This window comes from Phyllobates terribilis, unplaced genomic scaffold, assembly GCF_046119375.1.
Source record: "Phyllobates terribilis strain yellow unplaced genomic scaffold, ASM4611937v1 Scaffold_3__8_contigs__length_932513732, whole genome shotgun sequence".
NCBI lineage: Eukaryota > Metazoa > Chordata > Amphibia > Anura > Dendrobatidae > Phyllobates > Phyllobates terribilis.
In genome coordinates, this window is record NW_027362763.1 from 360,184,231 (window position 1) to 360,327,008 (window position 142,778).

At 46.7% G+C, this 142,778-nt stretch overlaps 1 protein-coding gene across 5 annotated transcripts; it reads left to right on the top strand.

Moving 5' to 3' along the window:
• Positions 1 to 11,635: 11,635 nt before the first annotated feature.
• Positions 11,636 to 86,425, top strand: EIF4G1 (eukaryotic translation initiation factor 4 gamma 1). 5 transcript variants are annotated; one of them, XM_073675337.1, is made up of 32 exons: positions 11,636 to 11,745; positions 55,122 to 55,218; positions 55,468 to 55,554; positions 58,215 to 58,235; positions 61,765 to 61,932; positions 62,044 to 62,140; positions 66,978 to 67,084; positions 70,180 to 70,272; positions 70,510 to 70,579; positions 71,695 to 72,564; positions 73,720 to 73,805; positions 74,129 to 74,309; positions 74,676 to 74,809; positions 74,894 to 75,013; positions 75,097 to 75,270; positions 75,517 to 75,714; positions 77,180 to 77,326; positions 77,452 to 77,688; positions 77,955 to 78,059; positions 79,999 to 80,253; positions 80,550 to 80,649; positions 80,725 to 80,833; positions 81,145 to 81,392; positions 81,475 to 81,602; positions 81,677 to 81,849; positions 82,767 to 82,892; positions 82,989 to 83,070; positions 83,155 to 83,253; positions 83,379 to 83,513; positions 84,510 to 84,591; positions 84,677 to 84,817; positions 85,170 to 86,425. In XM_073675337.1, exons 2-32 carry the CDS (start codon positions 55,156 to 55,158, stop codon positions 85,358 to 85,360), a joined length of 4,827 nt encoding a protein of 1,608 aa, XP_073531438.1. In that variant the 5' UTR covers positions 11,636 to 11,745; positions 55,122 to 55,155; the 3' UTR covers positions 85,361 to 86,425. The 5 variants fall into 5 exon arrangements, with proteins under 5 accessions (XP_073531438.1, XP_073531439.1, XP_073531440.1 ...); XM_073675338.1 differs by lacking the exon at positions 58,215 to 58,235; XM_073675339.1 differs by lacking the exons at positions 55,468 to 55,554; positions 58,215 to 58,235.
• The last annotated feature ends 56,353 nt before the right edge of the window (positions 86,426 to 142,778 follow it).

The window sequence follows — 142,778 nt, forward strand, 5'->3', positions numbered from 1 at the left end:
AGACTTCCCTACACCCGGTACTCGATGCTTTGTCCGCTCCGTCCTGTGAGCCTGACAATGGGTACCTCAAAGCGGTAGTTAACCCCGAGTCTCTACACCCCTCCGACCAGGCGGAGGACCTCCAGTTGTCTCCAGAACCCTTCGGGGTGCTACCTGGTAGCGAATGGACAGAGTCTTCCCTATACTCTGTACCTGATACCTCGCCCGCTTCGTCCAGTGAGTCCGACCTAGTGTACTCCGAAGCAGAGGTTATCCCCGAGTCTCTACACCCCTCCGACCAGGCGGAGGACCTCCAGTTGTCTCCTGAACCCTTCGGGGTGCTACCTGATAGCGAATGGACAGGAACTCTCCTATACTCGATACCTGATACCTCGCCCGCTTCTTCCAGCGAGTCCGACCTAGTGTACTCCGAAGCAGAGGTTACCCCCGAGTCTCTGCACTCTTCCGACCCGGCGGAGGACCCCCAGTTGTTTCCTGAATCCTCCGGGGTACCACCTGATGACAGAGACAGTGACTTTTCTACACCTTGTACCTGATACCTCGCCCATTTCATCCTGTGAGCTTGACAAGATGTACCCCGAAGCAGAGGTTACCCCCGAGTCTCAGCACCCCTCCAACTCGGCGGAGGGTTTCCACTGGTCTCCTGAACCCTCTGGGGTGCTACCTGATAATAAGTGGAGAGAGACTTCCTTGTGTGCTGTTCCTGGTACTCTACCCGTTTTGTCTGCTGCTGAGGATGGCTGGATAGGAGGTAGCATCCTAACTACTCAGATGAGACCAGTTTTTCCTGTGGACAGTGGAAGTGATCTCCTTGAAGTGAAGGATTGGCCCTCGAATTCCCTGCGGAACATTCTGGCAGGCCTGAAGAAGAGGGGGCGTAAGGGGGGGGTACTGTAACATACCTGGCGGCGTCCTTGCATAGTGGTCCATCTCCCACTGTGCAAGAGCGCGCACTTGATCTCCAGTCCAGTCTGCTAGCCTGGCTTCCCTCCATGCTGTCTGCTTGCCTCTGTGTCTGCTGCTTAAGGGCGGCGCCCGATCACTTCCTGTTTCTTGTACCTGCTGCGGGCACACCCCTTGTGCGTCCTCAGCCTATTGCTGTCTGTCATCTGGTATTTAACCCAGCTCCTCCCAAGAAACCCTGCCTGAGCATTGTTTCATTCGGTGTGCTCTCTCACTCTGAATGTGCCAGGTCCCTTTCTGTGTTTGCTTGCTTGCCTTTCTTGTAGGCTGTATTTCCAGTCCTGTCTGAACACGCTCCTAGCCTGTTCCTCCCGCCTTCTAGGGGCTGCATACCTAGACCCGCTCCTGTATCTTGCTACTGTGTCTGTTCTTGTCTGTATACTCTTCTAGCCTGTTTCCTGTGTCCGTACCTTTCCTTTTTCTGCAGAGTCTGAACTTGTACCTAACTCCTGCTCGTTGTCACTGTACTTCCGCTTGTGAGTTTGTGGTCCACTCGCTACTTCACTGCAAGTACCCTGTGGGTATCTGGTTCTGCCTTTCCCTTCCTGTCTGTTCCGTGTAAACAGAGCCCTGTCCCCTCTGCTCTGCCTTGCTCACCGCTCCGGCGGTTCTAGCCTGCTCTGCCTTGCTCACCGCTCCGGCGGTTCTAGCCTGCTCTGCCTTGCTCACCGCTCCGGCGGTTCTAGCCTGCTCTGCCTTGCTCACCGCTCCGGCGGTTCTAGCCTGCTCTGCCTTGCTCACCGCTCCGGCGGTTCTAGCCTGCTCTGCCTTGCTCACCGCTCCGGCGGTTCTAGCCTGCTCTGCCTTGCTCACCGCTCCGGCAGTCTCGCTCCGCTCTGACTCCTTTGCTCACTGCTCCGGCAGTCTCGCTCTGCTCTGACCTCTTGCTCACCGCTCCAGGCGGCCTCGTCCTGCTCTACTCTCGCTCACCACTCTGGGCGGCCTTACTCTGCTGTGTTTGTCCGCCACATCTGTGGTTCTGTTCCTGAGTCCCAGTGTGTACTGAGTCCTATCCCGCCTGTGTTCCAACCTGCTAGTGCCTCCCTGTCTGCACTCTAGCTGTGCTTGCCTGTACCCCCCGACCTGCATACCTGCCTGCCTGCATAGCAGTCGTGCCTGCCTATACCCACCAGTCTGTGTGCCAGCCTAACCTGTCTGTTCCTTTATTCCCCTGTGTGGGTCAACAGCCGTGTCCGGGGTCTGTCCTGGAGTAGCACCTGGTCCCTCTGCTCGGTTCCTCCTTGGTGCACTGGCGTCGTATGCCGTCGTGCGACCCTGGTCGGATCGGGTGAATACCTAGTTACGCCCCTCCAGGCATTCACTCTCCGGCACGGTCCAGTGGAATCACACGCACAAGCCGCTCAGCCCGGGAGTGTGCATTACATAATGGTCCCAGATAGTCCCCCATACAGTAAAATGGGCCTTACATAGTCCTCCATACAGTATAATGGTGCTACTGAGCCTGGCAATGCCCCCTTCCCATGGTCCCACATATTGGTCCATACAGTGTTGCGGGCCAGATATACTCATATTGAGGGTCAGATTTGGCCCGTGAGCCAGAGTTTGACATGAGATTTAGACATGCCCCTGCTCCTGCACTGGCAGTTCACTTTCCTGTAGCAAAGATGGCGGCATCTGGACATGGCAGCCAGCGGGAGCAGTGATGAGAACATCCTGTATGATCTGCTGATAAACACGGAGTGGCCTCCGGAGCCCGATGTGCAGGCGAGCGGCCGATACCGGAGGGAGGTGATCTGTCCGCAGCTGCTCTCGGTGGGGATGACACACAAGTAGATGGGACAGGACATGTAGAACTATACTGAGGATGCTCAGTGCACCTGCTTAAAGGGGAATCACAGCAGACTGGGAGTTGTAGTTCCACAGCTAGATGTCTAATTGTGCCCATGTGAAAGCACTAAGGTGCACACTAGATCTAAGGACTGGGACATCTGCTGCTGAGCCTGGCAGCACCCCCCTTCCCCAGCTACAGGCATGGCAATGTTTCTCACAGTCATATTTATATAATTCGGGGCAACCCCTTCAGATCTCCCGTGTGTCTTCAGAGTCTCATGGTTGGTTGCACTTAGTATCTGCCCCGTCATTAGGTGGTTGATGTAGAAAACAATAGGTCTCATCTAGCAATAAAAATAATAAATAATTTGATGCCTCCCGGATCAGTGCCACTTCTTCAGACTCTTCCAGAGCAGGACATCGTCTGACAACAGGGCAGGGCATCGCCTGAAAACAGGGCAGGGCATCGCCTGAAAACAGGGCTGGGCATCATCTGACAACAGGGCAGGGCATCGCCTGAAAACAGGGCAGGGTATCTGACGTGCCCCCTGGGGCAGTGGGGTACTCGGTAGCTGGGCCAGTCCTTTTTGGGGTAGTCACGGTGGCAGTGACCCGGTCCGTGGCCCAGGGTCGGTCAATAAAGAACAGTCAATTGGGAAATAAAGATTTGTGACGCCACCCGTGATATGCGGCTATAGATGGCCGCCGCTGCTGTTCAGATCCACTGGGGCTGTTGGTGACACAGCAAAGATGGTTCAGCTCTCCACGGGTAGAGCTAGGCCTAGGGGCAGTTAAATAAGGGGTTTGAGATATTGGTGTTGTGGTGCAAGGCAGGTGACACAGCAATTAAGTAAAGGACACAGCAGGGTGCGGTCTTCAAGTTTTTACTCACAGTTCTTATGATGTTCCAGGTTACAACTGCCAGATTATAATAGCCCACCGAGTCCTGTGTCCTCCGGGGAAGTGATCCAGCCAACTCTCAGATATCTTGGATGCACTTGAACAGGACCCCGTTTTAGTCTCTCTGCGCTGGCTCTCGCCCTCCTGCCCTGCGCCAGTTAACATAATTAAGGTATAAAATGACAATCACACTTTAAAAATTAATGTTAATAAATGTCGATATGTAGATAGATTAAAACAGAATTTTATTAAAAAAAAAAAAAAAAGGAAAAAAACTTTTAATAAGGGAAAAAAATTAAATAAAAAATATCTTTAAAAACAACAATTTCATTTTAGGTCAAAATAGTAAGCAATTTGATAGTTCTATTCATTAAGTAAAAAAACAGTGGCTGCGGGCTTTGTTGGGCGACGTCCTTTTTGTCCCCTTTGTCCTATATGGCCACCTTTTCAGCGAATGTGTGTGGTTTTTGGCTATGGCACTTGAAGATACCGCAACCTCCGGTTTGCTAGCTGAGTCTTGCAGTCCTCCACTAGTCTGGGGTCGGTCCCCAACTTGGACCTGATCCCTTCAAGATCAGCGTGAACTCGGGCACACGAGTCGACTCCGCACTTCCCGTGCCCCTAGGATCCTTTCTCTCTCTGGAGCCCTCCTCACTGCTCCGGTCCTCTCTCACTGTGCTCCTGCTCCTCGGACCCCTTCTAGATGTTTCTACCCTTCTTTTATACTCTTCTTTCAGTGCTCCCCTACTTCCTCCACCCACCTCCTCTACCTAGTTCCACCCTCCAGACAGGAACCGGGTCTGTGCTCTCCCTTAGGAGCGATCTGGACCTTCCCTAATGGAGTGGTGTAGTGTTGGATGTGAGTGTGTGGGTCCCAGGTAGTGCCTCCTCCTTACCTGAGAGTGGGGTACCACACCTCTGGCTGAGATGCAGTACCTCTGTGGCAACTGGACCCGCAGGGGCTGAGCATCGCCTGACAACAGGGCTGGGCATCGCCTGACAACAGAGCAGGGTGTCACCTGACAACAGGGCAGGGGGGTTGCCTGACAACAGGGCTGGGCATCGCCTGGCCACTGCATTGATCACATTCATCTAACCAAGAGAACCTGTTTTGGTACAAATAAAAAACTATATTTTGCGCAAACATTTTGCGATTTCTGTGTTTTTTACTTCATCACGTTTCTAAAAAGTAGGTAGAGGCGGCGTTTTCTGGCCAAGTTCTATGGATCCACTATAGTTTATGTCCGGATGTTGTGTAAACCGTAGCAGGACTGAACCCGGCCCATGATTAAATGAAAGTTTGGTCTGAATAATAGACCAAAATGTAACTTTTCTGGTTTGCCCATTGTAAATAAATCTCACTGTTTGCATGATTTTGGAGTGCAGAATTTACTTTCATTCATTTCCGGGACAGGATCCTATTCGTGCACCCGTTCTCAGAAGTGCCGTGTTTATCATATAACAATTTTGTACCCGGCTGTTCTGACTGTGGCACATGAACGGTGTGTGAGATGTGCCACGTTCATTAAGGGGCAAGAGCCGGATCGTGGGTTTGGGGCGTCCTGCTACTGCAGATTTGTGATTGGCTGCAGAAATAGCCCTTAACCCCTTAATGACCTTGGGATAGTCTATTTTTGCATTTTCGTTTTTTGCTCCCCTTCTTCCCAGAGCCATACATTTTTATTTTTCCATCAATATGGCCATGTAAAGGCTTGTGTTTTGTGGGACGAGTGGTAATATCGAACGACACCATAGATTTTACCATATTGTGTACTGGAAAACTGGAAAAAAAAAGTGCAATTCCACAATTGCTTTTTTTTATCATGTTCACTAAAAGCTAAAAATTACCTGCCATTATGATTCTCCAGGTCATTAGAGTTCGTAGATACCAAACATTTTTTATTTGTGGTGAAAAAAAAATCCAAAGTTTAGAAGAAAAAAAATGGCGCCATTTTATGACATTTTTTGGGATCTGGGGCCGGGTGAGAGCTTATTTTTGCTCGCCGAACTAACGTTTTTATTGATACCACTTTGGGGTAGATAAGATGTTTTGATCGCCTGTTGTTGCATTTTATTGCAATGTTGAGGTACACCAAAAAAAGTAATTCTGTTTTTTTGATTGTTTTTCTTGTTAATGCCGTTTACCAGTTAGAATCATAGAATCATAGAATGGTAGAGTTGGAAGGGACCTCCTGGGTCATCTGGTCCAACCCCCTGCTCAAAGCAGGATTCACTAGATCATCTCAGACAGATGTCTGTCCAGCCTCTGTTTGAAGACGTCCATTGAAGGGGAACTCACCACCTCTCGTGGCAGCCTATTCCACTCATTAATCACCCTAACTGTCAAAAAGTTTTTTCTAATATCTAATCTGTGTCTCCTCCCATTTAGTTTCATCCCATTGCTTCTAGTCTTTCCTTGTGCAAATGAGAATAAAGATGATCCTTCTACAATGTGACAGCCCTTGACATATTTGTAGACAGCTATGAAGTCTCCTCTCAGTCTTCTTTTTTGCAAGCTAAACATTCCCAAATCCTGCAACCGTTCCTCATAGGACATGGTTTGCAGACCAGTCACCATTCTGGTCGCTCTTCTCTGAACTTGCTCCAGTTTGTCTATGTCTTTTTTAAAATGTGGTGCCCAAAACTGTACACAGTATTCCAGATGAGGTCTGACCAAAGAGGAGTAAAGACCGATAATGACTTCACGTGATCTAGACTGTATGCTTCTGTTAATACATCCCAGAATTGTATTTGCCTTTTTTGCTGCTGCATCACACTGTTGACTCATGTTCAGTCTATGATCTATTAGTATACCTAAGTCTTTTTCACATGTACTGTTGCTTAGCTCTATTCCTCCCATTCTGTATATGCTTTTTTCATTTTTATTGCCCAGATGTAGTACTTTGCATTTTTCCCTGTTAAAAAACATTCTGTTGGTTACTGCCCACTGCTCCAGTTTATTTAGGTCTTTTTGAATCCTCTCTCTCTCTTCTCTAGTATTAGCTATCCCTCCTATCTTTGTGTCATCAGCAAATTTAATTAGTTTACCCTCAATTCCTTCATCTAAATCATTGATAAAGATGTTGAACAATACAGGTCCCAGGACGGAGCCCTGTGGAACCCCACTTGAGACATTCATCCAGCTGGATGTGAAGCCATTTACAACCACCCTTTGAGTCCGATCACTAAGCCAGTTATGAATCCACCTAACAGTTGCCTGGTCCATTGCATACTTGGTCATTTTTTCAATAAGGATGGTATGAGATACTTTGTCAAATGCTTTGCTGAAGTCAAGATATACTATATCTACAACTGTAGATATACTATATCTACAGTTGGATTAATTTAGTTTATATTTTGATAGATCGGGTGATTCTGAACGCAGCGATACCAAATATGTGTATTTTTTTTATTGGATTTGTTTGAATGTTTGAAGGGCTCCAGCTCTGCTATGTGTAGCAGAAATCATCATATCCTATGAACGCCGGCATCCATAGGACATCTGCAATGACAAGCACGGGGTTCTTCTGCAGATTCCCAGTTGTCATGCCAACCGATCGGCACCCCGCGATCATGTGACAGGGGCATCGACGGATGGGGTTTGTGACTGGTATCCGGTTTGCGCGAGTTAAATTCCGCTGTCAGAGATTGACAGCGGCATTTAACATGTTAACAGCCGCGGGTGGCTCACAATTCCACCCTAAGGGGCACATGTGCCGGGAAATAAGCGGGCTTAGCATCGTAGCCCGCATTAAAGGGAGGAACACAAGCTATGACGTACCTATACGTCATAAGTCGTGAAGGGGCTAAATCCTCTGCACTGTGTATAGAACCACGGAGAGTAATCTATACATTAAAGCCAGACCCATAATTGGGACATGTACACCCAGCGTTGTGTTTCCAAAAATACTTGGATGATTTGTTGATTTGTGAGACGGTGCTGCTGAGAGGGAAAATGGGAGGCTGGGGCGTCTGGGCAGGTGTTTGGGATCGTAACATGAGCGGCTCCAGAGAATCCCTGTAAGCAGGGGCGTACATAAGAATCATGGGGCCCCATAGCAGAAGCTCTAATTCCCCCCCCCCCAAAAAAAAAAATTTAAATAATTGTCGGGGTCACCAAAGATCAGATCTCACAACTTTCCATCCTTTACATAGTAATTTTCCTTCTGCTGACGTCCTAGATCTCTCTTTCATTGCCCCATAAAGTGTGATGCCAATAAAAGGGCCCCCCAAACACAGTATGAAACCCCCATGGTGAATTCCTCCACATGCACAGTATAATGACCCTACTGTACCCCACCTCAACTCCCAAGTTAAAGTATGCTGACCCCAACACAGTATGATCCCCAAACTGTGAGCCGCTAGAGAGGATGGTACATAATAAGGGACGGCGCTATACATAATAAAAGAGGAAACTATATAACTAAGGATGGCGCTATACATAATAAGTGAGTACACTATATACTAAGGGACTGTGCTATACATAATAAGGCTACATTCCTGCATCTGTGTGCAGTGTCGGTGTGCTGCCCTGTTTTACTGACGCATTGAACATGTCCTATTCTAATCCTCAAAATTGGATCAGAACAGGACATTCTCTGACCCTCTTAGATCTCATTCTCAGATACGTGATTTTCACGGATGTGTGAATGGATCTATAAAACTGTACGAGTCCGTGGACCATCCGATAAAAAGATCTGGCAGCACACGGACATTTCACACAAATGTGAGAATGTGGCCTAAGGGATTTTACAGAAAACATTATCACTTCAAGTCACACAGTGCAGATACAGAATAATATTTACATCCAGGCACTTACCGCTGACGTCTCATCTGATCAGAGTCGGTTTCTGCTGCTTCTTCTCCATCTGGTCAGACCTTCATGTCGACATCTCCCAGCCACGACTCGTCTTGTCACGATGATCTCCAGCCTAGAAAATAACAAGGTCACATATTGTATGCATACATGTGTCTCCCCCGCTCTGCGCCCCTGAATACAGATATGTACCCCCCCCCCCATTAATATACTATTAGCCACTTAGTAATCAAAATATAAAGTGATCAGCAGCACTGTGCCCCCCATTAACTATAATCTGCACCGGCCAATAATATAAATTATTCAGTCTCTGTGACTCTCCCCAATTAACTGTAAGGCTATGTGCACATGGAAAACATACAAGGCTTCAAAGTACAAGCAAAGTGAAACCCCCATAATTGCTCTCTCCCAGCACCCCCATCATTGCTCTCTCCCAGCACCCTTGTCATTGCTCTCTCCCAGCACCCAGGTCATTGCTCTCTCTCAGCACCCCCATCATTACTCTCTCCCAGCACCCCCGTCATTGCTCTGTCCCAGCACCCCCGTCATTGCTCTGTCCCAGCACCCTCATCGTTGCTCTCTTCTAGCACCCCCATCATTGCTCTCTCCCAGCACCCCCATCATTGCTCTCTCCCAGCACCCCCATTATTGCTCTCTCTCAGCACCCGCATCATTGCTCAGTCCCACCACCCCCATCATTGCTCTCTCCCAGCCCCCATTATTGCTCTGTCCCAGCACCCCCATCATTGCTCTGTCCCAGCACCTCCATCATTGCTCTCTCCCAGCCCCACATAATTGCTCTCTCCCAGCCCCCCACAATTGCTTTGTCCCAGCACCCCCATCATTGCTCTCTCCCAGCAACACGTCATTGCTCTCCCCTTCCCCACCATCCCTATCATTGCTCTCCCCAGCCCTATCATTGCTCTTCCCAGCCCCATCATTCCTCTCCCCAGCCCAATTATTGCTCTTCCCAGCCCCATTATTGCTCTTCCCAGCCCCATTATTGCTCTTCCCAGCCCCATTATTGCTCTTCCCAGCCCCATCATTCCTCTCCCCAGCCCCATTATTGCTCTTCCCAGCCCATTATTGCTCTTCCCAGCCCCATCATTCCTCTCCCCAGCCCCATCATTCCTCTCCCCAGCCCCATTATTGCTCTCCCCAGCCCCATTATTGCTCTTCCCAGCCCCATTATTGCTCTTCCCAGCCCCATCATTCCTCTCCCCAGCCCCATTATTGCTCTCCCCAGCCCCATCATTCCTCTCCCCAGGCCCATCAACTCCATTATTCCTCTCCCCAGCCCCATCAACTCCATTATTCCTCTCCCCAGCCCCATTATTGCTCACCCCAGCCCCACCATCCCATCATTGCTCTCCCCAGCCCCACCATCCCCATCATTCCTCTCCCCAGCCACACCATCCCATTATTCCTCTCCCCAGCCCCATCATTCCTCTCCCCAGCCCCATTATTGCTCTTCCCAGCCCCATTATTCCTATCCCAAGCCCCATCACTCCTCTCCCCAGCCCCATTATTGTTCTCCCCAGCCCCATCAACCTCATTATCCCTCTCCCCAGCCCCATCAACCCCATTATTGCTCTCCCCAGCCCCATCAACCCCATTATTCCTCTCCGCAGCCCTATCAGCCCTCTCCCCAGCCCCAATATTTCTCTCCCCAGTCCCATCAGCTCCATTATTGCTGTTCCCAGCCCCATCATTCCTCTCCCCAGCCCCACCATTGCTCTAGACCCCCACCTCCCCTCCCCAGCATTTCAGTAAAAAAAAAAAACAACTTACCTCAGCTCGCTCCCCTGCAGCAGCATCCTCCTGGTTGCCGGCAGCTTTCTTCCTGACCCAGGCACACGCTGTATGATGACGTCATCAAGCTGCGCGCACCTGGGTCAGGGAGGAAGCAGAGGACGAACCCTCCAGCTCCGCTGCTATTCTCCTCCTAACAGCAGCGGAGCTGCAGGGATCGCTCCCTGACCGCCGCGTGCAGGGAGCAGCTGCACCTTGCGGGCCCCTTGGTGCAGCTGCACCGGCGGCGGTATGTCCACCCCTGGACTGCTATGGGGCCCCCCCGGCTCACGGGCCCCATAGCAGTCGCGTGGTCTGCTGCCATTGGCGGTACGCCACTGGTTTTAACTAACTCTACCAGCCCATACATTGTAGGTTTAAAGCCCAAGCAGAGACATATTGTCCATACAGGCTTACAGCCCAAGAGTGGCATATCCAGTGGTAGCGTAGCGTAGTTACCCATCATATGAAGGTGACCTTGTCATGGTTGATGGGCACACATAAATTGGCCACATTATGCGCAAAAAACCTTCATTTTTCAAAGTGACATCAGTCTAGATACAATATTTCTTATATATTCATGTATGGAGTGCCAAAGTTCTTTTTGCAATTTAGATTACTTTTTTCTTCAGCGCACCCGAATAGACCAGTGAGCGACCCCTCTCTTTTTTCCATGGATACCTAAGGTCCTGCAATGCCTGCACATAGGGAAAGAGACATAGCAAATCAGAACTATACTACATTTCTAATTGGAGAGATTTGCTAATATTATTATATCTACTGCATATTGGGATAGGATCTTGGAGATGGGAATACCCTTTTAAAAAATCATTGCTATGGGCTGCGCATTAACCATTGCAAATGTGCTGCTGAGAACAATGGAAACTCCTAGTGGCGGTACAGAATATCATCCAGCCACGTTAGATGGCTTTTTTAAAAAACAAACAAACAAAAAAAAAAAACATAAAATAAAAGTCCAATTTTTCAAAATCTCTAAAAAATGTAATAGCCAATCACAACTCAAATTTCATTTATTAACCTGCTCTGGAAAAATGAGAGCTGACCTGTGATTGGCTGACATGTGCATCAGTGCTAGTGCCATGTTTTTCCTCAGTGCCGTGCAGGCAGTGGCGTAGACAAGGTTCTCCAGCCACAGGCCACACGGCAGTGTGTTACTGCGCGCTGCAAACAGTGTACGGCCATTTGTACCCATCTCTACCAACTCATACTCCGCACTCATATCACACTGAACGCTTCCGTCGGTCGCTAGTCATGTGATAACGATCACGCCCTCTACACCGCTCTGTCGCACGCTCATCACGTGTCCGGCATGGAAGGCGACGCAGCGTTTCTATCGCTCGGCCTCTTCCGCTCATTTCTGTCACGTGGACATTGTGTGCGCCTGCGTACTGCTGCGCCGGGATCCGGAAATGGGCCATCTGGCTGGTGCGGCTGCGCCCGGCTGCGCGGACTGAGGAGAGCAGGTGAGACCTGGTGGGGCCCGGCTCGCAATCCATCACCATCCTTCGTCTCCTACGACCCCACAGGTCCGAGGCCGTTGTCCGCCCTGTACTGCTTGGCCCGTGTGCCCAGTCCGGCATGATGTGTGTGTGTCTGCGGTCGGTTACGTCCTACGTGTCTGGTCGGGGCCCTCTGCGCTGGTAGCCGGCATTTGTGTCCGACACGCGTGCAGTAAGTGCGATCGTGGCCGGTTTCTGTGCTCGTGTACGTAGTCTCCGGTGTGACCTCTGGCACGGGCGCCCACACCGTATGGCAGTGTGCGGCCATGGCTGCCGCCGATCAATGACATCATGTCACCGCCGGCTGTCAGGCCAGCACCGCTCCCTGCTGGCGATCACATGGTGCCCATCCGTGCTGCTGACAGGGGGAACAATGCCGGCATCGCACCATGCAGCCGGTGCCGGCAGCTCCGCCATGCTCGTTACGTCACGGGTGAGGCCTGGCGTTCCCAGGCTGGTGTGTGCCCATCAGGCAGCCATCCACTCAGCTGTGTGCCAGCATATGCTGTGCCAGACACATTGTGTGAGTGCAGCCTGCAGGGGCCTGATCGGTGCCATTGTGCCGAGGCCATGCAGTGCCTGTGAGGCTTCACATGGGCACAGTGCAGTCACTGCTGGTGAAGACGGACAGTGGGAGGCGATACTGAGCTGGCTGCATCCAGGGCCCTCAAGGGTTAACAGGAGGAGCTGGGCATTGGCACGCGTGTCCCCCTCTGTGCCCTGTCCGGAAACTGTTGTTATTTGTGCATACTGCGCTTTCCTGGCCTATATAAATATAATTAGATGTGACAATCAGACTGTATATAATATATATGTGTATATGATCTGATTGTCGCTTCTAATTCTTGCCATGCAGGGAGTCACACTGCACAATAGCCGTGTGTGACCATGTGCCAATAGTGAGCGATCCGCATGTGTCTGATGGGCGCTGTACTCCTGCGTGCACCACCAGCCTGGTGAGAGAACTGGGACATGATTGGTTGCCAGTAATAACGAGGAGGTGCCGGACAGTCCGGTCCTGTATTGTGGTGCCATCAGTATGCTTGATGAGCACGGTTCTCCCATCACACGAGTCATCACTATGTAGCGGTATGTTGGGGGCCCTGGCATCTTGTATTTTATTTACATTAGATTTAATATAGTAAACAAAAAACACATACGTGTGTATATACACAATTCTTTTGTGTCCCCCTGTATAGGAAGGTACAGACTGCTGCTCTATTTTATACCGTTATAAAATAAAAGGTTAAAGTAGACCTCCTATCGTACACTCGAGCACGGAGTGCACAGCCGTACTATTACTGGTCAGCAGAGGGGTGTACACCATACAGTATTTCCCTTCCAGAAAACCAATGTTCTCATAGAGTATTGTCAATCTTTATCGTTTCACACAGTTTTTCTTCTAATATGTACGTGTCCTCTATTGTAACATTTACTATTAACAGCCATTAAAACTTTGGAGGCATCAGATAGAACTGTGCAGCGATGCAGGCACCAACACCAATTGTATGGGCATAGTGATTACCTGCTCACCAAAAAACTACCAGCCTAACAGAAGGGTACTGGTTGTATCAGGCATACCAAATGTGCCCTTTAGGTGTACACCGGGCCAAACCAATTATTTCAGTAGGACCATCTATTCTTTATGGGTTTGCCCAATTACAATCCAGATGGCTGCCATTGGGGAAGAGAAGTATTTAACATTTTATTTATTTTGCTCGTGTAGTGTCATTAATACTTCAGAAACTTACGGACATTATCATCGCGGTCTCCTTTTGGACTTGCAATCTAAATTCCCTATGAAAAAAATAAAAATAGTACTCAGAGGAGAACATACAAAATCCTTGCAGATGTTGGTGGGATTTGAACTCAGGACCCCAGCGCTGAAAAGCAACCGTGCTAACCACTGAGCCACCGTGCTGCCTCTTGTCAACCATTTCTGGCTTTCATAGGAGCAGAGCAGGTGAGAGGAATAGCTGTGTGCAGAAGGAGCATCAGGCTGACAACTGTTAATTGCTTCTGTTATAGGGGTTGTCATGTCAATTAAAACTTCTTAAAACCTGCCTAGAAGGTTAAGAACGTAAGTCCTGTTCGCCTTTCTGAACCCCTGCAGTCTGCTGTAACTCCTGCTACAGCAGTGATGTCCCAACACAACATATAACTGACATCCAATCGCTAACCCTAGGGGTGACCCACTGGAGCAGAGAGTGCCCAGACTGGCACACATCAGAACTGGAGCGACTGTGGATCCCTAAGATTATTTCCATTCTTGATTTTATTTTATTTTTCCAAACTTTTAAGTAGTATTCAATCAGGTAATTCCCAGAATTGGCTCTTATGTTAGATGGCACTTCTCTTGTGACCTTTGGTTAATGTGCATGTTGTTCCTTTAAGGGTATGTTCACATGGGACATAAAATCCGCTGCCTATTTCAGTCGCAGTTTTGTGAATGAGAATTCTGCGGAGTATATTGAGCAGCATTACAGATCTGATAGCATTTCCGTTTATGCGTCTTATCTTTCACCCTTTGCAATACTTCTTGATGTAGATTTTCTTTTGCTGAAATTTTGTGATTGTACCATAAAGGGTATGTTCACACGTTGAAGACTTAGTCTCTAAATTTTTTCCTGTAGTAAAAATATGGGAAGTATGCAATGTACGAACATACTCTAAAAATACCTAAGGGATTCGCAGCCGATTTCTCCCCCGGGGTTGTGTGTGGATAATCTAACGTAATATTGTACTAGCGGAGTTCATTAATGCAGGAAATTCCATGTTGCTGAAAATGTCTGCACAGTAATTGACATGTTGTTAATTGTAATATCTGCATATAACACAATCTGCAGCAAATCTGCTACGTGTGACCATACCCCTAACATAAGTAAAAGTGAGTGGAATATATGGCCTTGATAGCTGGAATGTGATAAGTTCTGGTAAAGCTCTTTATTTCCATTGACAGGTCGGATACGAATTGCTACTTTCTGTCCTCTGAGACCTTGACATTAAATTGCAAAAAACGGCCCCAGTGCTAAAGTCCCGACACAGGATCTTCTCCTATATCTTGTAACATCTTGACTAGAGATTGATCATTACACCTCTACCCCTGTAATTCTGTCAGGGTCCAGTCCCTGCTCTTGCCTGATGTGCTCACATTTTAGTGTAGGCTTTTTGTGTCGGTTGTTTGCTATTTTTCAACATTCTATAGAGAAATATTGTGGTTGTGGTTATATCTGTCATCCCCCAATAATGATGCATAAGAGTATACTGCTACCTATAACCCCTTAGTGACCAGGCCCCTTTTATTTTGTTAAAATGGTTAAAAGTTTAGGTGCAAATTTTTTTGTTCCCAAGAGAATTTACAAAACGCAATTTTCTTTTTTTTTAGAGGTGCCATAGTGTGCAGGCGAAATCTTGCGCCTGTGCACTATGCTTTGCCCTGCTGTGGGGAGGGATGGAGAGGCCCGAAACAACGCCCATCGGACCAGACCGACCGGATTACCATGCAGCGCAGGAGAACTTAAAAAGATTTTTGGGTGGTTTACAGGGGTAGTCAGGGGGTTATGTAAACATTTATGGAATGCAGCACAGGCGCTGCATAAGGCCATAGTTTTCGTTCAAATAGGACAAAACTGGTGACAGGTTATTATTTATTGTAGCGCAATTTATTCCATGGTGCTTTACATGTAAGAAAGGGGTATACACAGCGAAAACAGTTACAATAATTTTGAACAAAATGTGACGGTGACTGGTCCAGGAGAGGAAAGGACCCTGCCCGCGTGGGCTCACAATCTACAAGGGTGGGTGAGGATACTGTAGGTGAGGTTCCCTTTAAGTAATTTTGAGCGACCTATATATTGGTAACACCCCAAAAATTATAGCATATTAAAAACGGCGCTTTTTAATGTATTCAAAACTTGTCCGAATGTTTACTCCTTCAAGCGCTTCACTGGAATTAACACAATGTGAAATTAAAAATTATATTTTCTCCCTTAAGATGTTTACAACATTTTAACAGGCCACCAAAGCTGACAGCTTCTGTGGCTGTCACTTGGCTTTGGAGTCTGTCGGTACAAAATGGACCTACTCCTAAAATATATAATAAATTGGGTACAGTAGTACAATGCAGGATGTGCTGTAGATTTTCTCATAAGAATTTGGGAAAGTTATTAAATGTCCTATAAATGTCTGTTCTATTCCTGATCTAAGGATCTCGGCTTTTAGTTGAGATAAATCTGTGCTGCACTTTATGTACACGCTCAGTAGTGAGGCCGTGCTGTGGAGTCAGGGAAATTGAGGAGTCTGAGGTTTGGCTTACTGACCACAAAATCCCGATTTACGATTGCCGATAGAGTTAGAGAGGAGTGTTAACCATTTAGATGCTGCTCTCGCTATTGACAGCAGCATTTAGTGGGTCAAATGCACACGAGATCCCTGCTAACACTGATTGTGGCTGATAAGCCACGGCCCCACTATCAGCATTCGGTCAGTATTTTTTCTCAGGAGTGGGAGCCAAAACCAGGTGAGGAACAATCAGGGAAAAGGTATAATAGAAACAAGTCACCAATTCTGCATTTATCACCCACTCCTGAGAAAAAATACTGACCAAATACTGATAGTGGGGCAGTGGCCATACAGCAGGACTTCTGCTGCATTTTTGCACGTCGAGGAGGTGTGGTGCTGGGGGTTTCTTATTCCTTATGTCAGTAAGCAAGGCGAATAGGTGATTGCTAAGGAGATAATTATGCTTGGTATTAAAGGGGTGGTCCAAAGGCCAAAGTAATTTTCCTCCTAAATCTCTATCAGTTTAATGCCATAATCAAATCAAAACTATTTTCTAATATACTTGCATTAAAATTTCCCCATCCTTCCCTCACTACCATATCCAACTGCTTTTCTATTTTTTTCCCTACTTCCTTTTTGATGACTTTGTTTGAGAATCCCCAGTTCATTCTGGGATACTCAAAGCATCATCAGGGGGCAGAGGCTGCTGTCACTGCCACAGCTTCTGCCCCCTCCCTGAAACAGTGTCATCAGTGACTCTCAGGTCAGAGGCTGGGCTAGTCCCTGCGAGCTGTGCAATGTGCACAATGGCAGCACGCTCTGGTGTCGGCACAAGTGAGGAATAGATAGGGAATTTTGAATGCAAGTATATTAGATAATAGTTTAGGTTATGGTATCAAATAGATAGGGATTTAGGAGGAAAATTACTTTGCCTTCTGACCACCCCTTTACCCTCTTCAGGACCAATGACTTGTATTTGTCATTGGCTGTGTCCTTGAATTTGATCTTGGCTCAAACGCTGCGCCTGATTTAATCAGCCATCAAGTCCCTCTAACAGCCACAGGTGGATCCGAGTTCCACCCGCATATGTTAACCAGTTAAATGCCACTGTCAATTCTTGACATCAGCATTTAAAGGGGTATTCCCATCTCCAAGATCCTATCCCAATATGTAGTAGGTGTAATAATAATAATATTAGCAAATACCTCCAATTAGAAATGTAGTATAGTATTTTTGATTCGTAATCTCTTACTTCATGTGAAGGCATTGCAGGACCTTAGGTATCCATGGTTACGTCCACTGATAAAGTCAGCTAGTTGCTAGTGGTCGTAACCATGGATACCTAAGGTCCTGTGATGCCTTCACATGAAGTAAGAGAGATTACGAATCAAAAATACTATACTACATTTATAATTTGAGATATTTGCTAATATTATTATTACACCTACTACATATTGGGATAGGATCTTGGAGATGGGAATACCCCTTTAACACATGCTGGCCGGAAGCACGTTACAAGTCCCACTCATCGGCGCCCATGTCACGTGATCACTGGATGCCGATAGACCCCCGTACCTGTTTTCTCAATACTCCTGTGAACGATGGCCCGTGGCCGACACACATAGAGAATTGTGATTTTTGCTAAACATATGTGTGCAACACAAGCAATCGGGTGATCGCAGCTTCAAGTCTTCTAAAAAAAAAAACAAAAAAAAAAAAACTATTAAACACATTAAAAAGTTTATAAAAAAATAGCTTTAAAAATAATTAAAAACCAATTCAAATCACCTCTATTTTTCCCCATTAAAAGTAAAACACTTAAAAAATAAATAAAAAATACACATTTGGTATCGCTGGATTCAGAAATGCCCGATCTATGAAAATATAAAGTATATAATCTGTACATAATCAGTAAATGGCGCAACGAGAAAAAAAAAAAAATCAAAGCTCCAGAATTAATTTTTTTGGCCGTCACAATATTGCAATAAGAGGTGATCAAAACATCATATCTACCCCAAAATGGTATCAGTAAAATCGTCAGCTCGGCGTGCAAAAAATATCCCCTCACCCAGCTTCAGATCCTTAAAAATAGAGATGTTACGGGTCTCGGAAAATGGTGACAGACGCAAAAACTTTCTTCATGCAAATTTCTGATGTTTTTTTCCACCACTTATATAAAAAAAAACTATACATGATTGGTATCTGTTTACTCTTACTGACCTGCAGTCATATTACCAGGTCAGTTATACCATATAGTGAACATAATAAACCCAAAAATCAATTGTGGAACTGTACTTTTTTCACTTGGATTTTTTTTTCCAGTACATGATATGGTAAAATCAGTGGTCTCATTCAAAGGTACAACTCGTCCCTCAAAAAACAAGCCCTCACACGGCCTTATTGACGGAAAAATAAAAAAGTTCTGGCTCTTGGAAGAAGGGCAGGAAAAAATGGTAAATCACCTGGGGCTGACGGGGTTTAGCCGATGTGTTCAGTAGATGGAAATCTTGTCTTTTAATGGTCTGTAGTGGCGAACCAGTATTTTATTACCGTATTTTTCGGACGCACCTTTTTCCTCCCAAAAGTTCGACGTGTATAGTCATCCCTCGTTGTGGTATGTATTGCCTCCCCCTGATCCCCATCATGATGCACACAAAAAATAAACAATTATGCTCACCTCCAGCGCTGCGTCCTGCTCTGCTGTCGACAGGGACCCCACTGTGAGAGCCGCGTATGACGTAATTGCCATGCGCATTCACCCTGTTAGACGCTGTGCTGGAATAGTCACTGCTCCTCACGCCGGGACTGTGTGCGAGGGGAGCAGTGACCATTCACTCACCTTAATAGCCCGAACACTGTAGCTATGTAGCACACACATACCAGAATGACGGATGAGGGGTGCCATAAATACCAGGATGGTGAATATTAACAGAATTGGGGGACATTGCCCTTATAACAGTGTCAGCAGCAGACCCCCTCCCTCTTAACAGGGCATCGTGACCACATTTTTTGCTTACATTTTTTTCTATTTTCCTCCTCTAAAACCTAGGTGTGTTTTATAGTCCGAAAAATACGGTAATTTATCTGACATGATGCAACCAATTCTCCCATCACAGTAGACGGACTCATTCATCATTTTTGAGGTTGAAAGTATACGTCCTTCAAGCTCATCCTGTAGCCTAACATGTAGGGCAGTGACTCTGTGTGCCCTCTTCTTGACCAGCAGTAAGATAAAAAACAGCACCCTATACTGTGGCAACATTTACATATTTTAACACCATTTTCCGGAATGTCCTGGGTTTGGTGACCGGTCATTGAAGTGTCCCGGCACCTATGCACATTAGGTCCTTGGTGTAATCGTGCATTCAGTCCAGTCTCTGGCTTTATCTATCATGTGCAGAGGTTGCTTGTGTCTGCTAATCTTTCCAAGGAGGATGGTGCGGACACTACCGGAGTGCACGGTCAGCATGCTGCACGTTGGTGGGCGAGGAGCGCTGCAAAAGTCATTTAGTTGCATTAATGGTACGGCATTTATCAATGTAATGGGTAGAGGACCATATTTAATAAGGATAGTGACAATAGTGAATGTAGCCAAAGATTTTGTAGGTGTTTTAATAAGATGGTGATTTACAAAGTCACATGTTTCCAGGCATGACTTGTTTGGTTTGACTTGATATGATGGTGCTCGGATTTATAGGATGGATTACAGCACTATTGTTCGTTTTCTTCAGTGGTAGGTAATATTCCCATTGTGTGTTTAAAAAAAAAACAAAACAAAAGGAAGACTGGTATGATATCTCCTGCTGTCACCATGGACTTCAGATGTGTTATAGAATTTTCTGAAACTAAAACTCCCTTGCATACATGTGAATGGGGTTGTCTCTGCAGCATGTGCCTGGATTTTTAAAAACCCCATTCAGGTGTATGGAATCGTTAGACATTTTTTCAACAAAACCGACATCTGTGAACATCAAAAAATGGGTTGTCCAGGCTTTGGAGAAAAGTCCACAATCGCCTCGAGACTGCCTGTAATGCACACCCTGTCGCACTTCCCCAGTATTCCTGGAGCAGGTGGGCGGTCACGTAACTCTATATGTACAATTTGCAGGTTTTTGGCTGACTAGTTTCTTTAAATAAATTTCCACTACTTTTTAAGAGTCCCCCAGTGTATTAACCCTGTGATTATAAGACATTTTGTAATTACCTTGCAGTGTCTTTATTGCCTGTGAGCGGTGCTATCCTTGGCCGCTCACAGGCATCACGTGCGCCCCCCCCCCCTGCTGATGTCACGTTAAGTGAGGCGTGACTCAGCGCTGAGGTCCCCGTGGTGGATGCGGGGTAACCTCGCACACAGCCCATCACTCACCGTGGAACGCAACACTGATGTCACGTCCGGCTGCAGCCGGAACTTGATGTGACATCAGTGGATGTCACGTGATGCCTGTGAGCGGTCAGCTATAGCGCTGCTCACAGGCAATAAAGACACTGCAAGGTAATTACAAAGGGTTAATACATTGGGGGACTCTTAAACAGTAGTGGACAACACCTTTAAGCTTCTTTCAATTCACTTCTATTAAAAGAAGCCAAAGGGATGTAGTCAGCTCATGACCACAAGTACTGTATGTAAACTGCATATATGTAGTCTCGTGACCGCCTGCTCACACTGGGAATGCTGGGGAATCGTGACAGTATGCATATTCCACATTGTTACCATTCAGCATTCTTCGGTCACATAGTGACTGCAGACTTATTGTCCCAAGTCTGGACAACCCTTTTACTGCAGGTATTTATCTGATACTTGCCTGTGCTTTAGATTGGTGGGGGGCCTGAGACCCCTAGCTATTGCTTAGAACACCGAGTGCACGTCTGAATATGGGGTCAATACCAAGTCTATGGGCTGGACCTATCGTACGACAGATCAGAACGCTGACTATCATTTTGATGGCCTCTTCAGTGCTGCAAGCAATGTTATTCTTGGCATTGAAAGTGACAGACCTCCCAACGGAGTGTCAGCGTGTATGGGAACGGAGGCTAATAGAGATGGAGTTTTCTCGCCTGCCTGGATGGATGAGTAAAATGTAGTAGAAAAAAAAAACCTAGTAAGAAAACCTATAATTGTGCAATGTTTTACCTGCTTTCCAGCAGCTCTTTTGAGGGTTTCTCTTATTCAAGAGCTTTGCAGAATGTTTTTCCTGCAAATATTGTAGGGCATTTATTAAGATAGAGAATTGTAATTTAGTACGATTCCGGGCGCAGGTATTTTCACCTACAAGCAGTGCTTTTTGGAGTATGAATGAAGTTTGGTTTCCTGACTGTTTCCGTACAACATGGCATCCTGCACGGATGTGTTGTACCTTGTGACTGCTGCACTATAACGGATTGGCAGGTGACATGGTATACAGGGACGGGCAAGGGACTGGTGAGGGGGTACACCGGTGCCAGGACAGGAGAATATTTTTCTTTCATTTTGTTTTTCACATGCTGTTTTGTTGTAGAGAATTCAGCAGCAAATACCTTCACAATTTTGTGCAGGATTCTCCCTGGCGTCCCCCTCAAGTGTCGGAACGTACCCTTAATCTTCATGTACTGTGATTGTCTGTCTTCAGTATTTTCTCTTTGGCTAGGTTTTTTTCATGAAGGATCTGTGCTATTTGCAGGGCTGTGGAGTCTGAGTTGGTATGCATTTTGGTGGAGTCGGTATAAAATGGACTGACTCCTAAAATATATAATAAATTGATACAGTAGTACAATGCAGGATGTGCTGTAAATGTTTTCATAAGAATTTGGGATAGTTATGAAATGTCCTATAAATGTCTGTTCTATTCTTGATCTAAGGGTCTAGACTTTTGTCTGAGTCTACCGACTCCACAGCCCTGGCTATTTGCGCCAGTGTCTCATAAAAGGTGGAGATTGATGGAATACAGGAATCGAAGGGCTGAACAAATGCTGGTCAGTTTTAGGAGTCGGCTTTAATAGTTAGGGGTCAATAGCGATGCAGTGTAAGGCCAGTTTCACACGTCCGGATATTTCCGGTACCGGAGATATCCGTGTGGCGGCACTTGTGCCACATCTGGATCACACGGACGGGCGCCTGGGAATCAGTGCTACAGGTAGTGCTGCTCCCAGGCGCTGGTGCTGAACGCTGCCCTCTTCATGGTTCCCTGCCAGCGCTGTAATCAGCACCAGCAGGGACCATGATGAGGGTAGTAGTGGACTCTGTGTCTCCACCTGCAAAATTAAGAATTTAGGCATGATTCCCAGGCGCTGGTACTTGTCACACGGATGTCATCCGTGTGGTACGTTATGCACCACTGTGGTGTGCACAGACCCATTGATTTGAATGGGTCTGCGTGTGTCAGTGTCTCCGTTATGTGTGGAAACTGTCGCCACTCGTACTGGAGATAGTGGCGTGTGAAAGAGCCCTAAAGCACAGTACGCCGCCACAGGTATGGGTGAGCACGGCCTTACAAGTCATCTGGGTTTGTTTGTAGCTCTTTTTCTCAATAGTGGATTCTTGCAGCATTCACGTCTCTTTGAAGGCAGCCAAGACTGCTGTGTAAGAGACATATGGTCCTTTTTGACTTTCTATTAAATTGAATGCTTATTTGCCCACTAACAAGATGTCAGCGGCTCCGCTACTTGGCGATCTTATTGCGCTCCAGTCTGATGCGGCACGTCGTGTGCATTTTCCCAGATGGTCTGACACCAGTGACATTTGAGCCACCCACATATAAATGTTGATATGATCGCTTTTAAAAAATGCTGTCTTCATTGACAAAATATTGTATCGGAATATACTTCATAATAAAGCTGCTACTCTTTGGGATTTCCTTTTCTCTAGCCACAGTATTCCCATGTAAAATGCTCCAGAAAGTTGTATTTTCCACAAGGCTTTGTGCACTTTCAGGTCTATTTAGTACACAAACTTGTTTGTTCATTTAAGACTTTTGATTGTATGGATGAGCAGATCTATGTAAAGGCTTTTTCTTGTAAATCAAATGTAAAAATGTCACTATTTGTATCACACATTTTAATATTTATGACTTGTATATTTGGTTACCTTTTTTTTGTTAAACCTATTGTGATGCCAGGTTTCCTTATCTTTTGTTGTGGGTGAGCAATTGTAATTTCAAAGAAAAGAAAAAAAACTGCTGTTTGTTCATTGGGGCAGCTAAGTGGCTCCAGGGGGGCCTCAGGCATGACAATGTTTCTCATGGCAGTGCTGAGCTCCCCAGGACGCCCATTGATCAATCAGTGCCTTTTATAATAGAAAACCCAATTTAAGCCTGACCATTGTAAGATATGCCAAAATTAACAAAGTGAGGCACAGGGCTTGTTAGGATGAGTCCACACTAGCTGATGTCAGCCGTTAAAGGGGTTGTCCAGTACTTTATATTGATGGCCTATCCTATTTACATCGCTATTCTCGGTGTAGGCAGCGGCCAGAAGTGATAAGCTGCAGAGTGGCCGCGGCGGAGTACTGCAGATGCACTCGTTAAAATGAAATGGCGTGGATCTGCAGTACCCCGCTGTAGCCACGATATTGTTGGCGGAGCTGTGTAGCTCCACTCTTCAATTGAGCACATGTGGCTGGGACCAAGTGCAGCTGATTGGTCGGGTTTCCAGGTGTTTCACTGCCGCCAGTCTTCTATTGATGACCCATCCTGAGGGTAGGCAATCAATATACAAAAAGCTAAATCAATCGGTTAGAAAGTGAGTTGTTGGACTATAGGAGAAAGGACAAAGAATAAATAGCCTCTCAAACTATAATTCAGTTTATTTGGAACATACAAAAAATGACATAAAAAGCGAAGTTAAATGGGGTTAATTATACAGAGAAAAATGGTGAAAAAATGTATCTTATGTATGGAGAGAAAATACTGTCAATTGCACAGCCTCTTTGTTTAATAATCTATGGATGGAATGATGAAATATAAATCTACAGAATATATATTCCAAAATGGGATAGTGAAAATAATTAGGTGTAACTGTCAAATGCAGACATGCCGTATATCAAAAGAGTAGTTGACCAGAGTGGAAAGACACCCAGAACTCCAACTTACGTTTCGCCTTTAGCTTTCTCAAGGAGTTCTGGGTGTCTTTCCACTCTGCTCAACTACTCTTTTGATATACGGCATGTCTGCATTTGACAGTTACACCTAATTATTTTCACTTTATCCCACTGTGGTATTATATAGATATATCGCTCCATCCATAGGTTGTATTGCACAGCCACTTTGATATTTTTTTTCAGCATGTATTTTATACACATATATATATTTTTGTCATTTTCTGTATATTCTAAATTGAATTATAGTTACATTTTTTTGAGTGGCTATTTATTCTTTGTAGGTTTCAATATAAAGTATCAGACAACCCCTTTAAACAACTGCTGATCGGCGATTCTTTAATAGTTTATTTGGACCAGCCGACCACACTTCCATGTGCGCACAGAACGGTTGGTGGTAAATTGTTCTGTGCATAGAATTTCATTGTTCTTTAAAAGCAGTGCCCTGTTTACTGTCTGATCTGCTGCTGAGATTAATGATCTTTAAGCAAACTCAAAATCAGGGCTGTGGAGTCCGTAAGCCAGACATCCGACTCCCTCATACTCCCTCAATTTACTGTAGCACAGATTGATCTCCGCTAAAAGTCTAGACCCTCAGGAATAGGACAGACATTTATAGGACATTTCACAACTTTCCCAAATTTGTATGAAAAAAATATTCCCCACACACTGCATTGAACTATTGTACCCAATTTATTATATATTTTAGGAGTTGGAGTCGGTCCATTTTATACCGACTCCACGACTCCGATTCCACAGCCCTGTTTTTAGGTGCGGAATGTATGTGTAATTTGTCTGCAGAACAAGTTTTAATAAAGTTAGTTTTTCACATAGTGAAGGCTTCTCAGGAGGCCAAGGGCAGGGTGGTGAATTGGTAAAAGTTGTTAGTTATTTTTTTGTGTTAATTTGTTTTTTAAGCCTTTGATCTTTTTATCAGTTTTCCGTAGTAAATGTTAGAACGGTGCGGTCCGGCTGCGGTGTCCCCGTCGATCCATTGAGTAGGTGAACCGGCTTTCATCGGGTTGTGATGAAGGGATAGCGTTTCTTGGAGCGATGTCAGCGCGTGCTCGCTGATATGTTTGATCACTGTTCATTAGTTACTTCCATATCACTTCTGTTCTTCAGATTGTTCAATGTTGCATCTCTCACTGCTTATCTCGTTGCCCTATATATTTTTTTCACCCTGTAGGTCATATATAAGAACTAGTGTAGGGATTAGTAGCTGATTATGATCAGTCAGATCCCAGCTCTCACTTCTTAGTGTTTAGAAATTGAAAGACGTAGTCTAAAGGTACCGTCACACTTAACGACGCAACAGCGATCCCGACAACGATACGACCTGTCAGGGATCATTGCTGCCTTGCTATGTGGTCGCTGGTGAGATGTCAAACAGTCAGATCTTCCCAACGACGTAGCAACCTGTATAACAATGTCGGCGGTCGTTGGGACCCTGTCACATAGCAGCTACTCTGACGATTCAGACCTCGATGAGGGACGACTTCTCAGTTCTGAGTCGCCAACGAGGTCGTTGGTAAGGTGTCAAACGCACCGATGCATGCTACCCAGCGGGACCTCAACGATCAAAAAATGGTCCAGGCCATTTCGACACGACCAGCGATCTCACAGCAGGGGCCTGGTCACTGCTACGTGTCAGACGTAGCGAGATAGCTGCTGAGGTCTCTGTTGCGTAACAAAACTTGTGACTCAGCAGTGATCTTGCTAGCGATTTCGCTCAGTGTGACAGGGGCTTTAGGCCAGGACCCCACTATCAGTAAGTATTTGGTCAGTATTCGGTCAGTATTTTTTCTCAGGAGTTGGAGCCAAAACCAGGAGTGGGTGATAAATGCAGAATTGGTGACTTTTCTATTATACCTTTCCTCTGATTGTTCCTCACCTGGTTTTGGCTGCCACTCCTGAGAAAAAATACTGATAGTGGGGCCTTGGCTTAACACACCATACTAAAGCTCCATACACGTGAGATGGCTGTCATCCGAATGATTGTCCGTCCGGCAGCTCTTTTGCCCAACTTCTTGTGTGAACATAAGCGTCGGCAGTCAGAAATGAGACATACCTGATCCTCCTATCCCCGGTAATCATCTGTCCTATGCCCTCATACATATTGGTCGATATTGGCGGCTTCGGACTACAATCGTCTGATGTGTTTGGGGGCTTAATATGCAATTACTATATTCTTCTCTAGGATCACTCTTTACAAATTTATCCCACTGCCTCCTTAACCCTCAACTGGTGAGGTGGGGGTTCCTATACCCCAGTGTTTAGAAATCTTATTTTTACAGAAAATGCAAAGATCACTTTTGTTTTAATCGTTTTCTTATTGGCGATTGATTACACCTGAGTACAACAATTTTTTGACACCCACAAATGGATGGAAGCTAGTGAGACTCGCATCCCCATACCAGCATTTTTCAAAGAATGGCAGCCGAACAAAAATTCCCTGGGGTGCGGCAAACCCCAACTCACCAGTTGAGGGTTAAAGGAATGTCTTTATACTATAATTATTTAACATACATGTAAAAGGATAAAATGTATTTACTATGGAAAATGCTAATATGTACAGTACAGACCAAAAGTTTGGACACACCTTCTCATTTAAAGATTTTTTCTGTATTTTCATGATTATGAAAATTGTACATTCACACTGAAGGCATCAAAAATATGACTTAACACATGTGGAATTATATACTTAACAAAAAAGTGTGAAACAACTGAAAATATGTCTTATATTCTAGGTTCTTCAAAGTAGATACCTTTTGCTTTGATGGCTGCTTTGCACACTCTTGGCATTCTCTTGATGAGCTTCAAGAGGTAGTCACCGGAAATGGTCTTCCAACAATCTTGAAGGAGTTCCCAGAGATGCTTAGCACTTGTTGGCCCTTTTGCCTTCACTCTGCGGTCCAGCTCACCCCAAACCATCACGATTGGGTTCAGGTCTGGTGACTGTGGAGGCCAGGTCATCTGGCGTAGCACCCCATCACTCTCCTTCTTGGTCAAATAGCCCTTACACAGCCTGGAGGTATGTTTGGGGTCATTGTCCTGTTGAAAAATAAATGATGGTCCAACTAAACGCAAACCAGATGGAATAGCATGCCGCTGCAAGATGCTGTGGTAGACATGCTGGTTCAGTATGCCTTCAATTTTGAATAAATCCCCAACAGTGTCACCAGCAAAGCACCCCCACACCATCACACCTCCTCCTCCATGCTTCACGGTGGGAACCAGGCATGTAGAGTCCATCCGTTCACCTTTTCTGCGTCGCACAAAGACACGGTGGTTGGAACCAAAGATCTCAAATTTTGATTCATCAGACCAAAGCACAGATTTCCACTGGTCTAATGTCCATTCCTTGTGTTCTTTAGCCCAAACAAGTCTCTTCTGCTTGTTGCCTGTCCTTAGCAGTGGTTTCCTAGCAGCTATTTTACCATGAAGGCCTGCTGCACAAAGTCTCCTCTTAACAGTTGTTGAAGAGATGTGTCTGCTGCTAGAACTCTGTGTGGCATTGACCTGGTCTCTAATCTGAGCTGCTGTTAACCTGCGATTTCTGAGGCTGGTGACTCTGATAAACTTCTCCTCAGAAGCAGAGTTGACTCTTGGTCTTCCTTTCCTGGGGCAGTCCTCATGTGAGACATTTTCTTTGTAGCGCTTGATGGTATTTGCAACTGCACTTGGGGACACTTTCATAGTTTGCCCAATTTTTCGGACTGACAGACCTTCATTTCTTAAAGTAATGATGGCCACTCGTTTTTCTTTACTTAGCTGCTTTTTTCCCCTTCTCCCATGACAGCACCACCTGAGAGAGGGTATCCGCCCACCAAGGACGGGAACCTACTGAATAAAAAGGCGGTACCTCTCCTCCGCATCAGTTTTTGGTTCCTGTCCCTGATGGGAGCCTCACCAGGTGGTACCTCACGTACCTGGATTATGGACGGTGCGGCCTGGAGGCCGTGGAAGCAGCAGATGGTCCCTGTTCCCAGCCCGTCTGGCTGCTGCCCGGGTCTGCGTGTGGGGAGGAGGTGCTGTTTTCCTTCGGATGCCTCCCCGCGTGCGCCGGGGCCTGCGGCCGGGTCTGCGCCTCGCAAAGATGAACTGAGCGCGCCGGCCGGCAGGTCTTCCGGGCTGCGCACGTGGGGGTCGCGTCGCACCCTCTGACGGAGCGCGCCGGAAGTCCGGGCTGCGCACGCGCGGGGTGCTGACGCGCCCTATCACAGAGTGCGCCGGAAACCGGGTCTGCGCATGCGCGGGTGGGAAGATGTCATCCCGCTGCAAGCGCGCCGGGTGCCGCTGGGCTGCGCACGCGCAGAGGCAGGTGGATCAAGTCAACTCTGTGCTCTAGCCCTGGCGGACGTCATGGCCAGTCTAAGACGCCTAGGTTGGCTGTTAAATCTGGAGAAGTCAAGGCTGGAACCAAAGAGGGTTCAGTCTTTCCTGGGTCTCATTCTGGACTCGGAAAACCAAACCTGTCTTCTGCCAGAGGAAAAGAAACTGAAGATCAGATCCCTAACATCTCAGATTGTCAACAATCCGACCATCACCCTGAGGAGTGCAATGTCTCTGTTGGGTACAATGACGTCTTGCATTCCGGCGGTTCAGTGGGCCCAGCACCATTCCAGATGTCTTCAACAGGAGATTCTGGCAGCGGACAGGCGGCTCAAAGGTCGCCTGAATGGGAAAATATCTCTTCCAGATGTTGTGATCAACTCCCTGGACTGGTGGACATCTCCGGTCAACCTATCTTTGGGGGTTCCTTGGACCTTCCAGGTGTCGGATACAATTACAACAGACGCAAGTGCGGAAGGTTGGGGAGCTCACCTAAGGGATCGTTCTGTACAAGGCCTCTGGTCGGACAGCGAGACAAGCCTCTCTTCCAACATGAAAGAGCTGTTGGCAGCCAGAAACGCGCTAAAAGAATTCAGTTCTGTTCTTCAGGGTCCTCACGTCAGGATAATGTCAGACAACAGATCAACAGTCGCCTACATCAATCATCAGGGGGGTACCAGGTCTCTCCCTCTGATGTTAATAGCGGATCAGATCTTCAGGTTTGCCGAGAGTCGGCTGGTTACGCTCTCGGCACTGCATATAAAAGGGGAAGAGAACATAAAGGCCGATTTCTTGAGTCGTCACATCTTGAAACAAGGAGAGTGGGAGTTGAATCCAGCCGTTTTTCAGCAGATTGTGGATCGGTGGGGACAGCCCCAGATAGATCTGTTTGCAAACAGACACAATCGGAAGACCGAAACCTTTTGCTCCCTGAATCCAAAAGAGGGGGCGTTTGCGGTGGACGTGCTGCAGATTCAGTGGGATTTCACTCTAGCTTATGCCTTTCCCCCTTTAGTACTGATCCCTACTATCCTGAGGAAGATCCGAGAGGAACGGGCGAGGGTTATATTGATCGCCCCGTTCTGGCCCAAGAGACCATGGTTCACTTGGATGAAGAGAATGTCCCAAGCAGATCCATGGGTTCTTCCGGACATCCCGGATCTCCTCAGGCAGGGCCCAGTCTGTCATCCCCAAAGAGCGGGCCTGCATTTGACGGCTTGGATTTTGAGAGGTCGCTATTGACGCAAAGGGGGTTTTCTCCAGATCTTGTTACTACCCTTCTAGCAAGTAGAAAGCCGATAACAACTAGAATCTATGGTAGAACCTGGGCTAAGTTCTTGTCTACCTCGGGTCAGTCTGCCAAAGGGAGGGTTCCTATTGAGGCCATACTAGAATTCCTCCAGAAGGGGTTAAACATGGGACTAGCCACCAGTACTCTTAAGGTACAGGTATCTGCTCTGGGGGCACTGTATAATTATGATTTGGCAGCAAATAGATGGATCATTAGATTTATTAAAGCCTGTCATAGATCCAGACCTATTCCTGTTCCAAGAATGCCTCCTTGGGACCTTAATTTAGTTCTGGAAGCATTAACCAAACCTCCCTTCGAGCCCTTAGAGAAGGTTTCAGAAAAAATCTTAACTTTAAAGACTGCGCTATTGGTGGCCCTGACATCAGCTCGTAGAGTCAGTGACTTACACGCACTATCCATTAACCATCCATTCACTCAAGTATGTATGGATAGAGTAATCTTAAGACCAGACCCGGCCTATCTTCCAAAGGTAGCCTCCAAGTTCCATAGGACTCAAGTAATCACTCTCCCTTCCTTCTATCCTAATCCTAGGGATTCTGAGGAATATAAGCTTCACACCTTAGATGTTAGGAGGGTGTTAGTCCAGTATTTGGAAGTGACAAAAGCCTGGAGAAAGAGTGACGCTTTATATCCTTTCAGGGGGCTAGGAAAGGACTTAAGGTTACAAGGGGGACCATAGCTAGATGGGTCAGGGATACTATTACCTTAGCCTACTCTTCTAGCAATCTGCCGGTTCCTGAGAACCTGAAGGCCCATTCCACCAGAGCGGTAGCTGCTTCCTGGGCTGAGAAGGCGGATGTGCCCATCGACATTATATGTAAGGCGGCAACTTGGTCATCCCCTGCTACATTTTACAAACATTACCGTCTTGACCTTTCCTCTTCTACTGATCTGTCCTTTGGTAGAAGGGTGTTGCAAGCGGTGATCCCTCCCTCTGGTATTTAATCTCTATAAATCTCTCAGGTGGTGCTGTCATGGGAGAAGGGGAAAAGATCCTAGTTACTTACCGGTAACGGGATTTTACAGAGCCCATGACAGCACCCTATTAATTCCCTCCCCTTTATCACTGTGGTGTGCACTTTTTTTAAGGTGTTTAGTACATATGTTGAGGTGGTGGTTATGTATTAACCTGTCTTCGGAGGCCCTCTCATGCTCTGAAACAAAAAACTGATGCGGAGGAGAGGTACCGCCTTTTTATTCAGTAGGTTCCTGTCCTTGGTGGGCGGATACCCTCTCTCAGGTGGTGCTGTCATGGGCTCTGTAAAATCCCGCTACCGGTAAGTAACTAGGATCTTTTCTTGCCATAATACAAATTCTAACAGTTTATTCAGTAGCACTATCAGCTGTGTATCCACCTGACTTATACACAACACAACTGATGGTCCCAACCCCATTTATAAGGCAAGAAATCCCACTTATTAAACCTGACAGGGCACACCAGTGAAGTGAAAACCATTTCCGGTGACTACCTCTTGAAGCTCATCAAGAGAATGCAAAGCAGTCATCAAAGCAAAAGGTGGCTACTTTGAAGAACCTAGAATATAAGACATATTTTAAGTGGTTTCACACTTTTTTGTGAAGTATATAATTCCACATGTGTTAATTCATAGTTTTGATGCCTTCAGTGTGAATGTACAATTTTCAATGTCATGAAAATGTAGAAAAATCTTTAAATGAGAAGGTGTGTCCAAACTTTTGGTCTGTACTGTATAGCTTGGATAAGCGTCTCCTCTGAACTGGTCCATATAATGCTTTGTCCTCTTGACCCCCTCTTAATCTATGCAGGCTGTATTACAATGCACACCTATTGTCATACTCGGAGCCGGCTCACTGTATATAATGGCCCTCTGTTATGTTATACAGAACTTTCTTTTACTGCTATTTAAAGGTTTAGAAAGCTACAGAAATACAATTTTAGCACATTTATGCTAAAGCCTGTCCCTTTGGGCCTAGGCCTACATTATGTCTATGGCCTTCAGAATCGCCCGATCTAGCTATCAATATATAAAAAGAATTACTGTATTTTTCGGACTATAAGATACACCTAGGTTTTAGAGGAGGAGTATGTAAAAAAAAATGTAAGCAAAAAACTGTGGTCATGATGCCCTGTTAAGGGGGAGGGAGTCTGCTGCTGACACTGTTATAGGGGTAATGTACCCCAATTGTGTTAATATCCCCCATCCTGGTATATATGGCCCCCTCCTTCCTGTTATACGTGGCCCTCATCCCCCATCCTGATATGCATGGCCCCCTCATCCCTCTTCCTGGTATGTATGGCACCCTTATTCCTGTTGTTTATGGCCCCCCTCACACCCATCCCGGTATGTATGGCACTCTTCATCCCGGTATGTATGGCACTCTTCATCCCTGTATGTATGGCACTCTTCATCCCGGTATGTATGGCACTCTTCATCCCGGTATGTATGGCACTCTTCATCCCGGTATGTATGGCACTCTTCATCCCGGTATGTATGGCCCTCTTCATCCCGGTATGTATGGCCCTCTTCATCCCGGTATGTATGGCCCTCTTCATCCCGGTATGTATGGCCCTCTTCATCCCGGTATGTATGGCCCTCTTCATCCCGGTATGTATGGCCCTCTTCATCCCGGTATGTATGGCCCTCTTCATCCCGGTATGTATGGCCCTCTTCATCCCGGTATGTATGGCCCTCTTCATCCCGGTATGTATGGCCCCCTTCATCCCGGTATGTATGGCCCCCCTCATCCCGGTATGTATGGCCCCCCTCATCCCGGTATGTATGGCCCCCCTCATCCCGGTATGTATGGCCCCCCTCATCCCGGTATGTATGGCCCCCCTCATCCTTCATCCCTGTATGCTTGGCACCCCCCTCATCCCCGTCACACTGCACAGAAAAAAAATAAACTTTCATACTCGCCTCCTCTCTCCTCCAGCGCTGTGTTCCGCGCCGGGACTCCGTGTGTGGGGAGCAGTGACCATTCATTCTCCCTAATAGCGTAGCTCGCGCACACACTTTAGCAGCAGCGCGGCTCCTGGGAGTGGTGAATATTCATGGCCTTTAATAGCGGGCACGCTGACCGCCGAGCGCAGGCTGCAGCTTAAGTGTGCGCACTGTTAGAGACAATGAATAGTCACTGCTCCCCACACACGCAGTCCCGGCGTGGGGAGCAGTGACTATTCCGGCACATAGCGGGACACCGCGCTGGAGGAGAGAGGAGGCGAGTATGAAAGTTTTTTTTTTTTCTGTGCAGCATGACTGGGATGAGGGGAGCCATACATACCAGGACCTGCGCTGCAGTGTGCCTTTTATTAAGGAAAATTAATATTCACTGCTCCTCATGCCCATTGGCGTGTGGAGCAGTGAATATTAATTTTCTTTAGTAGCGGGCACAGTATGGGCTGCAGGCGGCTGCTGCCTCCTGTGCACCGCTACTCAGCCACTGTCGCTTCCCCCACATTCCCCACCACCCACAGCCACAGTTTTTATGTATATCGGACTAGAAGACGCACCCCCCTACTTTCCTCCAAAATTTTGGAGGAAAAAAGTGCGTCTTAATAGTACGAAAAATACGGTAATCCGATCTTTGAACTGCGTAACGAGAAAAAGTCAAAAAGCGAGAATTATGTTTTTTTGATCACCACAACATTGCAATAAAATGCAGTAATAGGTGATCAAATGATCGTATCTGCCCCAAAAACAGCTCCGTGCACAAAAAATATCCCTCACCAGGCCCCAGATCCCGAAAAATGGAGACTCTACAGGTCTCGGAAAATGGTGCCATTTTTTTTGTGCACTTCGAAATTTTTTTTTTTTCTGTTTTCCAGTACATGATATGGTAAAACCAATAGTACCATTCAAAAGTACAACTCGTCCCTTAAAAAACACACCCTCATATGGCCATATTGACCGAAAAATAAAGTTTATGGCTCTGAGAAGGGGAGCAAAAAACGAAAGCTCAAAAACTGAAAAACCCAAAGTCGTGAAGGGGTTAAAGGTGAACGTGAAGCCAGGAAAGGTGTAGCTTCAGGGTTGAATTTCCTTCTAACTTGTCTTCATGTCTGGATGTCAGCAGGTATTTCTGCTTCCAACATGTTTATTTCAGCAGAAATTACAGTGATGTCCTGTAGAAAGAAAGGATTGGGCATGTTTACATACAATATGCATTGTGTTATGAGTATGGGGTAAAGCCCCCGTCTCACATAGCGAGATCGCTAGCGAGATCGCTGCTGTGTCACGGTTTTGGTGATGCAACAGCGACCTCACCAGCGATGTCGCTATGTGTGACACTTTGCAACGATCAGGCCCCTGCTGTGAGGTGGCTGATCGCTGCAAAGTGTCCTGGACCATTTTTTGGTTGTTGCCCTCCCGCTGGTCAGCACACATCGCTGTGTGGGAGCAATGATCAGGCTGGTAACCATGGTAAACATCGGGTTACTAGGGGCACACGCGCACTTAGTAACCCATTGTTTATCATGGTTACGAGCCTGCTAAAGTGAGCGGTAACATCCCGCTCACTGTAGCAGAGTGGTAACCATGATAAACAACGGGTTACTAGGTGCGCGCGTGCCCCTAGTAACCCAATGTTTACCATGGTTACCAGCCTGCTCCTGCTTCAGCAGGCTGGTAACCAGGAGCAGGACATCGTGGAAAGATTCTTTCCACGATGTCGCTGCTCCCCTGATCGTTGGTGAGCCTGCCTGTTTGACATCTCACCCACGACCACATAGCGACGAAGCAACGATCCCTGACAGGTTGTATCGTTGTCGGGATCGCTGCAGCGTCGCTAAGTGTGACGGGGCCTTTACTGTAAGGCCAAGTTCACACACAGGTGTGGTGTTTGGTTTGTTTTTTTTCTTTCTCTCCATGCGTTCAAGTTTTTGAAGCAGAAACTTCTTGAAGAAATGCTCCTTTTTCTGTAACTTATTAGAATAGCTTTTCATTTTCCTAGAGCTTTTTTTTGTGCAACATTTTGATTTGACCGTGGATTTCATGAGCATCTGCTTTCAAGAAATTAAATTCACTATTTTTTTTTTCTCCACTGTGTGCTTCAAGAAAAAAACAACAAAAAACTTCTCATGAATTGCATAAGTATATATTTTATATCTATGGTAATAGGAGTTTTCCAAGTGATTTTTATTTAGGATTTTGTAGTGGATATTCTAAAAACCCCCAAACCTGTGACCATAGTCTTAATGGCCACCGTACACAATACAGCTGAACAGTCTTCTCCCCATACACAGGAACTTTCTGCTCAACCAAGTGCCCCTATGTTCTCTGATCGGGCCACTATCTCCTCCATAACAAAAAGGTGAAAACTCAAGCTTTCTGGATACTTCTCTCCCCTCAACATCATTTGTCTGGAAAAAGTCGGGAGGCCGCCCACACGCATTACTGTTAGGCCCACTGATATCTGAGTCTTGGTTCTTTATAAATCCACCATACGGTTTCAGAAATATAAGCCTTTTTGTTTTGTTAAATCGAGCCAGTAGCCATGAGAATGCCGTCCAGTCTGCAGCTCCATGTTATATAGAGGATATACAGTTATAGGAGAATAGATTCAGTAATAAGCAATGTTTAAATCCTTTACACCTTTGCTCAGTCTGGTGTTTTGGGTCCAGTGGGCGGTCCAATCAGTGACTGGGTATCTTTACAAGGGGGCGGAGCTCACAGGATTTTCTGGGGGGCGTGTCTTTAGGCTGCTCTGCATAATTTCTCTGAGCCACACGCTTTGGGAAAGACCATAAAAAATAGCTGTACAAAAAAGGCCCATATCTGTAGAACCATATGGCGAGTTTATAAATTAATAAAAAAGAAAATACTCAGGAGCAGTGGGGGGGAAATAAGCAAAACAGGCAACTTACAGCTCCTCATTAAATAAAAAATGCTGTGAACATGGCCTTATTTATTTTTTCTGCGTTCATTTTCTGCAGCTAAACCTGATCTCTTGCCAGGAGGATGGTCAGTATTTTTGTTGCTTTTTTTTTTTTTTTTTCCCACCACCCATTACTTCTAATGGGTGAAAAAAAGTGACATACTCTATTTTACAAAAAAAAACATGCAAATCCTGAACAAAAATAAAAGGTGTGCATGAGATTTCTGGAATCTCATAGACTTTGCTGGTACTGTGAAGCGCAGCTGAAAATTTGCATAAAGAAGCATCAAAAAACATAAAAAAAAACAAGATGTGTGAACATAGCCCAATACATCAGTTTTCTCATACATGTTCTAGTCATGTTTTTCATAGAGCATGTGCCCATTTTAGTGTATGGTGCTGTTTGTCATGTAAAACAATGTGCTCGCGAAAATACGTTTATTTTCGAGCCATCTTGCATATCAAAGTTGCCCATACAAGTCTAGGGGTCTGTGACAATCATGAATCTCGCATGGGTTTGCAAGTTATTTCTTCATGTGTGAAAATCACTCATGAAACACTGATGAAAAATCAGACTGATGCTTTCCAAAAAAATCCTTGATGTCTGAATGAGGCCTTACAGTCTGCTGAAATCAGTGGGTTCTTGTTTACATGGCAGGCTGATAATGGGGGTGAGAGATTCCAGAAGACCTCCTCACTTGTATCCTCCTTCACAGGCCTCCTATAGGAAGCAGGGCTGTGGAGTCCGTAAGCCAAACCTCCGACTCCTCAATTTCCATGACTACAACTCCACGACTCCCTCATACATGGCTCATGTTTCAGTAATACATTTACTGTAGCACAGATTCATCTCCGCTAAAAGTCTAGACCCTTAGATCAGGAATAGGACAGACATTTATAGGACATTTCATAACTTTCCCAAATTCTTATGAAAAAATATTCCCCACAAACTGCATTGAACTACTGTACCCAATTTATTATATATTGTCAGTCAGTCCATTTTATATCCTGATAGGAAGACCTCCAACACCACAACAGTCTGTAATGTAAGGGGACAACCAAGAATGAGAAGGAACACTTGTCTAGTATTCCTGTATGCATGTAAGATTCTCTGCTTGCGCTCCCCAGCCTTGAACCTTGTCCTTTTGGTGCCAGATTGGGTGTACTCATTTTGTTTTCACTGGATTTATTCACAGCAGGAGCTGTAGGATCATTGTCTATGAAAGAGTCCTGTCCGAACAGGTTTTTCTAGGTGCACCCCATTGTTATGGCACTCTTCCCCCACAGTGACGGACATGCATTGGGACTTCTGAATCTGCATGGATATTTGGGAAGGCACATTTTTGTAAAGCTTTGTTCACTTCCATAGTACTGTATTTACTATGTCTGATCCTGTTGTAGATATTTTGGAGTAGATTTTTCTCCATATTGAAACTTGGTGGAGAATACCCAGCATTAGGCCACGTTCACATGAGTATTTGTAAGCTAAAACCAGGAGTGGGGCAATAAGGCTGTGTGCCCACGATGTGTTTTTTAAGCGTTTCCGCAGCGGCAAAAAACGCTGCAGAAACGCTTGGTAGAAGGTCTGCCATGTTCCCCAATGATAATCCGCATGTGCTGTGCACATGCTGCGGAAATTTCCGCTGCGGATTATCATTGCGGAAAAAAACCACCGCTCTACCAATTATTTTGCGGAAGCTCTGCGTTTTCACCGCCATTGACTTGCATTGGAACGCATGGAATCCACATCACTGCATCTGTACATGTGGAATCCATGCGTTTCAATGTGCGGATGGTACCCGGGTCTGGAGGAGAGGAGACTCTCATCCAGACCTGGGTACCATAGAAAACTGTAAAAAAAAAAAAAAAAAAAAAAAAAAAAAAGAATAAAATAAATAGATTTACCTTCTTATGGCCCCCGGTCTCCTTGTCTTCCCTGGCCGGCAGATCGCGGTGGACTGAAGGACCTGCGCTGACGTCAGTCGTGTGACGGGTCACGTGATGCTGACGTCGGCAAGTCCTACAGTGTACTGCTGCCGGCAGCCAGGACGGAACGAATAAAGACTCCGGAGGCCATCAGAAGGTAAGTAGATTTATTTTTTTATTTTTTACCATTCTTTACGGTCACACTATATAAATCCATGCCGGTTGCATGGATTTATATAGTGTGACCAAGTTGTCAAGCACTTTCCAAGTGATGCTAAAATCGCTTGGAAAGCGCTTGTCAACCCGCATGCAGAAACGCAAGTGAAGAACGCTTCACATCCGCATGTCCCTGGCAGGAAAAACGCATGTACAATCCGCATGCTTTTTTTCTGTCAGGGAGCTGCAGAAACGGTCAGGAAAAAATCCGGAGCATTTTTGCATCGTGGGCACATAGCCTTAGAGGAAAAGTATGATAGAAATACGTCACCACTTCTGTATTTCTCACCCACTCCTGGTTTTGGCTTGTAAATACTGAGGTAAAATACTGACCAAATACTGAACGTGTGAATTTGGCCTTACTAACACTATGGCACGGAGAGGCTCACTTTATATGAGGCCGTTCCGAGTGCAAATGAGCTGGCTTATCCAGCAGCGTCGCTCACTTCCATATTGGAGGTAGATGCAGTCAGTGACATTGCGACCTCCACACTCCTGCCGGGACGGTTTGGTTCCGATAAAACCGAGACCCTCATACTCACATTCCGTGTCGGCACTTGCGGTCCAGGGGCTCACGTACGGTTGTTGTGACACGTGAGCCTGGCGTCACTCTCCCCTCCTTCAAACGTAATCAAGCGGAAGTGAACGGCTGCAGCTCCCGCTTCCTCTTAATTACCCATACTCCCAAAGGAGAAAGCAGTGACGCCAGCAGTGATTGGGCGCCAGGCTCCCCTGTCATAGCCTCACGTGAGCCTTGGGATTGTGAGTGCTGACACCATTGGAACGGTGCCTGCATGGGAAGGTAAGTATAGGTATTTTTTATTATATTTGGGCCAAACATGGGGAATGAGAGGGTGTTGTCCTAGTAGTGGACAGCCCCTTTAAATTATGTTCACACAATGCATTTTTGCAGTAGTTTTTGTTGCATTTTTATACAAATTAAAATCTGCCTTTTACAGCACCAGTAAAAGTTTTGGGACTTGAGAAATCTCATGAACATGTTGTTTTGTATCCTGACTGAATTGAGAAGGAAACTGCTGTTTTTTAAATTTGCAGCATGTCTATTCTTTCAGGGTATGTGCCCACGGTCATGAGCCGCCTGCTGCTTCCACTCTTTATGCAAATGAACGGCGCCTTTTTTTTTTCTTTTTTTACATGCGGGCTTTCCTCATTGATGTTAATCTATAGGTAAAGTCCACATGCGAACCCGCAAGAGAAATTGACATGCTGCTGGTCTGAAAGATGCGCCCATTGTCAGTTTCCGCGGGTGCACAGACGCATAGTGTACATGGGACTTCTAGAAATCCCATCCACTATACTGTAACATCTGGCCGCTGCGGGTGTGACGCTGCATAACATGTAGCTTCAAACCCGCAGCGGCTCCTGACTGTCTGCACATACCTTCAGACTATTTACAACGGGTATTTTTTTTTTCAAACATAGAAAGCAATGAGAAAGAGGGGAAAGAAATGCAACACGTTTTTGAATAAAACTATACATATACTGGAGACAAAGCAGAATGTATTCTGCACACAAGAATCTCTGCAAAAAAAGTGTCAAACGCTGGAAAATGGGCGCTTTAAGTATAGTTTTCCTGCCAAGTGAGCAGAAAGAAAATGCAGCAAAAATGCTACAAGTTGACATAGCCTTACTTTGTGTAGCTACTTTGGTAGTTTAATTAGATCTCCAGCTCTGACACCTTATCTGTTTGCTGCTCATTGTAATTGGCCATTTCAGCCTGAGATTAGGTTGTCTAGTAAATAATGAAATTACTGACAGGAAGTCCTGAAATGCTGTAAGACACACATTCTGTAACGTGTATGGAGGCCTCCTGATCTGTTGTGTGTCCAGCAGGGAGATGAAGCTCTTCTGGCTGAGTCTCTCTCATAGAGAACACAGGGGCGCTCTGCTGAGCCGATTGTTCCTGTGTATGGGGTAGTTGGACGAGCTGACAGTGGGTGAAAGAGCATCTGTAAATAATTTGTTCCCAACTGTTGGCCTGTGTAAACATTGTGGCGATCCCCCCACAAAGAAGCAAAAGTCTCATTCATTGGATGAATGAAAGTTTATGTTGGCATAAAGATAATTATCAGAAATGCGTAACTCCGCTTAAAGCACCGCTCCAGCGTCTTTTTTTTTTTTTTTCTTTTCAATTCAGCGCTTGAGTGGTGCTGCTTAATGTAAGTTCCCTGACAATAGTCTTATTCCTCACCAGCCGCTGTCTTCAGCTCTTCCCAGCTCCGGTGCTGCTCCGCCAACTTGTGACCACAACTTCTGACTGACCGGAAAGTCAGGAGTAACGGTCACAGGCTCTGTGTTAGTCTATAGGAGCCTCGTTGTGGCCTTGTTCTTGCTCTCATAGACTTACATTGAGTTGTGACCTCTGGATCACCCAGCTAATACTGGAGCGATCCGGCAGGTTACAACCAGCAGAAGACCACCGGAGTGTCGCTGATAACAGAAGACAGCGGCTGGTGAGTATCAGACCCGGGGCAGGGGACTTACATTAGTGCCATCACTCTAGAGCTGAAGTAAAACAAAATGTTGGCCTGGCGCTTTCATATAATGCACTGCCTGTAACATGGTCATTCTGTTCCCATCAGTATTCTTCAGCCTCTGTAAACAAGCCAGTAAATGATCGACTTGTATTTAGTCAACGAGCGCTTGTTACCAGGCCAGGGTCACCCCCACCTAAATCTACCATTATTACTTTACCTCACGTTTTCTCTTAAATCGAAAATCGAATACCAAGTTTCAAATTTTCATTATTGTTTAGTTATGTGACTTGCTAAATCTCTAAAGGATGTTACAGGGGTTTTCCAATACTTCGTACATTTAAATATGGCCCTCGTAAAATAAAAACACTGGATATACTCGCCTCCCCAGACTGGTAGTCATTCGATGTGGCTGCAGCTCTCGTGACCTAGCAGTGTCACAGAAGCGCCACACAACAACTCCAAAATGGCTGGAATGGTGCTGCTCTGGAGAGGTGGGTATATGCTTTTTCTATTTTACATGGGGAACCGTTACCATTAGGCAGGGGTTGTCCAAGTACTGGACAGCCCCTTCAGTGGTCTAATGTCAGATCCTCACTTTCCCTACTAAATCAGAACTGTAGCCTTGCTTGTCCTTAACCACTAGACTGCCAGGTTAAGAGCACAAGGGAAAACTAATAAATGTGGAAGATGTGTATATAATATATACCTGTGACTGTGCTGTACACCATAAGAATCCATATGATAATATAGGACCGTGATAGCGAAAGAAACCGGACAGTCAGTGAGAAACATGGATAACGAAAGAAATCTGAAGTATTGACATACAATTATTTTTTAATGGAGATCAGAAGGTAAAGGATAACAAAATGACCTTATAAAATCAATGGGCACACACCCAGGAAGATATAAGTCATATAATAAAGTGTAATGCCAGTAATTGTAACCGACAATATACAATGTTACATAAATATCTTTTACATTGAGGCATAAATAGCAAAACTGTTAGGCTATGTGCCACGATCAGGAAGAGCAGCGCAACACATCTGTGCTGCGTCCAAACCGCTGCACAGTGGATGGATATATAGTAATCCCATACCCACTGTGCTTCTATTTAACGCTGTGTAAACTCACCGGCGGTGCGACTTTACCAGCTGCAGCATGTCGCTTTCTATATCTCTCCGCTGCATATTTTCCACAATAGAGTGTATTGGATTCAGTTAATTCGCATAGTTCACTGAACACATGCGGATTTAACTGCATGATTAGAAGGACACAGCGAAAATCTGCGATTATTCCTGATTGTGGGCACATGCAGCAGTGCCCGGTAAAACGTGCTGGTGCAAAGATGAAGTATCCTAGAATAAGGGCAGTACTGCTGGATGTTGGGGTAGTTGGAGACTCCCACTCCTGAGTGGCGTCGACCCTGACACGCTTTTCAGCTGTTGCCTATTTTTGCTATATATGCCTCAATGTAAGAGATCAGATATTTATGTAGCATATATGGTCGGTTACAATAACTGGCATTACACTTTACTATGAACGATATGTGGCTGTTATATCTTCCTGGGTGTGCGCCCCTTGATTTTATATGGTCATTTTGTTCTCCTTTATCTTTTAATCTCCAATAAAGATTAATTGTGCTTCATAACTTCCGATTTCTCTGGGCTTTTGTGGTTGGTTGATGTCCTTTTTTCTTTAACTGGACTACCAGGCAGCACTGGCAGGAGACCCCACCATGCCGTATAGGAAATATATAACTGCCAACCACTGCAGTTATCATGTCAGGCTGCGGCCTAGTAGAGGAAAGTGCGGAGGGTTCTCTGGATCTGCTACTCCAGAGACACACTTACACTTGAGTGAATTCACTCGGTGACCGCAGCGACTTTTCTTATGTGAAGGATTAGGAATGTGAATTAGGTGTTTGGCAGTGATTATTGCAGCCATGATATCGTGTTTCACTAGAATTGTCAGCGTTACAAGGTAGTCCATGCTATAAGGACACTAAATGGCTGTCAGGAAATGTAAAGGAAGGACTTGTCCTTCTCCTCCCTGCTGTGTGCGGGCACTGCAGTGCTTGTAGCCTCTCGCCTGCTTGCTGGCTGCCGGCACTGCGGTCCTTGCCGCCTCTCGCCTGTTTGCTGGCTGCCGGCACTGCGGTCCTTGCCGCCTCTCGCCTGCCTGCTGGCTGCCGCCACTGCAGTCCTTGCAGCCTCTCACCTGCCTGCCTGCCTGCTGGCTGCCGCCACTGCAGTCCTTGCAGCCTCTCGCCTGCCTGCCTGCTGGCTGCCGCCACTGCAGTCCTTGCAGCCTCTCGCCTGCCTGCCTGCTGGCTGCCGCCACTGCAGTCCTTGCAGCCTCTCGCCTGCCTGCCTGCTGGCTGCCGCCACTGCAGTCCTTGCAGCCTCTCGCCTGCCTGCCTGCCTGCTGGCTGCCGCCACTGCAGTACTTGCAGCCTCTTGCCTGCCTGCCTGCCTGCTGGCTGCCGCCACTGCAGTCCTTGCGGCCTCTCGCCTGCCTGCCGCCACTGCAGTCCTTGCGGCCTCTCGCCTGCCTGCCGCCACTGCAGTCCTTGCGGCCTCTCGCCTGCCTGCCGCCACTGCAGTCCTTGCGGCCTCTCGCCTGCCTGCCGCCACTGCAGTCCTTGCGGCCTCTCGCCTGCCTGCCGCCACTGCAGTCCTTGCGGCCTCTCGCCTGCCTGCCGCCACTGCAGTCCTTGCGGCCTCTCGCCTGCCTGCCGCCACTGCAGTCCTTGCGGCCTCTCGCCTGCCTGCCGCCACTGCAGTCCTTGCGGCCTCTCGCCTGCCTGCCGCCACTGCAGTCCTTGCGGCCTCTCGCCTGCCTGCCGCCACTGCAGTCCTTGCGGCCTCTCGCCTGCCTGCCGCCACTGCAGTCCTTGCGGCCTCTCGCCTGCCTGCCGCCACTGCAGTCCTTGCGGCCTCTCGCCTGCCTGCCGCCACTGCAGTCCTTGCGGCCTCTCGCCTGCCTGCCGCCACTGCAGTCCTTGCGGCCTCTCGCCTGCCTGCCGCCACTGCAGTCCTTGCGGCCTCTCGCCTGCCTGCCGCCACTGCAGTCCTTGCGGCCTCTCGCCTGCCTGCCGCCACTGCAGTCCTTGCGGCCTCTCGCCTGCCTGCCGCCACTGCAGTCCTTGCGGCCTCTCGCCTGCCTGCCGCCACTGCAGTCCTTGCGGCCTCTCGCCTGCCTGCCGCCACTGCAGTCCTTGCGGCCTCTCGCCTGCCTGCCGCCACTGCAGTCCTTGCGGCCTCTCGCCTGCCTGCCGCCACTGCAGTCCTTGCGGCCTCTCGCCTGCCTGCCGCCACTGCAGTCCTTGCGGCCTCTCGCCTGCCTGCCGCCACTGCAGTCCTTGCGGCCTCTCGCCTGCCTGCCGCCACTGCAGTCCTTGCGGCCTCTCGCCTGCCTGCCGCCACTGCAGTCCTTGCGGCCTCTCGCCTGCCTGCCGCCACTGCAGTCCTTGCGGCCTCTCGCCTGCCTGCCGCCACTGCAGTCCTTGCGGCCTCTCGCCTGCCTGCCGCCACTGCAGTCCTTGCGGCCTCTCGCCTGCCTGCCGCCACTGCAGTCCTTGCGGCCTCTCGCCTGCCTGCCGCCACTGCAGTCCTTGCGGCCTCTCGCCTGCCTGCCGCCACTGCAGTCCTTGCGGCCTCTCGCCTGCCTGCCGCCACTGCAGTCCTTGCGGCCTCTCGCCTGCCTGCCGCCACTGCAGTCCTTGCGGCCTCTCGCCTGCCTGCCGCCACTGCAGTCCTTGCGGCCTCTCGCCTGCCTGCCGCCACTGCAGTCCTTGCGGCCTCTCGCCTGCCTGCCGCCACTGCAGTCCTTGCGGCCTCTCGCCTGCCTGCCGCCACTGCAGTCCTTGCGGCCTCTCGCCTGCCTGCCGCCACTGCAGTCCTTGCGGCCTCTCGCCTGCCTGCCGCCACTGCAGTCCTTGCGGCCTCTCGCCTGCCTGCCGCCACTGCAGTCCTTGCGGCCTCTCGCCTGCCTGCCGCCACTGCAGTCCTTGCGGCCTCTCGCCTGCCTGCCGCCACTGCAGTCCTTGCGGCCTCTCGCCTGCCTGCCGCCACTGCAGTCCTTGCGGCCTCTCGCCTGCCTGCCGCCACTGCAGTCCTTGCGGCCTCTCGCCTGCCTGCCGCCACTGCAGTCCTTGCGGCCTCTCGCCTGCCTGCCGCCACTGCAGTCCTTGCGGCCTCTCGCCTGCCTGCCGCCACTGCAGTCCTTGCGGCCTCTCGCCTGCCTGCCGCCACTGCAGTCCTTGCGGCCTCTCGCCTGCCTGCCGCCACTGCAGTCCTTGCGGCCTCTCGCCTGCCTGCCGCCACTGCAGTCCTTGCGGCCTCTCGCCTGCCTGCCGCCACTGCAGTCCTTGCGGCCTCTCGCCTGCCTGCCGCCACTGCAGTCCTTGCGGCCTCTCGCCTGCCTGCCGCCACTGCAGTCCTTGCGGCCTCTCGCCTGCCTGCCGCCACTGCAGTCCTTGCGGCCTCTCGCCTGCCTGCCGCCACTGCAGTCCTTGCGGCCTCTCGCCTGCCTGCCGCCACTGCAGTCCTTGCGGCCTCTCGCCTGCCTGCCGCCACTGCAGTCCTTGCGGCCTCTCGCCTGCCTGCCGCCACTGCAGTCCTTGCGGCCTCTCGCCTGCCTGCCGCCACTGCAGTCCTTGCGGCCTCTCGCCTGCCTGCCGCCACTGCAGTCCTTGCGGCCTCTCGCCTGCCTGCCGCCACTGCAGTCCTTGCGGCCTCTCGCCTGCCTGCCGCCACTGCAGTCCTTGCGGCCTCTCGCCTGCCTGCCGCCACTGCAGTCCTTGCGGCCTCTCGCCTGCCTGCCGCCACTGCAGTCCTTGCGGCCTCTCGCCTGCCTGCCGCCACTGCAGTCCTTGCGGCCTCTCGCCTGCCTGCCGCCACTGCAGTCCTTGCGGCCTCTCGCCTGCCTGCCGCCACTGCAGTCCTTGCGGCCTCTCGCCTGCCTGCCGCCACTGCAGTCCTTGCGGCCTCTCGCCTGCCTGCCGCCACTGCAGTCCTTGCGGCCTCTCGCCTGCCTGCCGCCACTGCAGTCCTTGCGGCCTCTCGCCTGCCTGCCGCCACTGCAGTCCTTGCGGCCTCTCGCCTGCCTGCCGCCACTGCAGTCCTTGCGGCCTCTCGCCTGCCTGCCGCCACTGCAGTCCTTGCGGCCTCTCGCCTGCCTGCCGCCACTGCAGTCCTTGCGGCCTCTCGCCTGCCTGCCGCCACTGCAGTCCTTGCGGCCTCTCGCCTGCCTGCCGCCACTGCAGTCCTTGCGGCCTCTCGCCTGCCTGCCGCCACTGCAGTCCTTGCGGCCTCTCGCCTGCCTGCCGCCACTGCAGTCCTTGCGGCCTCTCGCCTGCCTGCCGCCACTGCAGTCCTTGCGGCCTCTCGCCTGCCTGCCGCCACCGCAGTCCTTGCGGCCTCTCGCCTGCCTGCCGCCACCGCAGTCCTTGCGGCCTCTCGCCTGCCTGCCGCCACCGCAGTCCTTGCGGCCTCTCGCCTGCCTGCCTGCTGGCTGCCGCCACCGCAGTCCTTGCGGCCTCTCGCCTGCCTGCCTGCTGGCTGTCGCCACCGCAGTCCTTGCGGCCTCTCGCCTGCCTGCCTGCTGGCTGCCGCCACCGCAGTGCCTTAGCCTTTTATTGTCCTCATGGCTGCTTTATTGGAGCCATATATAATGGTCTGCGTTTAGCCCTTGTTATGAATGCGACCTTATTGTATATGTTAGTTTTTGACCACAGTATGCTGTCACCTGTAAACTTAGTCCTCTGGCCTTCCAAGATGCACAAAGGTAAAGTTTCTGCACCCTAATAGATGCCCATTTTCTACCTTTTGCCCAGTGAACTCCTTGGAGGGGAGCGATATCTGAGCAGTGTTTTGAAGGTGCAGTTTCTGAGGGAGGGTGGGATTTCACTCTTGCCTGTTTTGTTGGTCTGGAAGATCTTGGCTGAAATATTTGTTTTTGGGATGGGGGTGGGAGCCATCTGTGAATATCCTGCTGCCCCTTTCATATGCAATGAACTGCCCCAACCAGCTCTCCTCCCAAATGTTATCTGCAGCCAAAGGAGGGCTTGCTGCTAGCGGGGGAAGGGACAGGCCTATATCAACCTTCAGTGGAGAATTGAGTGCAGTTCAGCCTCCGTTATACAGAGCGGATGCATATACCTGGCCACCATGTTTAGTCCGTAAGTATGGGCATTGGGTAAGACTTGTATACTTTCCATTGGGAACCTTATGTAACCTCTGCTAGGGCTGCGGAGGAGTCCAGACCCTGGACTTGGTGTACCATCTCTAGCTTTAGTTCTGCCTGTTGATGTGCCATGTTATCCATCTGTTGGCATTGGCAGTCTAACCACTGCTTATCTTGTAGTTTCCATATTATGTGGTGGTGAATTTGGGATCGGTGTAAGTGAAGCCCCTGCTACTGGACCTCACTGTGTAATGAGCAGGAGTTTTTGCTACTTGCTTATATGTCAATGTTTTACAAGTTGTAAGAAATTGAGATATTACCTCCCTGGCATTAGGAAAAATGTATCTGCCCATGTTCACATGTAGCATAAATTTGTTTGTGTTTTTTTTTCTGCAGCCTTTTTTGTTTTCTTTCCACGTTTTTAGCTGATGTCTGCACCATAATACACAAGGGTATGTTCACACTAGGCATTTTTTCAGCATTTTTTTTTCTGCAGCAAAACCTGATCTCTTGGCGATAGTTTTTTTTGCACTGTCCATTTGTGTCTTTATGCATGCTGATAAAGTTCAGTGGAAAAAAATATTGCCTATTTAACTTCATCAGGTTAAGGCACAAAAAACGCAGAAAAACCTGATACCTGCGTTTTGGTCACTGCCCATTACTTTCAGTGGGTGAAAAATGCTGAAAGTGACATGATCTATTGTGCAAAAGAAAACCTTGCAAAGCACAAAATACTGATGGCACAAAAGCCAAGCTGTGTGCATGACATTTCTGAAATCTCATAGACTTTGCTGGTGCTGTAAAACGTAGCTGAAAATTTGCATAAAAAAGCTGAAAAAATCACCTAGTGTGAACATATCCTAACAAGCTTCTCTGATTATATTTTGCTGTGTTGTTTAATGCATTTTCTCCTTTTATTTGCTGTGTTTCTGGGGCTGATTTAAAGCTGCATTTTTAACTTGTGTTTTAAACAAAAAAAGCTTTGATTCTGCACTTACATGCATTGTTCAAGCTCTCCCCATAACAGCCAGTATAGAGAGAATGCACAGTTTAACGCAGTCTTTAGACGCACAGTGGCTAGCGTTTTCATGACATCAGTCATTTTACTTGAACAGCTAAATTCAGCAGAAAAAAAACCCAGTATTTTCACTGTGTGTGAACTCTGCATCAGATTTCGGGGCCTTCCTGCTGGTAATCCCATTGATGACCACTACAGTCAGTCTGCAATGGCTGCACACCGAATAATCGAGTGCACTCAACTGAATGGTGCTTGTCATTGTAAAATCATAATTAACTTTAAAGGGAACCACATTTGCCCTATGTAATCTATTACTATGGGCATACAGGTTATAGACTGCTGAGGACAGTGATCCCTGTATGTCTCATGTCAGATGCATTGTTGTAGATAAATCATCTTTTATCACTTTATATAAATGAACTCTTCCAGACAGCGTCCTCCCCTTAGCCTGGAAGAGGTAATTTTATATAAAGTGATAAAGGATGATTTACCAGCAACAATGCATCTGACATGAGACATACAGGGATCACTGTCCTCAGCAATCTATAACCTGTATTAGTAATAGTTTACATAGGGCAAATGTGGTGACAAATTCCCTTTAAGAACTTGGCTTTATTTAATTTTAAGGCATTTGTGTCTCTTCATGCTTTTATATGTTCACATTGAAAAGTAAATTGAGACTTCTGTGATCAGGTCTATAATTTGTGCGAGGTTAGATGACAAACAGAGCGAAGTCTAGCCATGTTGAAAGTACTATATTAAAGGGGTTGTCCGATCCAAAATAAGTCTGCACTCTGTGTGACTGCAGACTTATGAATCCCCCCAGCACATACACTGTGAGGATTCGCTGGGACCGGAGGGTATGTATGAGTTATATATACTCCCTGCCAGAGCCCATCCAGTGGGTGCAGCCTCGCGCCATACACTTGCATCACTAGACGGGCGCGGCCTCACTCCATACAAGTCTATGGCGCGAGGCTGCGCCCACTGGACAGGTTCTGGCCGGGAGTATGTGTAACACATATATACCTGCTGGCTCAGAAACAGGCGAATCCTCACAGCGCACAGTGCCTGCTCTGGGGGGATTAATACGTCTGCAGACTTATCACTTTTGACCGGACAACCCCTTAAACTACAAACCTTACTCCAGTCTCTGACTTATGACTTTGGTCTAACCAGTTCTACTACAAGTGTCTTGTAGGGTGGGACGGTTGAGGGCAATAGACCACTTTGCCATATGGATAGCCACCACAAAGTGTATTGCGCTTACATTTTTTCTTTTGTAATTAGTTCGTATGGGGGACCCCCTGAGCATATACACCAGACAGTAGATGCTATCGCATTGGGTGCTTCAATGTGCAGCGATCCAGTTAAAACCATGAGAACATTTTCCAGCAACCACTGGAGGCCTGTTATGAATGTGCTAATTTCAGTTAAGAGTTAGAAATGTCGGCCCACAAATGCTCCAAATGGATCCCCTGATGGTTATATAAACTGGGCATATGGCTGAATACACGTCTGTGGAACACTACCCATGCTCCAACTGTAATATGTGGCCCTACTAATGGGTCTCCTGACATGAGCTATTGGCCTTAGAAATGAGGCAGATACCTCGGGTCAGAAGACCCAGTGGTCGGGTACCGTGATCCGAGTACTGTCCGTGTGTCAGACTAACCCTGGCCATACACATTATATAGCTGCTGATCCACATCTAAACCCAAGTCAATGCATGTGTTCTCAGCTGGAAGAGGGGACTAGTCTGCTGTTACTCCTCTGGTGGTGGCTTATCTCCTCCAGAACTAAAGGACCTGAACTCCATCCACATGGGTCTCATAATGGTAAAAGGCTCTGAGGGTTCTGATGGAAACCCCGGTGTAGTAGTGCTCAGCGGAGAGCACTGTATGAACCTTTCTGTACTGGTCCGTTTAGACAAAGTTTGGCACCTTTTCAAAAGTCACCCCAATGGGTGGCATGGAAGAGGGTAACACATGCCCAATATTTCAGGTAGAGCCACTATAATACTAAATAACTAGATAACCTGCATCTTATGTACAGGACAGGGTCTTCCTGACGCTGTACCTCAGGGACCTCTCGTCAGGTATCACCAGATGTATCTACACTAGTGTGTTACACTAGGGCTTCTCTGGTAGAATACATCTTGAGCAGTACAGCTTTCATTTCCTTGTCAAAGCTTGGAGGAGAAAAGTGCTGGTGTCATGCCCGTGGACAGAACACTGCTGAAGTGCGTATTCCCAAAAGAGCTGAATCACCAGTGTGGTATGTGAGGAAGACTCCTGGCATGTGTGTGCATGCCGCCCTTCCAGAGCATCTATGTGTTGGTCCAGGATGTATGCGCAGAGTGTATACATAGCACAAGTCCTCAGCAGCACGTGACCTGTCTGGAGAACTATTTTTGTCTGTGAATCCTTCCATAATCAACAGACATGACTAGGGGGCATGACAAAAAGCGCCCAAAGCTTTTATTTGTTCTGGAGACATGTGGATCTGTCATATTGGATTTTAACTTGTAGTCTTCTCTTTAGGCATACAGTGGCATGTATCGCCCATGGGCTTCTATGTAAATAAAAAAAAAAAAGTATGCTGAATAGTGTAAGATTTCCCCATCTGCATGACTTGATATGAAATTGTTTATGCTATATAAAGGCAATACTGACTTAATCTTATACCGTTATGTGTTATTCTGTATTGAAAAAAAATCTATCCCGCCATATATTCTATATACAGAAAAGCTAGACCAACTTACTTTATAGAGAGAGGCTATACTAGAATATATTTATAGAGAAAAGTTATACTGACATATTTTCTATATAAGATAAGGCTATACCATCCTATAATATTTTATATAGGATAAGATTACACCAACATATAATATTCTATATAGGATAAGGCTATACTGACCTATAATATTCTATATAGGAAAAGGCTATACTGACCTATAATATTTTATATAGGATAAGGCTATACCGACCTATAATAGTCTATATAGGATAAAGCTATACTGACCTATAATAGTCTATATAGGATAAGGCTATACCGACCTATAATAGTCTATATAGGATAAAGCTATACTGACCTATAATAGTCTATATAGGATAAGGCTATACCGACCTATAATAGTCTATATAGGATAAAGCTATACTGACCTATAATAGTCTATATAGGATAAGGCTATACTGACCTATAATAGTCTATATAGGATAAAGCTATACTGACCTATAATAGTCTATATAGGATAAGGCTATACCGACCTATAATAGTCTATATAGGATAAAGCTATACTGACCTATAATAGTCTATATAGGATAAGGCTATACCGACCTATAATAGCCTATATAGGATAAGGCTATACCGACCTATAATATTCTATATAGGATAAGGCTATACTGACCTATAATATTCTATATAGGATAAGGCTACACTGACCTATAATATTCTATATAGGATAAGGCTATACTGACCTATAATATTCTATATAGGATAAGGCTATACCGACCTATAATATTCTATATAGGATAAAGCTATACTGACCTATAATATTCTATATAGGATAAGGCTATACTGACCTATAATATTCTATATAGGATAAGGCTATACTGACCTATAATAGCCTATATAGGATAAGGCTATACCGACCTATAATATTCTATATAGGATAAGGCTATACTGACCTATAATATTCTATATAGGATAAGGCTATACCGACTATAATATTCTATATAGGATAAAGCTATACTGACCTATAATATTCTATATAGGCTAAGGCTATACTGACCTATAATATTCTATATAGGATAAGGCTATACAGACATATTATAGTATGGCCCCTTTAGATATATTTGACATTAAAGTTAGAAAGATGAAAAACACATGTGCAAAATAAATGCACCCTTCTATAAATATTTCCTAATACATATGGATGGTGATCATTTTCCCAAGTAATCCCTTTCAATCAAGGATGTATTGTTGAGGGTCTGTCACACAATGTAATCTCTGGGCAGCCCCTATAACTATACATAGCAGTTACTCATTATCATGGTGGTGATGACTTAGTAGCCTTGTGCATTATGATCTGCTGTAATGCCTTACAATAGTTAATGCGATTAAATTATTACCCTACAGCATTCCTAGAAAACCCATTGTATTTCTTCTAACCCAATCATAAATGCAGAGTGTTGCAGCTTCTCTGGTTGTCTGAGGTTTTTGTGATTGAATTAGCCCCTGTTTTCAGATACACAGGGTTCCCCCTCCACAATAGCCCCTGCACCTCTTACACAATGTGGTTACCATATGTATGGCCAGGTGAGATCACCACCTGCTGGGCTTCTGTCTCAGTGGATCTGGGCTCCTTTGCTCTTCGCCACCCTTTGTTTTACAGTGGAATATTCAATGAACTGCCTGATCTAATTGTAATCTAGTTACCCTGATGTCTTTCTCACAATCTTCCTATAGTATGGGGTTATCTTCTAGCTGTCCAATCATTTTCACAAACCCAAGAATTGCTTTACATGGTTCTTGTGTGTGTTTACAAATGTGTGGTTCCTTTAAAGTCAGCACAGAATGACTGTACAGGCGTTCAGGGGGCTCCATGCTGGGGCCAAACATTTATATACACCTTCTCAGGTTTCCATCTATTGCCTCCCTTCTCTGGCTCTATGAAGCCAGAGCTGTCAATCAAAGAAGGGGGTGGAGAAAACAGAAAAACAGGTGGAACAGTGTATTTAAATGATTGTCCCTGATGCACCGAGCAGCGGGTCTTTGTTTGAACAGTCATTCTGTGCTGACACGAGTCCCTATAAATGTAAAGCCCCCCATAAACATTAGAGTAATGTTGGGTTCTGCCGACAGTCTGTATTATGGGAGCCCTGGTCAATTGTCGGGGAAATATTGATATGACGTGTCTGATTTCAGACTGCCAATTGTAATTTATCCCAGAGATAAACTGTAGCTAGTCATGTCTGGCGGCAGTGCCTTCACAGAGAACAGTGCAGTGCTCTGCCAAAGAAGCGCTCCTGTGTATGGGAGAGACAGCCGAACCATTGTTCCACTGACAGCCATTTGTGTATGGCGGTGTTTAGTCCTAATTGTTAGCTATGTCCACTCATAAAATAGCCACACAACATTGGTTTAATAAAGACATTTATTTAATTTTAGATTAGTGTTGAGCGAACATGCTCTTATAGTATTATCTGAGCATGCTCGGTTTTATCCGAGTATTCTCGGTTAATATGTTTCCTCCCTGCGGCTGCATGTTATCTGACGGTAGACACAACACATGCGGAGATTACCTGTTAGTTAGCCAATCCCCGCATGTATTGCATCTGTCTACCGCCGGATAACATGCAGCTGCAAAGAGGCAACATATTGGCCGAGAATACTCTGATAAGACCAAGCATGCCACGTTATCCACGCTCTTTCACTCAACACTATTTGTGATCTACAATACATTGCGGTCACCTGGCTCAGTAGCTATGTAAAGGTGCCCATACAAGTGGTACTCTACTCCGCTGGACACACACCCGCCCATGATTCATGGCTGGTAATTCAACGTATCCGATCTTCTGTAACTGATATAATCTTTTGGGAGAAAGTTATTCTTCCACACACTTCAGTCTCACCGAAATTTACTCTCACCGAGTTTGACCAACATTAGCCTCGTGTATGGGGGCTCTAAAGGGGTTGTCCAGTCTTACACTTCAAGTCTGCAGTAACTCTGTGTAACTGCAGACTTGTGAATCCTCGCATCTTGCGTACTGCTCGCTGTGAGGATTCTCAGGCGCCAGAATGCTTACTCCTGGCCACAATCCAACTAGACTGTTTTCAGCCTTGCTGAATACACTTGCACTGAGCGAGGCCACGCCTATCCAGTTGGAATGTGGCCAGGAGGATGCACATCGCAGACTTGCATTCTCACGACCTCTGCTCCCGGCACTGGAGAATACTCACCGCGTGGAATGCAAGGATTCACAGTGACTGGAGACTTGTAGTTTGACCACACAACCCCTTTAAAGGTTTTTCCCCCCCAAAATCCCATACCCGTAGAACAGGATATAACTTGCTGGGGGTCTGACTTCCTGAACCCCCTGCAATCCCGAGATCAGAGCTTGGGAACCTGATAGGATCTCTGCTTCTCCGTTCTGAATGGAGCCACAGCGCATATGCACAGCCTGCTGATCCATTCACTGTATAGGATTGCTGGACTAATAATTGAGCAAAGGCCACTCATGCGCCTCTCCACTCCATTAGGATGGAGCCGCAGGGCCAATTTGTCAGGTTTCCAAAGCCCCGGTCTGGACTAGCTAGTGATCATCAGGTTATTCCCTATCCTGTGGATAGGGTATAATTTGTTAGTTTTGGAATTACCCGTTTAGGGTCCTTTTTATACAAGCGATGGTTTGTGAAATTGTCATGAACTTCCATTAAAATGTCTGGCAGAGAAGCCCGTTTACATGGAGAGATGGAGACAAACAATGACTATTACTTCAGCAGAAATGATGTAAAACATCCATAGGTACTGGTCTGAGGCTGAGAAGGATCATACGCACCCATAATTGCTGGGGCATTTTACATGGGGTGTAGTACAAGTGGTTATTACCTGGAATGGTCCCCTGTGTCAACCCTCACACCATGGTTTAGACGACATGATTTTATGATCTTGGCACGCACATAGACTTGCAATGTATAATGCCATATTCCTGCATTTGGTAATGCTTGTGAGCGTTGGTTTAAACATTCGGTCAGTAGCTGCGAAGTCCAGAGTCCTTGAAGGGCTGTTTGCATTTGTTAGAGTAAGATATGCGCAAGATATTTGCTTGATTCACCTTTTGAATGGTAGAGGCCTGTGCTGCATGTGAATGCTCCAGCAAGCTGGGGTTGAAGGCTGGCTGGATTTGTAGCCCTCTATGTATGTGTACATGTAAATATGGAGTGGGAGCACACACCTATACACATCTGAGTAGTAGTATACAAATGGCATCCTGAGCTCAGAATATAGCTTCTTCCCAGCCAAGCCCCCGGTGCAGGTGCTTGCATGCTTGTCCAGTGTCTCCGTCTCCCTCCTTTGCTGGTTGACCTCATAGATGAGGAATGCCGGCGCTCCACTGAATATTTGTAGAAGCACAATGTCAGCAATGGGTTTGGTGCTTTAAAAAATGAGTCAACTTCCAGCTCCATTACTTCTTCACATTAGACTGCTGTCTAATTCTAGGATTCCCGGCCTTGTAGTTCTGATCACAGTAGCGAATTTTGGAAGACTTCAATACTTTTCACATCTCGTGCGTTCATTTTGTACCTACTTTTTAAAGCAACAGTAAACCTAGTACTCAAAGATAAAAGTAAATGGAAGACAGTGGAAGACAGAGTTGGATTCTCTCAACTCTTCACAGGCCCCTACCAGGTGGGGCTAATATAGGGGAGGAGCTAATATAGGGGCAGAGCTTAGTCTGCTTGCTGCCCTGTAGAAATAATGGTGGGGAAGTGTTCAGTAACCAGGTACCTTCCAGCCAGAGACTCTGCTGATCTGGAGTTATGTATTTTCCAGTTTTGAACAGGACACTGGATATTCTATATATTTTTTTTACTGTTCTTTAATATGCAGCTGTATCTGATACCACTTTTGTTTGATTACAGACCTTACAGGGGACCCTATGCAGCATTCAATGAGATGAGCAAAGCAACACAGCCTATAGGAGGACCCCCTACTGCCCCTTCCCCTGGACTCCCACAGGTATGTGTCCCAGAATCTCTGCCCTTTCTCTTTTTCTAGTGCTTTACTCTGCCGGGAAGTCAACTTTCTAATTCAGTAATGTTCATCAGTACAGATGAAGGTATAGGTAGATGATCAAAGTGATATTTTACCTATTAATAATGCCGAGGGTCAATGCATGCTTTTGCTACTTTATGCAAAACTGCAATGTATTGGATTCTTGTGTGTAAAATCCTTTTGTAATTTTTTTTTACATTACCTTTCTTTCAGTCAGCATTCCCCTCTGCCCCCTCTGCCCCTGTGGTGTTTGGGCCTCCACAAACCCCACAAATGAATACACAGTCTCAACCTCGACAAGTAAGTAGTGTAAGATTCCAGTGATGGGTCATAGTGGTTTTTTTTTATCCATTGTTAAAAAGCTGTTTTGATGGTGGAAGAAAAGGAGTTACAATATTGTCAAACTTCCTTCTTCTCTACCCTTGTTTCAGTGCCACGTCAGCCTGGAGCCTTCTATAGTGCCATAGTATTAAGATTGGTTATAATCATTTCTGTACACTAAGCAATGGTTAATGACGACCACCAGAACAGATCCTTTTTGTTTTAGTTGATAACAGATAAAAATTTCTTGCCAATTTAGTTATCTTCAATTGGTTTATATTCTAGTTTTTCCATTTTTCTGATGTGACTGCAGACTTCTGACTGTTGGCAGCGTGCGCCCAGCACACTTGTCAGGGTTCACTGATATTGCAGGTGACAGCGGGCAGTCATGTGAGCACCTCTGTGATTGGCATACATGCGGTCACGTGCTGCCTAGACGAGCTCTGCTTCTATCAATTCACTTGTATTGAGAGACGCCTAGAACGTGTAATAGGAATGAAGGCAGTCGATTGAATCCTGACAGTGTGCACACTGCTGATGTACAAACGTCTAAAGTCACATAGAGTGACTGCAGACATACTCAGAAGACCGGACAACCCCTTTAATATTCTCCTGAGTGTCTGGCATGTGCTTTTCTGAATGCAAGGTGTCGACACAGCAGATTTCATAATCTTGCCATATTGGCTGGATAGACTCTCCGAAACCCATCAATGTGGCTGTCATGCTTTCTTTCTGTGCACAGTACTTTTACATACTTTGTTAGATTTTTCTTCGCAATGTGATTTGCACTGTAACTTTACCTGTTAAATGTTTTTAATTGTTATAAAGGCTGTCCAGCCTAAGGCTACAACTCTGTAGTCTCTCTATTTGACTGCAGACTTGTGAATCCTCACACTGCGCGCTGTGTAGACTCTGGTGTCGGGAGTGGGTGGACACCTGACTGCAAGTATGTGATTTGCATACATGCGGACAAGGCAGACTAGATGGGCGCTGCCTCGCTTAGTGCAAGTATATTGAGCAAAGCCGGATAAGTCTAGTATGAATGTAGCTAGAATTATGCGAACCGCATACTTGCGGTCATATGCCTGCCCCTTCCCAGTTCCTTGAGAATCCTCACAGTGCGCGCAGTGCTTGCAATGTAACAATTTGCAAGTCTGCAGTCGCCGGACAACCCCTTTAAAGGTAATGCGTGATCCGAAAATGACCTGATTAGCTCGGGTTTTTATGTTGAATGGATTAAAACTGTCATGTCAGATTACGCTATTACCCTGCAAATATGCAGTTAATCTGCAGGTTAATATTGCTAGTCGGCTGCTGTACTGAATGTGCAACACATTGTAGAAAATAAACTTTATTTCTCCTGAGAGCTGCCAGCTTTGTCTTGCAGTCACGTCCTGGCACTGATTCACAGTCCATCAATGCAGAGCCAGCTGTCAGTCAGTGCCGGGGTGTGCTTACAACTGCCGCTCTGCGCTGTGAACCATGGCTGTAGCCGGGCACCGGTAAGACTGAAAGCCGGCCACTCCCAGGAGAAATCAAGTTCACTTTCTCTCGGCTGCCGCACTTTCAGTACTGCTGCCGGACACCTTCATAATACTATTAACCTGTTTATTATCCCTAATCTATTCGGGCTAATAGCGTTATTGGACCTGACAGGTTCCCATAAAAAAAAAGTCTTGCAATTTTCATACTGGCCAATGCTCCTATTCTGGTCTCTTCAGTACTTTTAGGAAATCCACTTGTACATTAGCAGCAGTAGTGATGAGAGCAAGTGCTCATTACTAGAGTTTACCCAGTGTGCTCGGGTATGTACCGAGTAATGCGGGTGCTCGAGTGACATCTTCAAGGCCTCATGTTTCGCAGCTGTTGGCCAAAAAACATGTGGGAATTGTCAGTGTTTGCCAGGCAATCCTCACATCTTTTTTGGCTAGCAGCTGCGAAACATGCGTCCGTGGGGACTCTAAGATGTCACACGAGCCCCATGATACTCGCTGCATGCCTGAGCACCCTAGGTAAACTCGAATAACGAGCACTTGCGCTCATCACTAGTCATTGTATTCCTGCCTGTGATGCTAATGAGACTCCAGAAAACTCTTCCTGAAAGGACAGCAAGTAGGAGTCTGAACCCAGTGGCCAGTGTGAAAATTGTACCATTTTTTTTTCCTCTGTCTAATCTATCTATACAGAATGTGATATATGAAAATTTCCAAATTAAAAATCGATTTAACATAAAAACATGATTCAAATAATACGTCATTTTCTGCTGATAAATACTGTTTAAAGGGTTTTTTCCACATAAAGTGTTTCCACATGGCTCGGATATGTTTTATGATGAGTGGGGGTCCAATCTCTATGAATGAAGGAGAGACCGCGTTAAACTTGTAAGGCAATTCCTTCGTTCTCGGAGGTCCCATGAGTCCTACCTCCACCAATCATAAAGTGATACCATATCTGAAAATGAGGATAACTTTTTGATGTGGGTAATTCTAACATCCTGTCCGCATGCGTTGTTGTTCCTATGCTGCTTCCCCCTGGCCCTGTTACTTATCTCTTCTGATCACCCCTCATGTGTAGATTTTCACGTTTTGTCTCCTTCCGCCCTCTGCTTCTTCCTTTTTTCCCGCTGCTGCTTCTAACAGGCAGGATTCAGATCTATTCAGGTAATGCCTCCATTTGTCTTATACTACCTAATGCTGTGCCCAGTGAGGCAGAGTAGTGGATACTGCCATTTAAGAAATGTTCCCAGTATTGTCTGTAATGGTGGATGCTATCCTCACTTCTAAAAGTTGTGTTTTTATATATATATATATATATATATATATATATATATATATATATATATATATATATATATATATATATATATATATATATATATATATATATATATATATATATATATATATATATATATATATATATATATATATATATATATATATATACCTTTTCTTAACAGTTCACCCGCAGTTGTACTATATTTCCATTGATTTATTTTTCTAGTTCTGCATTGTCAGTTTTAAGAGGCACTACATAGGCTGTGTTTCCAGTTGCTTATTTTCTGTACAGAATCTGCACTTCCAATATCCATAATAATGCCATGTAATGCATGTGAATGGGCTTTTACACTATTGGTAGCAGTGATTTAGAGTGAACCTGCCAGCGGATATATGCTGCCCAATCTACCGGCCACATGTATAAGACACCGGCTGTATGATCTCGGCAAGGCATGCTTGACTCAAACACTGTGGCATCAGAGAAAAACATGCTTTAAAGGCCGCCAGGGACCAAGCCATCAAGTTCCCCTTAAAGGCTTGTCTAGCTATGCAACCATTTTTTTTTTTAATTGCTCAAACATCTAGAAACTTGTGCAGTTGACTACTTTAGTCCCCTGGTCTTCCCTCTTTCCCCTATTTCTTGCTGATCTATGCATTTAAGGGTTTATAATTGGCGTGTTAATGCAGAATCTGACTGCATGCAGTTAATTTGTTACTATAGAGAAACCCAGGACTGTAAATGGCACACTGCAGTGTTCATGCCTGATGCCACTTATAAGGCCATGTTCACACAACTAGGCTTATACTGCAGTTTTGTGGTGCGGATTCCACACAGCAATTTTGCAGCAGTTTACAAAACCATACAAATGAATGGGGTTTCAAAATTCCATTCACATGTTGGAGAAAAAATTGTGAATTTATTGCAGATTTATGACCAAATCCACAGCAGAAATGTTCCTAAAAGCACATTCAGACGTCCGTGCACATCAGTCCACCATCGGATCGCAGTGCACAAACTTCATGTATCCGGTTGTCCCGCTCGTGTCAGGAGAGCCGCGGCTAGTACATGCATTGCAGTCTCATCTCAAACCGATTTGCATGGACGTCTGAATGAGCCCGAAAAGTGTTAACGTGACCTCAGGGTGATGTGTGCTGCCAGATTCCTTCTCTGGTTGCATCCAAAGCCATAGAGGCTGCAGACTTCTCTGTTCCGACTTCTTGGAAGAATCATACACTCTAATATGCAACCTCGTGGTTTAGGAGATCACTTTATGCTGAAATCTGAATGGTTGAATTTTACCGGTGTTAAGATTTTTTTTGTCCTAGAACTATAGCCACCGAGGGTAAAAACCAAGACTGATGGCAGTAAAGTGTTTTTAATTTTTTTTTTTCTCTTTCCATGTTAATAAATTAGTCTAGTCTGGAAGACACTGTGACTCTGACAATAACCATAATAATAGTTTCTATGTTCCTAAGTTCTGCTGTTCTTATGTTTTGTTGTTCGTTGCCAAGGTAATGGCTACTGCTGCTGACACTTGTAGCGGTGGCTGAATATGTGCACTCTAAAAGTTTCAGTTGAGTCAGCCTTCGTGCTAGCCCTTCACCCAGACTAACTCTCTGAAGACCCCTTAATTTTGTATAAGTCTGTCTGCTGAAAACGTGTTCTCTGAGTTATACCATATTTTTCGGACTATAAAAACCTAGGTGTGTTTTAGAGGACGAAAATAGAAAAAAAAATGTAAGCAAAAATGTGGTCATGATGCCCTGTTATGGGGGAGGAGGTCTGCTGCTGACACTGGTATAGGGGTAATGTCCACCAATTCTGTTAATATCCTCCATCCTGGTATACATGGCCCTCATCCCCATCCTGGCATGCATGGCACCCTCTTGATTCCTTCATGCATGGCACCCTCTTGATTCCTTCATGCATGGCACCCTCTTGATTCCTTCATGCATGGCACCCTCTTGATTCCTTCATGCATGGCACCCTCTTGATTCCGGCATGCATGGCACCCTCTTGATCCCCATCACACTGCACACACAAAAACAATTATACTCGCCTCTCTCCTTCAGCGCTGCGTCCCGCTCTGCTGCTGACACTCTCACTGTGTAAACTGCGCATGACGTCACTGCCATGCGCCCTCACACAGTGTGAGATGCTGTCCCGGAATAGTCACCACTTCTCACTCTGGGACTCTGTGCGTGGGGAGCAGTGACCATTCACTCACCTTAATAGCCCGTACACTGTAGCCGCAGCGCGGCTCCTGCTATGGCCGGCGGTCTGTGTGCCCGCTATTAAAGACCATGAATATTCACTACAACTCATGGGAGTGGATTGTAGTAAATATTCATGGTCTTTAAGGCTATGCGCCCACGTTGCGGAAATGAAGCGGAAAATTTGAGCACGACCCAGCAGCCACCGTGGGGACCCCAGCACTGAGTCACGCCTCACTCGTGACGTCAGCGCAGGGTCACGTCCTGCCTTGTAAGTGGCCACCGATAGCGTCGCTCACAGGCAGAAACAGCAACGTTAAGTATTTACAAAAATCCTTAGGGGCCCTGGGGGGGGGGGGATACATTGGGGGGATAATATAAAGTACTGGACAACTTTTTTTTAATATAATATAGGACAAGGATAAGGACCCCTACCAGTACTGGGCAGTGTGGTGATACGTATTGCACTTTAATGATGGCGAGTGATGGTGGGTATTGGTGCTAGTACACATAGCACTTTATTTTCCCTTATAGTAGGGGTCCTCCTTATTATTAAGGGTCTTACATCTTATTATCCTGTCTGGTCAGTTTCATTGAATTGTCTTGTTTTTTTTGTTTTTTTTATATTCACTGTAAGTATGTTTATGGCCCCTTGATTATTTGTGTAATGGATTTTGTGCAAGCACTTTAAAACCTTCATTTTTTTTTTTAATATTGATTCAATTTCTCTTGCCATGTTATGATATACTATTGACCACACTGCCTTTCCTTTTTTGGGGTTTTAATGGGGGGGGTTTTAAGCTTCGTTTTTCTCAAAATTGTGTGTTTTTTTTTATAATTGTGATTGTTTTTGCCTATAGTTTTTTCTTTAGCATTATTTTCTCTAGTATTTTTGACTCCATTATTGATTTATATTGCATTTTGGGTGACTGATTAATAATAATGTCTTGGTTATTTTTTCATGGGTCTTTGGATCCAGTATTAGTCATTAATTTTCAGATATTCTAGATTGACTGGTGATACACTGGGCTCTGTACCATGGATTACCACAGATGCATAGCTTCTATTTATTTCCTTTTTTGCAGTTTATTTGTATTTTCTGAGATCACTTCCTTAGGTAGTTAGTATACCAGTTGGTATTTTTTTTTTCCTTTTCACTGGTGAATGTTTGCTGATCCTTCCACTCTTCGTCCCTCAGCATTATTATCAGAGCAGGACACAACCTCCTAGCACCGCCACCAGGGTTCCATCTGGATCGACAGCTCGTGCAGTGCCTCCTACCCATGTGTACCCCGCTGGCTCCCAGGTGATGATGATACCCTCACAGTTATCCTACACCTCCCAGGGCTACTATATTCAAGGACAGGTTAGTCCACCGCTTTAATCCTGATAGTTACTTGACATTGTCCTTTTTTGCCATCATAGGCTTGATAATCCTAAATCACGTTAGTTAATGTGATGCATATTTCTTTTATAGGGTCGTTCTTATGTGATGCCCACACAACAGTACCCTGTACAACCAGGCGCCCCCGGGTTCTTTCCAAGTGCCAGCCCCTCAGAGTATGGCACCTATGGTAAGGCATTTATTAACTCTTGAAATAGTCCTAGAAAATGTAAAGGATATAGATTTTTTTTTTTATGATTAAATCAACATTCACCTTATTTTGAGCACATCCCTGCTGTCGGTACAAGCTTAAGCCCCCCCCCCATACACTATAGATGGCTGTTGGCCAAATGGTGGCTTATCATTTGGCTGGTAGCTCTCCCCCAATTGTCCCATACACATGAGCACTCCTGAGTTGTCTGAATGACCTGCTGGCATACATCTCCGGCGGTGGCTTATCTCTTGGAGAACAAAAGGATCAACAAGTCCAAAATTTGACAAGCAGGGTCCTCATTTGTTGGGGGTCCCCCATACTCATTAGTTGAGGTTCTCGGATTCTAAAAAAGTATCACTTTTGGGGATTTCCAATATATAGGGCCCCCAAAGTAATTTAAAAACTGAATAGCTCCCTAAAAAAAAGTTTTGTAAATTTCCTTACTGTGCCATTGTAGTTGACTTAGATGTCAGTAAACTAATAAAATTAAAACTAAAAAGAAAAAACAATGATTATAATAACACAGTAACTTGTTACCTGCAACAAAATGACACAAAAACTGATGAGATCGTGTTGTGCTGATAGACTCCATGGTGACCCTCGGTCCCAAGATGGCCGCGGGGTCCTTCAGCAAGATGGCCTGTCAGCGCCTGCTCAGAGAGCAGGAGCTGAGACGCCTCCTCTCTGCCTGTCAGACTCTCATGCGATGCTCTGCCGTGCAGAAGCATTGCGGAGTATTAGATCAGGGCAAGGAAAGTTGATGTCCCATAGTGGGACAATGTGAAAAAGTAAAAAAATATATATATATATATATCTCTCTCTATCCAATAAATACATTTATCTGTGTTTAAAAAAACAAACACAATACACTTGGTATCACTGTGTCCAGAACGACCCAACCTATAAAACTGTCCCACTAGTTAACCCCTTCAATGAACACCATAAAAATGAAAAGCAAGACAAAAAAACTATGCTTTATCATACCGCCGAACAAGAAGTGGAATATGACAATCAAAAAGACGATGTAAATAAAAATGGTAATGCTGAATACGTCATCTTGTTCTGCAAAAAACAAGCCGCCATCAGCGGAAAAATAAGTTACAGCTCTCAGAATAAAGCAATGAAAAAAAAATTTCTATCAAAGTTTTTGTGTAAAAGCAGCAAAACATAAGCAATATCAATGTGGTATCGCTGTAATCGTACTGACCCAAAGAATAATTAATTTTACCACACGCGGAACGGCATAAGAAAACACCCAAAAACCAATTCCTGTTTTTTGTTCATTCTGCCTCTCAAAAATTTGAATAGAAAATGATAAAAAGATGTCATTTACCTGAAAATGGTACCAATAAAAACGGCAACTCATTCTGCAAAAAAAACAAGCCATCACATGACTGTGGGCCAAAATATGGAAGAATTATAGCTATCAAAACATGGCAAAGCAAAAATTAGTTTTTACAATAAGCGTCTTTTATTGTGTGAGAGCTGCCAAACATAAAAACCCGATTATAAATCTGAAATTGCACCGACCCGAAGAATAGAGTTGCCTAATCACTTATACCGCATGAGATACGGTGTAAAAAAATTAATAAAACGAATTCTTCACCTGCTGTTGATTTGTTCATTCTGCCTCCCAAAGATCGCAGTCAGTCTCTGCGCACATTTATCCTGCACTCTACGTGGAGCTCTTACACCAGGGTTTCCGTGTAAATCTCTGAAAGGCTGCGTGCCCACGATGCGTTTTTCATGCTTTTCCGCTGCGGAATTTCCGCAGCGGAAACGCATCAAAAACTCTTGGTAATCCGCACCCCATGGTCCCCAATGGCATTCCGCAATGTCAATGCACATGCTGCGGAAAAATTTTTCCGCAGCGTTTCTGCAGCGCTCATAAATCCGCAGCATGTTCATTAATTTTGCGGAAGCGCAGCGGAATTGCCGCCATTGACTTGCATTGAGACGCAAAATATCCGTGTCTGTACATTTGTACACGCGGATAATATGCGTTTCAATGTGCGTATGGTACCCAGTTCTGGAGGAGAGGAGACTCTCATCCAGACCTGGGTACCATTGTACCTGTAAAAAAAAGAATAAAATAATAAATAAAGTTTACATTCACCTGTCCGGCGGCCCCTGCAGCGCTTACCTTCCAGGACCTGAGATGACTTCGCGGTCATGTGACCGCAGGCTGTCTCGCGAGAGCCCGGCAACCAGGAAGAAGCCAGGACGAGCGCGACAGCTCACGCGGCGGGGGATCGGAGGTAAGCATAGCTTTATTTTTTTATTTTTACGGTAACACTATATAAATCCATGCTGTTTGCATGGATTTATACAGTGTGACCTAGTTGTCAAGCACTTTCCAAGTGATGCTATCACCTGGAAAGTGCTTGTCAGTCCGCATGCGGAAACACATGCGTTAACGCATGTGAATCCGCATGTATTCTGCAGGAAAAACGCATGCGTTTTTTCTGCCAGGGAGATGCAGAAATGCTGCAGAAATTTTCTGCTTCATTTCTGCATCGTGGGCACATAGCCAAATACGTTATTCAGACGAAACACCCCGGCCGTAGTCCCTGTAATGAGGCAGATGGAGGCACTGTTGACGCTGTCTGCCCTGTGATTTGGCAGTGTCCGTCTTTTTAGGCATGCATAAAAGTGCTGTCGGCCACAGTTTTGTGCACTTCTGAAAAGAACACTGCTGAACAGAGGGCAGATGGAGCCCAGAATAACACTGCTGCCTCATTATAGTGAATGGATCCCTCAGGGGTTTCATCTGAATCGCGTCACTGAGATTTAGATGGAAACCTCAATATAAGTGCTCAGCGTAAAGCTCTTCTAGCACTTCGTGGCTTTGTATGTGGAGTCCGCAACTAATTCTAGGAAAATCTTCGCTCCAGGAAGCAAATAGCGCTCCGTCCCTCCCGAGTCTCGCCGTATGGCTAAGCAGTACTGTAAAGCCACATATGGGGTATTTCTACATTCAGCAGAAATTGTGGGACTAATTTTGGTACCATTTTTACCCATTTCCCAGTGTGAAAATGTAAAGTCTGGGGCTAAAACCAAATTTTTGTGGTAAAAATGTAATTCTTTTTTCTTCACTGCTCAATGGTATAAAATGCTGTGACACATCACTGAACCCTCATAGGAATTCATTGAGAGGTGTGGTTAATAAAATGGGGTCAGTTATGGAGGGTTTGACTGATCTGGCACTTCAGGGGCTCTGCCAATGTGACATAGCATCCTCAAACCAGTTCATCAAAATCTGAACTCCAATATGGCGCTTCTTCCCTTCTGAGCTTTGTATTATGTTTCAAAAGTAGTTTTCGACCACATATGGGGTGTATGCGAACTCAGGAGAAATTGCACAGCAAATTTTTGGGTCCATTTTCTCCTGTTCTCCTTGTGAGTATGCAAAATTTGGGGCTAAAAAACATTTTTGTGGGGAAGTGTTTGTTTTTTATTCATTTTCACAGCTTAGCGTTAAAAACTTCTGGGAAGCACCTTGGAGTTCAGGGTGTTCACCACACATCTAGATAAGTGCCCCAAGGGGTCTAGTTTCCAAAATGGTGTCACTTGTGGGGGGTTTCCACTGTTTAGGCACATCAGGGGCTCTCCAAACACGACATGGTATGCACTAATTATTTCAGCAAATTTTGTATTCAAAAAGTCAAATTGCTCTACGAACCCTGCCATGTGCCCAAACAGTGGTTTTCCCTCATTTATTGGGTATTGGTGTGCTCAGGAGAAATTGTACAACAAATTTTGGGGTCCAGTTCTGTTACGCTTATGAAAGCAAAAATTGGGTCTAAATTAAAATTTTTGTGAAAAAAAGTGAAATATTTATTTTTGCCTTCCACATTCCATTAATTTCTGTGAATCACCTGAAGGGTTAATAAACTTCTTGAATGTGGTTTTGAGCACCTTGTGGGGTGCAGTTTTTTGAATGGTGTCACTTTTGGGTATTTTCAGGCTTCGGGATGAAAGGGTTCACACATGCACAGTGTACAACGTGACTAAGATGACCTTTATGGCGAGAATATTGCTTTAGACCATAAATCATTTTCTCATTCCCTCAATATGCAGCACTACCTGAGCTTGTTTTAATCTGACCTTCAATAATGTAGGGATTTTACTATAATAGTTTATTTTTTTGCCTTCGAGTTAATCTCCTCTTTTCCTTATGAGCGCACTTCTCCCGGCTTCCTACTTTGCCGAGGGCGGTATGCTCCTGAAGACAGTTCATACCAGTGGCGGGAGCATGTGTCTGGCCTGAACTGTGCTCTCCCCCAGGCTACAAGCATCTGTACTCCTTACCTAGGTAACCAGCTACTCTGAGAGACTGCAGGGTGGTCGGTAACCTAGGAAATCGGCTGCACCCTATAGAATTAAAAATCCTTCCTTCCTTGAGAACAGAGAATTTTATAATTGGAGTTAAGTTGCAAAGTTGCTTGTTTTTAAAAGAACTTTAATTTTAACCATTTAAGACCTTGAGACCACTCCTTTAAAGTGGTGGCCACCCATTCTGTGTCGTAAGTGCTTTTCTCTGCTGTCTCTCCAGCTGCCTTCTGCACCTCCCCCTTCATGATGTTTATATGATCGAGCCTTGACTATATTTAGTTCAGTGTGGCTGGGATGTAGAAGGAAAGCTCGGCCTTTTTATGGGGGAGCGAAACACACAGTGACAACTTGCAGATGGGCTTTTTAGGACCTGTCTGAATTGCTATTTGTGGGGTTACATCTGATATGTAAAGTACTCTTGTGATTGATCGAATTGTTCACCTTCATTTTTTTTCACCTTCCTATTCCTTTTTTATAGCTGGAGCATATTACCCCGCCCAGCAGCAGTTTCCGCCTGGGGTACCAGGAACTCAAGTAATGATAAATCAGCAGCAAGCGATTCCCCCAAAAAGAGAAAGGAAGACGGTGAGTGTGAAGGGTTTATGGGCAAACACTATTTTTCTTTTGTTCAGATGCTACTTGTTAATGTACATGAGCATATTAGTGGCAGAGCTATGTATGTATTATGTATTTTGCAACCCCTGCTAGGTAAGCTTAGTTCTCCGCAGAAGCCTATAGCTTGTGGTTGGGGTTTTGCAGATCCCAAAATGTGGCCACATTATGCATGTCTGAAACATGCCCCCGTACACTTTTAGATGGACATCTGTGAACCCTCCAATGTCAATGGGGGCATCCCGACTGCCCCCCAGCAGATGACCATGCAGGGTGCGGGGGGGCAGAAGGATTCAGCATGTCCAATTTTATACTGCTGATCCTTTTATTCCCTATTAGATAAGCCGCTATCTGCATTGTCTTGTAGCAGCCATCTCTTGAAGACCACAGGAGCGCTCAGACAGCTTGAGCATTCAAGTGTATGAGAGAGTCAGAGGAGATGGCTGGCGACCATAATTTTGGGGGGCTTGAGTGTCCCATTTATGCTTTTCATGGTTATCAGCTAAACCCCTATGTAAAATCAGGTGACTTATATTGTAGAGATAGTGACTACATTATTTCTGCTATGAAGGTTGCATAAGAGCAGAATCCCTAATGTATTGCTTCTACAAACCCTGGGGTTCCCAATAAGACAGCACACTCGGCCTGTTCATGCCTGTCCTGGTTACGGATAATGCAGTTAATGTATCTTAACCTGTAATTAAAAAATAGACCGACTTTACTCTGATGTAGGAATGGTAATAAAACCAGGGTGAAAAATATTTTTTAGTCTAAGGGTCACATTGTCCATTTAACCACTACCATGACCTGCAAAAAAATCTAAGGGGGTTTTCCCACTATCCATGTTTAAATAGGAAATGTATTTAGTAGGGAAGCCCATTTAAAGGGCCTGTTCCCATCTGAGACTTGTGATTTCTAGACATATTTGTGGAATTCCCATCTATTAGGAGAACATGGACGCATCCAATCACTCCACAACTTCCATTGTCTGCTATGAATAGAGAGGGTCAAACAGTGGATCAAGGACAACCCTTACATCAATATATAGGCATTCCCCATCTATCAGATACTTGTGAATTATCCTCTGCATAGGTCTTAAAAATATCAGATAGAAGTACCCCTGAACTACTGGAACACACAAAACAATGTTTGTGTCTTAACCCCTTCCCGCCATGTAAATAAATGTCCTGGGCAGGGATGCACAAATGTGGAGGCGGCGCTCCTTCCACACTAGGTAGATGCTGGCTATAATACCTGAGCTCCGGCCCCAGCTGTTGGCTATTTAGATGCTGCTGTCAAACTCTTGACAGCGGCATTTAAATGAAGCAGGAAACCTATAGGCTACCATTGGCAGCTGAAGGTCCCCACTGCTGCCATTTTGGTACTTCTGTTAAGATCAGCCACAGTCTGCTCCATAACAGACAAATATTTTTTCCATTCACTGCAGTACTGTGCTACTACAGTATATTGTACAAGTGATAGTTCAGTTCCTAAAATCCTAAGTAGACAAAAAGATATTGTAAAAAAAAAAATAAAATAAACGTAATAAAACTACAAATTGTCCCTTTTTTAAAGAGAACCAACCAGTCAAGTGAAAAAATGCCATTAACCTGCAGATATGGGGTTAATCTGCAGGCTAATGGCTTTCTGAACCTGTTCAGCGCCGCCACTTGGAGCTGAGCTGTTGTGGGTCTCAAAGTTGCAACACATAAAACATTTTTTTTGTCGTTTTTCATTACTTAAATAGAAAAAAAATTGATGCAAGTTTGGGAGTCTCTTTAATCGGCCTTATCTGGATGGTCATTTTTAGTGCGCAATGAATGCCTGAAAAACAAATCTAAACAATTGCAGTATTTACATTTTTTGTTCACCATTTCATCCCACTAACACTTATATTTTATTCCCGTTTATCATTACATTGTTTGCCAGAATAAATGGAGTCATTCAAAACTACAAAAAAAAAAAAAAAAAAACACAGCTCCTATGTCTTTGTCAATGGAAAAATTATAAAGTTTTGGGTCTTGGAAGAAGGTGAGGGGAGAAAAAAATGAAAAATCCCCTGGATAATAACGAGTTAAAATGGTATCAGGTTCCCATTAGGTAGAAGCAGAGGGGCATGCTGCATGTACCCCCATCACGGCGTCTCCTTCATAGTGAGATTGATGTACTGACGTGAAGCAGAAAGCGTTCTTTCTTTCCTTTAATGTTGTGGAGGTGTAAAAGGATCACAGATACCAGGTTAATGACATAACCCTGCTAGACGCTGGAGTCAGGCTGAATTACATTATGGTGACACATTGCAGACTGTTCAGATGACTAGATTGGTGACATTAGCTGGCTTGGTGTGGCCTTTCCCAGCATTACTTAGACTTGTAAAGGTGATCTCCAAATAATAACTAAGGACGGAGGAATTTACAAGGAAAAGTCACAGTAATTACAGCAGATACTCCGCCTCATTGCATCTCAGACTTGATCACCGCTCAGAGGTCTGCCAGCTCGGGTATCGGTGAGGTCCATGTGCTTCTGTGCGTCTAGCTCCTTCTGTTCCCATGCAGTGCTGCCACATTTCTAGACCTTTCACAGTGTCCATTTCCCTTAGTACTTCTTCTTTTGGCCTGTTTCATGCTAACTTTATATAGGTTATAGCACGTCCTTCCTGACCTGTTGATCCGGTCATCTGTGTATTGATACAAAGAGTGACTGGATGAAACCACTGTATAACGGCACAGCCTTGGTCTGGGTCTGTTTGCCCTCCGCACTCTGCTGTCCTGAGGCTGGGTTCTGGCCGATCTCCAGAGAAGGCTTGGCTCTCGTTCATTTCCCTTACAACATGTTGCAATATTGTCTCTCCACGTGGCTGTTACTGGGTCCCGGAAGGTTTTTTTTTTTTTTTATTCCTCTGTGTGATCCTTAACCTGTTCTTTTTTAAAAAGCCATGTTGATTAAGTGACGCAGCAAAAAAGAGTAATCTAGCTGGTTAATATCAGAGTTCTCTAGGTGTCCTGAATTAGAGTGCAGTATTGTAGGGCTTGTGGGGTTTAATGAGATTTATTTTATTTCTGAATCAGATAAGGATTAGAGATCCCAACCAAGGCGGAAAAGACGTCACTGATGAGATTTTATCTGGAGGAAGGACCTCATCAACCCCCACACCTCCTCAGGTAATTCTGTTCCCAAAAAGCTCATGACTTGGCTCTGCACCCTCTCCAATGGTTTGTGTTTTTCAGAAGCCTAATGTAATTTTAGGTCTAGCCATTGTGAAACTTTGGGTGTTGGGGCCTCTTGGCTGATAAATGCTTGTGCACGCTGGCATCCTGATGCACGGTGATGAATACTACACCCTAAACTATTAAAGGCGGTACAAATAGTAATTGCATTTTATTTCCTCCTTCTTTTAGTCTGTAGTGGGAGGCTCTGAGGTGCAGGCGAATGGAGAGAGTATCCATGTGCCTATTGTAGTACGCCCAGGTAAGCCCAAAACTTAAGTATCCAACTATTTACCCAGAAGGTGTTTGCTTTTTGAGATCTTAGGATAAAACAAACATTTCCTTCATTGTTGTAATATATGCAGTGTTTGTCATGGTTCAGTGCGGTTTGTCTCATATTTGCTATGACATTCATGACATAATCTACTGATTAAAGGAGTTTGGGGACATTATATCTTCTTAAATGCGTATAGCTTAACTAAAAATCATTTAGCTTTTTTGTAATTGTGATTCATTAAAAATGCTGCACCATTTGCCGTCTGTTGCACCATCTATTGCTGACACTGGATTGAGAATCAGTCAGCTCATACTGACTGTCCAATGGGATAGTTCTTTTCTTTAGCTTATTCTGTTCACAGACCACATTAATGTTGAGTGTGCAGGGAATGAAACAGCAAAACAGTGCAACATTTTTATTGAAAACGGAGTTCAAAAGGTTTTTTAGCCCAAAATACATACATTTTTAGAAAAAAAAAAGGTCTCCAGAGGTTATCCCTTTTATTATCCATCTTATTTTTAGTTTTTGGCTGTTTTGCAATCAGCTGTTACATTGTTGTGAGTGTGATTGGCATAATGTGAGATTTTAAAAAATAAATAAAAATACACCAGAATTCATGCTCAAATTACAATAGGCCTACATACATGTTGTGCCATTAACAAACCTACTATTTCCACAATTTATTGTGTTTTAATTACTTTTTATGTTCCACTAAACATTTTTGAAAAGCAAACTGCTTAAAAGTTATAAAATATGCTGGAATTTTGGAGTTAAGCATGCCACTCTCGAGGATTAGAGCGGCAGATATTTATGCCACAGGCAAGTGCCTCTTTGCACTGTAATAGGAATATCAGTCGCTCCAGTACGTGGATACTGCCCAGTGTGCCCACAATAGCACTGCCAGGATCAGAAATGACTCCTCCTGGCAGTGTAACCCTCTAGATCTTTTGGTCAATAGAAACCACAGCGCTTAAGGTGTTAACAGCGTCATGGCTGAGGATGCCTGTCAGTGTAACTTATGTAAGACTATGCCTAACTCTACTACACCTTTTGTTTCCTTACTAACCTCCATCACTTGTGTATTATTTTTTTTCATAAAGATGATGGCTCAAAGACCACCCAAGTGCTGACCAAACAATCAGAGAGTCCCCCACCCTCCCCTCCTGCCGAAGCGAATTTGAACATGCCAGTTGTTTGTGAGCAAGACTTGACCCTTGAGAACACTACTCCTGAGGTGTCTGTACCTTTGCCAGGGACTCTCAATTCACAGGAAGTGCCCTTGCTAAAAACCCACTCAACTCAGGTATCCGTGCTGCCAGAGCCTCCAACCGATATTCAGGAGATCCCAAATCTGGCTGAAGTAAACATTCTAGATACAAATGTTAACCCAATAGAGACAGTTACTGAAGCTTCAGTCATTCAAGCCCAGCCAGAGTCTCCAAATCCTACCCAGACTTGTGTGTCTGAGTCACAGGAATCTCCTTTGCCAGAAGAGGAGGATTCTTGTACCCCTTCAGAGATAGACTTTCATACAGAGGCTGCTCCATCCCCAACTTTTTCAGAGTCTTGTCCTGTAGATGCAGAAGAACCTGCTACAGAATCTGCACAGGAGCAAAGTCCACCGGAGAGCTTTCCAGCTGTAGAGCTCCAAGCCACCAATGGCATGTCTGAAGAAATGACTGTGCCACCTGCACCGCCAGAGCAGTCTTCTGTTTGCCATTCTGAGCCCTCCTTAGATTCTCCAATTGCTCAACCAGAAGAGCTTCTAATAAATGGAGAGGGAACACCAGACTTGCGGGAACCTGAGGCTCAGAATACACTGGAGTCTCATGTTAGCCCCATCACCGAACCCGAGGAAAAGATAGTTGATCCTACACCTGAAGTTGAGGATGTTCCAAAGGAAACCCCTGCTGAGCCAGAACCAGTTGTTTTACAGAGTGCAAAGCAGACGTCGGAAGTTCCTGTGACAGGTAATGGGTTTATTCACATTGATGAAAATGTGTTGTAATTGTCCAGAATATCTTGATAAGAAGGCATAAAGGGGTTTTCTCAATTTCATTCATCAGGAACGCACCAGTACCTAGGCTTCCTGTTTGCCTGGAACAGTGCATGCTGCTGATCCAAACTGTGTATGCTGCAAGTACAGGCTGCGTTACTTTAGCGGTAGTGATGAGCGCAAGTGCTTATTACACGAGTTTGCCTAGGGTGCGTGGGTATGCTGCGAGTATCGCAGGTGCTCGAGTGACATGTTCGAGTCCCTGCTGCCGCATGTTTCGCGGTTGTTAGACAGCCACAAAACATGCGAGGATAGCATGAGAAACACGGGCTATTCCTACATGTTTTGTGGCTGTCTCAACAGCCGCAAAACATGTGGCCGTGGAGACTCGAACATCTTACTCGAGCACGCTCGATACCCGCGCACCCTAGGCAAACTCGAATAACGATCACTTGCACTTATCGCTACTAACAGCGGTTAAAGAGCGCAGGGGTAATAAAGCTAGCAGGATCCAGTGATCATGGCCAGCTCCAGAGTATCTGCGTGCAAGCTTTTATTGAAAGACCTTGTAAACCCTCTGCTCCTTGCCTAAGCAAGCAGCCTCTGCTGATAAAACGCAGGGTGGCCGGTAACCTAGACAATGAGCAGTAGACGATAGAATTCAAAATCTTTTTATTCTGTAGAAAGGAGAGGATTTTTTTTATAATGACTATTAAATTGCAAAGTTTCTTTTTTTGTATAATACCCGCTATAAATAATATCCTTAATGAAGGCGATTGTATTATATGCTTATTAAAATGTCTTCTACTTTGGTCATCTTTTCCTGTCTATTGTGCTTTTGTCAGAGATGATTAGAATTCTCTTTCTGCAGTGTCATAGACATCTTGCTATAAAATTGCTCTCATCTACAATGTAATTTAATGAACTACTTGCACAGTGATGACCTACTGTTTTGCACAGTGCTGCTGCTACCTCAGTTGGGTATGGCAGTGCAGTACTTGCACCGCACTGTGGCTCTTCTCTACATGCCTGGAGTCACCCTATAGGCTCTAAACGAGGTCCTAAGTTGAATTGGTTTTGTTTGTTTCAACTGCAAAGTCATTTAAATTCCAATTTTGTCCCCTTCCAGTTGCTGTTTCCGCACCTAAAAAGAGGAGGAAGATAAGAGATTTAAATAAGAAAGAGGCAGGAGATCTTTTGGATGCTTTTAAGGAGGTAAAACCAGTGTGCAGTTGCATTTAAAAATCATATTTCACCAAAAGGAATGTTTGATTCTAAGTTGGAAGTTGCAGCACGGCTGCAGGCTGTGATTTGTTGCAGTGGTCGGTTGACTAGAAGAGCATATCATGGAAGAAATATTACCCTTTTAAAGTAATTTTTCCACCATAGACATTTTACAATATAATGTCTAATAGGTTGGATTGCCCACCTAGTGTGTTCAGGGAACCCTGGGACCACCCACTGAAGAACGTAGAAGGCGGTCTGGAAGCCATTATTGAACAAGGATAAATTGTTTACTTTCTTTATTTCCCCTTTAGGCAACGGATGGTACTAATGAAGTAGCAGAGTCGGCACCTAACCCACCTGCTGCTGCCCCTGAGGTTCACCAGACCCCCAGCGTCCCTGTAGAGGAGCAGGACGAGACATGGGAAGAGAAGGAAGACAAGCTGGATGCTGAAAACATTAAGCCTGGAGATCTGAAGTACAAATACAAAGAGGGTAAGCAACATTCCATGTCTTTTCTGGCCTTTTAAGAATGATCACCTAAGTGAATATTGACTCGTTTTTAAGATTTAGATTTTTGCTGTTTTTTTTTTTTTTTAAATAAATGGTCTGTACTGAATTTGTAATTTTTTCTCTTGAAAACTATCTAGACAGATGTCTCCTGTCACAGCAATTAATTTTCATCAGCTTGTCTTCTATGGCAAAAATAAAACATCCTTAGCATTCCCTGACTTTTCACCATAGCGAAAGACCTGAGCAGGACATAACATGCAAGCTTTGTCACTGACACTTATAGATACGATCAGACTTTGTATTATCGGACACCCGGATATAGATATTTCATCAGATTTGTCTCTACAGAACAATGGAAACCTCTGAATCCCGAGGAGAAGAAAAGTTATGACCGGGAATTCTTACTCGGTTTTCAGTTTATTGTGGCAAGCATGCAGAAACCAGAGGGTCTCCCTCAAATCACCGATGTAGTGTTGGACAAGGTAGGTGTTTTTCTATTTTTTTTTTTTTTTTTTTTTTTTTACTTCCTATATTGTTGTTAACCTCAGTTATTATTTTCCTAACAGGCAAACAAAACCCCCCTTAGGCCCCTAGATCCCACAAGATTAACTGGTATGAATTGTGGGCCAGACTTTACACCATCTTTTGCCAATTTAGGTCGTCCTGCTATGGGAAATCGTGGGCCGGTAAGTTTTAATCTGTCATAAAGTTTATCTTTGGGAGGGCAGTCCTCTTCATTCTTCCTGACACTTTTTCTTGTTGATTTCAGCAAGCAAATCTTGGTGCTCGACGGTCTCAACAGGGACCCAGAAAAGAGCCGCGCAAAATCATTGCTGCTGTGTCACTAAATGAAAATGTACAGTTGAATAAAGCTGAAAAGGCCTGGAAACCAATAAATAAGAGAGCCAGTGATGAAGATGAACCAGAGAATATAAAGACCCAGGTAAGTGGTGCTTTTCACATTTGTGCCAACGTAGCCCTTGTTTAAGCGAAAATAAATATTGTGAATGTTATCTAATTTTCACCCAGTATATAGTCAGTATTTTACATGTAAATGATCGTTATTGGTCTTCAAAGCACAGCATTAAATATTGGAGAGTTTTCAATTTTCTACCTTTTTATTCAAATCCAAATTCCTACATGGATGACGAATGTCTTGACCCTGATTCACACTGTCCTCCCTTTACAGGAGCTGTTCCGCAGAGTGCGCAGTATCCTCAACAAGCTGACCCCACAGATGTTCCAACAGCTAATGAAGCAAGTCACGGACCTGGCCATAGACACCGAGGATAGACTGAAGGGGGTTATTGACCTGATATTTGAGAAGGCCATCTCTGAGCCAAATTTCTCTGTTGCATATGCCAATATGTGCCGATGCCTTATGGGGGTAAGTCTGCCATTTCTGTAACATTGTTCTTTATTTTAGTAAGTTCATATACATTAACGTGAACTGCCACGTCGGATATGCAGTCTAATCTGTGGACAGCCTGGTAGGACAATCTGAGTAAAATGATTATACAGGTTTTGTTGGAACAGATTCAGTATAACTTGTATTTTATTCATTGAAATCCCTGGTGTTTATAACCAGTGGGTGGTCCTAGTTATTGACAGCTATTTCTGCAAGCACTGTCACACAGCAAAGACTGGATAGTAATAAGGAGGATGCACACTACGCAGTAGAAGATTGGTGCAGGCTGTATTGGAAGGTATCCCAAACTTAGCATAGTGTTAACATCCGCACTCATTGCAAAGTGAAAAAAGTTCATTGTGCTGCACACATATTCACCACACCGTTGATACAACAATAAGTTTTAGTTTAAAGCGAAAAGCCGTGACATTTCGACCTATTATAGGTCTTTCTCAAACATCGCTATGTAGGCTCCTATATGGCTATAGTAGAAAACTTCCTTGCGGTGGTGCCGCCTCAGTGGGGGTGTGGAATCATCTGCAGGTAAGCATTGCAAAGAAAGTACTTGCCTGCTGATGATTACACACCACCGCAAGGAAGTACCTGCCCTTCATCTGATTTCTACTAGACCCCTATAGGAGCCTATATAACGATGTTTGAGAAACACCTATAATAGGTTGAAACGTCACGACTTATCACTTTCAGCTCCATCTTATTGTTGTATCTACAGTGTGGTGAATGTGTGTAGCACAATGAACTTTTTTCACTTTGCAATGAGTGCGGCTGTTAACTCTATACACAGCAAAGACAGTCAATCATGAAGTAGGACGTCCTACTGGACTCCTACATACGCCAGAGATTTCAATGAATAAAATGTTTTACTGAAACTTTTTCCCCAAAGAAGTCTTATCAATCTGATCCACTCCTCACTGGGTGGCGCTCATAGCAATTGACACATGACAACCACAGGGGTCTGCTGCAGACTCTGGGTTGTCATGCCCACCCATTGGTGACCCGCGATCACATGACGGGGGTCACCGATGGGCGGGGCCTAGGACGCGCTTCCCTTAAGCGCAAGTTAAATGCCGCTGTCAGATTGACAGCGGTGTTTAACTGGTTAACAGCCGCGGGTCGATCGCGATTCCACCCACGGCTGTTGCGGGCACATGTCAGCTGTAAGAATCAGCTGACGTGCCCGGTTCAGTGCGGGCTCAGCGCCAGAGCCCCCGCTGAATCTGCCTTTCCGACCTGGTGCGTACTATTACTGACCAGGTCGGAAATGGGTTAAAATGCAAGCCGAAAAAGTGCCCTATTCATTTTGGCCATACATGCTGCACAACTAGTGAGTATGGTACCAAATCAGTCCATCCTTTTACTTCGTGTGGTCAGTCATCTTAGGTTTTATCCCCATTTCCTTCTTTGAAATTTAGTTTTTCCTTTTCAGCTTAAGGTCCCAACTACAGACAAGCCGGGAGTGACTGTCAATTTCCGCAAGCTGCTACTGAACCGCTGCCAGAAGGAGTTCGAGAAGGACAAGGATGATGATGAGGTGTTTGAGAAGAAGCAGAAGGAGATGGATGCTGCTACTACGGTATTTGTTCAGCCTGATTGTTTCCCTTTATGCTGTCAGATATTGTTGTATTGAGTTTCTCGTTAAGGTACTGAACAGGCGCCATGGTACATAACACTAAGCGCATTTCTCTTCTTTGTCTCCAGCCAGAAGAAAAGGCACGACTTAATGACGAGCTAGTAGAAGCCAGGGATAGTGCCAGGCGCAGATCCCTTGGTAATATTAAGTTTATTGGTGAACTTTTCAAATTAAAAATGTTGACTGAAGCCATTATGCACGATTGTGTCGTAAAATTACTGAAGAACCATGATGAGGAGTCCTTGGAGTGTCTTTGTCGGCTGTTGTCCACAATTGGGAAGGACTTGGACTTTGAAAGAGCAAAGGTAAAACTATCTATTCCCTTTATCGGCTCACTTTGTATGTTTTGTTTATTTTGATTTTTCACTGACCTTTACTTACAAACACATAGAAAGTAACATGGTATATTACTTATTTTGCATTATTTTGTTCTTATTTTATTTTTAATTTTTTTCCCTTCAATGGGGTGAACGCTAATATTTTTTGCCAAGTTCATTGTAATATTACCCTCCATGTAAATTTACAGTGATCTCCCAGTTCTGTTTGGTAACGCAAGTGTTTCTTTCAACAGCCTCGCATGGATCAGTATTTCAACCAGGTGGACAAAATAATCAAGGAAAGGAAAACTTCTTCTCGTATCCGGTTTATGCTTCAAGATGTCCTTGATCTGCGACTGGTAAGAGATTTATTCTTGCAGGTGTCATGCTATACATAAATACCTTTTCTTTCTTTTTTTTTTCCCCTTTTCTTGAGCACAACAGAAGAGAAAAATCCTGGTACACAAATTTTCAGTGTTCAGTTTTTTTTGTTTTTTTTTAAATTTTGTAATCCAGAACATAACTACTTTTACCATAAGGCTATGTGCCCACTATGCGTTTTTGATGCGGCATTTCCGCAGCGTAAACGCTTGCAAAACGCTTGGTAATCCGTTCCCCATGATCCCCAATGAAAATCTGCATGTCCGCAGCGGAAAAATTTGCAGCATGTCCATTATTTGTGCGTTTCTGCATGTGGATTTGAGGTCCCAATGCATTTGAAAAACGCAAGTCAAATCCGCATGTAAAAACGCTGCAAAAACGTGTTAAATCGGCAAGCGTTTTTAGGCTGAGTGCCCACGAAGCATTTTATGCGTTTATGCTGCGGAATTTACCCAGCGTAAACGCTTGGGAAACGCTTGGTAATCCGTCCCCAATGACAAGCCGCAATGTCAAAGCCCATGCTGCGGATTTTTCCGCAGTGTTTATGCTGCGCTCAAAAATCCGCAGCGTGTCCATTAATTTTGCGGACATGCAGCATAATCGCCGCCATTGACTTACATTGGACCGCTTGACATTCGCATCACTATATGTGCACAAGCGGATATCACACGGTTCAATGTGCGGATGGTACTCAAGTCTGGAGGAGAGGAGACTCATTCAGACCGGGTACCATAGAAACTGTAAAAAAAAAGAATTTAAAATAAAAAATAAAGATTATACTCATCTTCCGATGTCCACCCTGTGTTTTCTCCCCTTCGTCTGGTCTGCTGTATGGGTCGTGGTGTTGTGACGGACCTGCCATGACGTCATTGAGTCATGTGAACTGTCACATGACTCAATGACGTCGCCGCAGGTCCTTCACACCACCGCGAGCCGCCCAAGACACCGGACGCAGCGGAGAAAACACCGGGAGGACGTCGGAAGGTGAGTATAATCTTTTTTTTTTTTTTTTTTACCTAACTTGGTCACACTACTATGACTCCATGCCGGTTGCATGGATTTATATATAGTGTGACCAAGTTGTCAAGCACTTTCCAAGTGATGGTAAAATCGCTTGGAAAAGCGTTTGACAACCCACATGCAGAAATACATGCAAAAACGCTTGACAAACGCTTCTACCTGGTGGGGAAAAAACGCATGTAAAATCCACATGCGTTTTTCCTGCCAGGGAGTAGCAGAAAAAATCTGCAGCATTTCTGCATCGTGGGCACATAGCCTTACTGCCAAGAACATGCAGAAAGAACATGCAGAAACGCTGCAGAAATTTTCTGCTTAATTTCTGCATCGTAGCCACATTCTCTAACACTGGATACATACCAGGGGCAGCATGGTCTAAAAATATTCATGCACAGTGTATATTAACCCCTTATCGACAGCTGATGAACAGTCATATGCTGTCTCCCTAACTTTCATGCGGATTTAAGACCAGAGCGCACATCTTTGCCAGCAGATGGCTGTGAAATTCTGCCATCATCTGCCTCTAACAGCTGTATGCCAGTTTCTGGTGTTCATATCATAGGTGACTGATTTTTTTTTTTTTTTTTTTTAACTATATACAGCAATGCTATGATTTTGCTGTGTATAGCACAAGTGATCAGATGATTACAGGTTCAAGTCCCCCAAAGTGACTAACAACTATAGTAAAAAGTATGAAAAAAAGTTGTTTTTTAAAAGAAAAACACAAGTCCTATCGGACTATAAAACTAATTTACCTAACTGATAAATGACATAATGAGAAAAGAAACTCTAAATGCCAGAATTATGTTTTTTTTCATTTATTTGAAGGGGAGGAAAAGAATTAAAATAGCCATGTCAAAAAGGTTAATATAATGTTTGTATTGTCCTTTCCTTCTCTAGTGCAACTGGATACCTCGTCGTGCCGATCAGGGCCCTAAGACTATAGATCAGATCCATAAAGAGGCCGAGATGGAAAAGCAGCGCGAACAAGTTAAAGTACAACAGCTCATGTCTAAGCAAGACAAGAGACGGGAGCCACCAGGACGACCTACAGGTGGACGTGGCAGTCAACCAACCGATGATGGCTGGAATACTGTGCCCATTAGTAAAGGAAGTCGTCCTATTGATACCAGTAGGATCACCAAGATTACAAAGGTGAGCGTCTTTTATAGTGTATGCGATTACTAATCATATAACATCAGCTTATTTTGCCTTCGAAAACATCTGATTTGTAAGGTTTTTGTTTTTCCCGCTTTGTCATTTTTTGCCCCGGAAATCATAACCCCCTTTTTTTTGCTTTAAAGATGTGACCATTGTACACTAGATGTGTATATATGTTTGCTTAGATTTGGCTGCTTGCCCACCCCATGTTGTCTGCATGAACAGTGAAATGTGTTTTTGTCCATGCATTTATACGTTGTATATTAAATGTCGCACTTTTTCCCCAATAGCTTGGTGCCATTGATTCTAATCAATTACTGGCACCCGGAGGCCGCTTGAGTTGGGGAAAGGGGAGCAGTGGAGGAACTGGAGCAAAGCCTCCGGAATCCAGTAAGTCATTAATACGCTCTTATGTGAGGAATAGCTGTCTTTTTATCCGCATCTTATAATTGTGAAACTTTTTAGATCTAGCACCAGAACCTGGCCGGCCGGCAACCAGCACTCTCAATAGGTTCTCTGCCCTGCAGCAGTCTGCATCCGCGGAGAGTCAGGACTCTAGACGAGCAGTGCAGAGGTAAGCAGATGTCTCTACCACATCAAAACTCTTGTACTCTTACAGTTTTGAGAAGGATGTCTTTGTAGCGTTTCTTGACAGCAATGTGCTGGTTTTGTTGCTGCTTTTCAGACATGATCACAGAGCTGCCAGCTCGTTTAATGCTCCTGTCTGTACTTTTTTTTTTGTAAATGCTGTATATTTGCTAACTGGAATAAACTTTTATTTACCAAGAAGATCTTAACATATCATGGTTTGACAGTGACTGTAAACGCTGATGACTGTATCTGTTACAATATGCTGAAAAGAAGGTCCTCCTTTCTCCTCTGCAGGGGAAGCTCCAGCCGTGACCGCGCTGACAAAGACAGGGGAGACAGATTTGAGAGAGGCGAGAGGTTTGACAAAGGGGATCTTTTTGAACGTTCTGGTCGTCCAGATCGGGCGAGGGCTGTAATCACAAAGAGGAGCTTTAGTAAAGAGACAGAAGACCACAGCCGAGAGCGAGAGAGACAGATCCCGCAGGAAGCCGTGAGGAAAGTAGCAAGTATGACTGAGCCAAGGGATCGCAGCAAGGAAAGCAGTAAGTGTTCGGGGAGTGTGCGTCCCTCCTTATTTGTCTTAACTTTTTGTGCACTGTTTTCATACTTTTTACCCCTTTTCAGTTAAACGTGAGCCCCCAGCATCCACTGCTGCCCCAGTTGCATCCTCTAAACCTGCCATGTCAGAGGAAGAATTGGAAAAGAAATCTAAATCTATCATAGAAGAATATCTACATATTAATGACATGAAGGTGAGGTACCTTTTCAGGAGTTGTAGATCTGTAGCTCTGTTTGTCATTCCTCTGACAGTTTTCTGTCGCTGCAGGAGGCGCTTCAATGTGTGCAAGAGCTTAACAGCCCCTCGCTGCTATTCATCTTTGTACGAAACGGCATCGAGTCCACGTTGGAGAGGAGCACCATTGCCAGGGAACACATGGGTCTTCTATTGTTCTCGCTGGTGAAGACTGGCGCGCTACCTAAGGAACAGTATTACAAGGGGTATTTGTCACTTTTATTTAGAAGATTGATTTTTTTTTTTTTTTACATTATTCGTAGTGTGAATGTTATGATCGGATGATTATCTACATCTAGGTTGGACATAATAGCATGACTTCCATGGTCACTACCGAAGGAAGATTTCCTACAGGCATTTACTACATCTTGTACGATTTAATGTTCTTAAAAAGAGGGTCCGCATGCACATTACTACTCCATTCATTTGCTTTTGCTCTGACGGAGATAGTGGAGTACAGTGCTTGGCTGTCTCTGTTCCTTAGGCAATGTATCAATGTGTGTGACCATCGCTCTTTAAGAGGATCTCCTGACTCATATTGTGAATAGTGGGGGTCTCTGTGATCATACATTTATGATCTAATCCTGCACATGGGTAAGAATTGTTGTTCATGGTCCAGCCAATTTAAAGGGAAACTATCAGCAGGTTTTTGCTTTTTAATCTGTGAGCAGCATAATGTAGGTTCAGAGAGCCTGGTTTCATTTGCTCAGCAGCCTGCTATAGTTTCACTACAATCAGTGTTTTATCAACAGGTGATTCACTGCAGGACTAAAACTAATGTGTAACCCCGCCCCACCACCAATAGCTTTCTCACAATGCACAGTGTACTTCAGAATCTGCCAATCAGGAGTGTGGGTGGGATTATACATTGCTGAGCATTCTGACCACTGCTACATATACAGCAGGGAAAATAGGGATTTCATCAAGACTATACCAAGCAGTTCAGTAAGTGATACATCGCTGGAATCAGGCACTCTCCCCCGACATCATGTTGCACTCAGATTCCATAGCAAAAACCTGCTGACAGATTACTTTTAAGGCAGCTGTGACTTGTTCACTCTTCATTGACATTAGTTACTACGAGTTTTACTCTTACGTATTTATCAAATTGTTCTCATGTCAGAGTCCTAGAAGTACTTGAAGTCGCTGAAGATATGGAGATCGACATCCCTCATATCTGGCTGTATTTAGCCGAACTTATCAGTCCAGTCTTGGCGGAGGGAGGAATCCCAATGGGAGAGTTGTTCAGGTAATATGTGAATTCATGTTGTTGGATGTTGGTTAGGACTGTTGGAGATTTTCTGTCTGGTGTGGATATTGCAATAAAGGTTTCTTGTGTTTTTAGAGAGTTGACAAAACCATTAGTTGCGATTGGGAAGGCTGGTATACTGTTAGCAGAAATCCTCGGCTTGCAATGTAAAGGAATGGTGAGTTTTATTCCACTAAATTTGGCAGACTATTAGATCTTTCAAACGATTCTGACTCTTGTAGCCACCTTGTTTCCGTTTCAGTCCCATAAGAAAGCTGGTGCCCTTTGGCAGGAATCTGGACTAAGCTGGAAAGAGTTCTTGTCAAAAGATGAGGATCTGAACAAGTTTATCAGCGACAATGTAAGGCTGCAGAAAACGAGGCCTCCTATCTCTGCACTTTATCCTTTTTGTTTCCTATTTACCATGGCATTTGTAAGCTATGGATTAAGGAAACCGCATCCTTACCTTGTTCTTTCTCATTGCAGAAGCTTGAATACACATTAGGAGATGAGTCGGAGACGCCCAGTAAGAAGGACATCTCTCCCGCCGAGTTGGAAAAAACGCTCTCTAAACTGTTGAAAGACAACTGTAGTAACCAGAAGATATTTGACTGGATAGAAGTAAGAATGTGGGGGATGGGAGAGAACCTATTTTGCCTTTTAGAATGAATAAAAAAAAAGGCATCAGTTTTCTTCTTGTGTATAAAATAATTCTCTGGAAGGACCTGACATGTTATTAGACATGAGATGGACTTCTTTGACACAACCAGTTCCATTATGACAGGAGTAAAACCAACGCAGCATACAGTAATAATGTCATGCCATATGGTCTTTACGTCAAAAACAGATCTGTTCCATGACTGATGCAAACAGAAGAAAATGTACACTATTGATTATTATGGGGTCCGCCTGGTTTCTGTTATGTAAGGAAACAATACTTAAATGGTCAATTGCAAATGTGAAAGGATTTTTCACTTTTTACAATAGACCATTAAAAATGTTGTCTCCCCTCTTCTACTTGGATTATGGATGGTTAATGACCATATCCACCAGGGACGCACACCAAACCTCTCAAGTGGAAGTATCAGCCCCAATTTTTCTGCATAAATTCCATAAAGCATGCAGAACTTTCTTTAGTTCCAAAACTGACATTCAGGCTGTGTGCCAACTATACGTTTTTCAAGCGTTTTTGATGCGGAATTTCTGCAGCAGAAACGCTTTAAAAACGCTTGGTAATCCGTGCCCCATGATCACCAATGAACATGTTCTGTGCCCATGCTGCAGATTTTTCCGCAGCGGATTTTCCTTGCGGAAAAATCCACCGCATGTCCATTATTTGTGCGTTTCTGCACAACGCGTGTAAGATCCGCAAGCGTTTTTGACTGCCAAGACCATGCAGAAACGCTGCAGAAATTTTCTTCTTCTTTTCTGCATCATGGGCACACAGCCTTAACCGAAACCAGGCGGACTCCATAATATAATTGTAAAACCGTAGCCTAACAAGGAAGCGGCAAGTACTTTAGTTCACTTTGCATCTGATTATAAACTAGTTTATAAAATGATTTATGACTCTGTCAGAGGCTTTGGAATGACAGTTTAACTCCTCTTTTCCCACAGGCCAGCTTAACCGATCAGCAGTTGTCATCAAATACATTTGTCAGAACGCTCATGGGTTCTGTTTGCAACTCTGCCATAATCTGTAAGTGCGGGACCTTCATTATTTTGGTTTACAGACTTTTATTAGTAGCTTCTCAAACTAACTTTTAATTACATTTTTTTTGTAGTCGAGAATCCTTGTAGAATTGATGTTAACATGATCCGCACCAGAGCTAAGCTGCTTCAAAAATACCTGAACAATGAAACAAAGGAGCTACAAGCTCTGTATGCCTTGCAGGCTCTGGTCGTGAAGCTCGATCAGCCCCCTAGTAAGTTGCTTTTTCTTTTAATGGGATGTACGATTGGTTAGGTGGCAGGTACAGATGGGAAAGTGCAACCTGTTATTGATAGCATCAGAAAACATATTGGACATGCAGCATTAGGTCCTTGACCCCACATACAAATGGTAGGGACCTTAAATTAGAAACACCACTCCAGCACTGAGCGAAAGGCAAACGCTGGAGTGGCACTATAAGTGCAAGGAGAATTTCTGTACAGAGCTGGAGGATGTGTTGGCGTTCTATAAATGAATAACCTTAAATAATGAACGGATAGTAAAAAGAGCTGTTAACTACGTTTTACATTTGTGTAACGTACTAACCAATGTTGTGTTTTTCATAGACCTCTTAAGGATGTTCTTTGATGCTCTATATGACGAGGATGTGATAAAGGAAGAACCATTTTACAAGTGGGAATCCAGCAAGGACTCATCGGAGCAGCAAGGCAAAGGTGTCGCCCTAAAATCAGTCACTGCCTTCTTCACATGGTTGCGAGAAGCAGAAGATGAATCTGACACTGATCACAAGGACTAGAAATTCGCCTTTATGCTTGCTCTCATTTTTCTTTGGGGCTTCCAGTTTTTATTTTTTTTGTTTTTCTTTTTCCCCCGCAGACTTTTAACAAAGAAACACATGAAACCCAATGATTTTGCATTTGTGAGAATGTATGGACTCTTTGCTGAATGATAAAGCCTGACAGAGGGTGGGAGGTAGCCTGGCACCAAGGCATTGAAGGTCAAAACACCTGGTATTGGCATGCAGTTGGTAGAAAGAAGCCTTGGCCACACGGGCAGTCGGCAATGGTTGTTTTTTTTTCTATTAATGCAACAATCTCTTGGGGTTTCACTTAGTAAGACTACAGAATACTTGAGGTATTTTGGGACTGCTGAAAGAAGGGTGGAAAGCTGTGTTCCCTTTTCGGTCCCCTCTACATCATGTAAGTGGGGCACAGGCAGTCCTTTCACTTGTGCAGACTTTTTTTTGTTTTTTTTCCTCCTCCCTTTTCCTGAAGAGCAGTTGGAGCCTTCATGCTTCAGTGGGACGGAGCACTCGAGCTTCTCTATTGCTCTTTATGGCTGAAATATAGATATATAAATATATATATATAAATATATATAATTATTACAAATTGTTTTTGGTTTGAAGATGGCAGCAAGCCATTTTTTGAATCATGTGTTTTGTTCTCCAGCACATACTGGGCTCAGGACACTGACCGAATAATTTTTTTTTTTTTTTTTTTCCTTCAATAAAGCAATGAACTTCTAATTGATCTGTAATAATTCATGGATTTTTTTTCTTTTTTTTATCAGATCTCCCATCTGAGTGGAGTAGATAATTTTATTTCTATTCAGATCACCATGTGTTGAAAAGAGGCGACTCTCAACCCTAGCAAATTGTGTATTTATAGAGAAAGCAAAGCCTTTTTGGTTATTTGTCCTTCCAAATGTTTTGGAGGTTCTTGTAATTATTAAACCAAGTAAGAATGAAATTTGTAAATACTTTTTGCTTTCTTTATTAAGTATTTAATGATTCTGACATACAAAACTTCCCCAGAACCTCTTTTCACAGAAACTGGAAATAAATGAGAACCTTACATAATGTGTCTTGTATTTTTGTGTGCGCCAAGTAGGCCTCGGTCTCCCATATTAGTACATGGATCGTGAACACAATCCCCATGTTATTAAGTCTTAAAGTTGTCAAGTTCTAATAATTTTTTTTACTGCTAGAAATAAGTTACTTATGATTTCATGGAGCCTTTATTTCCTGGAGAAATGAACAAGAAGTTTGATTGAAATATGCCTGGTTATTGTGATCTAGCATATATTTATGGGTTAACCGGAGAAGGATACTTGCCGTATGTTGCTTATAAAAGGGGTTAGGAGGACCATTTTGTTAAATGCATCTATTTGAGGCTAAAAATCACACTTGCTATGGAGTTTTTTTAAATATTTTGTACCATATGTTTAGCTGTAGCCTTTGTGTTGCACTGTCTATTACTGACTGCAGAATGAGTGAACTGAGAATCTGTCAGTCAATCTGTCAGTCACCCTGTTATGATGGGAGTTTATAACTTTCAGTTGATTTATCACCATAGACCACATCAAAGCCAAAATGCACAAAACTTTTGATGAAACTCAATTGCAAAAAAATCAATACTTCTATACTAAAATATTTTTAAGTAAAAAAAAAAAAAAATTGTCCTCAACGGACAACTGCGTTAACCTTACTGCACATTTTTGGCTTTTAATGCTTTCACCAATCAGAATGTGCAGCTTGTAGAGGACAATCGGTGTACATTAAGGTCTTCCATGAAGCTTTTCGACCAAGTGAGTCAATCTGCGCTTGTAAACTATCTTGGTCAAGCAAGGCTCATTACGGAAACAAATGACCTGTCGATACTGGCGGTGAACAGGGAGAAGTAAGGATTTGCGTAAGATTTTAATGCTGGGTTGCTGAGGAATATCAAAATGTATTTCTAAAATCAAGGTATGGATGTAATCCACCTCAAAGCCCCTGTATACGCGTGTCATTAGTTTGAGGTATAAAACCCGCATGATAGTCCATAAAAATATATTTAGCTACTTTAAAATTGCAATGATCATGTGAACGTTAACAAATATGCTGGATTTTTTATTTATTTTTTTCAATCAGCCTGCTAACATTTGTGACTGTTGTATTGGAAAAATATAGTGGGAACAGAGGCTCAGGTCCATTGGGTAACTCCTAATTAGCTTTCTGACCTATCTTGGGACATCTGCGTAGTAGACTCTTCTCTCCTAGCCGATAGTTTTTGTTTTAAGCTGTTTTCTCTGGTTTGCCAGCTTTGACAAGGATACTCGAGAGGCAATGCTTTTTCACAACAGGAGATGTCACTGCAGGATTACATCTGAAGACGCTTTCTGATTGCCTGATGAGTGGCCTAGCTACACATGGCTCCAGATTGCTTGGAATATGACATGCTTGGTATAGTCAGCTCTGCTGGTGGCCGCACATGTAGCGTTTTATGCTCTGTGGATTGTTTCGGTTTCACAGTACAGTTTTCATCTATGCACCAAGTAAGGGTGACACTGTTATTGTGCGTAGCATTTGGAATAAAAATTTTGTCCAATTCGCATCAACTCCAAATTCTATGTAACTTTTGAATTGGGATCCAGTTAAACCATCATGTTTCTGCCCAAAGGTTCAGAAGATTTACAAAAAATGTATATCTAAAATCATAATGCCCTGCTATATGGCTCCAATGCTACGTTCACATTGCTGCACCTGTATAAGAAAACTCGATATACAGCAGGTGAAATAAGTATTGAACACGTCACCTGTTGTCTAATAAATATATTTCTAAAGGTGCAATTGACATGAAATTCTCACCAGATGTCTGTAACAACCCATCCAAGCCACACAGGCAAAGAAATGAAACCATAGATGTCCATAAGTTGTGTAATAATGACAAATTACACATGAAAAATTATTGAACACACTTAATGAAATCTAATTAATACTTCTTACAAAAACCTTTGTTGGTGATGGCTTCAAAATACCTCCTGTATGGAGAAACTAGTCGCATGCATTGCTCAGGTTTGATTTTGGCCCATTCTCTCTACACAAGCACTTTTCAAATCCTGAAGGTTCCCGTGGGCTCCTTCTATGAACTCTGAGCTTTAGTTCTTTCCATAAATTTTCTATTGGATGCAGATTGGTACAGCCAGTCACCCATTCTAGCAGCTTTATTTTCTTTATATGAAGCCAATTGAAAGTTTCATTGGCCCTGTTTGGGATCATTATCTTGCTGAAATGTCCATTCTCATTTCATATTCATCATCCTGATAGATGGTAGCAGAATTGTATCAAGAATATGTTAGTACATTTGTCCATTCATCCTTTCTTCAATTACTTGAAGTTTGTCGGTGTCATAGGCTGAAAAACAACCCCACACCATGATGTTCCCACCTCCAAACTTCACTGTTGGTATGGTGTTTTAACATTGTGTGTATTATGGCATTCAAAGAGTTCAATTTTGGTCTTATCCGACCAGACTATTCTCCCAGTATTTCACAGGCTTGTCCAGATGTTGAGCAAACTTTTAAACATGCTTAAATATGCTTTTTGCTCATTGGAGACTTGCGTGGTGACTGTGCATATATGCTGTGGAGGTTGAGTGCATGACATACTGTTTTGTTGAAACAATTGTACCTGCTGCTCCCAGTTCTTTCTGTAGCTCTCCACAGGTGGTCTTTGGCTCTTGGACAACTCTTCTGATAATTCTTTTAACTTCTCTGTCTGAAATCTTGCGGGGATCACCTAGTCATGGCTGGTTTATTGTGAAAATATGTTCTTTCCACATCCAGGTTATCGCCCCAGCACTGCTCACTGGAACCTTCAGTACTTTAGAAATTCTTCTATCAATGCCTTCATTATATTTTGCAACAATAAAGTTGCAAAGGTATTGAGATGGGTAAAGCCAGTCAGCTATCATGAGATGTTTTTTTGTGTGGCACCTTTCTAATCGGACACACATTTATAGGCCAGCAGTTGAACCAGCTGATATTTTTCATTAAAGATTGCTTTCTAACTACTGATAGATTTCAGCTGGTGTCATTACTTTCTATGGATTTTTGCACCTCTTTCTTCAGGTGTTCAATACTTTTTCCCTTTGTCATTCTTATTACTACACATAACTTAACTTATGGCCATTTATGGTATGATTCCTTTGTGGATGGGTTATTACAGACGACTGGTGAGAATTTCATGTCAATAGCACTTTTAGAAATATATTTACTTATGGCAGAGAAAAAATAAAAAAAATGAAGACGTCTCCTGAGAGGGGACATATCACCCTCCCATTGAACATATGGGATTAATCGTAACTGGGAAAGTTAGGGAAGTAGGACTCTGTTGAACATATGGGATTAATTATAGCTGGGAAGAGAGAAACTAACTATAACTGGAGAAGGGAGAGAAAGCGGACACTTCAACTGATCCATTAAAGTAGTGGCCTCCTGCAGTGGACTAGTATTGACCAGAGGAGATTTGCTCTGCGTAAAAGACGCAAAGACTGAGATTCATTTATGCAGAGGCGGGGGAAGTACATTTCCCAGGAATAGAGCTTTCTCTGATCAAAGCATTGTGCTGAGATGTTTTTGTGGCACTGAGTCATTATTCACAGGCAAGCCGTGAGACCGGCTAGGCAGGAGATCAGATACCCCTCTGTGCTACAAGCCCTCCTGGTAAGTCAGAGGTGGTCAGAAAACAGTCTGGGGTCAAATGCCGGAAGGGTACGCTAAAATCCAGAGAGCGTCAAAAGCACAATAATCCATGAGAACTGTCACAACAGATCCTAGGTCATCAATAAGGTCAGAAGTCAGACACAGAGCAAGCACACACCACTGATAAAATGACAGCTACAACTGACCATCTAATGCTCACAGTAAGCCACCTAAATACCTAGCAAATCATTTGAGGACTAGAGGCAACTGGGGAAATGCCCACAGATTAGATCAGGTTGAGCAGCAGGGCTGCTCAATCAAAATGCTGACAGTCCAGCACGCCCCCAGATCAGATTGATGACTAGACTGTGACTCACAAAACAAGACAGTCCAGCACACTCCAGATTCTGTAGGGTTACTGAGCTGTCAGTCGTAGCGACCGTAAGCCACAGTCCGTTATGAAACCGTGATAGTACCCCTTCTTCTGGTGAGGGGCACTGGACCGCCAGGCTTCCCTGGAAACCTACCATGAAAGGCCCTGACTAGTCAATTGGCCTTCAGATCAGGCTGGAACCTAGAATCTCTCCTCTGGTCCATATCCCTTCCAATGTATGAGGTACTGGAGGGAATTAACAAACCTTTGTATTTCATACTCTAGACTGTCATTGACAGCAACCTGAGGTGGCAGGGACAAGGGCGACACCACTGAGGGAACAAATGCCTTCATCAGTGAGACGTGGCCCATCCCACTTCCAGCAAGGTATAGTCTCTGCTGTGGCGCCAGGGGACTGGAAGTGCCGCAGGGGAAGGGGAATCCCGATGGGGTCTCGTCTGTCAGACGTATGGTGGCCGGCAGCTGCACGTCCTGGGGCACAGACCGGAAGTCGCGCCCTTTTACCTGGAATCAGTGATTCCGTGGGCGGTACCGGAAGCTGCAGGTGTATGCCGGCCGGCAGATCCCCTTGAGGGTATACCTATTTAAGGGAGGATCGCTGGCCAGGCAGGGGTTCATTATGGAGTCTCAGCAGCCCTCCCTACTACAACCGCAGCAGCAGCTCGCAATGTAGCCGGAGCTACAGCCACAGGATCCCCAGCCAGGGGCAGAAACGTCGAAAGGAGAGATTTTGGACAACATTCTCCCTCCTGTCCCCATACCCCTTTATATTCTCTGAGTAGTGAGTTATCTACGTGAAAGTCCAACCGGTTAATGAGGTTCTGTCTCTCCCCCCTATGGTAGAAGTTGCCCAGAAAATGTTCGATTAAATCTAACCACAAAGACTGCGCTTTGTGTGGTCAGGGGTTAGCCAGTTCCTGGCCTAAGAGATTGACACAATCTTGTATTGACGAGACAGTTTCAGAAGAAACTGCAGATTACTCTTGTCACCTCATTGGGGGACACAGGACCATGGGTGTTATGCTGCTGTTCAATAGGAGGTGACACTATGCTTAATCTGAAAAAGATTAACTGTGGCTCCTCTGTAGTATATACCCCTGGACGGCGTCAGCCTTCTCCAGTTTTTGCTTAGTGTCGCATAGGAAGCACACCTAAAAATTTTTACTACGATTTTTTTTCCGAAGATTACAGATTAAGATAAGTGGGTCTCCTGTGAGACTCCCGGCATGGCTCCTTCCTCTGCCCCCTTTTATGGGGTGCACAGTTGAAGTTGAGATGACTATTCACTATGTCGCGCCTTCCCCAGCCCCTCGGGTGCTGGTCCGAAGTAGAGACCCCCCTCCTTCCCCAATTCCTTTTGGTCTCTGGGTTGAGGTCGAGGCGAGGACAAAGCCCCCTGATGGTGACAACAGCCCCTTCCCTAATCCCCCTCTGGGGGGTATTGGGTTGAGACACCTCAGGTAGGGCCTGTACAGGCAGCAATCTGCGGCTCCCAGTAGCTGCGAACTCCTGTTGGGGCCGGGGGGGGAGTGCAGGCAGACATGGCACATACAGGACACAGGCCTTCCTGGCTCTGTCTCTGTGGCAGCACCAGCGCTATGGTGCCTCAGGGGGACCCTTCAAGGGCCCCCCCTTCTACTGATACCCCCACCACTATGACTGCCTTTAAATCCGGGGGAGTCCAGTTCAGATCCGACCCCCCCCTCCCCCCCCCCCGGACTGCCCCGCCGGCCTGGAGCCCTTTCGGGCATCAGCTTTATAATTTACACCGCGGCTCCGGCCTAGCCGAAGCCGCCGCCCCCCAGATGACGAATATGACACTCTACAGTGTCATTGAAGGGGCGGATCCAGACTGAAAGGGCGCGTTTTTCACTGCACTGCCGCCCTTTTCAGCTCTCCGCCCACCTTCTTCTTCATACTCCGGCGGCCATTATCTACTGGAGGAAAACATTAACCCTGCAGCTACCGGTCGGCACATACAGACCAGGTCTGCCAGTCTCCGGGGGGGGCACAGGACTGTGGATCTTTGGCGCTGGACCTAGAGACACACTGGTGGGGTAAGATCACAGCTGGAGTCTCTCCCTTGGCTGTGAATCCTATAAGCTCCTCTGCAAAGCCACCCCTGTACACTATGCCGGGCTCAAGGTCCAAGAGAACCAGGCAGGACTGCAATTATGCATTCTGTACAGCCTGCAGTAATACTCTCTCCAGTGGCAGTACGTACCCACACTGCCAGGACTGCATCCAGACTGCTGTGCCAAAGCCCCAAGAAGCCCCTGCCAATACTTTGGTGTCTAATACCACCCTGGAATGGGTCACTCAGATGTCACAATCTATGACGCAGTCTATAGATAACCTCACATCCACATTGCTTCAGGCTCTGCAGAGTCATGCCTCGACTATGAACACTACCCAGCAAAGGGAGAGTTTCACTCGGGGACATGATGGCATGGGTACATCCACGTCTAGGTCAGGACGCAAGAGGACCCACAGGTCACGTTCATCTGCGTCATCCCATACCACACGGTCATCCCCTTCTAAGGAGAGACACCGTAGTCCCAGCTCATCTAGACCGTCCCCTGCCAGGGACAGACAATACAGATCCCCACAACCATTCCTGACCAGAGAAGGCCTCCGCTCCAGTTCATCCAGCAGGAGACGCCTTAGTGATACACAGGATTCAGAAGACATCTGTGATTCCGACTCGGACAAGGAAACCGAAGGGTCCCTAATCCCTATCCCCCCTAGCAATACAGTGCTAGTCGATGATCTAATCTCATCCATCCATCGGGTGCTGGACATCTCTGATCCACCCCCGGAGACACCAGGACATAAGATTTCCTTTGAAGGAGTTCTGAAACCGCCTAAAGTCTTCTTTGACCACCGAGAATTTAAAGCAATCCTTAAAAAGCAGTTCTCACCTGAGAAGTTTACTAATCGCAAATATCTGGAGGCGCGGTACCCCTTCCCACAGGAGGTCACCAAACAATGGACCGATCCACCTGAAGTGGATCCCACAGTCTCTAGGCTAGCAGCACAGTCACTCCTTTCTCTGCCAGATAGCTCAACCCTCAGGGACACAGCAGACCGGCAGGTAGAACGCATGGCTCGTTCAATTTTCGAGGCCGCAGGGGCCTCCCTGGCTCCCGCGTTCGCCTCCGTTTGGGCTGCCAAGGCCATCTTGGCTTGGGCCCAAAATTTACAAACTAGCCTACAAGTATCTACCCCTGAACTGTCAGACCAAGCGGCCCAAATAGCAGTTGTAGCAGATTACATGCTTCATGCAGCTCTGAATTCTGCTAGGGGTGCAGCGGGGATAGCATCAAACGCCATCACGATTCGGCGTATCCTCTGGCTGCGGAAATGGAAAGCAGATGCAGCCTCAAAGAAGTCCCTCACACACCTCCCATACCTCAGTGGTCGACTTTTCGGTGAACAGTTGGACACTATGATATCCAACGCCACTAGGGGTAAGAGTACCTCTCTCCCCCAACTGAAGCCCAAACGCACTTACAAGAAGCGCAACCAAACACGATTCCGATCCTTTCAGAACTCTTCCGGCTGGTCCGTCTCACGACCAGCACCAAATAACAACCGCGCCCCACGCAGAGACAACTCGCGGTCGACGCAGAAGTCGGACAAGACCTGGCAGTCAAGAGCAGGCCAGTCAAAGTTTAAAGGAAAATCTCAGATTTTCTCCTCCTCTTGACTCACAAACTCCAAAAGATACCCCACCTGTAGGCGGCCGTCTTTCGCTCTTTCACCAAGTCTGGCTGCCTATTACAGAAGACAGGTGGGTCAGGGAACTAGTGTCTTCGGGATACAAGATAGAGTTCACTTCCAACCCACCAAACAGACTCTTTCTGTCTGTTCCCCCAAAACCGCCAGTCAAGGCTCGTGCCTTCCACCAAGCGGTCTCCTCGCTTCTTCAAGCAGGAGTCATAGTACCGGTCCCCGCGGCCGAGCGCTTCCGAGGGTTCTACTCCAATCTATTCATAGTCCCCAACAAAGGAGGTGGCGTACGGCCCATACTGGACCTAAAACAGCTCAACAAATATGTACGGGTACGTCATTTTCGCATGGAGTCCCTTTGGTCCATCATTGCATCCATGGAGAAGGGAGAATTTCTCGCCTCCATAGACATTCAAGACGCATACCTGCATATATCAATTGCGCCCGCCCATCAGAGATTTCTCAGGTTCGCAATCGACCAGGACCACTACCAGTTCGTGGCTCTCCCGTTCGGACGCGCCACGGCTCCCAGAGTGTTTACCAAAGTCATGGCAGCCACCATGGACTCCTGCACTCCAGAGGCATAGTAGTCGTTCCATATCTGGACGATCTCCTTATCAAGACTCCCACCTTCAAGGACTGCGAGCTCAGTGTCTCAATCACAATCGACACTCTGAGTCGCCTGGGCTGGTTAGTCAACCTACAAAAGTCATCACCAACCCCGAGTCAGTCTCTGACCTTCCTGGGAATGTTATTCAACACCTTCAGGGGTCTAGTGCTCCTTCCCAAGGACAAGGCGCTGCCTCTCCGTTTAGGAGTCCGCACCCTCCTAAGCCAACCCCCTCGTTCTCTCCGGTTTGCCATGAGAGTCCTTGGCAGGATGGTGGCAGCAATAGAAGCGGTCCCATTTGCCCAGCTTCATCTCAGGCCTCTCCAACTAGCCATCCTCAAGTCATGGGACAGGAACCCTTTTTCTCTCGACAGGGAGTTCCAGTTGACGTTGTCAACCAGGAGGTCCCTGCACTGGTGGCTCAAGCCAACCTCACTGACAAAGGGGAAATCCTTTCTCACGGGTCAATGGAAGGTTCTGACCACCGACGCGAGCCTGACGGGTTGAGGTGCGGTACACCTACACCACAGAGCACAGGGCAAGTGGTCCCCAGCAGAAGCGACCATGCCCATCAACATCTTGGAAATTCGTGCCATCCTCCTGGCGTTGAGAGCCTTCCATCACTTACTGGCAGCCTCTCACATCAGAGTACAGTCGGACAATGCCACGGCTGTGGCATATGTGAATCACCAAGGGGGTACCCGTAGTGCCCAGGCGATACAAGAAGTGACACACATTCTCCACTGGGCGGAAGACACAGGTTCGGTTCTCTCTGCAGTCCACATTCCGGGTGTGGACAACTGGGAAGCAGACTTCCTCAGCCGGCAAGGAATGGACTCGGGAGAGTGGTCTCTCCGTCCCGAAGTTTTTCGCCAGATCTGCCATCGCTGGGGGACTCCAGACGTGGACCTAATGGCATCCCACTTCAATGCCAAGGTCTCCAACTTCATGGCCAGGACACACGATCCGCGGGTGCTGGGAGCGGACGCCCTGGTCCAGGACTGGACCCAGTTCCAGCTCCTGTACATTTTTCCACCTCTCCCCCTGATATCCAGAGTGGTGAGGAAGATCAAGCAAGAGGGAGTTCCAACCAGACTGGCCCAGACATACGTGGTACGCCGATATCGTGCAGCTCACAGCAGACGTCCCCTGGCGTCTCCCCGACCGCTCGGATCTTCTGTCACAAGGCCCGTTCTACCACCAGAACAAAGGGGCCCTCAATTTGACGGCATGGCCATTGAGACCTGGGTTTTAACCCAGTCAGGGTTCTCGCCTGACGTCATTGGAACCATGATCAGAGCACGGAAGCCAACCTCTGCAAAGGTTTATTACCGTACCTGGAAAGCCTTCTTTACCTGGTGCGAATCTCGTGGCCGGACCCTATTCCCTTATTCCCTCCCCAGGGTACTTGGTTTTCTCCAATCGGGTCTAGAGGCCAGACTGTCCCTGGCCTCCCTTAAGAGCCAGGTGTCAGCTTTCTCAGTGCTTTTTCAGAGGCGCATTGCTAAGAAGCCGCAAGTAAAGACATTTCTTCAGGGGGTTTCCCGATTGGTTCCCCCTACAGACGACCACTAGAAACGTGGGATCTCAACCTGGTGCTGACAGCATTGCAGGAAACACCTTTTGAACCCCGTAGGGAAGTCTCACTCCGCCTTCTATTCCAGAAAGTGGTTTTCCTAGTGGCAATCACCTCACTACACAGGGTGTCTGAACTCACAGCACTCTCCTGCAGACAACCCTTCCTGGCTTTTTACCAGGATAAGGTAGTTCTCCGTACGGTCCCATCCTTCCTTCCGAAGGTTGTGTCCAACTTCCACCTCAATGAGGAAATTTCACTACCATCCCTCTGTCCGGTCCCGGTTCATAGAGTGGAGAAGGCTCTGCATACGCTTGACCTTGTCAGGGCATTACGTATCTATGTGTCTAGGACTGCGCCCTTCCGGAAGTCTGATTCTCTTTTCCTTCTTCTGGAAGGCGGCCGCAAGGGTCTACCAGCTTCCAAAGCTACCCTTGCCAGGTGGATCAAATCCACCATACAAGAGGCCTACCGCCTCAAAAATTCTCCTCTTCCAGCAGGTATTACGGCACACTTTATGCGTGTGGTAGGGGCCTCCTGGGCCATTCGGCACCAGGCCTCGGCGCAACAAGTGTGTAAGGAAGCCACCTGGACTAGCCTACACACGTTTACCAAACACTACAGGGTTCATACCCAATCCTCAGCAGACGCGAGCCTGGGTAGACGTATCCTGCAGGCGGCAGTGCCCCAATTATAGGGACCTGTCTACACAATATTCGTCCATTGCTTCCCACCCAGGGACTGCTTTGGGACGTCCCATGGTCATGTGTCCCCCAATGAGGCGACAGAGTAAAGGAGATTTTTGTGTACTCACCGTAAAATCTCTTTCTCTTAGCCTCTAATTGGGGGACACAGCTCCCACCCTGTTGCCCATTCCGGGCTGTTGTTATGTTGAGTTCTCATATTGTTTTTTTCTTGAGCTCGTACATAGTTGCCTTCTTATAGGCATTGTTATGTTATCCATGTTACGTTCCTCCTACTGCTTTTGCACAAAACTGGAGAAGGCTGACGTCGTCCAGGGGGTGTATACTGCAGAGGAGGAGCCACAGTTAATCTCTTTCAGATTAAGCATAGTGTCTCCTCCTAGTGGACAGCAGCATAACACCCATGGTCCTGTGTCCCCCAATTAGAGGCTAAGAGAAAGATTTTACGGTGAGTACACAAAAATCTCCTTTTTTCCTCCAATCTGACATCTCTCATAACAGAGGTATAGAACTCCTTGAGATACCTATCCCACTCAGGGATCTGATTATCACAACGCAAAAGATCTCCCACATTGTCAGTTATGGAGTCAGACAAAGGGGTTCTGCAGGACTCTTCCTCGAGTTCTTCCTCGTCTGAAAGTGACTCAGAAGCAGGTCATTGTTTTCCAATAAATGAAGTAGATAATCTGGTGAAAGCAGTGAGATCCATGACGCGTGGGGGTACTCAGCAGCCGGGCCGGTCGATGCTGGGGGATGTCACAGTGGCCGTGACCCGGTCCGTGACCCAGGGCGACGGTCAATAAAATGGGTCAAGTAAAAGGGGAATCAAATAAAAGGATTAAAGTTTTTATATACTGTATAATGTTCGTGACGCCACCTGTGGTATGCGGCTATATGGGGCCGCCGCTGTGGTGCAGATCCTCTGGAGCTGATGGTGACGCAGCAGAGTTGGTTCAGCTCTCCACAGGCAGAGCTAAGCCCAGGGCAGGAAATAGTGATGTTATGAGGTAGATGTTGCTAGTGCTGTGTAGTGCAGGGCTGGTGATGGAGCAGCAATAATTCTAGGACACAGTAGGGTGCAGTCTTCAAGGTTTACTCACAGTTGTTCAAGACTCCAGGTTACCAGCGCCAGTGTGTAACCTCCCACGTCGTCCTGCGTTCACCAAGGAAGGGGTTCAGCAATCTCTCAGGTGTTTCAGGAGTACTTAAACGGGACCCCGTTCTATGCGCGTTCCTCGGTCATCTTCCTGCGCTGGCTCTCACCCTCCTGCCCGGCGCCTCACAATCAGTGTCCCAAGCCAGTAGCTTCGGAGCTTGTCGGGCGATGTGCAGTCCCCTGAATCCTATGCGGCCACCTTTTCGGCGATATAATTGTGTTTTTGGGCAGCTGCACCTTGAAAGTACAGTCGCCTCCGGTTATCTAGCTGAGCCTTGTAGTTCTCCACTAGTTAGGGGCCGGTCCCCTCTGCGGCCTGATCCCTCCACATCCTTGTAGATTCGGGCGCACGGGTGGCTTTCGCACTCGACGTGCCCCTGGGATCCCCTCTGTTCCTCTTGGAGCCTTCCCTCTGCTCCCGTCCTCTCTCTGTCTGTCCTCCCGGGCCTCTCAGACTAGGCCCGCTACTCCTGAGCAGAGCTCCTACAGAGATCCTACAGAGCTCCTGCTCTCAACACTCTCCTCAGACTGACCTGTCTCCCTCAAGATGGTTCCCTTTTTATACTCCTTCTGAAGGTGCTCCCCTGAACTACTTCCTCCACCTACACCCACTACATGGTTCCACCTCACTCGGCTCCCCCCACTTTCAACCAGGGACAGGGCTCCGCACTGTACGCATGCATCTTGCCCCGCTTGCTAGTCTGGAATGGTGTAGTGTTGGATGCAGGTGGGTGGGTCCCGGGCAGTACTCCCTCCTTACCTGAGAGTGGGATACCACACCTCTGGGTGAGATGCAGTACTTCTGTGGCGACTAATTCCGCCGGGGCGCCACATACCCCCCTGGTAAAACACAGCATGTCCGCGGGCTGGAACAGAGCAAAAATACAGATGTTTTAGACATACAAAATTATTAGGCAAGTTGTATTTTAGAGGATTATTTTTATTATTGATCAACAACTATGTTCTCAATCAACCCAAAAGACTCATAAATATCCAAGCTTAATATTTTTGGAAGTTGGAGTGTTTTTTTTTTTAGATTTGGCTATCTTAGGACGATATCTGTTTTTGCAGGTAATTATTACTGTGCAGAATTATTAGGCAACCTAATAAAAACCAAATATAATCCCATCTCACTTGTTTATTTTCACCAGGTAAACCAATATCAGTGCACACAATTTAGAAATAAACATTTCTGACATGCAAAAACATAAAAATTTGTGATGAATATAGCCACCTTTCTTTATGATGACACTCAACAGCCTTCCACCCACAGATTCTGTCAGTTGCTTGATCTGTTTTCGATCAACATTGCGTGCAGCGGCCACCACAGCCTCCCAGACACTGTTCCGAGAGGTGTACTGTTTTCCCTCCCTGTAGGTCTCACATTTTATGATGGACCACAGGTTCTCTATGGGGTTCAGATCAGGTGAACAAGGGGGCCATGTCATTATTTTTTCTTCTTTTAGACCTTTACTGGCCAGCCAGCTGTGGAGTAGTTGGATGCATGTCATGGAGCATTGTTCTGCATGAAAATCATGTTTTTCTTGAACGATACCGACTTCTTCCTGTACCACTGCTTGAAGAAGTTGTCTTCCAGAAACTGGCAGTAGGTCTGAGAGTTAAGCTTCACTCCATCCTCATCCCGAAAAGGTCCCACAAGTTCATCTTTGATGATACCAGCCCATACCAGTACCCCACCTCCACCTTGCTGGCGCCTGAGTCGGAGTGGAGCTCTCTGCCCTTTATTGACCCAGCTTCTGGCCCATCCATCTGGCCCATCAAGAGCCACTCTCATTTCATCAGTCCATAAAACCTTTGAATAATCAGTCTTAAGATATTTCTTGGCCCATTCTTGACGTTTTATCTTAAGTTTCTTGTTCAAAGGTGGTCGTTTTTCAGCCTTCCTTACCTTGGCCATCTCCCTGAGTATCGCACACCTTGTGCTTTTTGATACTCCAGTAACGTTGCAGCTCTGAAATATGGCAAAACTGGTGGCGAATGGCATCTTGGCAGCTTCACGCTTGATTTTCCTCAATTCATGGGCTGTTATTTTGCGCCTTTTTTGGCCAACACGCTTCTTGCGACCCTGTTGGCTATTTGCCATGAAACGCTTGATTGTTCGGTGATCACGCTTCAAGAGTTTGGAAATTTCAAGACTGGTGCATCCCTCTGCAAGACATCTCACAATTTTGGACTTTTCAGAGCCCGTCAAATCTCTCTTCTGACCCATTTTGCCAAAGGAAAGGAAAGGAAGTTGCCTAATAATTAAGCACACCTTATATAGGGTTTTGATGTCATTAGACAACACCCCTCCTCATTACAGAGATGCACATCACCAGATTTACTTATTGGTAGTTGGCTCTCAAGCCTATGCAGCTTGGCGTAGGACAACATGTATAAAAAGTATCAAAGTGATCAAAATACGCATTTGCCTAATAATTCTGCACGCGGTGTAGAAGAACATCACACAACTTTTTCTTCCATCTATGGGAGGCTCTTTTCTTAAACGTTACTGGTTTCTATTAGCATATCAAACATTATAAAAGCATTTTCAATAACATTCTTCACATATAAAATTTTTTATCAGTTTTCAAGTAAGTTCAGCAAACTATAGTGAGATCTGTAACCGGGTGTCCATCTCACTGGATAAGGTGCAACATGAGGGACCTGTCCGAAAACCCTCAACGTAGGCCCTGGGCGTGGCTGCAGGGCATAGGTGATCCAGCTGTTGGACCACGTCTTCGGCCACGCCAAACGGGTTTTTGTTCTGCGGTATGTATAAAACCAATAAGAAGCACCTCAAGAAGTGCAAACTATTTACAATGGAAAGTTTTTTGGTTGTTCACTGTCCACACCCTATCAGTCTTTGTACCTTAACCGGGTACACTAAACAAACAATAACTTTTCAAACACACACTTTTAACTTTGCATTTTTGCTGTACCCTTCCGGGTAACTATATACACATTTTTAAACAGGGAATTCAATAGTGGTGCTCCCTCCTGGGAAACACCTGTCCGCTATAGGCTGGCCCAGCCGGGTCCTCAGCCTCGGACTGCAGGGGCATGTCATCCTCCTCCACTACCCTTTTTACATGGAGGGCATACCATCCGCGCTCTCCCTTGTGCCGGGTGTAGGTGACGCGGTCACCAGGGTAGAGGTCTCAACCTGGATATCCTTGCTGGAGGTGGGACTCCACGTCCCGGCGGTTGACGAAGAAGTCTTTGGATAATTGGGGCTCCCTTATGAAGCCCCATCCGGCTTCCAGGTCAAACTTTACTACAGTCCCATCTGCACAGGGACTGGGTGTGGCCGGTTTTAGCTTGCGGGCCCGGATTTTGGCTTCCATGTTGCGGGCCTCTATTCTTTCCCACCTTTTTTGTCGCTCCTGGCGCTCTGCAGTCAGCTTCCGGAGCTCCCGCTCGCACTGCTCCTCCCTCCTGATGGTCTCTGTCTCGGTCTCCCTCGGGAACCCCATGAGGTTATCTTCCTGGTTGTCCCACATGAACTCTTCTCCTCCCTGGCAGGCAACCGGGGGCGCGGGCGTGGGTACTAGTGTGGCTCTCTTCTGATCCTCAAACTTGGCGGACCAGTCCCACGCAGGGCGCCCGTACACCCATGCAGGTGCGGGGAAAGGAGGTTCCTGTAGGGGGCCCAGGAGCAGGTGGTTGCTGCAGGCGCCCGGGGAAGGAGGTTCCGGCAAAGGGCTCAGGAGCAAGTTTGTGCTGCAGGCGCCCGGGGAAGGAGGTTCCGGCAAAAGGCCCAGGAGCAGATTATCGCTGCAGGCACCCGGGGAAGGAGGTTCCGGTAAAGGGCCCAGGAGCATGTCAGCGCTGTCAGCGCCCGGGGCAGGAGTGTCGTCATTACCTGCTCCTGCGGCCGCTCCAGCACTGCTTGTTGCCTCTTGGTCCAGGGAAGACTCTGCCAGGGCGCTGCTGGTGGGGCGCAGCGCGGACTGCTGCCGGGTCATCAGCTTCCTCAGCAGCTCATCTTTCCAGACGGCAACGGCAGCCTGCTGGGCCTCCTCCATCCGCCGGCCCAGCTCCTATACCTCATTACGGAGGAAGCCAGTATCCTCCGGGGAGAGTTTTGGTAGAACTCCCTCCTGGTTGAAGGATGTCGCTTCAGGCTGCAGGCCACGAGCCGGAGTCTCAGGCTGGTCTCCCTCCATCGTGCCTGCCGGGTGCGGTCTGTCTGTACTGCTGGAGACCCCGACCTGTCTGTCAGGTTTTTCTTCTCCTCTCCCCTTTCTGGGGCGGTTCCATGGCTGCTTGCTGTCGGCCACACCTGGGGGCGGCTTCCCCAGACTGCTGGACAAATCTAGGTATATGGCCACAGGTGCATGGGGCGGGCTCCGCTTTTGGCGCCATTCTGGAACCCGGCCCACGATGGGAGGGTTCTTGTCGTCCTTGATCACGCACATAATGGCGCCCGTTCTTCTGGGGCAGGTGCCATTTCAGTATAAAAGCACAGTCTATAGGCGCACAGTACCCGGTTATAACGGGTTGATTCGCATCCTGTTCGTGATGCCAAATATGACGCGCCCCCTGGGCCGTGGGGTACTTGGTAGCTGGGCCAGTCGATGCTGGGGGATGTCACAGTGGCAGTGACCCGGTCCGTGACCCAGGGCGGTCAATAAAAGGGGTCAAGTACAAGGGGAATCAAAAGGAATAAAGTTTTTATATATAATGTTCGTGACGCCACCTGTGGTATGCAGCTATATGGGGCCACCGCTGTGGTGCAGATCCTCTGGAGCTGATGGTGATGCAGCAGAGTTGGTTCAGCTCTCCACAGGCAGAGCTAAGCCCCAGGGCAGGAAATAGTGATGTTATGAGGTAGATGTTGCTAGTGCTGTGTAGTGCAGGGCTGGTGATGGCGCAGCAATAATTCTAGGACACAGTGGGGTGCAGTATTCAAGGTTTACTCACCGTTGTTCGAGACTCCAGGTTACCAGCGCCAGTGAGTAACCTCTCACGTCGTCCTGCGTTCACCAAGGAAGGGGTTCAGCAATCTCTCAGGTGTTTCAGGAGTACTTAAACGAGACCCCATTCTATGTGCCTTCCTCGGTCGTCTTCCTGCGCTGACTCTCACCCTCCTGCCCTGCGCCTCACAATCAGTGTCCCAAGCCAGTAGCCTCGGAGCTTGTCGGGCGACGTGCAGTCCTCTGAATCCTATGTGGCCACCTTTTCGGCGATATAATTGTGGTTTTTGGGCAGCTGCAACTTGAAAGTACAGTCGCCTCCGGTTATCTAGCTGAGCCTTGTAGTTCTCCACTAGTTAGCGGCCGGTCCCCTCTGCGGTCTGATCCCGCAACGTCCGTGTAGATTCAGATGCACGGGTGGCTTCCGCACTCGCCGTGCCCCTGGGATCCCCTCTGTTCCTCTTGGAGCCTTCCCTCTGCTCCCATCCTCTCTCTCAGTCTGTCCTCCTGGGCCTCTCAGACTAGGCCCGCTCCTCCTGAGCAGTGCTCCTACAGAGCTCCTGCTCCCAACACTCTCTCCTCTGGCTGACCTGTCTCCCTCAAGATGGTTCCCTTTTTATACTCCTTCTGAAGGTGCTCCCCTGTTCTACTTCCCACACCCACTACATGGTTCCCCCTCACTCGGTTCCCCCCACTTCCAACCAGGGACAGGGCTCAGCACTGTGCGCATGCGTCTTGCCCCGCCTGCTGGTCTGGAATGGTGTAGTGTTGGATGCAGGTGGGTGGGTCCCGGGCAGTACTCCCTCCTTACCTGAGAGTGGGATACCACACCTCTGGGTGAGATGCAGTACCTCTGTGGCGCCTGAACCCGCAGGGGCACCACATCCACTATGGGGCTAGTCGACCGCAGGACCAAGAAATCAGTGCAAGATATAATGTTTGGGACTCTAGATCAGAGAAAACATGAGACTTTCCCCATCAATCAGAGTTCAGTAACTCCTCAACAAAGAATAGGAGAAACCGGAGTAAAAGGACCACCTTCCTTCTTCCTTTAAGAGGAAGTACCCCTTTAAAGAGGAGGCAACAACATCTTGGAGAAAGTGTCACGGGTATGTCAGGGTTGACAGACAGTCATATGGTGTCTGGCTGTAGAAACTCGCTGCGTTTAGCCTTACAAACATCTCCCTGATCCTTTTATGATTCCTCTCTCTTTAGGACCCAGCAGTGATCCTCACCTTGCTTGGGGATTATACCTTTCCCTTTGGGATCCTGGGGTATCCTCACCTTTCTGATGCTAATCAGTATTTCATTGCTGTGTTAAATACACTCAGATGCTCAGAGTTGCTGGTGATAGCGTGTTATACCTATCGAGGCCTGGGATTCTAGTAGTTGACTAGAATTACTTTGGAGTTCCTTCGTGGATTGTTGCCGTGCTTTCTCCAGTGTCCTCTTGGAGCTAAGTGTATTCCCCAGTTTGTTTACCCTGTGTATACTTTAGTCTGTAGTGGGGCTGACTTAGTGCTCACCCCTCCTGCTCCCTACCTAGAGCCTAGCCTTAGGGTCACCTATGGCCAGGTTTCCTGCTCGGCGATAGGTGCAGAACCTATTTAGGGTCTATAGGGGAGTTAGGGTTTGTTGATAGTTCTGTTTAGGAGTTTCCACTCTCTCCTTCCCTAGATTTAGGGCTCCCTCCCCTTTTCCCGTCGTTATACGCTGGGCTCTCCCCTACCTAGCGTGACAGTAAGGCCCCCAAACTGCATGTCGCTGTTTCTAAAGCTTCACGAAAGTCATCCCTTCCCTTTGAGGATACAGGGATACTAAAAGACCCCCTAGATATAAATATCGATACCTTCCTAAAGGGCACATGGGAGTCGTCAGCCAGGGCCTTAAAGCTAGCCATAGCGGCAACTTGTACATCCAGATAATTTATGATCTGGGTGAATAGGTTAGAAGATCAGCTTGAAAGATAATGCACCCCAAGACTCCATCTTAGCTACATCTCGGTAATAAAGGGAGCACCGGCCTTCCTGTAAGATGCTTCAGCTGATTCAGCAAGGTTAGCAGACAGATCAGTGGCGTTGTCTAACTCAGGACCCAGCCACCTGGTTAAAATGCTGGCCAGGAGATGCAGGCAAAGGGGAAGCTGTGTTCTCTCCCATGCGAAGGGGAATACCTATTCAGCACAGCCCTGGACAACATTCTTGAGAACGCAGGGGATAAGAAAAAAGGGTTCCCAAAATGAGCCTGGGAAAAAATTTCCTCCAGTGTCTGGATCCTCAGCCTAATAAAATCTGGGTTGAGGCTGGAGTTTCTAAAACACTAACCAGACAAGTTTGTGATGACTGCTCCACGAGCATGTCTGCCAGAACAGCTGGCGTTAGAGTCAGAAGTCTTAAACCTCCTAAGAAAGCATATCCTATTGGAGGTTCCACCAGAGCAGGTGGGGAAAGGGTTTTACGCTCCCCTGTTTCTGATAAAGAAGCCAGACAACTCCTACAGGACAATAATCAACCTAAGAAACTTGAACAAATTTTTAAAAATCCCCACGTTCAAGATAGAGTCAATAAAGTCAGCGATAAAACTGCTCTTCCTCAGCTGTTATATGGCAGAACTAGATCGAAGAGATGCATATTACCACGTGCCAATACATGGCAGAGGTCCAAAAATTCCTCAGAGTGGCAGTAACAATAGGAAGGGGGGGGAGGTCGGTCAGGAGGCACTTTCAGTACAAGGCCCTTCCTTAGGGTTAGCGGTAGCACCTCGGGTGTTCAAGAAGTTGATAGCAGAAGTTACGGCCCACCTCCAGGACAAGAACAGACTGATTATTCCCTATCTGAACGATTTCCTTATAGTAGGAACCTCATACAGTCATTGTCAGGATCAGGTGAAGGAAATATGCACCATTTTAAGAAACTTAAGATGGTGTTTAAATCTACAAAAATCAAGATTGGACCTTTAAAGGTCACAGATTTTCTTGGGTCTCATACTAGACTCAGACCATCAGGAATGTCATTTACCGGGTCAAAAGAGAGAAGAAATAGTAAATCTGATTTCCAATTCAATACAAAAATCTTCAATGACCCTCAGAAATGCAATGTACCCCTCAGAACAGTCTTGGAGTTCCTTCAAAAAGGTGGGAATGTGGTCTTTCGGTTAGTACCCTAAAGGTTAAGGTTTCGGCACATTATAACTGCAACCTGGCAGGGAAGAAGTTGGTGTCTAGGTTCATCAAAGCGTGCGTTCGAGCTAGACCTCTCCCGGTAATAAAAACTCCTCCTTGCGATTTAAATTTAGTATTAAATGCCAAGATGGAAGCACCCTTTGAGGCTCTAGGTTCGGGGTCTATAAAAACAATCACCCTTAAAACCAAACTCCTGATAGCCTAAACATCAGCCCGTAGGGTGAGCGACATCCAAGCCCTATTGGCAGATCCCCCCCTTCACCAGGGTTCTGGTGGATAGAGTAATCTTAAAAACAGACCCAGCCTTTTTACCTAAGGTCGTGTCCAAATTTCATAGGTCTCAAGAAATATCTTTACCTTCCTTCTGTCCTGGCCCTAAGACTATCTAGGAGAAACAATTTCACACCCTAGACGTTAGGAGATGTCTTTCACAGTATTTAAGATCTACAGAGTCTTGGAGGAAGGATAGGGCTCTATTCATCTCCTTTCAGGGTCCTAGACAGGGTTTGAGTCTCGAAAAGTACCTTATCAAGGTGGATACATGGGGGCAGGTAGAGCGGCTCCAGAAAATCTGACAGCCCACTCTACAAGAGTGATGGCAACGTCCTGGGCAGAAAGATCGGACATATCCATCAAACAGATATGTAAGGCTGTGATTTGGTCTTCCCCCTCTACCTTTAATAGGCACTACAGGCTAGATCTATCTACCTCCTCTGACCTCACGTTTGGGAGAAGGGTTCTACAGGCTGTGGTCCCTCCCTAATTCACGTTAATTCTCTGTAATTCTCTCGTTGATGCTGTCATGGGTAACAGAAAAACATGTATATTACTTACCGGTAATGTGCTTTTTCGGAACCCATGACAGCACCCTTATAATCCCTCCCGTTACTAAGATGTTCACCTTTCTGGTTGGTGAGTTAGTTTTACTTATTCACTTATCAGTGAAAGTTTGAGAATAATTTATATATGTGTGTACATTAACTTGGAGGTCCTCTCATGCTCTGTAAACCTACTAATGCAAAGAGAGGCTCCGCACACTTTATCTTGAAGGTTTCTTGTCCTTGAAGGGCGGATCCCCTCTCTCGTTGGTGCTGTCATTGGGTTCCGAAAAATCACATTTCCGGTAAGTAATATACGTGTTATTTCTTTCAACCTTCCAAACATCCCCAAGCTTCTGTATAGCGACCTCCACTCCCGGTCACTCAGAATTTATCCTGGGGAGCTCATCAAATGTGGATGAAAACCGTAATTACAGAAAAATGGTGAGGTTCCAGTGGATTGATTGACCTGACTATTAAAGGCGAACTCTTCAAGAGGTAAACTCCTGGAACGCCTGGTCCATTCCCGTCTAATCCGCTATCTCTCAGACAACTCTCTTCTTGACCCTCTACAATCTGGTTTCCGCTCTTTACATTCTACTGAAACTGCCCTCACTAAAGTCTCTAATGGAGGCATGGAGAGAGAACTTTTGGGAAAATATGGTCCGCATGGATGGCGGTAATATGATTGTCAATGTTCCCAGGTATGCCCGGCATAAGGAGTATTGGCGGGAGGGGGGAGGGGGGAGAGGGTTTTGACTGTATTACTACACGTTATGTGAATTGTTATATGTATATTGATAACTGTTTGCTGTAAATTTTTGAAACCTAAATAAAAATAATTGGTTTAAAAAAAAAAAAAAAAAGTCTCTAATGATCTACTAACAGCTAAATCTAAAGGTCACTACTCCCTGCTGATTCTCCTGGATCTCTCAGCAGCATTCGACACTGTGGACCACCAGCTCCACCTCACTATGCTCCACACTATTGGCCTCAAGGACACTGTTCTCTCCTGGTTCTCCTCCTTCTCTGTGTCTTTTGCCGGCTCCTCCTCCTCTCTCCTTCCCCTTACTGTCGGGGTTACTCAAGGATCAGTCCTAGGCCTCCTTCTTTTCTCCTTATACACCGCTCCTATTGGACAAACAATCAGCAGATTCGGTTTTCAGTACCATCTCTATGCTGATGACACTCAATTATACACCTCTGCTCTGGACATCATCCCTGCATTACTACAAAAGACCAGTGATTGTCTTTCTGCTGTGTCTAACATTATGTCCTCCCTCTGCCTAAAACTGAATCTGTCAAAAACTGAACTACTCGTATTTCCTCCCTCCACTAACCTACCTGTGCCCGATATTGCCATTTCTGTTTGTGGCTCAACCATTACTCCCCAGCAACAAGCCCGCTGACTTGGGGTCATTTTTAGTATAATCTCTTTTTAATGAAATAGACAATAGCTAATTTTTTTACGATCAGTGACCACAGTGATTTGATGAATTCCCCCTCCAAAAAATGCCTCCATTCTTCAAAAGCTTATTTAACAGCGAGTAACTCACGATTCCCGACATCATAATTTCTTTCAGCAGACAAAAATTTATTTGAGAAAAATGCACATGGCCACAAATTAGTCAAAGTTTTGGGCCCCTGAGATAAAATGACCCTTACCCTGACATCTGAAGCAAACAACCCCACAATGAATGGTTCTTATTGGTTTGGATTAGAACAGGAGCAGACATAAAATACTTTTTCAGTTTTTCAAAAGCCCCAATAGCATCCAGTGACCAAATCTTGAGGTCCACCCCCTTACGTGTGAGGTCAGTAGGAGGTTTAACAATGTGCAAAAACCTCGTTATGAAATTCCTATAATAGTTGGCAAATCCTAGAAAACATTGCAATGCTTTCAGGTCACTAGGTTGAACCCAATTATAGATTGCACCTTCCCCGGATCCATTTTAAAACAATCAGCCGACAAAATGTGTCCCAGAAATAAAACCTGAACAGAAAAAATACATTTCTCAATTTTCGCAAACAAAAAATTTTCCCTCAAACTTTGTAATACAACCCGGACATGTTCCTGGTAAGAATCCAAATCAGGCGAGAAAATTAAAATATCATCAAGGTAAATAACAAATCTCCCAATGCAATCAGAAAAGACATCTTTCATAAAGTTTTGAAACACTGCTGGTGCATTGGTTAAACCAAAAGATATGAAAAGATTTTCGAATAGACCCTCCGACATTAAAAACGCCGTTTTCCAGTCATCACCCTTCTGGATGCGTATTAAATTGTAAGCCCCTCTAAGATCAAGTTTAGAAACCCATTTAGCCCCAGTAAGCTGATTATAAAGGTCGGGGATGAATGGAAGTGAGTATGTATTCTTATCCGTGATCTTGTTCAGTTCTCGGAAATCGAGGCAAGGACGGAGACCCTCATCTTTCTTTTTATATGTTTAGGCACAGATAAATTATACAGGTGAGCTTTAGGTAATTTAGCACCAGGGACTAGATCAATAGCACAGTCATAAGGAAGATGGTGAGGTAATATTTCCTCCTCTTTTCCCAAGAACACATCTCCAAAGTCTTTCAGGTACCCTGGTAGATCCTCCAGACTTGCAGATTAAACTTGCACAGAGCTTAGGTATTTCTTATGACATTTGGGGCCCCACTTAACAATTTCCTTCTGACACCAATCAATAACGGGATTGTGAATGAGCAATCATGGAAGCCCCATTACTACCCCAGCAGGTAACTTATCCAGGACAAAGCAGGAAATGGATTCTGAGTGAAATGCTATTTGAAGTGTGAATTACACCGTTACAAATTTGACACAATTCTGAAGTAGCGATGTTTTGTCAATCGCAAAAATTTTAATGGGTTTTGCCAGACTAACTGTACCTAATCCAAATTTCCGAACCAGTTCAGAATCAATAAAGTTAGCTGCAGACCCGCAGTCAATGAAAGCCAATGCTAGCAAAGCCTGGTTCTTGAAAGACAAAACAGTTTTGAGCAGTACTTTGTGAAGAGAAAAAGGGTACCTGGAAGTCTGAGTAACCCCCTCGACTATCACCCAAACTTGGACGATTTCCCGAAAGCTTATTTTCTTGAAGGTGAGCTGAACAGTCCTTTAAAAAATGTCCTGCGAGACCACAGTAGAAACAGAATCCGAGATCCTGTCTCTGTTTTTTCTCCATGACACGAAAACTGGCCGCTCCAACCTCCATTAGCCTTATGAGTAAACGGACCTGTTCCAGAAAAGAATATAACGCATCCCGCTGCCCACCATGCCTCTCATGAATTCTGAGGTCCATCCATACTGGCTGGGTTATGGCTTACACCAAAGGACAAGGGGGATCATGCAAAACCAGAGCGTCCTTCAGGGATTCAGGCAGACCTCTATAAATTGGTACCTAAGGGTCACATTATTCCACTGATCCTCAGTGGACCACTGTCGGAATTCAGTATAGTAGTCATCAGCAGTGCGGCTCCCCTGTGTCAGGTTCATTACCCCAGCTTCAACTATCAGGATTTTGTTGGGTTCATCATAGATATCCCCTAAGGCATCAAAAAAGGCATCAACTGAAGAGTGTTCTGGGGCTTGTGGAAACAAGGAAAATGCCCAAGTCTGGGGGCCCATTCGTAATAGGGACATAACGATTCCCACCCGCTGGGACTCATTGCCTAAAGACCAGAGTCGTTAGGGTAAAGAATACCCTACAACTTTCCCTGAAAACTCTAAACTGGTTTCTCTCCCCCGAAAATGTATCAGAAAGGGCCACAACTGGTTTGGGGGAGACCAACTGAATGTCATAGGGTACATACATCGCAGTCTGCGCTAGCAGGGAAGGGCTAGAGGAAGTTTTAATAAGACTAATTATCTGACCAAGACTAATTATCTGTAATGATCCCAGACTCTGACATTCCTTAGGCAGATCCGGCATCATCTGATTCAAATTTGCCACCTGGTCACAGAGCATGAGTCACGAATGATTTGAGGATTCGTGGCAGCTTTGGGTATGCTGTAATTTAAATGTAGTTTTTTCCCTTTGGTCCAGCAAGGGTTAATGTTAGTCTCTTGCTGGCAGCCTTCTGAGGACAGTCAGCTGATGTTTGGTGCCACTCCCACCTCCCTTTAAATAGCTACATGATCCATCAGCTGGCTGTCCACCGGTTTTAGCTCATTCTATGCTGACCTCTTTGAATTAGGCAGTCTCTGGAGAAGCTGTGGTGTTCGTTGCTGTTGCAACAGTGAAGTTTCCTATTGGAGAGCTAAGCGTGTTCTATGTTTTTGTCTTCCCATTGTTTGTCTTATCTTCCTTGTGTTGTCTTATTGTAATGGTGAGACTACTGTCTAGCTGGCCTGCGCACTAGCCAGGTTAAGTCCAGGGCCAGTGAGGGCTTAGGCACATGATCGCGCATGGGGGGAAGGACACATCTAGGGACAATATGGGAGCTTAGAGACAAACACAGGTTGGTGTCAGGAGGTGTCCCTTCCCTCGTCCCCTACCGTTAGGGCCTTCCTCCCCCATATCACCCTCTTGCATCTATGTGTTGTGCCATTCGCTGGACATCCCTTTGTCTGTCGAGATGGTTTGGGGTGAGCTGGACCGCAGAGTGAAGGCAAAAGGGCCAACAAGTGCTAAGCATCTCTGGGAACTCCTTCAAGATTGTTGGAAGACCATTTCCGGTAACTACCTCTTGAAGCTCATCAAGAGAATGCCAAGAGTGTGCAAAGCAGTCATCAAAGCAAAAGGTGGCTACTTTGAAGAACCTAGAATATAAGACATATTTTCAGTTGTTTCACACTTTTTTGTTAAGTATATAATTCCACATGTGTTAAGTCATAGTTTTGATGCCTTCAGTGTGAATGTACAATTTTCAAAGTCATGAAAATACAGAAAAACCTTTAAATGAGAAGGTGTGTCCAAACTTTTGGTCTGTACTGTATATATTAACAGAAGTGTGATTACTTCTGTATGATTGTTGTTTCCTGGTGATTTTAGTAAACCAGAAGGAAATGGTTATCAGCTATAAGGGCGAAAATTGTGCTTGACATTATTTTATCCCTTTATGTGTTAGTTTTAAACATTTGTTGGGTCGAATGTTTTGCATATTTTGTCATGGTTAGTCAAATTTTGCCTACATTTTTTCTTATGTGTGTGATTTTAGGTTAAAACATGGCAAAGACAAATCCAAATTTATCATCATATGTCAGTAAGCTTATTATTCTGAGAGTGAAGTCAGGCAAAAGCCAAAAAGAGGTAGCTATGGAATTTAACTGTTCTTAGAGTCAAGTGTCACGTATATTAAAGAAAGAAAAAGAAGATTATGGATCAGCTGACAAACCTAGAAGTGGACAACCACGGAAAACTTCCTCTGGAGTTGATCACATTGTTAAGAGAAAGTCAGTATCTGATGTTTATAAAAGTGCTGTAAAGATTTTGCACGAAATGAATGAAGAATATGGGGTCAAAGAGTGGCCAAACTGTCGTGCGACAGCTAAAAGCAGTAGGGTTGAATACACAACGAGTTCCAGTCAAGAAGCCTTTCATCTCTGCAAAGAACCGGAAGGCCCGACTTGAGTTTGCCAAAGAACACAACCAATGGAAAGAGACAGATTGGTCTAAAGTGTTGTGGTCGGATAAATCCAAGTTTAATCTGATAGTGACGGCAAGCAATATACCAACCAATATACCAATATACCAACAAATTTGAAAATGTAATGATGTAAGGTACCAAACACATACAGTGAAACATGGTGGTGGTTTGTGGCTGCCATTGGCCCTCTGCATAGAATTGATGGAAATATGAATGCTACTATGTACAAGGATATACTGGAGAATGTAACGCTGCCACATGCTAAATCCAAAGTAGGCAGCGGATGGAAATTCCAGCAAGAGAAAAATCCTAAGTGCACTTCCAATTTAGTAAAAAAATCACCTGATTTAGTCACCAATCACCTGATTTACGGTAAATCCTATAGCAGTGATGGCAAACCTTTTACAGACCAAGTGCCCAAACTGCAACCCAAAACCTGCTTATTTATCGCCAAGTGCCAACACGGCAAATTAACCCGAATACTGAGGTTTTTGTTTATAAAAAACAACTCATATAGAGAGCAGGCGAGGGTACCATAGAACAGCCACAGAAAGGAGCAGGAGTATGAGACTGCAGAAATAAAGAATGTGCTCACCCCCACCTTGGTATATGTCCCCATCCTTGTATATATGCTGCCCGCACCTCATCCTTGCATATATGCTGTAACATCCCTGGCGGCGTGCTTGCATAGTGCACCACCTCCCACCATGCAAGACCGCAATCTTACCTGTCAGTCCATGCTGCACTCTTTGCTCCATTACCTGCTGTGTCCATGTCTCTTGTCTGATTGCTTAGGGCGTCGGCGCGGCTTTCTGCTTGTTTCTTATAGCTACTGTGTGCACAGTCCTAATGCGTCCCCAGCCTATTTGTAGCGTCGGCGTCCCTGCCTCCTGCTAGGCAGGGACGCCGTTCCCCTCACCTCTCCGCTCCGTGCCCGGCGTCTTCCTCCCGCTCTGCTGGCATCGCGCGCTGCTTCCCGGCCTCTGTGCTTAGGGCGCGCGCGCTCCCCCTCTCTTAAAGGGGCCGCGCGCGCCGTCCTAAGGAGTCCCCGGCCAATGGCCGGAGGACTTCACCATATATAAGGCACCTCCTCCAAAATGGAGGTGCCCGAGCAATGTTGTTGCAAAGCCTTTCAACTCTGCTTCAGCCCTCAGGTCCCATTACCAGTTACCTGGCAGTCACCTGCCAGATTCCTGCTTGATACCTGTCTGATACCTGCCTGATATCTGCTTACCTGCTTGCTATCCTGTGGTCCGACAGTCTGCCTACCAGCACCTGCCAGTCTGTCTATGGATCAGTCCGCCTGCGGACCAGGAAGTACCTGCCAGATACCTGCCTGATACCTGCCTGCCTGTCCAGAGACTCTTACTCGCTCACCTGGGAGCGCTCACCTGCTACCTGCCTGCTAGCCTACCTGGAGGCTTAGCCGTCACTTGCTGTGACCACCTGCCTGTTCAGAGACTCTTGCCCGCTCACCTGGGAGCGCTCACCTACTACCTGCCTGCTAGCCTACCTGGAGGCTTAGCCGTCACTTGCTGTGACCACCTGCCTGTCCAGAGACTCTTGCCCGCTCACCTGGGAGCGCTCACCTGCTACCTGCCTGCTAGCCTACCTGGAGGCTTAGCCGTCACTTGCCGTGACCACCTGCCTGTCCAGAGACTCTTGCCCGCTCACCTGGGAGCGCTCACCTGCTACCTGCCTGCTAGCCTACCTGGAGGCTCCGCCGTCACTTGCCGTGACCACCTGCCTGTCCAGAGACTCTTGTTCGCTCACCTGGGAGCGCTCACCTGCTACCTGCCTGCTAGCCTATCTAGAGACTCTTTCCCTGCTGTCACTTGCCGTGACCACCTGCCCGTCTAGAGACTCTTTCCCTGCTGTCACTTGCCGTGACCACCTGCCCGTCTAGAGACTCTTTCCCTGCTGTCACTTGCCGTGACCACCTGCCCGTCTAGAGACTCTTACCCTGCTGTCAATTGCCGTGACCATCCGCCTGTCAAGAGACGGTCCCCGTCACTTGCCGTGACCTCCTGCCCTTCTACCCAGAGACTGTCCCTGTCACTTGCCGTGACTACCTGCTCGCCTTCCCTGGGAGCCACCCGCTTCCTTACAAGGACTGCCCCTTTGTATAGTTGCTCAGAGGCTCCACCTCCCAGACCCGTTACAGTTTGCTCGGGCCATGGAACCCGGTGGCACCCAAGCTCCCTCGCTCTCGGACCTATGCCATGAACTGTCCAGTCAGAGGTCCCAACAGGAGTCCATCCTGAGCCACCTGTGTAGTGTTTATTCCCGCCTGGACACATTGACTACATCTTCGGGACCGGCTTCCAGTCGCACTACTCCTACCCCGGCAGTGCCACTGCCCATCAATTCCATGGCATCTCTTCCCGGTCCCCGCCTCACCGCCCCGCCTCGTTTTGGCGGAGATCCCGGTCAGGCACGGGGCTTCATTAACCTGTGCACTCTGCACTTCGAACTGTTGGCACACCAGTTTTCCACCGACCGAGCCAAAGTAGCCTTCATCATGTCCCATCTCACGGGGGAGGCGCTGGCCTGGCTAAATCCTCTTTGGGAGAGAGGAGACCCCCTGGTGTCCAATCTGCCAGCCTTTCTCTCGGCTTTCCGGAAGGTCTTCGACGAACCAGGACGGAGGACCTCATCCGCCTCATCTCTGCTACGCCTCCGCCAAGGAAGTCTCACCGTGGGCCAATATGCCATACGGTTCCGTACCCTTGCTTTGGAGCTTGCCTGGGATAACGACGCCCTGGTGTCAGTCTTCTGGGAGGGTCTGTCCGGCCGTATTAAAGATGAACTCGCCGGTCGGGACATTCCTACCACTCTCGACGACTTAATTACACTTGCCACCCGGATTGACATCCGGTTCCAGGAGCGCACCAAAGAGGTCACCCGTGAGAGGAGGTTTCCACGCCTTGCCCCTACCTTCCAGAGATCCGTCACTTCCTCCGTTACTCCTCCGGCGCACTCACCCAAGCCTATGCAGGTCGACCAGACCAAGATGGTCAAGACCCGTCAAGAATTACGCCGTGCCGAGGGGAGCTGCTTCTACTGTGGCAGTAAGGAGCACCGGATCCGTTCCTGCCCGGAGAGGTCGGGAAACGCCTGTGTCTAGGATCGCTCAGAGAGGTCACCCTAGACAGAAATAAACCCTCTCCATATCTAATGCTGTCGGTCTCTATCATCTGCGGGGAAAACCATTATTTTAAACTGGCTCAACTTGACTCTGGAGCTGCCGGAAATCTAATTTCTCAGTCCCTGGTAGAGAAATACCGCATTCCTACCAAACCTCTGGCTGTACCCTTATCTGTCGCCGCCGTGGATGGGGGCTTCTTACCACATCCCATCCAACTCATCACCGAATCCATAACTCTGCAGGTGGGAATGCTGCACTCTGAGAGCATCTGCTTCCATGTTTTGCCTGGACTCTCTCACGCCCTCTTGCTAAGCCTACCTTTGCTCCAGAGACATGCACCCGTGCTTGATTGGCAGACCGGAGAAGTTCTTCACTGGGGACAGGACTGCCATAAGACTTGTTTAGTTCCCGTTCATCCTGCTCGTCCTTCTCCTACCGCAGCCAATCTACCCGGCCTACCGGCTCCCTATTGGTCTTTTGCGGACGTCTTTAATAAAAGAGAAGCAGAGACATTACCCCCTCATAGACCATACGACTGCCCAATCGACCTGATGCCCGGCGCTACTCCTCCCCGTGGGCGTATTTACCCTTTGTCCGCTGCTGAGACCCGGTCCATGTCTGAATATATTGAGGAGAATCTGGCCCGGGGATTTATCCAGAAATCTACCTCCCCGGCGGGAGCAGGCTTCTTCTTCGTCAAAAAGAAGGACGGCTCACTCCGTCCCTGTATAGACTTCAGAGGCCTTAATCAGATCACAGTGAAGAATAAATACCCCCTTCCGCTCATTCCTGAATTATTTGACCGTCTGAGGGGGGCTAGAATCTTCACCAAGCTGGACCTCCGTGGGGCGTATAATCTGGTCCGTATCCGTCAGGGGGATGAGTGGAAGATGGCATTCAACACCCGGGATGGCCACTATGAATATCTTGCAATGCCCTTCGGTCTCTGTAACGCTCCCGCCGTCTTTCAAGAGTTGGTCAATGACATCTTCTGTGACCTTCTCTACTCCTGCGTGGTGGTGTACCTGGACGACATCTTGGTCTTCTCTCCAGATCTTCTCACTCACCGGAGGGACGTTCGTCAGGTCCTGCTCAGGCTCAGGCAGAACCACCTCTACGCTAAATATAAGAAGTGACTCTTTGAGCAGACCTCGCTTCCGTTTCTGGGCTACATGATCTCTCAGACCGGCCTACAAATGGACCCTGAGAAACTGTCTGCCATCGAGAAGTGGCCCCGACCAGAGGGGTTGAAGGCTATTCAGCGGTTCCTGGGCTTCGCCAACTACTACCGCCTCTTCATTCCGCACTTCTCTTCCCGGACTGCCCCTATCTCGGCGCTCACCCATAAGGGCGCTAATCCCAGAGAATGGCCGCCCGAAGCAGAGGAGGCCTTCCCTTCCTTAAAACGAGCTTTTTCCTCCGCCCCTGTGCTGCATCGTCCGGACGGCAACAAACAATTCTTTCTAGAAGTCGACGCTTCCTCCACCGGAGCCGGAGCAGTACTTACCCAAAAGTCGTCTTCCGGAAGAATGGTAACTTGCGGCTTCTTCTCCAAACTCTTCTCCTCTTCGGAGCGCAATTATTCTATAGGAGACCGAGAATTGTTGGCCATTAAGCTGGCACTGGAGGAGTGGCGTTACCTGCTCGAGGGGGCTCTTCACCCGGTAATAATTTACACGGACCACAAGAACTTGGCTTACCTCCAGAGTGCCCAGAGACTTAACCCGCACCAAGCCCGGTGGTCCTTGTTCTTCGCCCGCTTTAATTTCATTCTTCATTTTCGCCCGGCTGACAAAAACATCAAAGCTGATGCCTTATCCCGATCCTTTTTGGTCTCTGATCTTGAGGAGGAGCCTAAACACATCATCGACCCAGCCAAAGTAATGCAGGTGGCCCCCGTGAATCTAAATCGTCTTCCACCCGGTAAGACGTTCGTAACTGTTCCTGATCGTGAGAAGGTTCTACACTGGGGACACTCGTCCAAGCTAGCTGGCCATGCTGGTCAGAAAAAGACCCTCCAGCTTATTACCCGGCATTACTGGTGGCCTACCCTGCACAAGGACGTAATAGACTTTGTTTCAGCCTGTGTGTCCTGCGCCCGCAACAAGGTTCCGAGACATCTGCCAGCCGGCCGTCTCCTTCCTCTTCCTGTACCTGCTGCCCCATGGCAGCATATAGCTATGGACTTTATTACAGACCACCCTGTCTCTGCCGGTTGTACGGTCATATGGGTGGTCGCTGACCGCTTCTCCAAAATGGCTCACTTTATTCCCCTGCCGGGTCTCCCGTCTGCATCAGAGTTAGCTAAAGACTTTGTCCATCATGTCTTCCGTCTTCATGGTCTTCCTCTCCACATCGTATCCGACCGAGGGGTTCAGTTCACCTCTCGTTTTTGGCGAGCCATGTGTAAACTGCTGGGGGTCACCTTGGACTTTTCTTCTGCTTATCACCCACAGTCCAATGGCCAAGTAGAACGGATCAACCAAATTTTAACCAGTTACCTCCGGCACTTTGTTAATGCTCACCATTCCGACTGGGTGGATCTTTTACCGTGGGCCGAATTTTCTTACAATAATCACAAGATCGAATCTTCCTCCAAATCCCCGCTTTTTGTAGTCTTCGGTCAGCATCCTCGGATCCCGTTTCCCGTCTCCGCCTCGGTAGACAATCCGGCTGCGGAATCTCTCGTTAACGAATTTTCCTCCATTTGGGAAAGTACCAGATCCGCACTTCTTCAGTCATCCGAGCGGATGAAAAAACAGGCTGACAAGAGACGTCTGGATCCACCACAATTCCGTCCTGGAGATAAGGTCTGGCTCTCGTCCAAATATGTCCGGCTCAAGATTCCTTCCTACAAGTTAGGGCCTCGGTTCATCGGTCCACTGGAAGTTATCAAACAAATCAACCCGGTGGCCTATAAATTGAAACTCCCAGCCAATTTGCGGATTCCTAACTCCTTCCATGTATCTCTACTCAAACCCGTGATACTTAACTCTTTTTCCAAGTCTACAGGTACGCCTCCTGCTCCGGTTTCCGCTGAAAACGAGTTTGAGGTAGAGAACATTCTGGCCACCAAAAGGGTAAGAGGAAGGACCTTTTTTCTAGTGGATTGGAAGGGGTTTGGTGCTGAGGAGAGAACAGGGGAGCCCCGGGAGAACATCCATGCCCCACTCATCCTTGATAAATTTCTGTCTGGCCTAAAAAAGGGGGGGCCTAAAGGGGGGGGTACTGTAGCGTCGGCGTCCCTGCCTCCTGCTAGGCAGGGACGCCGTTCCCCTCACCTCTCCGCTCTGTGCCCGGCGTCTTCCTCCCGCTCTGCTGGCAGCGCGCGCTGCTTCCCGGCCTCTGTGCTTAGGGCGTGCGCGCGCGCGCTCCCCCTCTCTTAAAGGGGCTGCGCGCGCCGTCCTAAGGAGTCCCCGGCCAATGGCCGGAGGACCTCACCATATATAAGGCACCTCCTCCAAAATGGAGGTGCCCGAGCAATGTTGTTGCAAAGCCTTTCAACTCTGCTTCAGCCCTCAGGTCCCGTTACCAGTTACCTGCCAGTCACCTGCCAGATTCCTGCTTGATACCTGCCTGATACCTGCCTGATATCTGCTTACCTGCTTGCTATCCTGTGGTCCGACAGTCTGCCTACCAGCACCTGCCAGTCTGTCTATGGATCTGTCCGCCTGCGGACCAGGAAGTACCTGCCAGATACCTGCCTGATACCTGCCTGCCTGTCCAGAGACTCTTACTCGCTCACCTGGGAGCGCTCACCTGCTACCTGCCTGCTAGCCTACCTGGAGGCTTAGCCGTCACTTGCTGTGACCACCTGCCTGTCCAGAGACTCTTGCCCGCTCACCTGGGAGCGCTCACCTGCTACCTGCCTGCTAGCCTACCTGGAGGCTCTGCCGTCACTTGCCATGACCACCTGCCTGTCCAGAGACTCTTGTCCGCTCACCTGGGAGCGCTCACCTGCTACCTGCCTGCTAGCCTATCTAGAGACTCTTTCCCTGCTGTCACTTGCCGTGACCACCTGCCCGTCTAGAGACTCTTTCCCTGCTGTCACTTGCCGTGACCACTTGCCCGTATAAAGACTCTTACCCTGCTGTCACTTGCCGTGACCATCCGCCTGTCAAGAGACTGTCCCCGTCACTTGCCGTGACCTCCTGCCCTTCTACCCAGAGACTGTCCCTGTCACTTGCCGTGACTACCTGCCCGCCTTCCCTGGGAGCCACCCGCTTCCTTACAAGGACTGCCCCTTTGTATAGTTGCTCAGAGGTTCCACCTCCCAGACCCGTTACACTATTGCTGTGAGTCACTGGATACTTAAACCCCCTCCACCCAGTAGGAGGTGCCTAAGCAACACTTTCACTTAGTTTGTCTTTTGTAACTGAGGTGCCAGGTCCTGTCCTGACTCCAGTCTGTCCGCCACCCTGGGGGCTGGGTACCCAGGGCCTTTTCCTGTACCTGTGACTTCTAGTCTGTTTCCGCCACCCTGGGGTCCGAGTACCCAGGGCCGCTACCTGTATCTCTGACTTCTAGTCTGTTTCCGCCTCCCTGGGGGCTGAGTTCCCAGGCTTGTTCCTGTATCTTGTTCCCGGTTCAGTTCCTGTCTGAACAGTGTCCAAGCCAGTTACTTGCTTTTCTCTATGTCCATACCTTCCCTTTGCCTGCAGTGTCTGAACCTGCACCTAACTCCAACTCGTTGTCTCTGTACTTCTGTTTGTGAGTTTTGTGTCCACTCGCTACCTGGCTCACCCCCTCTGACACAACCTCCCCGGCCGCCCTCTCCTGCGGTGGGCTTACATTTTCCCACACCCCCCGCCCCAACAACACCCGCGGTGGAGGCGTGGGCCTGCTCCTGGCCAATACGTGCTCCTTCATCCCGATTACTCCGCCCCCCTCCTACCCCCTCCCCTCCTTCGAGGCACACTCCGTGTGCATCTTCTCCCCCTGCAACCTCCAACTGGCAGTTATCTACCGTCCCCCAGGATCCCCTTCCTCCTTCGACCACTTCACAACCTGGCTCCTCCACCTCCTCTCCCGTGACATCCCCACCATCATCATGGGTGACTTCAATATCCCCGTTGACACCCCCTGCACCGCCGCCTCCAGACTCCTATCCCTAACCTCCTCCCTCGGTCTCTCCAAATGGACCTCATCCGCCACACACACCGACGGTCACACACTGGACCTTGTCTTCACCCGCCTCTGTTCCCTCGCTGACCTCGAAAACTCACCTCTCCCCCTATCTGACCACAACCTACTGACCTTCTCCTCCCTCCCCCCCTCTCTGATCGCCCCTCCCCACTCGCTCCCCCACCCCCGCGGAAACCTCAAACTCATCGACTTCCACTCACTCTCCGAGTCCCTCCTCCCTCTCTCCGACCTAGCTTCTTCCCAGGACGTCGCCGCCGCCATCCTCTACAACACCGCCCTCACCACAGCCCTCGACCAAGCTGCCCCGCTCTCACACGTCACAACCCGTGCACACAGACAACCCTGGCTAATGCCCCTCACGAAAATACTTCGGCAGACGTCTAGAGTGGCTGAGCGAAAATGGAAGAAATCCCACTCCGCCGAACACCTCACCCTGTTCTAACAGTCCCTCACCGCCTTCAAGACTGCTCTCGCGAATGCAAAACATGACTACTTCTCCTCCCTAATAACCACCTTATCCCGCAACCCCAAGCAACTTTTCAGTACCTTCAACTCCCTACTCCGTCACCCTGCACACCCCCCTCGCCCCTCATCTCAGCCGCCGACTTCGCCACCTTCTTCAAGAACAAAATCGACAAAGTCAGACAAAGCTTCGACCTACAAGCCGCTCAGCCCCCCACCCACACCGCCCAGCCCCCCTCACCCAAACGTAGTTTCTCCCCCATGACAGAAGACCTCCTCTCCTCTCTACTAACTCACTCACACCTCACCACCTGTGCCATCGACCCCCTCCCCTCCCACCTCATCCCCAACCTCACCACTGTCCTCATCCCCGCCCTAACCCATCTTTTCAGCCTATCACTTAAATCCGGCACTTTCCCTTCATCCTTCAAGCACGCCATAATCACACCCATCTTCAAAAAACCCTCCCTTGACCCTGCAATAGTCTCCAACTACCGCCCGATATCCCTCCTCCCCTTTGCCTCAAAACTACTTGAACAGCACGTTCATGCCGAGCTGTGCTCCCACCTCTCCTCCTCCTCCCTCTTTGACCGCCTCCAATCTGGCTTCCGACCCCACCACTCCACCGAAACAGCCCTAACTAAAGTCACCAACGACCTATTGACCGCCAAGAGCTAGCGACACTACTCAGTCCTCCTTCTCCTCGACCTCTCCGCCGCCTTCGACACAGTCGACCACCCCCTCCTACTCCACATCCTAGAATCCCTTGGCATCACGGACCTAGCCCTCTCATGGATCTCCTCCTACCTAACGGACCGGTCTTTCAGTGTCACCCACTCCCACACCTCATCCTCGCCCCATCCCCTTTCTGTTGGAGTTCCCCAAGGCTCAGTCCTGGGACCACTACTCTTCTCCGCATACACCCTCGGCCTGGGGAAACTCATCGAATCCCATGGCCTCCAATACCACCTCAAACGCTGACGACACCCAGCTCTACCTGTCTGGCCCCGACATTTCCGCCTTACTAGCCAAAATTCCCCAATGCCTATCCACCATCTCATTCTTCTTCTCCGCCCGCATCCTCAAACTCAACATGGACAAGACTGAGATAATCGTCTTCCCCCCCAACCGCTTCCCCCAGGTCCACAACCTATCCATCACAATCAACGACTGCACCCTCTCACCCGTCTCCCACGCCACGTGCTTCGGGGTAATTCTTGACTCCAAGCTCTCCTTCAAGCCCCACATCGAAGCCCTCGCCACCGCCTGCCGACCCCAACTGAGGAACATTGCCCGAATCCGCTCGTTCCTTGACCAGGACTCGGCAAAAACGCTTATCCACGCCCTCATCATCTCCTGTCTCGACTACTGCAACCCCCTGCTCACTGGCCTCCCCGCTTCCTCCCTCGCACCCCTCCACACCATCCTCAATTCCGCTGCCCGACTCATCCACCTACCTCCCCGTTTCACCCCCGCCTCCCCCCTCTGCCAAGCCCTCCACTGGCTCCCCATTGCCCTGAGATCACGGTTCAAAACCCTAACCCTAACATACAAGGCCATACACAACCTGTCCCCTCCCTACATCTCCGACCTAGTCTCCAGATATGTCCCCCCGCGCGATCTCCGCTCCTCTCAAGAACTTCTCCTCTTCTCCCCTCTCATTTCCTCCTCCCACAACCGCTTGCAAGACTTCTCTCGTGCCTCCGCCATACTCTCGAACTCTCTCCCCCATCACATCCGACATCCCCCTGGGAACCTTCAAGAAAAACCTAAAGACCCACCTCTTCCTTCAGGCCTACAGCCCACACTGAGACCCATCCACCTCACTATCTCACCTTCTTCTCTCCCCTTCCTCCTGTATCCCCATCCACCCCCCATAGACTGTGAGCCCGTGTGGACAGGACCCCCTACCCTACTGTACCAGTGCGCCTCGTTTGATGTCTCGTGTTCATGTCCCCGTCGGCCCCTACACTTGTAAAGAGCCATGGAACCTAATGGCCCTATATAAATATTTAATAATAATAATAATAATAAAAGAACCTTGTGTGTATCTGGTTCTGCTTGTCCCCTTTCCCTGCCTCCGTATCTACCTCCTGTGTTCTAACCATCTTCCTGTATTTTCCAGTCTGTTCCATGTGAACAGAGCCCTGTCCTGTCTGCCTTCACCTTCCGCTCTGTTCTGCTCTGCTTGTTCACCTCTCCGGCGGTTCCGCTCTGCTCCTCTTGTTTACCGCACCTGCGGTTCTGTTCTGCTCTGCTTGTTCACCGCTCCAGCGGTTCCACTCTGCTCCGTTTGTTTACCGCACCTGCAGATCTGTTCTGCTCTGCTTGTTCACCGCTTCAGCGGTTCCGCTCTGTTCCGCTTGTTTACCGTACCTGCGGTTCTGTTCTGCTCTGCTTGTTCACCGCTCCGGCAGTTCCGCTCTGCTTTGCTTGTTTACCGCACCTGCGGTTCTGCTCCGCTCTGCTTGTTCTCCGCACCTGCGGTTTTGCTCCGCTCTGCTTGTTCACCGCCCCTGCGGTTTTGCTCCGCTCTGCTTGTTCACCGCACCTGCGGTTTGCTCCACTCTGCTTGCTCACCGCACCTGCGGTTTTGCTCCGCTCTGCTTGCTCACCGCACCTGCGGTTTTTCTCCGCTCTGCTTGTTCACTGCACATGCGGTTTTGCTCCGCTCTGCTTGCTCTCCGCACCTGCGGTTTTGCTCCGCTCTGCTTGTTCACCGCACCTGCGGTTTTGCTCCGCTCTGCTTGCTCACCGCACCTGCGGTTTTGCTCCGCTCTGCTTGCTCACCGCACCTGCAGTTTTGCTCCGCTCTGCTTGTTCACCACTCCTGCGGTTTTGCTCTGCTCTGCTTGTTCACTGCTCCTGCAGTTTTGCTCTGCTAGTCCACCGCACCTGCGGCTCTGTTCCTGTATCCCAGTCTGTACTGGTCCCTATCCAGCCTGCGTTCTTACCTGCCAGTATCTGCCTGTCTGCATTCCAGCCGTGCCTGTCAGCACCTGCCTGTCTGCATACCAGCCGCGCCTGCCAGTACCCACCTGCCTACATACCAGCCATGCCTGCTAAGTACCCACCTGCCGTCATACCAGCCGTGCTTGCCAGTACCCACCTGTCTGCATACCCGCTAACCTGCCTGTTCCTGCATTCCCCGGTGTGGGTCAACAGCTGTGACCGGGGTCTGACCTGGAGTAGCACCTGGTCCCTCTGCTCGGTTCCTCCCTGGTTCACGGAGTCGACTGAGCCGCCGTGCGACCTTGGTCGGACCGGGTTGATACTTAGTTACGCCCCTCCAGGCACTCCTCGGTTCATGGTACAGTGGGATCACTAATCACGCTCACGCCAGTCAGTCCGGGCGCGAGCGTAACAGTTTGCTCAGGCCATAGTTCCCGTTGAGCCCCACAGTCCTTCGCTCTCAGAGACATTTGAATCCTTGTCTGGCGAATACGTGCACTAAGAAAATTTTTTTTATCAAGCTGAGGTTCAGGCGATTTACGCACCAGCCCAAATGGAGCTATCAGCACTCGTTCCTGTGGATTCACCACGGTACTATGGGGATCCAAAACGAAGCCGTGCATTTGTGGAGCAATGCATGCTGCATTTCAAATTCTATGCTCAGTATTTTCCTACCGATCGGGTTAAAGTAGCATTCATGATGTCCTACCTAGCGGGTGATGCCCCCCTATGAGAAGCATGGGGTCCTATCGTCTCTGACCTGCAGGCCTTTCTGGTGGCCTTTCTAATGGTCTTCGATGACTCTAATCCTGAAGCTTCTGCTAAAGCTTCCCTTCCCAATATCCTGGAGCAGCCCCGATGGGTGATGTGTGGAGGTAGCCTACCAGTTCTCCAGCCTGAAGAGACTGCTGCCCACACAGAATCCACACAGGATGACAATGCTCCACAGAATACTTCCCTTCCCAACCTCAAGAGGCAGTCCAGACGTGCAAGGCGTAGAGGTAAACCGTCACGCCGGGTTCTGTCCTCCCAAAGACCTCCTGTTCCCCAGCCTGTGGAGGCAGCTATCCGCACAGAGTCCATGAAGGATGACTATGTTCGTCAGGCAAAGCAGAGGCCAGAACTCAGTCACAAAGTCGGATTGCGGTCCCGCTGCGGTTGTTTGGGACCCCCGGACGGTCTTTGTCCAGCGAAGGTTGGAGAATCCCAAGACATTAGGCCTGTGGGAGAGGCTGCCCTTGGCGTTAGTGTTTACTCTCCACAGATGACCATGACTGTCTCCGTGGCAAGTGAAGGCCTCGGATTAACCGGAAGTTTCGGGCTTAAAGCCTTGAAGAGTCAGTGTCTGATTCCTGTCCGACAACTCCAGAAGCCAGTTTGGGCATTGTCAGCGGAAGGACGAGCCCTACTCAGAAACAGTCAACATATGTCTGTACAAATTAAGCTCCAGATTGGAGCATTACACATGAAGAAGTTCACATTTCAGGTGCTGTCTGGTTTACCCACAGGTCGTCCAGAGCCGAGAGATCTAGTGCCCGCTCAGGTCTGGAGAATCCTCCATGGTGTTTCCTGGGGGACTGCTGAGGTGCAAGGTATGTCCAGTCCCCATATCTTCAGGACAGTCAGCACTTTCTTCTTCTTCTTCACCAGATCTGCTAGTCGCTGACTCGCTGTGCGCTGAAGTCTCCGAAAGAAGGGAAGCGGAGGCATTGTCCCCACACAGTCTTGACGATTGTACCAATGATCTGGCTTTAGGCACCGCCCCGCCTCGCAGACGTGTCATCTCAGAAACTAGACTGAAGTTGGTCCCTAAGCAAGGATCCTCCATCTTTAACAAATCTGGCAATAAGTCCATCAAGGCGGTGGCTACCTCCAAGTCTTTGCACCCCTCCAACCAGGCGGAGGACCTCCAGTTGCCTCCTGAATCCCCCAGGGTGCTATCTGATAACAAATGGTGAGAGACTTTTCTGCACCCTGTACCTGGTACTTCGAACACTTCATCCAGTAAGCTTGGCAAAGTGTACGTCAAGGCGGTGGTTACCCCCGAGTCTATGCACCCCTTCAACCAGGCGGAGGACTTCCAGTTGTCTCCTGAATCCTCTGGGGTGCTACCTGCTAACAAATGGAGAGAGACTTTTCTACACCCTGTACCTGGTACTTCGCCCACTTCATCCACTAAGCTTGGCAAAGTGTACGTCAAAGCGGTGGTTAACCCCGAGTCTCTGCACCCCTCCAACCTGGTGGAGGACCTCCAGTTGTCCCGTGAATCCTTTGGGGTGCTACCCGATATTAATAAGTGGAGAGAGACTTTCCTGTGTCCTGTTCCTGGTACCTCGCCCACTTCACCTGTTGCTGAGGATGGCCCTATGGAAGGAAGCATCCTAGTTACCAAGATGATGAGACCAGCTTTGTTCCCTCTAGCGGACAGAAGAGCAAATCTTCTTGAGGAGAAGGATCGGCCTCCAAATTTTCTGCAGAAAATCCTTGCTGGCTGGAGGAACAGGGGGCGTAAAGGGGGGGGGGTACTGTAACATCCCTGGTGGTGTGCTTGCATAGTGCACCACCTCCCACCATGCAAGACCGCAATCTTACCAGTCAGTCCATGCTGCACTCTTTGCTCCATTACCTGCTGCTTCCATGTCTCTTGTCTGATTGCTTAGGGCGTTGGCGTGGCTTTCTGCTTGTTTCTTATAGCTACTGTGTGCACAGTCCTAATACGTCCCCAGCCTATTGCTGTGAGTCACTGGATACTTAAACCCCCTCCACGCAGTAGGAGGTGCCTGAGCAACACTTTCACTCAGTTTGTCTTTTGTAACTGAGGTGCCAGGTCCTGTCCTGACTCTAGTCTGTCCGCCACCCTGGGGGCTGAGTACCCAGGGCCTTTTCCTGTACCTGTGACTTCTAGTCTGTTTCCGCCACCCTGGGGGCCGAGTACCCAGGGCCTCTACCTGTATCTCTGACTTCTAGTCTGTTTCCGCCTCCCTTGGCGCTGAGTTCCCAGGCTCGTTCCTGTATATTGTTCCCAGTTCAGTTCCTGTCTGAACAGTGTCCTAGCCCGTTACTTGTTACTCTCTATGTCCGTACCTTCCCTTTGCCTGCAGTGTCTGAACCTGCACCTAACTCCAACTCGTTGTCTCTGTACTTCTGTTTGTGAGTTTTGTGTCCACTCGCTACTTCATTGTAAGTACCTTGTGTGTATCTGGTTCTGCTTGTCCCCTTTCCCTGCCTCCGTATCTACCTCCTGTGTTCTAACCATCTTCCTGTATTTTCCAGTCTGTTCCATGTGAACAGAGCCCTGTCCTGTCTGCCTTCACCTTCTGCTCTGTTCTGCTCTGCTTGTTCACCACTCTGGCCGTTCTGCTCCGCTCTGCTTGTTCTCCGCACCTGCAGTTTTGCTCCGCTCTGCTTGTTCACCGCACCTGCGGTTTTTCTCCGCTCTGTTTGTTCACCGCACCTGCGGTTTGCTCCACTCTGCTTGCTCACCGCACCTGCAGTTTTGCTCCGCTCTGCTTGCTCACCGCACCTGCGGTTTTGTTCCATTCTGCTTGCTCACCGCACCTGCGGTTTTGCTCCGCTCTGCTTGCTCACCGCACCTGCGGTTTTGCTCTGCTCTGCTTGTTCACTGCACCTGCGGTTTTGCTCCGCTCTGCTTGCTCTCCGCACCTGCGGTTTTGCTCCGCTCTGCTTGTTCACCGCACCTGCAGTTTTGCTCCGCTCTGCTTGTTCACCGCACCTGCGGTTTTGCTCCGCTCTGCTTGCTCACCGCACCTGCGGTTTTGCTCCGCTCTGCTTGTTCACCGCTCCTGCGGTTTTGCTCCGCTCTGCTTCTTCACCGCTCCTGCGGTTTTGCTTCGCTCTGCTTGTTCACCGCACCTGTGGTTTTGCTCCGCTCTGCTTGTTCACTGCTCCTGCGGTTTTACTCTGCTAATCCACCGCACCTGCGGCTCTGTTCCTGTATCCCAGTCTGTACTGGTCCCTATCCAGCCTGCGTTCTTACCTGCCAGTATCTGCCTGTCTGCATTCCAGCCGTGCCTGTCAGCACCCGCCTGTCTGCATTCCAGCCGTGCCTGTTAGCACCCGTCTGTCTGCATACCAGCCGCGCCTGCCAGTACCCACCTGCCTACATACCAGCCGTGCCTGCTAAGTACCCACCTGCCGTCATACCAGCCGTGCCTGCCAGTACCCACCTGTCTGCATACCAGCTAACCTGCCTGTTCCTGCATTCCCCGATGTGGGTCAACAGCTGTGACCGGGTCTGACCTGGAGTAGCACTTGGTCCCTCTGCTCGGTTCCTCCCTGGTTCACGGAGTCGACTGAGCCGCCGTGCGACCTTGGTCGGACCGGGTTGATACTTAGTTACGCCCCTCCAGGCACTCCACAGTTCATGGTACAGTGGGATCACTAATCACGCTCACGCCAGTCAGTCCGGGCGCGAGCGTAACATATGCTGCCGCCATCCTTGTATATATGCTGCCCTCCTCCCATCCTTGTATATATGCTGCCCTCCCCCAATCCGGGTATATATGCTGTCCTCCCCACATCCTTGTATATATGCTGCCCTTCCCCCATCCTTGTATATATGCTGCCCTTCCCCCATCCTTGTATATATGCTGCCCTTCCCCATCCTTGTATATATGCTGCCCTCCCCTCACCCTTGTATATATGCTGCCCTCCCCTCACCCTTGTATATATGCTGTCCTCCCCCCATCCTTGTATATATGCTGCCTTCCCACATCCTTGTATATATGCTGCCCTCCCCCCATCCTTGTATATATGCTGCCCTCACCTCATCCTTGTATATATGCTGCTTTCCCCCAATCCATGTATATATGCTCCCTCCCCCAGTCCATGTGTATATGCTCCCCCCCAGTCCATGTATATATGCTGTCCCCCCAATCCATGTATATATGCTCCCTCCCCCAGTCCATGTATATATGCTCCCCCAGTCCATGTATATATGCTCCCCCCAGTCCATGTTTATATGCTTCCTCCCCCAATCCATGTATATATGCTGCCCTCCCCCAACCCATGTATATATGCTCTCTCCCCCAGTCCATGTATATATGCTCCCCCCAGTCCATGTTTATATGCTTCCCCCAGTCCATGTATATATGCTGCCCTCCCCCAATCCATGTATATATGCTCTCTCCCCCAGTCCATGTATATATGCTGCCCTCCCCCAATCCATGTATATATGCTCTCTCCCCCAGTCCATGTATATATGCTCCCTCCCCCAGTCCATGTATATATGCTCCCTCCCCCTGTCCATGTATATATGCTCCCTCTCCCCCTGTCCATGTATATATGCTCCCTCTCCCCCTGTCCATGTATATACAGTGGGTACAGAAAGTATTTAGACCCCTTTAAAGTTTTCACTCTTTGTTTCATTGCAGCCATTTGGTAAATTCTAAAAAGTTTTTTTTTTTTCTCATTAAAGTACACTCTGCACCCCATCTGGAATTTCTGCATTACTCAAGTTTCCTAAGAGCACAGTGGCCTTCATAATCATTAAATGGAAGGATGAGTGCTGCAGCAATGGCGCACGTGCCCACTGGGAGGGCTCTGCGTGCCCCCTCTGGCACACGTGCCATAGGTTCGCCATCACTGCCCTATAGGGATGAGTTAGGGCAACGAGTTGGGGCCCAAACCCATAGCAATAAAGATGAATTGTTTGCAGATTTGCAAATGGAATGGAGCAAGATCCCTCAAGATTTCTTGAATACCCTAGTGGCTTCAATGCCCTGTCGGTGTAGTGTGGTAATTAAAGCAAGAGGTTATGCTACAAAATACTAAATTATGGCATTGTAAACAATAAATTACTCTCTATGTTGCGATCAATAAATAGTATATGCAAAACGTTTGGCAGTCAGATTTCTTTACTTAAATGACCATACCTATATTCAAAAGCATTTTGGTTAAAATTAAGGTCTTACATGATGACAACGTCATACACTTTCAATTCATCATCAGGGAAATGGCATCACAACAACCAGACAGAAGTAATCACACTTACAAAAAAATGCAAAACCTTTGGTCCCCACTGTATATTCCTTGGGTTGGAATCCAAATCCCAATAACCGGCCTAGTAGTGAAAGTAGCCGCGGCCTCGTCCATCACTCGTCAGACAATTGCGTAATTGTCCTGACGATTGGAGGCAGCGAAGTTGTGTTCCCTGACAGCTTAGAAATTGTTGACGTGTTCAATACTTATTTAACCCGCTGTATATACATATACTTATAGTGGTTCTGGTGGTGTAGTAATATACTGATGGTGGTTCTGGTGATGTAGTCATATACTGATGGTAGTTCTGGTGATGTACTCCTGTACTGATGGTGGTTCTGGTGATGTACTCCTGTACTGATGGAGGTTCTGGTGATGTAGTCATATACTGATGGTTGTCCTGGTGATGTAGTCATATACTCATGGTTGTTCTGGTGATGTATTCATGTACTGATGGAGGTTCTGGTGATGTAGTCATATACTGATGGTGGTTCTGGTGATGTACTCCTGTACTGATAGTGGTTCTGGTGATGTAGTCATATACTCATGGTGGTTCTGGTGATGTATTCATGTACTGATGGTGGTTCTGGTGATGTAGTCATATACTGATGGTGGTTCTGTTGATGTATTCATGCACTGATGGTGCTTGTGGTGATGTAGTCATAAAATATGATAGTTCTGGTTATTTAGTCATATACTGATGGTGGTTCTGGTGATGTAGTCATATACTGATGGAGGTTCTGGTGATGTATGCATATATTGATGGAGGTTCTGGTGATGTACTGATGGAGGTTCTGGTGATGTATGCATGTACTGATGGTAGGTGTATTCCTGTACTGATCTTGTTCTGGTGATGTATTCATGTACTGATAGTGGTTTTGGTCATTTATCCATGTACTGATGGTGGTTCTGGTGATGTACTCCTGTACTGATGGTGGCTCTGGTGATGTATTCCTGTACTGTTGTAGGTTCTGCAATCAGCTGAACATTTCAGTCTAATGTGTAAGGAAGCCTTCAAACTCTAGCACAAGATATGATGTCGGGTGAGAATGATCCAGCATGTTGAAACTCTTTGGTGGCTGCTGTGTCCTAGACAACAGAGGAGCACTTGGCTGAGATAAATGTTTCTGTGTATGGGGATGTCAAGGGAAAAAACTGTTAGCTTTGGCAGACAGCTATCTAATATGTATGGGAAGTTTAAAGGGGTTGTCCTTTTTCAGAAAAGCTATGTCCACAGCCACAGTTCATTGTAAAAAAAAACACACCCTATTCACCCTTTGTAGGTCCAGCTATTAGTCTCTACCGCTGCTCCAGTGTCTGTTGTTGTGTGCAGAGCTGACATCACTTTGGCAGCACTGCAGCCAATCAGTAAGCTCAACATCTCATGTCATCAACACAGGCAGAGCCACTGAGCTCACTAATTTGGTGCAGTGCTCTTGATATGATGTTAGTGCTGCAAACAACAGCAGACACCAGATAAGGGCCAAGACTCAGTTTTGGACTTGGGGAGGGCGTGTAAGACACTTTTATTTTTTACAACAAACTTGCCCTGGGAGCACAACTTTCCTGAAAACAGAAAACCCTTTTAAACCCCTCATACATATTAAATAGCTAAGGCCTCATTCATAAGTCCATTTTTTTAACATGTGACAAAAATTGACCGTTTTTTTATCAGTTGTGGCATCCTTTTTTTTCTCATAAGGAACCAACAATATATTGATTCCTAAGCTTCTTACCTGTTGAACAGTAAAAATAATATTTCACTAGGAAGACACAAAGATGGTTTCCAAGTGCTGTCCATTTTTTGACTGATCCATTCACTTGAATGGGTAAGGTTGTTCTGCAAATCTGATGAAAAACGGAACGGCATCTGTCTCAACAACAGGGCCCTGATAAGGATAACTGGTTGAAATTCCTATTAATTTCTATGGGAATTTCAGCCACCTCCACACTAACAGCAGCACGTCACAGGACCCTGTTGTTGATGGCAGCACATTCATGTTTTCTGAGTTAATAGTGGGGTGGGGGGCAACAAAGGACAAATTTGCACAAGAAAACCAGAGTTGATAGTTTTAGAGGCTTTAGTCAAGTAAACCAAAATCCAGAAAAAAACCCTTTCTAAAAATATTCTTTATTAAAGTATTCTTTAACCCCTTTACCCCCAAAAGTGGTTTGCACATTAATGACCAGGCCAATTTTACAATTCTGACCACTGTCACTTTATGAGGTAATAACTCTGGAACACTTCAACGGATCCCACTGATTCTGATATTGTTTTTTTAGTGACATATTGCACTTCATGTTAGTGGTAAAATTTATTTGATATCACTTGCGTTATTTTGTGAAAAAATCGGAAATTTGGCGAAAATTTTGAAAATTTAGCAATTTTCAAACTTTGAATTTTCATGCCCTTAAATCAGAGAGATATGTCACATAAAATAGTTAATAAATAACATTTCCCACATGTCTACTTTACATCAGCACAATTTTTGAACCAAAATTTTTTTTGTTAGGAAGTTATAAGGGTTAAAAGTTGACAAGTGATTTCTAATTTTTCCAACAAAATTTTCAAAATCATATTTTAAGGGACCACATCACATTTGAAGTGACTTTGAGGGGCCTTTATGACAGAAAATATCCCAAAGTGATACCATTCTAAAAACTGCACCCCTCAAGGTGCTCAAAACCACATTCAAGAACTTTATTAACCCTTCAGGTGCTTCACAGGAATTTTTGGAATGTGGAAGAAAACAATGAACGTTTAACTTTTTTTTCACAAAAATGTTACTTTAGACGCAATTTTTTTGTTTTGGCAAGGGTAACAGGAAAAAATGGACCACAAAATTTGTTGTGCAATTTCTCCTGAGCATGCTGATACCCCATATGTGGGGGCAAACCACTGCTTGGGCGCATGGCAGGGCTCGGAAGGGAAGGAGCGCCATTTGACTTTTTGAATGTAAAATTTGCTGGAATAATTAGCGACCGCAATGTCGCATTTGGAGAGCCCCTGATGTGCCTAAACAGTGGAAAACCCCCACATTTTCACATTTTTCCCACAAAAATGTTTTTCAGCCCCCAATAACGTACATTTTTTTCCACAAAAATTATCTTTTAATCCCAAAATTTATTATTTTCACAAGGATAAGAGGATAAAATGGACGCCAAAAACTGTTGTGCAATCTCTCCTGAGTACGCTGATACCCCATATGTGGGGAAAAAACACTGTTTGGGCGCACGGCAGGGTTCCGAAGGGAAGGAGCACTGTGTGACTTTTTGAATGCAAAATTGGCTGGAATCGAGAGCGGACGCCATGCTATGTTTGGAGAGCCCCTGATGCGCCTAAACAGTGGAAACCCCCCACAAGTTACCCCATTTTGGAAACTAGACCCCTCAAGAAATTTATCAAAGGGTATAGTGAACAATTTAAACCCAGAGGTACGACACAGAATTTGATAACATTAGGTCATCATATTGAATATGTTGTCATTAGTCTTGAGCACAAGTGCTCGCTACTTGAGTTTGCATCGGATACTCAGGTATGTACCAAGTATCACGGGTGCTCGAGTGACATGCTCGAATCCCCGTCCTGTGTGTTTCACAGTTGTTAGGCACCCAAAAAAACATGTGGGATTGCCCGTGCATGGCAGGCAATCTCCACATTTTTTGGGGGCTGTATAACAGCCGCAAAACATATGGGGCAGAGACTCGTGCATGTAACTCGAGCAACCGCGATACTCGGTGCATACCTGAGCACTCGATGCAAACTCAAGTAGCGAGCACTTGCGCTCAACACTAGTCGCCATATCGTTATCATTTTTCTTTTTTCTTTACTTTTGAAAAATCCCAACCCCAACTCAACCCTAACCCCAACCCTAATACAACTCTAACCCTAACACAACCTTAACACTAACCCTAATCCTAACCGTAACCCTAATCCTAACCCTAACACAACACTAGCCCAACCTTAACCATAACAGAACCCTAACCCAAACCCTAACACAACCAACCCTAACAACCCTAAACCTAACACAAGCCTATCCTTAACACAATCCTAACCCTAACACAACCCTAACCCTAACACACCAACCCTAACAAAACCCTAACTCTAACAAAACCCTAACCCTAACACAACCCTAATCCTAACCGTAACTCTAATCTTAGAGTTTATTTTTTACACCGTTCCTCGTGTGGTATAAGTAATTAGATGACTTTATTCTTTGGATCGGTGTGATTACAGCGATACCAGATTCATATCGGGTTTTTATGTTTGGCAGCTGTCACTAAAAGACGTTTTTTTTGCAAAGACTAGTTTTTGCAATCATTTTTCCATATTTCAGCCGACAGAGTCATGCAAGGGCTTGTTTTTTGCGGGACAAGTTGACGTTTTTTATTGGTACCATTTTCGGGCACGTGGCATTTTTGATCGCTTTCTATTCCGATTTTTGGGAGGCAGAATAAACAAAAACCAATAATTTAGGAATTGTTTCTTTTTGTTTTATGCCGTTCCGCGTGTGGTAAAATTGATAAGGCAACTTTATTCTTCGGGTCAGTACGTTTACAGTGATACTATATTTATATAGTTTTTTTATGTTTTGGCGCTCCCATTACCGAAATCCGACGCTGTGTTCCACTGGGTCTCTTGTTCTGCACTCGGGTGCACATTGAAGCACCTTTAGTTGGCTACCACCATCCCTTGATGAACCCCTGAAACAAAAAAAGGGGGGAAACGATTCGGGTTTCGGTAATGGGACAAGATCAGATAAGTGGCTACCCTTATTTTGAATCTTATTGAAGACTCAATGCATATGTATATGTAAAAGGACATGGTATCCTATATGCGAGCTATAATGACTGCAATGCATTTTATAACTGTCTGAGGACCAATGTGTATCCTATACCTCTTCTTTAATTTAACAAAACATTTGTACTAGCATCTTAAAAGTGTCTCTAAATTGCATGCTAATAATGGGAGTGGAGATGTGGTGTCACTGATAACCGGGTAGGCTACTACTTCCACCTTTGTTATTTTTCCTCTTAGCTGGTCCTATCCCTGAACTGTTCGAGGGCCCCATAGGGTTTACTAGGATCAGCCAACGAGGAGCGAGGGCGCCAATAAGCATTAGGGTGTCAACCTCAGCTGACAGACAGGGATTCATATATGGAGTATTAGACTCCAGGAGAAACTCTTTCCTGCATACAGTGCTGGCCAAAAGTATTGGCACCCCTGCAATTATGTCAGATAATACTCAGTTTCTTCCTGAAAATGATTGCAATCACAAATTCTTTGGTATTATTCTCTTCATTTTATTTGCTTGCAAGGAAAAAACGCAAAAGAGAATGAAGCAAAAATCAAATAATTGATCATTTCACACAAAACTCCAAAAATGGGCCGGACAAAAGTATTGGCACCTTCAGCCTAATACTTGGTTGCACAACCTTTAGCCAAAATAACTGCGAACAACCGCTTCCGCTAACCATCAATGAGTTTCTTACAATGCTCTGCTGGAATTGTAGACCATTCTTCTTTGGCAAACTGCTCCAGGTCCCTGATATTTGAAGGGTGCCTTCTCCAAACTGCCATTTTGAGATCTCTCCACAGGTGTTCTATGAGATTCAGGTCTGGACTCATTGCTGGCCACCTTAGAAGTCTCCAGTGCTTACTCTCAAACCATTTTATAGTGCTTTTGGAAGTATGTTTTGGGTCATTGTCCTGCTGGAAGACCCATGACCTCTGAGGGAGACCCAGCTTTCTCACACTGGGCCCTACATTATGCTGCAAAATTTGTTGGTAGTCTTCAGACTTCATAATGCCATGCACACGGTCACGCAGACCAGTGCCAGAGGCAGCAAAGCAACCCCAAAACATCAGGGAACCTCCGCCATGTTTGACTGTAGGGACCGTGTTCTTTTCTTTGAATGCCTGTTCTTTTTCCCTGTACACTCTATGTTGATGCTTTTTCCCAAAAAGCTCTACTTTTGTCTCATCTGACCAGAGAACATTCTTCCAAAACGTTTTGGGCTTTCTCAGGTAAGTTTTGGCAAACTCCAGCCTGGCTTTTTTATGTCTCGGGGTAAGAAGTGGGGTCTTCCTGGGTATCCTACCATACAGTCCCTTTTCATTCAGACGTCGACGGATAGTACGGGTTGACACTGTTGTACCCTCGAACTGCAGGGCAGCTTGAACTTGTTTGGATGTTAGTCGAGGTTCTTTATCCACCATCCGCACAATCTTGCGTTGAAATCTCTCTTCAATTTTTCTTTTCCGTCCACATCTAGGGAGGTTAGCCACAGTGCCATGGGCTTTAAGCTTCTTGATGACACGGCACACGGAAGACACAGGAACATTCAGGTCTTTGGAGATGGACTTGTAGCCTTGAGATTGCTCATGCTTCCTCACAATTTGGTTTCTCAAGTCCTCAGACAGTTCTTTGGTCTTCTTTCTTTTCTCCATGCTCAATGTGGTACACACAAGGACACAGGACAGAGGTTGAGTCAACTTTAATCCATGTTAACTGGCTGCAAGTGTGATTTAGTTGTTGCCAACACCTGTTAGGTGCCACAGGTAAGTTACAGGTGCTGTTAATTACACAAATTAGAGAAGAATCACATGATTTTTCAAAGGGTGCCAATACTTTTGTCCACCCCCTTTTTTAGGTTTGGTGTGGAATTATATCCAATTTGGCTTTAGGACAATTCTTTTTGTGTTTTTTTCATTGAAGACAAATTAAATGAAGAGAATGATACCAAAGAATTTGTGATTGCAATCATTTTCAGGAAGAAACTGAGTATTATCTGACAGAATTGCAGGGGTGCCAATACTTTTGGCCAGCACTGTATGTGTCTGTCTACTTTCATGCTTTTTCGGATCTGCTTTCACTATTATAATTCTAAGTAGGAATTGGTGCAGTGACTCCACGACAGATTGTGTATATATTGAGATAATGTTATAGGGATGACTAGGGACCAATAGGGTCAGCCTACGCTGAGCGGGGGCGCCAATCTCGACCATCTCTTAGGGAGCCAACCTCCGCAACTAGGCAGGGGTAATAATAGGGTTCCTGGCATGGACCATGTAGCACATTTAATGACCCCTAGTAAATATTGAACCTATTATTTTATTGTTTGTTTATGTATGTGGAGTGACTATTAGCAATTTTAAAGAATACTTTAATAAAAAATATTTTTAGAAAGGGTTTTTTTTTCTGGATTTCAGTTTGCCAAATTTGCACAAAGCACCATTTAGCCTTAGGCTGGCCCTGAGACCATACAAACCCCTTGTAGAAGTGTCCTTGGTGAGATCTGAACCCAGGACTCCAATGCCGCAGGGTTGCAGTGCTAACCACTGAGCCACCATGCAAATCACTTAGTGGCTGTTACTTTTGTCATACATAGGACAGCACACTACCCTACTCCTGTTGGGGCTGATCTCAGCTGGTTTCCTTTCTCTTTTTTCAGTGTAAGGCTATGTTCACAAGACTGTATTTTCGGTCTGAATGCTGCACATGAAAAATCTGACCTTACATGGACAGCAATAGGACTAATATTCAATATAGATGTTCAGCTGACAGTTTGTCACTTGAACCAGATGTCCATGTGAAAAAATTGCAGTGTACTGTAGTAGTGGTGAAGGAGGTATTTCCCCCTGACATTGAAAAGGGGTTAAAAGCATGTTCCCAAAGTTAGAGCCCTATGGGGCTGCAGTTTAGTCCAGATGGGGTTAACTGTGACAGCCGGCCCAGTAAATGAAGGGGGAAAGCAGTGCTAGTGTCTAGTACAGGAAGTGAACACAGTCAGTTGTATGCACTACTTCAGAGAGCTGACAGGCTCTATTCTGGCTGCTAGGATAGACGTGGGCCTAGTATCCCGGACAGTGGATCATCAGATAGAAGAATCCCTCCACAAGAGTCCCCTTAGCTGGCCTGGGAACCTCGAGAGAGTCATTGAGGACCCGGGGGCACATTCTTTCTGCAGGTTTGCAGTAGAAGTTAGGACTCAAGTCTAGGACGTGAGGAGAACTAGGATCCGGAAATATTGTCTTTGGTGAGGAAGATTCTCTACGCTATAGAACAAAGCAACAGAGATGCTTCACCTAAATTGGGAACCAGGGCTGAAGTTGTATCAAGTACCTGTGGGAAAGATGACCCGTTGGGCCTTACCTGCCTGTAAATATTGTAAATACTGGCAGTTACTAAGTAAAGTTCCAGGTTTTGTTATGAACTTTGTGTCCTCTGAATTCATTGCGGCCCTGGTTCCAGAAAAGAAATTCCTGGAGTCAGAAGAGACCGGCTGGTCAGAAGTAAGTGGAAAACACCACATACACTGCAGTACGCCAGAGGGAGGACACACTTTGTCTGTAGGGTGCCAAAGCGAGCATGGGCTATAGCTCGCCCACAACTACCTCACTGGGGCACCTTACATTTAGCGTAGTCAGCAGAATGCAAGCTCCTCGCACGAAGAAAACGGGGAAGAGCCAACTCAGAGCACAGATGGAAGAATGCTGGAAGACATGCGGCCCAAGATGGAGGCCCAAAGCATGGATTCCTAAATGGCGATAATGGCGATGAGCAACAGGAGAAGAACCACCTATCGTGGGAGTGGACAGCCCCCTGAGAGACGCGAAAAGGTGTCCAGCCCCCACACGTTCCAGCCCAACGAAGGATGAGCCCAGCAGTCAAGGTCCGTCTCAGGATGGGAGGTACGTTGAAGAAGAGGGCGCGGCGCAGAGTAAAGTCCGGCCCAGAGAGTGGCAGCGCACCAAGAAAGGAGGCGAGGCTGAAGACGGAGCCGCTGAGAGAGAAGTGTGATGCTGCGGTCACGTCTGAAGATCGGCCCAGAAAGAGGTGGAGTCAGACACGTAGGAAGCGCATCACCGGTAAGCACCCAGTGCCATTTTCTGCCTTGCGCACGAGGAAAAGGAGGTGCAGTGGCAAAGTTCTCAAGAAGATGGCATCCTTTGAGCCAGACTGCCCGATGGAGGCGAACAATGAGGAGGACATTCCAGAAATCATTACCCCAGGGGACGCAGCTGGAAGCCACCTACCGACGGGCGTCGCCCATGGACCACCACCGCTATCACCTGTCACCTTACAGTGGTCCACCATGCCCCAGCCAGATATGGGACTACTAATCCATGAACTCCGGGTGCTGTGTTGGAGCCAGATGCTGGGCAGCGATACCCCCGTGGCTGAGGGAGCATAAGCTCCAGGTGGAGCCAGTGCAGCAACCACAACGCGGCCGGAAAAGGACGACGAGTGCTTCCCCTCATGGCTGGTCTCGTTTCTGGAGCAAGCGGCAGTGATCCCTGCCATGGCGGTGAGCATTACGGGGCCTGAGGGCGGCGAGATGGGGATGAGGGCGACCAAACAGTAGGCTCCCTGTATCAACTGGTGGGGAATCGAGCAAGATATAATGGACACCCCCCCAGTAGAGAGCCACCCCGGATACAAACACAAGTGGCTGGCTGCGCGCTTCCCCCCAATGACCCTGCTAGAGTACCGAAAATGGAAGGGTCCAATGTGGCCTGGCGAGAATCAGTAGAAGACTCTCAGACCCGTGGACGGGTAGTGAAGTTCAATCTTCAGAAGGGATATGGGTTCCTGGAAGAAGAATAAACTGGTGATGAGGTATACATCAGTCGGGACATCGTTAAACGAAAATACCTGCCCTCATGTCTCCATAACCTACAAGTAGGGGACATTGTCTATATCGTGAAATGCGAGTGCATGCGTGAATGGTACGCGGCCACCCTGACTCGCCCGTATGAATGGGAGGATGTCCTGGAGGGAGACCGGGAGTTCCTTCAGAAGAGGGTTAAGTGAGAGGCCCAGCAGAGGTGGGCCAGAGAAGCCCCTAAAGGTTTCTTGCCACCACCTAAAGCTTGTGGTCTCCGAGTGGAGAAGCCCCAGGTGAGACGCCAATGGGAACAGTCCGAGGAAGAGAGCTTTGAAAGCTGCGGTGCAGCTGACTCTCCCAGTGAAGCGCAGGTAGTCAGCTTCCCGCCCAAACAGCAGGAGGAGGTCGATGTGGCTGATCAGGGGGCTGCTGGGGACTGTCAGACCACCGCCAGTCATGTGGTCTAGAAGTTACGGGTAACCAGTTATGGTCCAACCCAGGTCGGCTGTGGCAGCACTGGGCCTAGCAGATACCCTGATCAGCCTTGGAGGTGGAAGAACCCCACTTTATCCACCACATGGGCCGCCTTCATGAAGGAGAAGAGGGAAGCCTGGAGAAAGAAATGAGGTGGCTAGGCAGAAGTCCGTTGACCTCCAAGTTTCATTTATTTGGACCCTTTCCTATGTGGTTCCTTCTTAGGACTGTTATTAATCCCTGATGGGGCGGAGTGCCCCAGGTTCAATATAAGTTTGTTGTTCTAGGAAATGGAGGACTGTTCTACTACTTTCATGGTCGGGGAGGCCTAAAGCAGCAAAAGTTTGTTGTTTTTGTCTGCTGCTTTCTTTAATTTTTGTTGCGCCTTTCACTGCTGGAATTTGAAGCACTGAGGCAAGCCTTGAGGATTGATATCCTCTACCACAATAAGATACTGTGTGCCTCGGAACTCTGTCTTTAAGTAAATGAAGGGCTGTTGACGAGTTGACCTAAGCTGATAAAATGGACAAGGACACTGTGCTTCCGGGGTCCTTACCGAGAAGGACTGGTGCTACTGAAGAGTTTCAAATGTTACAACAATGGACTGATTGCTGTTCCAGGGCCCTTAACCGGGAAGGGCCCGTTCTTACCCAAGAAGAGGAAGTCAGGACCAGTCTTTTATTAAAATGTTTTAATAATATGTTCCAATATTATACATTTTCACACTTGTATTGGTTGTCTAGTATGGCCGAGGACGACCATAATTAAAGTGTGGGGGAATGTAGTAGTGGTGAAGGAGGTAGTTCCCCCCTGACATTGAAAAGTATTTAAAAGCAAAGTTAGAACCCTCTGGGGCTGCAGTTTAGTCCAGGTGGGGTTAACTGTGACAGCCGGCCCAGTAGAGGGAGGGGGAACTCAGTGCTAGTGTCTAATACAGGAAGTGAACACAGTCTGTTGTGTGCAGGACTTCAGAGAGCTGACAGGCTCTATTCTGGCTGCTAGGGTAGACGTGGGTCTAGTATCCCGGACAGTGGATCATCAGATAGAAGAATCGCAGCACGCCAGAGGGAGGACACACTTTGTCTGTAGGGTGCCAAAGCGAGTATGGGCTACAGCTTGCACTACCTCACTGAGGCACCTTACAGTACACTAGTCTCTTCTATATTTCGGATGACACTCACCTATAAAAGTCCATGGGTGTGAAAAAAAATGGGATGAACCATACAGCATCCAATTTTTATAGATTTTATAGATATACTGCCATTATTAACAAAGGATTAGGGGCATACATAGAAATCATGGGGCCCATAGTAGAAATTCTAATTGCCCCCCCCCTCCCCAAAGAAAAAAATAAAACATAAAATAATAATATTCTGAGGAGTCACAGAAGATCATTGCGAGGAGCTGCCCACTTACTAAAGACTATGATACCTTTCCAGCAATGGACCACCATTTTTGTCAATATTATTAGTGTGTATTATTAGTGATTTACTTGTTATGTTTTATATAGTTCTGCTTACTTCTCAGTATGTGCACTAGATTCACTTGTAAAATGTCCAGCATTCCACTAATCTCATCTTTATCTCAGGAGTCCATTGTTTCAACAGCCAATAATCTCATTAGATGAGTGTAGATTGAGACACAGTGGAGCCGTCACCACAAGGGGTCTTACAGGCAGTCTCAGATGAAGGCTTCTAGAATATTCTTCATTGTTTTAGCGAACAGTGAATGTTTAAGGGGGAGGGTATGATCCCTTCTGACCTGGGAGGTGACTGATCCCAGTGGAAGAAAGGAGAGACATGTTTTAGTCTAGGAGTTGTGTGGAAGGAATGAAGGAAGAGGATGGAGACCGTGGACTTGGAAGGACGGATGGATAAACATGTTACCATTATGGATTATATCGTTTGGATTTAAACTTTCTTAAAAGGACTGCTGCTGCTGGATACCTGTGCTTTAATCGTTTTATCGGCCGTCTAGAGGATCATGGACTGTGGCTACAGACTATACTGGCTGGAGATGCGAAATCTGTGGGCCAACCAAAAGTTGGGAGACAGTGAGTATGGCCTTATACAAAGCCAGTGGAACTACTGAACCCAGATTGGGAACTTGAGGACTGAGAGAACTGTATTTTGGCCATTTACCTCCTCCCACCTTCCCTGGAAAAGTATGGTGACTCCAACACTGTATGATGCCCCAACTGTAACCTCCAATGCAGAATATGATTCACCTCCACACCTCTCCATACAGTATAATGGCTGCAGCAGAACCCTC

What these genes read in the sequence shown, in the direction of transcription:
- EIF4G1 (XM_073675337.1), top strand. Translation starts at nt 55,156, where the DNA reads ATGAGCAAAGCAACACAGCCTATAGGAGGACCCCCTACTGCCCCTTCC. An exon ending in TGGACTTTGAAAGAGCAAAG is followed by an intron (nt 77,689 to 77,954) that starts GTAAAACTATCT and finishes TTCTTTCAACAG; the next exon opens with CCTCGCATGGATCAGTATTT. An exon ending in TCTAGACGAGCAGTGCAGAG is followed by an intron (nt 80,834 to 81,144) that starts GTAAGCAGATGT and finishes TCTCCTCTGCAG; the next exon opens with GGGAAGCTCCAGCCGTGACC.